Genomic DNA, 144,179 nt, shown 5'->3' with positions numbered 1-144,179 from the left:
TGGTATAGAGTAAAATGTACTTGGGGAAACAGCTACTCAAATAAGTGTAAATGTCAGAACATAATATCTGGTTTGTAATTGTAATATCATTTTAAGGACCAAACATTAATAGACCACAAAAGATACTAAATCATATCTGAGGGAGCGGTGCAGGAGACACAAATGTTAAAGTCATTTAAGCTTTTGTCACCAAGGAACCAAAAAGCGCACTGTTGTTTTTCTCAAGTAGGAATATGGTGTCCCAAAACTACAATGAGAAGTACAGTTTCTTCAAAAAGTTACTCAAGTAAATGTAAACTGTTTTAACTTTGTGTCTCAAAACTAACCAGAGATATTCACTTTGAAGTCCCCTTCATGTCTCAATCATTGCAAGATAGTGTTTTTGCCTCGGCAGATGTCTTCTGATCATGATTATGGAAATAAAAAATAATATTAAACGCTCAGCTCTTTTGTCCAACTGACAAAGTATTACATCACACAATCTAATCTCCATGCATATCTAATCTGACATGAATGCTCTGCTCTTATCCTCCTGTTTGTCTGTTACAGGATTCCCTCCATTCCCTGATGGCCACACTAAGTGCCTCCAATCCCTTCTTTGTGCGCTGCATCAAACCCAACATGGAGAAGGTAGGTCATGCAAAAGTAGCATTCAGGATCCCTTCCAGCCCCCGTCAAGGTCGGCCCCTCCAAAGCTAACCCTGCTCCGGGCTATTCATAGTTCCCTCTCCTCCGATGCATTTTGGCTCTGTTGTTTCTGTCGGTGTGACTATCCAAACAAGCCTCGCACGTTACAGGGTATTTTGGTAAAACAATTGTCCCAAAACTTTCCACATCATTCGTTACTGTCAGAAATGTTAGTTACTTTGTGTTTGCTGACATAAAGTATGTCTGTGTGCCAGTGCATTCCAAGCTCTTTAACCTCAACTCTGCAGGGATCAGAGGTCACGGAGGGCCACTTTAGCTGCAGCGGGTTTGGCTCATACTTGGCTGATCTCGATGCATCAGAGGAATGTCAGCGATAAGACCAGTTTGCTCCTGACTCCAGCTACTTATTGTTTTGTCCTGAAGTAGCAGTTGTCATATTCTTAGGAATTTGTTAATTTTTCTAGTATTTCCAATAAAACTGCTGAAATATTTTTACTAACATATTTTTAAAGGAATAAACACTAAATTGATGGCTCCTGATCAGGGTCAGATGAAAGGTTGTGGGGGCCTGTGGCTCTTATATTTTGAACTAAACATTCCTCTGTTGTCAACATAGGCTTTCTAACAATGTAACGTTTCTGATGGCACTGTACATGTTTTAAATTTAAGCCTATATTAAGAAATGAACCGCAAAGCGGGTATGGGGTTCCCAATTTAGGAAAAGATGAAACATCATACTTATACTTTTTTCCTGTGTTCTGGTGCCTTTTAGGGCCAAAACATTTTTATTTATTCGATCAATACCCACCGGGCTCTGACTGACTCAAACATGTTTGAGTTTTCTATATTCTAAAAGGGTTTGTCAATAACTTTAGGACAACTGTTGGAGAGTAAAGAACGTGTATCTAACTGTTTTCACTTTAAAACTGCATTATTCAAATCCAATAACTCTCATTACAAAATGACTTTGATCACACAATACAGTATTTATTCACAAGGCTCTGAATACAAGCTTCAACTGCCTTGAGTTAAACACTTACATAAGTACTTTGCGAGTACAGAGGACCATGTCTTGGCTTATTTTCAAGTCATAAAATAGGCCACTTTATAAATAGCAGTAATTCATAAAGAGGTAAATCAAACCCCAAATTGAATTGCCACTACATTATACAATTCCAACTTGAAAATGTTTGACTGTGTTCCTTTAAATCCGTCCCAACTGCAAATCAAATGATCCTGTCCTGCCCATACTCTATGTTCTCTCCCTGGAAACCTCTCTCTTGGCTGGCATTGTCTGCTGGCGCTGGCTGTGGTTTTTTCACCTGGCCTCGGAGGGTTCAAATGGAACAAGCTCGGCCCTGCTAATCCTTCAGAATGACAGGACTGTGGGCCCAATCCCCCGACATGATTGCTCCCATGCAAACAGCATTACTGTACAATATATTTATCCCATTTCCATCTACACGTTCTCCTTGGTGAGCGGTGGAGGGAAGGGTCACCCAGAATGCACCTCTCTGAGCAGATCTGACGGAGAGAAAGAAGGAGAGGGTCAGGTGTGGTCAGGCTGATGGTGACACATGCAGCTTTACATGTTTCTGTGCATGGTAGAATGAGCCTGTAATTAAAGGGGCATGTTTGAAGTATGCTGCAGTTCAGAGTGAAGCTTATCCTCAGCAATGAATAAGTATAATAGTACCTAAATACTTATTTGTGTTATTTACTCTAGTACATTGTAGCGAAAGATATTTTCCTCAACAGATTATAGCAGCTGTTCGACTTGGTCAGGGCAGTATCCTGTGTGGGAGCGTGAAAAGGCCCTCTCGTCCGGTTTATAGTCCCGTGGGCACATTTTCATATTTCAATTGCTTTCAACTGACTCCAGTTTGTTTGTTGTTCTGGACTGTGAACTTTGAAAACTTCTACACAACGCAGTTATCATGTTTAACTGAAGTAGAATTGCAGCAATACAAGTTCCTGCAGAAGTAGTAGGCCAATTAAGTAATAATAGTAAGTACGAGGAACATTAGTAGCAGCGCTGGTAGAAATACTGGCTGTTGTCGTATTGCATTAAAGTGGTTGGACTGGAAACTTGGCGGTTTAATCCTTGCTCCAAATAATCAATAAAGAACGTGCAGTAACTTGGGAGTGTCGTGTGCCGTCGACGCTGATGGGCAGCCACATTTCCATCGGTCAGCTCCAGGGCAGCTTTGGCTACTTGATGGCACAGCGGTGGTAATGACAGTTGTGAACACGTTTTGAGCCAGTCACCTCTTGAAGGACTGGATTTAATTATTATGTTTAATGTTATTGGAGCCCAGATTTTGAGTAGCTCTCCTGTGAAGGACAAGGTGCAGGAGGCGCGGACAATAGAGGTGATTAGGAGTGAAAGTCAACAGTCTTCATGTTTCCCCCGATGCCGTGTGTTTTGGGTGTAGGTGTAAAGTGATCGCTCAGCAGAACCACGGTTTCAATGGGCTGTGAACTCTGAGACCTGCAGGCTACATGTGGGCCTCCTCTCTGCCGACGGCCCTCCTCTCGGGGTCAGGTTCAGGTGATTCATAATACTCGTTCTAATGTGGTGCTCTTTCCTGCAGAAACCCAATCAGTTTGACCCAGACGTGGTGCTGAACCAGCTGAGGTACTCGGGGATGCTGGAGACCGTGAAGATACGGAGGGCCGGCTTCCCTGTGAGGAGGACCTTCAAGGACTTCAACAGCCGGTCAGCACAATACAAAATATTCATTTAAAATATACTATCTAAACTCCTTCCTGCAAAAAAATCATCTCACTGTATTTTCTCTGTCTTTGCACAGTTTTGACAAAATACAAAAAAAAATATTACACCCCTGATTGATAAGACACATCCACCAACCAGCCAATAGGAGGGCTTAATACATGGCAAAAAAACAAAAAACATCTTCTTTGCATCAGAACATTTTTTGAATGACGCTGTTTTTTGTGCAGTAATTGCCAAACATTACAAGAATGTGGTGTAAATGGATCATAATGAAATGTCAGTTCTGAGCTTGTCAGTCTGTCTGTTATGTCGGACCGTTCTTGGGTCAGGTCAAGTACTTTGTGTATTGTGGGATGCCATTTGTTCCTTTCATTTGGTAACGGAATGTCCAGTACGTCCTGTGCATCTAAAACATTAGGAAGGAAGGCTCTGGAGCTTCTTTTCAGCTTCTTTTCCTGACTGAAAAGAGAATTCAAACACTGGGGCTGCGGGGTCACTTCACTCACTTAGCAACCTTTATAGCTCCCAAAGGGGAACTTGAATCCAAAAATAGAGAGTAATAATACAAACTTTGTTTGTGTTTGACAGGTACAAGATCATTTTGAAGAAGAAAAAAGCCGTCCTGAGTGATGAGAGGCAGTGCTGTTTAGAGATTCTCAACCTGCACGATCCAACCAAGATGGAGTTTCAGCTTGGGAAGTCCAAGGTAAAAAAAACTATACATAGTGCATAGTACATATTAGTGCTGTGGATGTCCCAACAGTAAAATGGCTCTGCAAACTAGGGCGGCAACTAATGATTATTTTACTAATCGATTAGTTCAGCAATTATTCTTTCATTTAATCGATTTGTGGTTTAGATCATGAAAGACCAGTGTGTTTGGGATTTGGACTAAATTAAAGGGATACCACTTAAAGACATCCTAATGGTGTGTACTTAAACACTAGATGCACATGTTTACTGTGTCATTTGAAATAATGACAACTTTATGTGAGTTATAAAACATCTTCTCTCAGCTCCTGCCATGTTTTGGAATCTGCATAGTCCAAACAATTGTACTATTACTTAAGTAGTTGTGATTGATTGATTGATTGATTGATTGATTGATTGATTGACTTGTTTCATTCCTAATATTGACATTACTGGCCTAACAAAAATGAAAATCTATGATAATTAATTTGTGAAACGTATGTGTCCAACATTTGAACAGCAGCTGTTGAACTAAAATGATAAATAAGTATCAAACATATGGAGATGAATAACAGGTCTTTTATTAAATATAGACATGCTTAAATCAACTGGACAAGGGGACTGTATTCCTTATAGAACTACATTGCTTGGCCCGGCTGATGTCCGGAGGCTTTAACCCAGGAACAAAAATGTACTATTTTTAGTGTTCTGTTTTATATCATTTTCACTCTTTGGATTCATACAGACACTTAAACGATATGTTGTTCCTGCTATTTGAGGTTGAGGACTATTATTCTACCGTTCATATTCTGTACTTTATGGCCAAATTACATGTAAAGCAAATATCATAAACTGTTAGCTTTTAGATGTTGTTGGGCCACTTTGGAAAGACCCATCCATGACTCACATCCCAAGGATTTCGTTTTATTTTTTCAGGTTGTGGTCACTCAGCCACAAAGTTACACTGTTTCTCCTAAACTTTGTCACCACCAATGACTCTTACTGTAACTGTAGGAATTACTGTCAACATGAGCCTTAGTCTGGAGAAAACAGCAAACTGATGATGGACAAATAACACTAAAATACCTATTCTGCTCTGCTCTTATTACTTTACTTTTCAATAATGATCAACAGCCACACTCAATAGCTCACCGTCTTCCATTGCCTTCGTCCTCAATCATTAACTTTTAATGGCTTTTCTGGCCTGGATTCTTAGGCACCAGAGATCTTACTACTTCATGCAGTGCAGATGATGAGAGCTCAAGTCCTCCATACAAGAATAGAATAGAAATATTGTATATTTAGAAAAAGATTCAGACACTATTTTTAGATTAAAAAGATGTTTCAACTCAAGAGTCAGTCTCAATCTGCGGATCTAGTCTGAGACCTCAGATATTTATTCTACTCTGAGTAGGCCCTGCCCACCGAGCGGGACCTCCTGATAATAGCTGTTTACAGTTTTGCTTCAAACTACTCCTCTTTGTAACCCAACTATCACAATCCTATTGTAAACTAGCTGTAGCTCCCTCATCACCAATGAGTACCTGATCTGAAGGACCAGGGCTTCTCCCGCTCCAGGGCTTCAACACACTATTATACACGACCAGTAGGTTGAACCTTAAACCTCCATTTCTGTTTAAAGAGGGTTCTGTTTTTCAACAAAGATTGCCTCTTTAAATCCTCTTTCAAACCATCTTTTCTCCTGCTCAGAATCTTCACTTCTTCGATAGAGTGATTAAAGGCTTTAAGATGAAGATGCACGGCGCTCTGTGGTCCTGAACGTGCATGTCTTCTGTGCTGATAAAGCCTCTTGTGAAGTGGTTGTTTAGTGTCTCCTATGTACTGCTCTTTACAACTTTCTCCACTGCATTGGATAGAATACACTACATTGTTGTTTTTGTGTCTTGTCCTTAGGGTGAACCAGTTTTTATCTTAAAGGGTTGTCAGGTTTCAAATAAACAGGAATGTTGTGCTGTCTAAAAATCCTTTGTAGATTTTCCCGACAGTCCAGAGTCATAAGGGATAGTTTTTTTAAACCGTGTCCAGATGAATACAACTGAATCTTTTTCTACAATGGAACACTCCTTAACAAATGAGGGATTACACTAATTTATTGTATCTACATAAATACATACATTTAAAAAAACATCTGTATTATTTCTTGAGTTATAGGAGGTCTTAGCAACTTTTACTCCTATTACTGTCACTAAACCTACTATCAGCAATAGTACACATTTCACGGCCTACTGCTATTTGAAATATAAGCAGGACAATGTATATATACATTGACTTGTTTGTTCAAAGGAGTAAAAGATAATAAAGGCGTGTAGTTAGTCTCCCCTCCTGACCATGCTGTGGCAGAAAACATGTGAGAACAGCACTTTTACAGGGTTTCTTTCAATCAGCTAAATCCACACCAGCACTTCCTGCTCTCTGCTGCGGTTCAATCATGGCTGTAAAATCACCCAGACATTTCAAATGTGTTAGTTCCCTTTGGCTTTTTGCGCTGTAATATCCACACTGGGTCATGCTGACTTGGAGGATATATGAAGAGCCCAAATGTTTGATTTGAAACTATATCTATATGCCCGGCCTGTAACCATGAGCACACACGCCCAAACACATTCTGTTTCACAGTTTCACACAATCACTGCTTCAGAGGAAAATATGTCAAAATATGCACTTAACAAAAAGTTATTTTATTTAATGAGGACGTATGCAAAATTGACTGTAACGAGCTTTTAACCAGGTTATAACGGTGCTCCCTCATTATAAACTTACTCTCAGTTGTATTTCGATTGATTCCTGACTTCGCGTTTAAGCGTTCGGTTTTCACCTACCCCCTATTCCCACTAACTTCTCTTACTTACTTATGATTTTTCAAAACATTCAGACAAACATATGGGGTTTCTTTTTTCAACGTTAAAATATGTGACTGAAAATCCATTGCTTGTTACGGTCAAATGCCACTCTGAAATTTTAAACCTGAAGTCAATGGACCTGTTTCTATTATTAAGCAGTTTTATATTAATACTGCAATTTACAATGAATAAAACGTGAATTAAGGAAATACTTATGTGATAGTTTATTACATGAAAAGCATGATGTAATTTTAATCCATTCTCCTGAATAATACTTGAACATTGTATTAGTTCAATCTAACAGTGGATCTATCAGTGGATTCACTCTGTCACTGCATCCAACAGATCAGTTTGTGGATGCAAAACAACTTTCTCCAGCTGAACTCAGACAAGACTGAAATAATCGTTTTTGGCCCACAGAAACAAAGAGAAAGTGTTAGCGGTCACCTCCAGAGTCTCGCTCTAAAACCTACAAACCAAGTTAGAAATCTGGGGGTAATAATGGACTCAGACTTGAACTTTAATAGCCACGTCAAATCAATAACATCAGCAGCTTTTTACCATCTAAAAAACATTGCCAAAATCAAAAATATAGTGTCAAAACCAGATTTAGAGAGACTTATCCATGCGTTTGTCTCCAGTAGATTAGACTACTGTAACGGCCTGCTCACTGGCCTCTCCAAACGAGCTGTAAAACAGCTGCAGTACATCCAGAACGCTGCTGCTCGGGTCCTGACTAGAACCAGGAAGTATGATCACATTAGTCCTGTTCTCAGGTCTCTGCACTGGCTCCCTGTGGCTCAGAGAATAGACTTTAAAGCAGCTCTGCTTGTGTACAAGTCTCTCCATGGCCTAGCACCAAAGTACATCTTGGATATGTTAGTGCCATATGAACCATCTCGGACTCTGAGGACCTCAGGGACCGGCCTCCTGCTGGTGCCCAGAGTCAGGACTAAACATGGGGAATCTGCGTTTCAGTTTTATGCAGCTAAAATCTGGAACAGTCTTCCTGAAGATGTGAGACAGGCTTCAACTCTGACAATGTTCAAATCTAAGCTAAAAACAGTTTTGTTTAGCTGCGCATATGACTGAAAGGATTTTTTCTTTGCACTCTTCTCTTTTGTTTGTGATTTTATTAGTTTAGAAAATCAGTTGGATTGATAATTTTTAATTTAGTTAATTTTATTGTATTTCTGTTTCTGTAATTTCTTTGTGATTTGAATGCATTTTTCCTGCTGTGAAGCACTTTGAATTGCCTTGTGTATGAAATGTGCTCTACAAATAAACTTGCCTTGCCTTGCCTTGCCTTGCCTAACTGCTACTACATGCTACTTTACCACTCGGACTACTAATTCTAATAGTGCTACTACGAACGCTAGACTTGTACTACAATTAAAGTCACTAATAGTACTATTATTTGAACTATGAATACAACTACAATGTCAACTACGACCACTACTACTAACATCACTTCATCACTGGAGCTTCAGCAACTTATATCCCACCATTTTTACCAAACCACTTATTTATTTTCAATATCCCGGGCCGCTTTGTGGCTCAACATTCTATTTTAACTTCTCCAAACTAAATTACATGATTATATTAACAAAATGGACTCAGTATCAGTACAGTTTTAAATATTCCTATGTCCCCGTTTTTTTCTGACACAGGCGTAAAACCTATTCCAGCTTATGGGAATTGGTCTGACACACAATATTACAAATGTGATTGTGTGCGGAGGAAGTGAGTTGCCTGAATTAGGACGCGGTGACGCTGTATTCTCGCTCGCCACCGTTTGAGAGCACTTTGTTTTTTACAGACGGAGGAAGGATACGGACGAGAGGGGCGCTTCCTCTTCTCACAGGCTCGTATTCGGCAGCTGCGGCCGCCTTTGATTAGCGCTAACATCTGGGACGCACACCAAGGCCGTCCCACCAAAAACTGTTGATCCACCAAAGGCCAAAGCATTAGCATTTAGCACATAAGCTCAGATTCACATACTCCACTAACGGCCAAATCTGATTATGCTTCTAAATACAGTCTCATTAATACCGGGGTGACATATTTTTATGACTTATGGTTGGAAAATGTGTTTGGGGAATGTTTATATGTCGACAATATGTGCTGTGATGAATGAGGCGCAATTAATGCAGAAATGAGGCAATGAACAAGACAAATGCTTCTACAGGAGAAGCAAAATCCATGATTTCAGATTGTGTCATAGGGACCAGAAAGTTCTTTTCTTCAGCATATCAAATAGCATCATTTAAAGTAGACTTTCTTCCACAATGTACAGTGGGAGAAAGGGCTGTAGGTCTTTAGTCGCTTCGGTCGATGGTGTCCAACATTTTTATTAGAAGGCAAATCATTTTACTAGGTTATGATGTGAAAGTGAGTTTATTCTGTCTTTTTAACCTGTAAATACCATGTTTAGTTGAACTTTTCTGTATGAATAGTTATTATCCTGTGAGCTTGTGGTTTGGGTCAGATATTTGACATTATGACTGGTCATATGAGATACTTAAAGGGGCTCTACCTATTTTATTTTTTTATTTTTTCACATAATAAAGTGAAATCAGTTTTGCTCCACCATGGATATATTGTATAATCAGCTCTTAGGGTAAACATGAGACCAATGTGTGCCGGCTGCATCTAATTATAAAGCGTTTTATTCTCTGCAGGAAGTGCACTGTTAGCATGCTAAAGTTTGTTAGCTTTACTATGAAAGTAAACTCTGCTCTGGCCTCTGAAAGTTGTGAAAAGCGCTTATAAACACACCGCAGTAAATATTTAGGATGCTTACCTAATGCATTAGGTAAGTGAGCGATACATGTGGAGCTGTAAAATATTTGAAATGACCTAGTTCTGTATTTCATGTTCTTTAAGACAGTTAAAATCTGGTACAGTGCCTTTAACAGTTTTGAGAGATTTGCCAGCTTCAGGGTAAGCCCCATTTAGTGCACAAGGCTTGTTTGTTAAGTTGACCAAGAATGCCTTTAGTCGAGTACAGCCCTGGTGCGTATGCATATACTGTATCATATTACCAGCGTGTAATACTCTTTATAAAATACCCTTGGAGTAAAAAGAAAAAAGTCACATTTTGTTTTATTTAGTACTGTATAATACTAGTACTTGCTATAGGCTACACATGCTACTTTTTTGTGCATTTGCAAGCGTATTACTAAGTTTTACTATTGATACTTTTGATAGGTTGTCTTCCCATAGTCTAAAACCAGACTTATTCAAACTTATCAGGAGTGAGGAAAGAGTTAACCAAGTTCTTTATCCCCCTGTAAGAACACAATGGGTGTGGTCTTGTATCTGGACTCATGCCATCCTCCCTCCCCCTCATCTCCCCATCCCTCTCTCCCTCCCTCCCTCTCTCCTCTCTCTGTTGCCTGTCCGCCCGTGCATGTCAGTCCTGCTCCCAATGCAGCGATAGCAGTGAGGCAGCAGCAGCACCGAGAGGAAACGCTGAGAGGGGCAATGATTCTCTGCAGCGTTATTGTTCCTGCCAGGCTGTTGGCCTAACCGCAAGACGCTGCCAACTTCAAACACTCACACCTTTTTTTTCCCCTCCAAGAAGTTTTTTTACAACATCTTCTTCCCGCAGGTTTTTCTGAAAGAGGTCCTGGAGCAAACGCTGGAGAAGGAGAGGGAGGAGGTGAGGCACAGGGCTGGTATGGTGATCCGTGCCCACATCCTCAGCTATGTGGCAAGGTGAGTGCTTTCGGGACCAGGTGGGAGGGAGGGGTTTGGGAGGGGGGGGTTGAAAGGCAGTGACAGTTGGCGGTATTTGTTTAGGGATGGGGTTGGTGCTCGGTCATGCCTCCCCGCACGTGTTTACCATTGCAGTCGTCAGCACATGCGTTGCATGGATTAGTCTGCAGTGTGCCGCTGGAATGGATGCGATACTGATTGATCGGACCGCCGAGGCTATCCTGAGCAGAATTCAAACTACGCACTGTTAAAAGGTAGATGGGCACTTGGAACTATGCATTTGAGACACAATCATACTGCAATTACTCAATTTGTGGATAGTATTGTGTGTGAAATGTAGAAGTATGGCACAGAAATAGGTTGTAAGTCTTTTTTGCAGCATTGCTTTTTGCATGTGAGCTGCATCTTTGCTCTGTCAGTAAATAAGTAAGTGCATGTTTAAAGGTGCACTGTGTAACTTTTCCTGTAGAGTGTCCCTCCCCCGCGTACTTGTCCAGGTGAAGCCATCAGGCCAAGTTACTGGTCCAATCTATGGAGAGGCACCAAAAACACCTGCAATTTTAACAAATGCAAGATAGATACTGTGGAACATTCCTGGTGAAGCAGTGACATTTTCTATGCAGAGGGGAAGGCAGTGAATCAGAAAAGTTGCATGGTGGTCCTTTAACTGTGTTTGAATGCTTTAGCCCTGCAAAAATAATAAACGTCTGTTGTCTTGGGTTTTCTTGGGTTCCAAAGCGTCGAGGATACAATCATGACACAAGCACTAAGCCACACAGTTATGTACATGGAGAGTCACATAAGTTGCCTTCAGTCAGATCGTATTGCACATAAAAGTGTTTTGATGGTAATCTTGTATTATTTTGTGTAAAGAGCTGGCACTGGTCTGTCTGCCGCTGTGTCGACTGTAAAGCTGCATCTCTCCTGGCATCAGTCCAAACGACACTCATGCAAATACGCTTTGTGTGTTTCTGCTGCTAAATGTCTATAAGTCACACCCCAAAAAACATTTGTCTGCCACCCTGGATAACCGTTAAAACATATCTACCTCTGTAAGATCCTTTTAGTATTATTGAAAATATAGTAAGATAGCATGATGATATAGCATGATGTTTGTAGTGACAGCAAGAATGTTTGTGGTATTGCTAATCTGTTGGAGTTGGCTTTGCACAATAACAAATGTATGACGTTTTATATATATTGCTGCAGAAATGCTGTAAATTAGACTTTTACATGCGTTTTAATGCTCCTTAAAGGTGCATTAGTCTTTTCTTCACTCCATGACACAAGTCACCTCACTGTCACACTTCTCACTTGTATTCTTTCTAATCGTGGCTGGCAGTCAGTCCGTTGTCGCCCTGTAACGTATCGCCGCTCCACCTGTGCTCCGCCGCGTTCGAGGTCAAACGCCGTCCTCAGAAAAAGCCCCGTCGGGACCGTGCAATGATCCCGATGACAAGAGTTCAAGTTGTGGATTCTACGCCTTTTCCGCCTGATCTTATAGCTACAAGTGAAGGGAAGTCCCCTCCCCCTCCCCCGCCCCACCGGACCCTGGTCTCACTGTGTTATTACATGTAACACTATCTGTGCTGAAAGTGATTACTGCCCGGGCCAGGTGGGGTCGTGGGTCAGGTGGGGTCAGAGGTCACAGGGCTGGTGCATTGTGTGTGGTCTGCCTCAGAGTCTGTACGTGGGTGACAGGGCTTAGTCACAGGGCCAAACACTAGCGCCCACACGGAGTCAACACGCGGCAAAAGTTCTACAGGGAACGATGTAGAAGAAGTCTGAGTAGAGGTGAGAGAGAATCGTAATAAAATGTTGTTTTTGAGGAAAATTAGAATCTATATTATATCAAGTGTATTGTCTATAATTAAAACTGTTAAAAATTAGCGAAAAAAGAGAAAGAAAGTTCCCAACAATGGTTACAGTATAAAGGGATATTTTGGCACTTTTATGGTCCATATGTGATACTTGAACCTCAACTAAGTATATTTGAAGTTAACACATTCCTGATGCTGATCAATATTGAGATAAGAATCTGATTGTGTTGGGACCTAAGGAGAATGAGATAAGAATTAATTTGGGAGAAAATATGTATGTAAAATTAGTCGCCAAACTGCTATGTCTGGTCTGGTTTCTGCCTCTTGACCTTTAGACTTCATGTGTACTTTTTTGTCTTGAACAGTAGTATTTTGTAGTTCATAAGCTATATTGTTACATTGATGAGCTTAGTCTTGGTTTTAATTTGCTATTCTCTTATGTTATGCAATTGTTAGTGTTCTTTTGATCGTAGATGTTCTTCAATTTTCATTGACATTCACAATTAGAGGTGATTTAGTAACTGCAATTATCTCCCAATCCCCCAATGTTGCTCAATCGGTGCCTGTTTCTGCGGTTGTGTTTGCACAGAACTCAAACGAACATGCTGATTTACTGAAATGTGTTTTTATTATGTCTGGGTGCTTGATGTACTGTGATGTTTGTGAACGAGCAAGCCAAAGACAGATTCTTGCCATCAGCACTCATTCTATTCTATATATAAAGTTCTGTGATCCAAATATATATTTATCTTTTACAGCCACAACTTACTATGTACAATACAGAATCTTTTTTACTTTAAAGCACAGTATTTGCGTGTATGATCATAGAAATAGCATTGTAACTAAACATGTAATTATAGTAATGATAGTTACCATTAGAAACTGTATTTTATGATAATTTGATCCTAACTTGACCCAATATGAAGACTACAAATGACCAGGAAACATGACTAGTGTTTCTTGCCTTTATCTCTCATTGTCCCTGTTACCACACTATTACCGTGCTATTACAGTGCTATTACCGTGCAATTACAGGGCTATTACCGTGCTATTACAGTGCTATTACCGTGCTATTACAGGGCTATTACCGTGCTATTACAGGGCTATTACAGGGCTATTACCGTGCTATTACAGGGCTATTACCGTGCTATTACAGTGCTATTACCGTGCTATTACAGGGCTATTACCGTGCTATTACAGGGCTATTACTGTGCTATTACAGGGCTATTACCGTGCCATTACCGTGCTATTACAGTGCTGTAATAACACCTTTTTATAATCAAGCATGTGAAGCCAGGTGTTAAACTGTCCAACCAACTAAAACTGTTTGACTATAACAGTAAATATGTTAATAACGTATACTTTATATTTGTTTTTTTCCAGGAAACATTACAACTTGGTCCGGTCCAGCGTCGTCACCATCCAGAAGAACTACCGCGCCCACTTTTGGAGACGCCTCTTCCTGCGGATTCGAACGGCCGCCATTATACTCCAGAAGCATCACAGAGGTCAAAGGGCGCGCTCGCTCTGCCAGCAGCTCAGAGAGGAGGAGGAGAAGAAGAGGAGAGAAGAAGAGGAGCGGAGGAGACGGGAGGAAGAGGAGAGGAGACGGATGGAGGAGGAGAGGCTGAGGAGAGAGGAAGAGGAGAGAAGGAAAAGGGAGGAAGAGGAGGAGAGACAGAGGGACGAGGAAGACGAGCGGAGGAGGCAGGAGGAACTGATGGAGGAGAAACAGAATACAGACGACAGGTATGGAAAGTTTACATTGCTCTCATTATGTTGAAGTTTGGTCTAGAAAACTATTTAATTCTCCCGTCTGGTTACGTTGGGTCTCCATGATGCGCTTTAAAATCCTATATGTTATTGACATTGCAATATAATTTATATATATAATAGGAAGTAATATATTGCCACTAGGAATGTCACAATATCTTAATTTTGGTGTTAAGGAAATCCTTTCTTTTGTTTGTTCAATACATTACTTTTCCAATAGTGTGAGCAATGCAAAAGTAAAGTTAATATGATAAAAACAGCCACATAAAAAGTTCTATATAATTGTGTGTACTTTTTAGAAGTACAGATTTAATTGAAATTATGTAATTTTGCTTCTAAAATAGTCACAATTATTTGTTTTTAGTTCTTACAATTATTTTGTGACCTGAATAATCCTGATTATTGATTAAACAAATAATCTTGACATCCCTAATTACAACAACACGTTTTCCATCTAAATGTAATTACAGTTGTTGATGTTTTTAATATTTGTAAAGTAGATGTGAGTATTGTGTCAAAAAGTAGGCCAAAATGTTTTGTTTTTGTTTTTTTCATATCATGCAGCGCTACAATATGTGCTAGCTAAGTTTACTTTTTGAAGGTATTGTTCATTCATCTAAAAATACTTCCTTTGAGCTGTGCTTTGTTTAATTTAAAACAAGAAGTTGGACCTTTGTCTATCTAAATAAGCTGTTACTGTGGTGATAATTTGAGAGAAGTGCCAGGGCTTCTGCTGGGGACAATTCTATTGTTCAAAAAAAAAAAGATGATTTATGTACTTAAACTTATTTTTGTTTAATTATATTTTTCTCATTTTAGGAACTCAGTGACTGTGAACGGTGCTTGCGAAAAGGTAAATTCTGTTTTCTCATGTATGTTTGGGTTGGCAAGATGTCCCAAAAGACAATTGAAATACAAAAAAGTGTAAACTAGCTGAAGTATTTGTACATTTATTTTAAGAAGAGCAGTAGTTGTTGTTTTTTTAAATATTTTAATTGGTAGTTCTTACATGGAACATTTTCCTTTCATTACAGACTCTTAAGTTTTCAATATTACCAAATTAATTTCCTACATTTTGAACATGAATGATGTTAAGTCACTGGTTTCCTCGCCATTGTAAAAAACAAACTAACACATTACAACACTCAAAGGAAACGACTTATGTGATCGCCACTGTTTTTGTTTCAGAAGGTCCTGTCCCAGACCCAGTCCCAGACCCAGTCCCAGACCCAGTCCCAGACCCAGTCCCAGACCCAGTCCCACAGCGACACCACGGAGGAGGAGAGCCGACAGATGGAGGAAATCCTACGACTGGAGCGCGAGATCGAACGTCTCCAGAAGCAGCAGGAAGACGGCGTGTCCGTGCTCGGAGACGTGTCCCGCGACGAGCTCCGGGAGATCAGGGACGCCGAAATTTACCGCCTGGAGAAGGAGGCATCGCGAGTGGCCACAGAATTCCTGGACTTGTTAGACTTTGGTGGTTTGGAGCCTTCTTTATCCAGCGAGGAAAACCTCCACGACCCAATGGAGTCCACCGCTCCTCTGGCTGAAGAAGAGGTGGACGAGGGGTTCCACGCTGAAGACGAGTGCGTGGCGTTGCCGGATTTCCCCTCACCGGCGTCAGTTCCTCTGGACAAAGAGGTGTTCCAGAGTGTCCCGCCGCCTCCTCCAGCGTTTGCCGAAGGACAACAGGCTTCTCCCTACCCTTCGTCTGCGCAGAAGAAGCAAATCACCTCCAACGGACTTAGTCATGTTCCTAATCTTTCAACAACGCAAGCTCCAGCTCCTCTTTCTGCGCTCACTAACGGACACGGGCACGCGGGGGACGATAGGGTCAGCGGCGGGTCAGAGCAGTGTGAGCCGGTGAACAACAACAACCTCCCGGACCAAGAGTCGGACTACGACCAGGAGGAGTTTGAAGAGGCTCATGGGAGTTCGGGGGCGAGCATCAATGATGGACATATCACAGACGAGGAGGTGCTGAGGAAGTCGTCCGGCACGCAGAACAGTCTGGACTCGTTCAGGGGCAGCTCGGACTCGGTGAGCATTTTAACATGAAATTCACACATATCGTAGCTAATTTATATGGTGAATTAAAGTACCAGTAAGATACTTTATGAGGTATGGTTAGGTATACATTTTATTTATGCTTTTGTCATAAAGTGCTTCACAGGCTACAATAAAATCTGGATAATATAAAAATAACATATATCAATTATTATGCTTTTAATTTTTTTTCATGCTCTTTCTCTCCTCCCATTATAATTAAGACTTAATCAAACATAAATCAACCATTTTCACTTTTATACTTACTATACTACTTAATATTGTCACATTTGTATCACAAAAGGTTTGATCTTGTATTACATTATTGGTAAGTGGTGTGGATCTACAATGTCAATGCCCAGTGGGATAGAGCTGCTCAATATATGTCACAACGGAATTAATTATTGATTTGAGCTGTCATGGTTAATGAATTATGGGTAAGGATGGTAATGGCCGATACAAATATGTTTTATTTGATACGATACCAAGTAATACTATGGCAAATCAAAAATATTCAATATAAATATAGAATATAAATATACATTTATCCAATACCAATATCAGTGCTTTTTATACTCAAATGCATTGAAACTCCTTAACTATGAACAGCTTTGGCTTCTTTTCTCTCTCACTTGAACTAATATGAATAGTTGAGAAAACCTAAAATATGAACAATGTATTTCAAAAGTCTAAAGTCTAGTATTTTAAGTATCGATATTTTTGCACGAGTATCGACACTTTTCGATACGTCTGTCAGTAGCGATATATTGATATTTGGTAACGATCTTTGGTAACAATCTGCCCATCAACATCAGGATGTAGCAGTATAAAATGTTATTTTAAATAAATACAATTATTTATATATTGTATTAAGTTTCTGACCAACTTCAAATCAAATGTATAGACTTTGTGAAACTTTATGAAACTTTATGAAATCAAACTTAAAAGTGGCAAAACAGCCTGATAAAAAGTCCAGTAAATAGTTTTTGGACTAAAAAGACTTAAATTGTCACATTCATTCATTATAATTACACCTTGATGTGATCATTACGATGAGCGATAAACCAAATAATCTTGATATCCCTAATTATGGGAGGTGTATTCTCCCAAGTCATATCCAAGGCCTTTTTGATTTGTTATTTTAGATTATATTTTCATTTGTATTATTTTATTATCTATGTTCTTTTTCTTTCAATGTTTTGAACTGTGTCCAAGAGTACATCTCCATTTGTCCATAGCCTATAGCCAAACACTGATTGAGTACGATATGATATGATTGAGTGGTTTGATCGTGATGACTTCATAGAAACTGCCAGTATCAACAAAAGCTACAAGCTCCAACAGTGCCTGCGTGTCAGGTGCATCGCTTCAGGCAATAGCTGGCTCCTCACACTAGATAAACACAGTCAAACTGCTATGAAGAGCCTGGTTATCATCGTATGGTTTTGCTTGTTTATTTTTACAGTTCATCGACAGTGATGAGGAGAACGATGCCTATGTGGACACAGATGAAGAGGTTTCCAACGGCAGAGTCAACCTCCTGAACGGATCTGGGCCGCCGTACTTCCACGGTTACCTCTACATGAAGAGTGAGAGTTTCTATCTTATTCGCAGAAATAGCCTAAGCACATGTGACTTTTCTGGTTGAAATTTTTGCTTGGAATAAACTTCTATCGTTACGGAGACAAGCAAGTGACAGGTCAGATGTGTGGAAAGGCTGACAAACAGAATAATACCAAACACTGAGTGAAAAGACAACATAAAAAGTGAATAGAGAATAAAGCAGTAATTATAAAAGTCAGTCAGGCATCTGTCTCTCGATGTATCAGTCCCATCTGTCCATAACTTATTTCATTCATTTCATATTTCATTCGCCTTTGTTCCTATCATCCATTTTCTTGGTTTTGATTTTATTTGTGGCAGCCAAAGCTACATTCCACAGGTATCCATCAATCATTTCCATTGTTGGAGTTTTACACCCGGGATGCTGTACTTTGTTTTAAATGCAAATGGAATGTCAGTGTTGAATACAGCCTGCCGCGCCTCATTGATTCTGATTCTGATCTCAGTCCAGTCTTTATGAATAATGGGACAGTCCCGAAACACATGGTACTGAAGAGCAACTCCACATCCACATTTCTCATATTTCTCTCTCTAACATCTGTAATAAACGCATGATGGAAAACTCAACAAAATCAAAAATCAAAAATCAAGATAAGCTCTTTACATTCATCTGGAAATATACAATATCCAGTTGCAAAAACAGCAACCACACAGCAAATCTGTCACTTTGGACCTTAAAGTATGTGAGTAAGTCGACCCTTTACTTGAGCCGCATTCAAGCACCATTTCCATCGTGATAAAACCATGAGATCCACAATCTTGCCCGCGCGTACGAGTTCAAACTGCTTGTGTTCACGTCCAAACTGCTTTGGTTAACTCTGACAGACTGCAGATTCAGTTGCATAATATTTACCTCGCACTCTGTATTTTGACTCGCACTTAGCCCTCCCTGTAAACCGCATGTGCCCTCGCTTTTGTTCTCCCAGGCGGTCTGATGATCCCCTGGCGTCGCCGCTGGTGCGTGCTAAAAGACGACACCTTCATGTGGTTCCGGGCCAAGCAGGACTCCCTCAAATCGGGCTGGCTCTACAAGAAGGGAGGGGGCATGTCCACGCTGTCCCGGCGAAACTGGAAAATGCGCTGGTTCGTCCTGCGCGAGAACAAGCTCGTCTACTTCGAGAACGACAGCGAAGAGAAGCAGAAAGGGACGATCGACGTACGAGCCGCCAAGTATGGAAATGATGTTGTTTAAATACTGGTTTTGAATGGAGAATGTGTATTTACATGTGTAATATTGATACGTTTAGGCAAATTGTGGACAATCACGAGAAGGAAAACGCTCTAAATATTGTGACGGAGGAGAGGACGTATCACATCTATGCAGAGACTCCGGAAGATGCAAGGTATTTATGAAAGACTTTACTACAATATCTGCTGTTTTATCTTATGTTTAGTTTTTAGTGTTAGTCCTTCCTTAGATGCATTATTGTAAGACATTTTTGTGGAATTAGAAGGATTAGTGGTTGAATTTACTCTTTGAACTAACTAGGGATCTAATTTACAAACCTTAACATGGAATTCTGACTAAAAGTGTATGTGTGTTTTATACGTGGACGTTTTTTTTCCCCTTTTTCTTAATTTCCACAACTGTCGATCACAAACTTAACGTGGGGCATTTTTGTTCATCCACAGGCTTTATAAATGGCAACTTTGACAGAATACTGTACCTACAAAACCATTATGTCCTTGATGATCCTGTGAAATCTTTATTAAATGACTTGAATGTTACAAAATAACTACATTTAATTCATATTATTAAAACATTCTGTTCGCCTTCAATGAGATGATGCCCTACATGGCCCCTACTGTATACGATCAGTTTTATTAGTTGAGTCAACCATTATTAATATATGAAATGAATCTTTACTTTACAGTTTTACATTCACACTTGATTACATACTCAAAGGGTTTAATATAAAACGACTAAATCAATTTAAATACCCATATAATAATGACATTCAGAGTTTTTTTGACATTTGACATTTCCCTTTTACCGTGTAGCTTACTGACTCTTCACAGTGATATGTTGACTCATTGTCCCCCCTTGTGGTTATCCATGGAAACAGTATTTAGTGCTGACTTGTTGCTTTCTCTCCCCCTCCCTCTTCCTCTCCTCTCCCTCCTCTCCTCTTCCTCGTCCTCCTTCACCTCGCTGTGACCCTGCAGTGGCTGGTTCAATGTGCTGAGTCGAGTGCACAGCGCCAGCTCGGAGCAGCTCCTGGAGATGCACCATGAACAGGCCAATCCAAAGAATGCAGTGGTGAGTTCCTCTTTCCTCTGGCCCAAGTGCACTTTACAGGCACAACGTGACTGATGATGTGTGAGTCTATGGATGTCTCATGTTTTGCATGAGTTTTATGTTGCATCACACGATTTATACTATGACATTGTTAGTAATCACCTTGAATTTATTATGGTTGTGTAAAGTGCTGTGCACAAAGACACAACAACAGTTTACACTGGTCTGAGCTGGGAAATGAACTGTTATTCATTTGATTAAGTTAATGCCATGTTTTCCTCTCTCTGCAGGGCACTTTAGATGTGGGCTTGATCGACTCGGTTTGTGCGTCTGACAATCCTGACAGGTGAGAAATACCTCTTAACTGTATTTACTTTAGTTTAGAATATTAATACAACAGTGTAATCAATACAATGGTTTGTTTTAGACCAAATTCCTTTGTGATCATCACTGCAAACCGGGTCATTCACTGCAACACGGACACTCCAGAGGAGATGCACCACTGGATCGGACTCCTGCAGAAGTCCAAGGGAGACGCCAAGAGCGACGGGCAGGAGTTTCTCGTCAGAGGTCAGTTTGGTCATGAGGAATTTAAATCAAAATCTAAACATTTAATCCACAATTGCTTTGCTTTAATGATCGCTCATCCCCAGGCTGGCTTCACAAAGAGATGAAGTCTGGAGCCAAAAGCACCTCTCTGAAGCTGAAGAAGCGCTGGTTTGTCCTCACCACAAACTCTTTGGATTATTACAAGTCTTCAGAACGAAACGCCACCAAACTGGGCACTCTGGTCCTGAACAGCCTCTGCTCTGTGGTGCAGCCAGACGAGAAGGTCTTCAAAGACACTGGTGCGGGGCAGGCCAACCTTTTATAATGTAGTGTAGTTCATCCATAAGTCACGAGCTCGATAACATGCTGTCTTCATACTGTTCTCTCAGGTTATTGGAACATCATTGTCCATGGACGGAAGCACTCTTATCGCCTTTACACCAAAATGCTAAATGAAGCCATGCGATGGGCTAATGCCATCCAGGGAGCTATAGACAGTAAAGTTCCCATAGAAACGCCAACTCAACAACTCATCAGGGATATCAAGGTAATGAAACCTCCTGCATCTAAACCAGTTCAACTGCTCGGAAAATAATGGAACATACAAAACAGAATCACTCTCTTACAATATGAATTCTGACATTTGACATGACATTTTTGGGTTTTCAGTCGTCCAAACCAGGGACACAGTCTGTAGTGAAGTGAGGTACTCACCTCTGTGTGCAGTGCTGACTTCTTTTTCAAAAGTCCCTTCTTTAGTTGTGCTTTCATATGTTTGATTTGTTTTATTACCATTGTAGAGTAGAGCTCTTGTTTGAGTGTGCTAGTTTCTTTCACTGACCTTATGCTGTGCATTATGCCTATGCAGGAGAGCAGTTTGAATGTAGAGGCTGTGGAGCAGACCTACTGGAGGAATCCCATCCTGAGATATACCCAGCATCCTTTGCACTCACCTCTTCTACCTCTGCCATATGGAGATGTCAGCGTCCACTGTGAGTTTTGTCCTTGTCTTTTATATTTATCACTTCAAACACCATTACACATCTGTATTTGCTTTTATGTTTAACACATGATAAAAACAAAACCCTAATATTTTAAATGCGTCTCTTGAGTGTTTTATATTCTACTCTTCGTTTTTGTATTGCTGGTCCTCGTTTACATGTTTGATGAGATTGTGTTTGCGCTCTGTCCCAGTGCAAAGGGAAAAGGGCTACACCAGCCTGCAGGACGAAGCTGTCAAGATCTTCAACTCTCTTCAGGAGATGGAGGCAGTGTCGGACCCGGTGCCCATCATCCAGGGCATCCTGCAGACCTGCCAAGACCTGCGAGCGCTGCGGGACGAGGTGTACTGTCAGCTGATCAAACAGACCAATCATGTGCCTCATCCCAACAGCCTGGCCAACCGCGCGCACTGGCACCTCCTCACCTGCATGAGCTGTACCTTCCTGCCCAGCCGAGGCATCCTGCGCTACCTCAGGTTCCACCTCAAAAGGTTCATGAAGGAAACACTTGTGTTCATGTGATGTTATATATATAATATATGTAGGACAGGAATGACTTCTATGGTAGAGTTGTTTAAAAGTCTAAGCCTGTCGAGTCGTCATATGCGATACCAGTGATTTTTGTTTTGATCCGATACCAAGTAATAGTATAGCCAGTATCACAATATCAATCTGATACTGATACCAACGAGTTTTGTGTTAAAAGGAATTGAAATGCCAAGCTTGAACTGATTGAACAATTGAATAGATTTTAAAATGTACTACAATTTAATATTTTTTCAAATGTGTTTTTTGTAGTTCCTCACTTTGGGTTGCCAGATCCTACAACAAAAAACAGTTGGAAAGAAACCTAGCGCTCACTGCCTCATGTCCAGAACCTGCAGCCATTAATCCCTTAATCAGTTGATAGTAGTAACTATAACACTCAAGTAAAGATGATTATTGTGAGATTGCAGACTGAGATTAAAACAAACAATACAATTTTAGAAAATCATTTAAAAATAAAATACCTGATTTTTTGATATTTTGACTACATAAATGATAAAACACCTACAGTATCTCACATAGCAAACCCCCATATCTGACAAAGACCATTTATTCTATTTTGCAGGATTAAAGAGCTCTTTCCTGGCACAGAGATCGAGCAGTATGCGCACTTCATCAGCGAGTCCCTCAAGAGGACCAAGTCTCGAGAGTTCGTGCCGTCCCAAGAAGAAATCATTGCACTGCTGACCAGACAGGAAATGACCACCACAGTTTACTGTCACGGAGGAGGCTCGTGCAAGATCTCCATAAACTCACACACCACAGCTGGAGAGGTAAAGTGCTGCAAATATACGCAGCTATTTGTCAGATAAATGTATTTGCTGTTGTTAAAATGCTGTTTTTGTAGGTGGTGGAGAAGCTGATTCGAGGGTTAGCCATGGAAGACAGCCGCAACATGTTTGCATTATTTGAACACAACAAATCCATTGACAAAGCGGTGGAAAGCAGAGTGCTCGTAGCAGACGTTTTGGCCAAATTTGAAAGGTAGAATCGTTCATAAACGCAGAGTGTTATTATCTGTAACCCTATTGTGGTGCGCGTGCTAATGGTGCGCCGTATGTTTAGGCTGTCTGTCAGCGAGGAAGAGGATGTCGGCCAGTGGAAACTTTACTTCAAGCTCTACTGTTTCCTGGACGTGGAGAGCATGCCCAAAGAAGGAGTGGAGTTCGCCTTCATGTTTGAGCAGGTGACACGTTTAGGGAGATTGTGTTCAAACGGGTGACAAGAGCTGGGCGGGGCAACCGTAGATGATCAATATGCAATGCTACATAACGAGTAGTTATGATAAAAGGTCGTGGTATTTCTGTAGTTTTTGGTTGTTTGTATCAGGAGAGTTTGGGAAGAGTAAACACCTCACACCATGATACTAATCTATACTAAAACATCTGAATAGTTTTAGAATGATCTTGAGCTATATCAGAAATGGTAAAATGGTAATATTAAGGAAAGTTGTATTAGTGTTAAAAAAAGACTTTAAGATTTTAGTATAATTTTATCATTATTTTATTCTTAGTATCAAAATCAAGTTAGTTTCTTGTGCACTTTACAACTCTATACAGTTTAACAAAAATCATTATATTTATTGAGATGTGACATATTGCTTATGCTGGCTCTACAAGTCAATACTTAAATAGTTGTTTGGAAGATATACAAAGTTGAATATTGAGTAGTACGTCCTTTAGTATTATGAAAGATAAATCTTCCAAAAGAACTGATGAAAAGACTACAAATTTCAGTGTAGTATTTCAATAAAGTGATATTTATCCTTTTTCTGTTTAATTTACAGCCTATTCAAATTGATCTGTTGTTTTAATATATACAGTAGTGATATTAAAATGTTTTATGATTTTAATGGCTTCTCTGGTGCAAGAATTTCCTTTGGGATTAATGAAATGATATCTAATTTGGCATGAGAATGATACTGCAAACATACAGATACTCACTTTAGTCAGTATTGCCCACCCCTACTTTTATTAAATGCAGGTCTTCCCTGTAAAAGGCCAAACTAGTCCCACCTATTAACAGTAACATTGTGTTTATGAAATGAATGGAATGAACCCAACAGTATTTTGTGTTAAACAAAGCTCTGTATTATGTGCACCAGGCTCACGAGAGTCTGACCGGCGGACACTTCCCCGCCCGTGAGGAGACCCTGCAACACCTGGCCGCCCTCCGCCTGCAGTTCCTCCACGGGGACAAGGGCAAAGCCTCCTGGAACCTGGACAGTGTGTACCCCGTGGGCCGCCTCCGAAGCCGCATCGTCCAGTTCACCAAAGTGGGCGGGACCTCGGGAACGGGACAGACCCTGGAGCGGAGGAGGACCAGCTTCTTGGACGGGACGCTGCGGCGGGGGCTGAAGTCCGGCTCCATGAAGAAGCAGCGGCTGGAGGAGGAGCAGATGCTGGAGATGTGGATCAAAGAGGAGATGTCGTCCACACGGGCCAGCATCACCGACAAGTGGGCCAGGCTGAGCGGGCTGGACCAGCACCAGGCCATGCTCAAGTACATGACTGTGATCAAGGAGTGGACCGGGTACGGATCCACGCTGTTCGACGTGGAGGTACGAGCACTTTTCATTTGTTTGTTTACCATAGTTATTTAAAGGTGCACAATAGATGAACACTAACCTCTGTTGATTCAATGGGAAACACATTTTTTTTCCTCTTTTAAGACGTTTCCTGACGAGTTATGTTAGCATGGCAGTAGCATTTAGCCCTACCGTTTGTGTTCTTTGATATTTAAACTCACTTCATCCTTCTCCATGTTAACTCTTCATCTGTATTTTGGCATAATATATCTTCTAAGCTCCACATTGACTCTTGTAGTGGTTGAACAGTGAGTGCAGTTCTTCTACATTAAAATGAATGAATTGCGTCCCTCACAGAGCTGTGTCAGGGGCGTTCCCTCAGATGCCGACTATATAGCATTAAATGTAATTATTTCCATGGAAACCAAAAGGTGGCGCAACCAGGCCAAGTTACAGGTCAGATCTGTGGAGACACTCACAGTAACAATGTGTATTTTTGCCATAAAACCGCATGTAATTGTATAAATGAAAGATAGATGTGTTTGGTACCATACTGTAATATTTCAGGCAAAGCAGTAACATCTCCATGGAAACACGCAGACACCAGACACAGGAAAAGTCCCATAGTGCAACTTTACAAGATTTAAAACACAAAAACGCTACAGTGTGTCCATGCATCATTTTTCAGTCTATCCTGGAAGCAGCAGTCTAAGCGAGCACTCCCAAGCCTCCCTCTCCCCAGACATTTCCTCCCTCTCTTCCAGTAGGACCCCAATTCCTGAAACTATATACTGTATTTGTTGTTGAAAATACAGACAAATAGCAGCAGATTATAATTGTTATAAACATTATTGCAGTAGTTTGCTCTAACGTCGTCTTTCTGTCATCGGTTCCAGTGTAAAGAAGGCGGCTTCCCACACGACCTGTGGCTGAGCGTGAGTGCAGAGAACGTGTCCGTGTACAAGCGCGGGGAGCCCAAACCTCTGGAGACGTTCCCATACGAACACATCGTCTTCTTCGGAGCCCCACAGCCCTGCACTTACAAGATCACTGTGGACGAGAGGGAGATGCTGTTCGATACTCCTCAGGTATAATGTCGTGAGGAGTTCCTTTGAATAGGCTGCGTGTTTGGAGTTATTATGAGAAATATAGCGTGTGAAATATATATTATAATTTTAGAGTCATTTGTGCGAGCTCTAAACATAAGATTTGTCATTGAAATAGGAGCAAGTGCAGATAACTGTTATGAAATCTTTTTATCAATAGGTTGAAAAGTAGATTGATTTACAAATTTAAAATGTAGCTAATCTGCAAATAATAAGGATTGGACAAGACAGAATTCCCTCTAGAACAAGACTTTTACGTACTATATACAGTAAATTGTGCAGATCCGTTGACTACTTTTGACCTTTGAGCTCAGATTGTAACTCACTAGAGCTTAACAATTCTTTATGTCCGAGCGCCGTCTTGTCTTAACATCTTTACCCATTCCCAGCATGTTTTGTCATCTTTGTTTGTGAGAATGTATCAGGATAAACATATTCAAGTACCTTTTTCTGCCTCTAAAATCTCACTTTGCCATTGCTCCTTTAAGCCTCTTTTCTTCTGCTCGTTTCCAGGTTGCAGAGATCGCAAAGATCATGAAAGCCTACATTAACATGATTGTGAAAAAGCGCTGCAGCGTCAAGTCCGTCTCCAGTTACTGCACGAACTGGATCAGGTGATGGACTGGACTGGTGACCACAGGCCCTTACACTACACTCTATGGACGACTGCCCCCTGGAGGTGAACGAGCAGAAGACACAGAGGAACAACATGCCTTTGGACAAGAGCTTTTGATCGACTCTGGAATATTCTGTACTGCAAATGTGAAAGCCAGAACGTCCTCTCCCATTCTTTGTATGCTTGTTTTCCTGTGTTCTTGTATTATTGGTTACACTGGTCACTCTCCGCAAGCGTATGCAGTGTTAGACATGTCCGTAATAGCAAAAGAAAAACACACATCTTATTGTCTTCCTGGAGTTATGTTGATTGTGTATAGTGTTTCAAACCCACAAAACAAAATTCAGAACCCCTTTGAGATAATTCCTCAGGTAATGTATGTGATAAAAAGACGTTTGCCTTAGTGTTTTGGGAGTTGAGCGCTAATGTGGCCTTTATCGACTGCTACCTTTTGGAACAATATGAGTCTAAAACTGTGACCACTGCAGAGATGTTCATTCATTTCTCAACATTATTGTATAGAAGGTGTTGCTTGAAAAGGATTTGAAATGGTTTGTTTAGAGGGCGGGGTATTTATTAGTGTGCTGAAATGTAAAATGACGCTTTGCTAGGCTGTTATTCTATGGTTTTCTATTTCAAGGTTACAATATTTTGACATTTCAAGTTAATGGATTATGTATACGTTACAGTGCGAAGGGATGTTGTCCGTTACTGTCAACGATACTTTCTCAAACTGTTTTCTGTAGTTACCGTGTTCAATGTTATGCCAATCACACACAACAGTGTGGTTACAAATAATCCACAATATTTGAACGTTGGGATTCACCTCCCACGTCTCCGCTCAGAGGGGTTCTTCTGGTCAGCTGCCGGCGGCCACACCAGAGGCTCCTCGCACCCTCACAACGGACTGTTTCTCACATGTTTGGAAAGAAGGAAGGGAGCATGGAACTTGTTTTATATCAGAATTTAAAGATGCTTTAATAAATTATTGTATTTAATTGTTGCTGTTGCCATTCTTGTTGGAAAATACATTTGTGAGTTCTACAGTATACACCTGTTTCTACTTTTATAAACATTTACATAATACATGTCTAATCCAAAGTACCACAGTAGTCTTGTTAATTGGGGACAAGATCAGGAATAACCAATTCATATTTTCCTCTAATCTTCAATAGAATTCTTGACATCTTCTGCCGCTTCAGTATTTATTCCCAATGTTCACAGGATTTATTTTACGTATTTTGCAGCTTGATAAAACAAGTAGATGTGTGAATCAACTGAGTTTTACATTTGTTTCAGAAGGACACCGCTGCTGTATTACACGTGTATTTGATTTGGAAAAGCCAAAGCTCATCTATTTTACACAATCTGCCAAAAGAAAATATGTGACATCTTTATTTTCTTTAGAGTATAATTTATTTAATCCCACCCCTTTCCTAATTGTAAAAAACAACAACTAAAGAACACAAAAAACAGGTAGAACATAAGGCAAGTAAAGAAGTAAAAATAGTGTGCCATTGTGCTTATGTCTGTTATGATATTCACTTCCTCCATCTCCTTGAATACATTCCTTAAAGAAAGCGCCTCATTGTCAAAAGGTTTTAAAATGACAATGCAACACTTATTCACATTTAAAATCGTAGCCTTTTGTCTGGACATGCAGCTGACTCAAATGTACTTAAAGCTCTGTGTATTGGACTAAATCAAACGTTTCAAGACAGAACAAACTTCAGTCCTTTAGAGAAGCAAGGTAAGATTGTTTTTGTTAGTTTTGGGAAAATATGTGGAGCCCTGCCATAAATAAATCTGGTGTAAATTTAGTGTGTGACATAACGTGTTCTTTGTGCGTGTGGTGGATCGCACCGTGCAGGATGTTGGAGCTGCAGTGCCATGTGTTATGATCAATGCCTTCTCCTTAAAGGTTGCTGATGTGGTTTTGGCTGGTTAACCAAAATATATCTTGCATAATGGAGCCTTTGGGCTGCTTTGCTGACAGAGTGCAGAGGCTGGTGTTAAACATGAAATTAAACATGAAATAAAAATGTTACACAATCAACTCTCCAACAAAAAATATACAAGCCGCCGTGCCATTTGAAATCTCCCAGGAGCATTTGCAATGCCGCGGCCCATCGCCTTTCTACAAGGTGATTAGGGCCAGGATAGATCCATCCATATTCTTCTGCTTATTCAGGGCCGAACACTTCCTCCAGCTTATCCGGGGGGATCCCGGGGCGTTCCCAGGCCAGCCGAGCGACATAGTCCCTCAAGCGTGTCCTGGGGCCTCTTCCAGGTGGGACAACAGAATAGCCACGGCTCTACTCCGAGCTCCTCTCGTGTGTCTAATCTCCTCACCCTATCTCTAATTAGGGATCACACAGCCACTACCCAAAGCTCATGACCATAGGTGAGGTCAGAACGCAGACCGACCGGTAAATAGAGAGCTTTGCCTTTGGACTCAGCTCCCTCTTCACCACAACAGTCCGATGCAGTGACTGCATCACTGCAGCTGCTGCACCAATCCGCCTGTCAATCTCACGCTCCATCCTTCCCTCACTCGTGAACAAGACCCCGAGATACTTGAACTCCTCCACTTGGGGCAAGGACTCCCCACCCACCTGAAGAGGGCAAGCCACCTTTTTCCGGTCGAGAACCATGGCCTCGGATTTGGAGGTGCTGATTCTCATCCCAGCCGCTTCACACTCGGCTGCAAACCGTCCCAGTGCATGTTGCAGGTCCGGGTTTGATGGAGCCATCAGGACAACATCGTCTGCAAACAGCAGAGATGAGATCCTGTGGTCCCCAAACCGGACACCCTCCGACCCCTGACTGCACCTAGAAATTCTGTCCATAAAAATTATGAACAGAACCGGTGACAAAGGGCAGCCCTGGCGGAGTCCAACATGCACTGGGTTTTAAAGAAAACAGTTTACTGGAAAAAAATGTGCACATTTGTGAGAAAAAACACACCTTTGCCACGCTTTTCTCATTTATATATATTTTTTCTATCGTTTTGGATCCCACAGCCCTGAGCTGCCCATGAGGAATTTGAGTTTGGCAATATTGGCAATATTTGCATTGATTTGTAAATGTCTTGAGGATGTTTAATTTATGCAATTTGATATTACCGCATATAATGTTCTACATATTATACCGCCTATATTATTTCCCCCCTCCTGACTCAGCATGTGGAATGAAGGCTAATTGTACTCTCTCCCATAAGTTATTTTGTGCCTGTATTTGGATGCGATGTTTGCTTTAAACTGCAACACGCAAACTCAAGGACTTCTGCTACTTTTCAAGTCTACAACAAGTTAGCTTTCAGGGCCATGTTCATAATGGCCTCATCTGTGTAACAGTGAAATGGCCTTTTCCTCAAAGAGTAAACGGCTCTCATCCAGCTCTTCTTCAGCCTGACGTGTCGAGCCAGCGTTTTGGAGCAAACGGCCCATGTCCTTCCCAGGGTGACTCCTGGAGAGCTGAATGCTACACTCTCTTCTTCTCTCTTCTTCTTTGGTGTTTTATGGCGGCTGGTATCCAAGTGGTTACATTACTGCCAGACTTTATTTTTTAGGCTTCTGACTGCTCATGTGATGATGTAAATCATATGCGAAAAGAATGTGTGATTCCATGATGGCTCTCGCCTCCCGCGCGACCGCCTTCCCGCCAAACGAAGCTCAGTAATTCACCGTTGATGATTGCGTAGTTTGCGATTCAAATAGTAGTTTGTCCTGACAAATTGCAAGATTGTGCTGAACGCAGACCTGAGCAGGGAGAAAGAGGGAGAGCCTCGGTGACCCAGGACTTTTCATTGATGTTCAGGGGGTCAAAAATACCCGAGTTGTGGCGGAAAGAATAAAGTCTAAAGAATAAAGCACAAATAATAAAGCCTAAAGAATAAAGTCCAAAGAATACAGTCTTAAAAACTTTATTCCCTGCCTCCCTGTGCCTCCGTGACCTAGCAACAGAGACCCGCCGCTAATGCTCATGCTCATGCTAACGCTAAGACCACGGCATGAGGCAAGGCAAGTTTATTTGTAAAGCACATTTCATACACAAGGCAATTCAAAGTGCTTCACAGAGCAGGAAAAATGCATTCAAATCACAAAGAAATTACAGAAACAGAAATACAATAAAATTATTACGAGAGGAAATATTCCATCAAAATAAAAGCGGAAGAGGAAGTGAAGGCATTAATTGCGCCTCTGCTGGCCAATTGTAAAAATACACAATATCTGTAATGCACTTTTTTTCATGGCGTCTCGAGGAGAATATAATCCATGAGTTTCAAACAAATCAGACAATGTTGAGTTTTTCACACAATGGGTAGGGGGCGCTAGAGAGTAAATGTATTACATGGTATTAATTATTTCCAATCAGACCATAAAAACGCATTAGTGAGTGAAATATGAGCTCAGTAGATCAATTCCATTAGGCGTGACTTCATCAGGAAATTAATAAACAACCACACTTCACACATGCCACAAATACAAATATATTCAAAAAGAAATGTCATTATTTATCAAATCGAGACCTATTTCCCATGATGCATTGCGCACAATTTCTCGTTGCTCCGTAGCGAAACGTGTCTCTTTTAATTGGTTCCTTTATAATATATTACTTCATTTATAGTTTACTCACCAGCTTAACAATTTTAACAAGTTTTTTTTTTGCTTACTAAAATCAATATATAATGACTTGAATCTAAAACGCATCAATGTTGCCAACCAACATTTCCAAACATTTACGACAGTATGTGAAAAGTGAATAACAAACTTTCCAAAACGCACTTTCCAAACGTCACTGAACAGTAGTAGTGACGTCAGCCTGTCGTAAACACACCCCCGGGCTCCTCCCCGCTTCTGTTGCTCCTCCCCGCTTCTGTTGCTCCTCCCCGCTTCTGTTGCTCCTCCCCGCTTCTGTTGCTCCTCCCCGCTTCTGTTGCTCCTCCCCACTTCTATAGCCCCTCCCCGCTTCTGTTGCTCCTCCCCGCTTCTATAGCTCCTCCCCGCTTCTATAGCCCCTCCCCGCTTCTGTTGCTCCTCCCCGCTTCTATAGCTCCTCCCCGCTTCTATAGCCCCTCCCCACTTCTGTTGCTCCTCCCCGCTTCTATAGCTCCTCCCCACTTCTATAGCTCCTCCCCGCTTCTATAGCTCCTCCCCGCTTCTGTTGCTCCTCCCCGCTTCTATAGCTCCTCCCCGCTTCTATAGCTCCTCCCCGCTTCTATAGCTCCTCCCCACTTCTATAGCCCCTCCGCGCTTCTGTTGCTCCTCCCCGCTTCTATAGCTCCTCCCCGCTTCTATAGCCCCTCCCCGCTTCTGTTGCTCCTCCCCGCTTCTATAGCTCCTCCCCGCTTCTGTTGCTCCTCCCCGCTTCTATAGCCCCTCCCCGCTTCTGTTGCTCCTCCCCGCTTCTGTAGCTCCTCCCCGCTTCAGTTGCTCCTCCCCGCTTCTGTAGCTCCTCCCCGCTTCTATAGCCCCTCCCCGCTTCTGTTGCTCCTCCCCGCTTCTATAGCTCCTCCCCGCTTCTATAGCTCCTCCCCGCTTCTATAGCTCCTCCCTGCTTCTATAGCTTCTCCCCGCTTCTGTTGCTCCTCCCCGCTTCTGTTGCTCCTCCCCGCTTCTATAGCTCCTCCCCGCTTCTGTTGCTCCTCCCCGCTTCTATAGCTCCTCCCCGCTTCTATAGCCCCTCCCCGCTTCTGTTGCTCCTCCCTGCTTCTGTAGCTCCTCCCCGCTTCTGTTGCTCCTCCCCGCTTCTGTGGCTCCTCCCCGCTTCTATAGCTCCTCCCCGCTTCTATAGCTCCTCCCCGCTTCTATAGCTTCTCCCCGCTTCTGTAGCTCCTCCCCGCTTCTGTTGCTCCTCCCCGCTTCTATAGCTCCTCCCCGCTTCTATAGCCCCTCCCCGCTTCTCTTGCTCCTCCCCGCTTCTATAGCTCCTCCCCGCTTCTATAGCTCCTCCCCGCTTCTATAGCTTCTCCCCGCTTCTGTTGCTCCTCCCCGCTTCTGTTGCTCCTCCCCGCTTCTATAGCTCCTCCCCGCTTCTGTTGCTCCTCCCCGCTTCTATAGCTCCTCCCTGCTTCTATAGCTCCTCCCCGCTTCTGTTGCTCCTCCCTGCTTCTATAGCTCCTCCCCGCTTCTGTTGCTCCTCCCCGCTTCTGTTGCTCCTCCCCGCTTCTATAGCTCCTCCCCGCTTCTATAGCCCCTCCCCGCTTCTGTTGCTCCTCCCCACTTCTGTAGCTCCTCCCCGCTTCTGTTGCTCCTCCCCGCTTCTGTAGCTCCTCCCCGCTTCTATAGCTCCTCCCCGCTTCTGTTGCTCCTCCCCGCTTCTGTTGCTCCTCCCCGCTTCTATAGCTCCTCCCCGCTTCTGTTGCTCCTCCCCGCTTCTGTTGCTCCTCCCCGCTTCTATAGCTCCTCCCCGCTTCTATAGCTCCTTCCTGCTTCTATAGCTCCTCCCCGCTTCTGTTGCTCCTCCCCGCTTCTATAGCTCCTCCCCGCTTATGTTGCTCCTCCCCGCTTCTATAGCTCCTCCCCGCTTCTGTTGCTCCTCCCCGCTTCTATAGCTCCTCCCCGCTTCTATAGCTCCTTCCTGCTTCTATAGCTCCTCCCCGCTTCTGTTGCTCCTCCCCGCTTCTATAGCTCCTCCCCGCTTCTATAGCTCCTCCCTGCTTCTATAGCTTCTCCCCGCTTCTGTTGCTCCTCCCCGCTTCTGTTGCTCCTCCCCTCTTCTATAGCTCCTCCCCGCTTCTATAGCTCCTCCCTGCTTCTATAGCTCCTCCCCACTTCTGTTGCTCCTCCCCGCATCTATAGCCCCTCCCCGCTTCTGTTGCTCCTCCCCGCTTCTGTAGCTCCTCCCCGCTTCTGTAGCTCCTCCCCGCTTCTATAGCTCCTCCCCGCTTCTATAGCTCCTCCCCGCTTCTATAGCTTCTCCCCGCTTCTGTTGCTCCTCCCCGCTTCTATAGCTCCTCCCCGCTTCTATAGCTTCTCCCCGCTTCTGTTGCTCCTCCCCGCTTCTATAGCTCCTCCCCGCTTCTATAGCTTCTCCCCGCTTCTGTTGCTCCTCCCCGCTTCTATAGCTCCTCCCCGCTTCTATAGCTCCTCCCTGCTTCTATAGCTTCTCCCCGCTTCTGTTGCTCCTCCCCGCTTCTGTTGCTCCTCCCCGCTTCTATAGCTCCTCCCCGCTTCTGTTGCTCCTCCCCGCTTCTATAGCTCCTCCCCGCTTCTATAGCTCCTCCCCGCTTCTATAGCTCCTCCCCACTTCTATAGCCCCTCCGCGCTTCTGTTGCTCCTCCCCGCTTCTATAGCTCCTCCCCGCTTCTATAGCCCCTCCCCGCTTCTGTTGCTCCTCCCCGCTTCTATAGCTCCTCCCCGCTTCTGTTGCTCCTCCCCGCTTCTATAGCCCCTCCCCGCTTCTGTTGCTCCTCCCCGCTTCTGTAGCTCCTCCCCGCTTCTGTTGCTCCTCCCCGCTTCTGTAGCTCCTCCCCGCTTCTATAGCCCCTCCCCGCTTCTGTTGCTCCTCCGCGCTTCCGTTGCTCCTCCCCGCTTCTGTTGCTCCTCCCCGCTTCTATAGCTCCTCCCCGCTTCTGTTGCTCCTCCCCGCTTCTGTTGCTCCTCCCCGCTTCTATAGCTCCTCCCCGCTTCTATAGCTCCTTCCTGCTTCTATAGCTCCTCCCCGCTTCTGTTGCTCCTAACCGCTTCTATAGCTCCTCCCCGCTTATGTTGCTCCTCCCCGCTTCTATAGCTCCTCCCCGCTTCTGTTGCTCCTCCCCGCTTCTATAGCCCCTCCCCGCTTCTGTTGCTCCTCCCCGCTTCTGTAGCTCCTCCCCGCTTCTGTTGCTCCTCCCCGCTTCTGTAGCTCCTCCCCGCTTCTATAGCCCCTCCCCGCTTCTGTTGCTCCTCCCCGCTTCTATAGCTCCTCCCCGCTTCTATAGCTCCTCCCCGCTTCTATAGCTCCTCCCTGCTTCTATAGCTTCTCCCCGCTTCTGTTGCTCCTCCCCGCTTCTGTTGCTCCTCCCCTCTTCTATAGCTCCTCCCCGCTTCTATTGCTCCTCCCTGCTTCTATAGCTCCTCCCGACTTCTGTTGCTCCTCCCCGCATCTATAGCCCCTCCCCGCTTCTGTTGCTCCTCCCCGCTTCTGTAGCTCCTCCCCGCTTCTGTAGCTCCTCCCCGCTTCTATAGCTCCTCCCCGCTTCTATAGCTCCTCCCCGCTTCTATAGCTTCTCCCCGCTTCTGTTGCTCCTCCCCGCTTCTATAGCTCCTCCCCGCTTCTATAGCTTCTCCCCGCTTCTGTTGCTCCTCCCCGCTTCTATAGCTCCTCCCCGCTTCTATAGCTTCTCCCCGCTTCTGTTGCTCCTCCCCGCTTCTATAGCTCCTCCCCGCTTCTATAGCTCCTCCCTGCTTCTATAGCTTCTCCCCGCTTCTGTTGCTCCTCCCCGCTTCTGTTGCTCCTCCCCGCTTCTATAGCTCCTCCCCGCTTCTGTTGCTCCTCCCCGCTTCTATAGCTCCTCCCCGCTTCTATAGCTCCTCCCCGCTTCTATAGCTCCTCCCCACTTCTATAGCCCCTCCGCGCTTCTGTTGCTCCTCCCCGCTTCTATAGCTCCTCCCCGCTTCTATAGCCCCTCCCCGCTTCTGTTGCTCCTCCCCGCTTCTATAGCTCCTCCCCGCTTCTGTTGCTCCTCCCCGCTTCTATAGCCCCTCCCCGCTTCTGTTGCTCCTCCCCGCTTCTATAGCCCCTCCCCGCTTCTGTTGCTCCTCCCCGCTTCTGTAGCTCCTCCCCGCTTCTGTTGCTCCTCCCCGCTTCTGTGGCTCCTCCCCGCTTCTATAGCTCCTCCCCGCTTCTATAGCTCCTCCCCGCTTCTATAGCTTCTCCCCGCTTCTGTAGCTCCTCCCCGCTTCTGTTGCTCCTCCCCGCTTCTATAGCTCCTCCCCGCTTCTATAGCTCCTCCCCGCTTCTATAGCTCCTCCCCGCTTCTATAGCTTCTCCCCGCTTCTGTAGCTCCTCCCCGCTTCTGTTGCTCCTCCCCGCTTCTGTAGCTCCTCCCCGCTTCTGTAGCTCCTCCCCGCTTCTATAGCTCCTCCCCGCTTCTATAGCTCCTCCCCGCTTCTATAGCTCCTCCCTGCTTCTATAGCTTCTCCCCGCTTCTGTTGCTCCTCCCCGCTTCTGTTGCTCCTCCCCTCTTCTATAGCTCCTCCCCGCTTCTATAGCTCCTCCCTGCTTCTATAGCTCCTCCCCACTTCTGTTGCTCCTCCCCGCATCTATAGCCCCTCCCCGCTTCTGTTGCTCCTCCCCGCTTCTGTAGCTCCTCCCCGCTTCTGTAGCTCCTCCCCGCTTCTATAGCTCCTCCCCGCTTCTATAGCTCCTCCCCGCTTCTATAGCTTCTCCCCGCTTCTGTTGCTCCTCCCCGCTTCTATAGCTCCTCCCCGCTTCTATAGCTTCTCCCCGCTTCTGTTGCTCCTCCCCGCTTCTATAGCTCCTCCCCGCTTCTATAGCTTCTCCCCGCTTCTGTTGCTCCTCCCCGCTTCTATAGCTCCTCCCCGCTTCTATAGCTCCTCCCTGCTTCTATAGCTTCTCCCCGCTTCTGTTGCTCCTCCCCGCTTCTGTTGCTCCTCCCCGCTTCTATAGCTCCTCCCCGCTTCTGTTGCTCCTCCCCGCTTCTATAGCTCCTCCCCGCTTCTATAGCTCCTCCCCGCTTCTATAGCTCCTCCCCACTTCTATAGCCCCTCCGCGCTTCTGTTGCTCCTCCCCGCTTCTATAGCTCCTCCCCGCTTCTATAGCCCCTCCCCGCTTCTGTTGCTCCTCCCCGCTTCTATAGCTCCTCCCCGCTTCTGTTGCTCCTCCCCGCTTCTATAGCCCCTCCCCGCTTCTGTTGCTCCTCCCCGCTTCTGTAGCTCCTCCCCGCTTCAGTTGCTCCTCCCCGCTTCTGTAGCTCCTCCCCGCTTCTATAGCCCCTCCCCGCTTCTGTTGCTCCTCCCCGCTTCTATAGCTCCTCCCCGCTTCTATAGCTCCTCCCCGCTTCTATAGCTCCTCCCTGCTTCTATAGCTTCTCCCCGCTTCTGTTGCTCCTCCCCGCTTCTGTTGCTCCTCCCCGCTTCTATAGCTCCTCCCCGCTTCTGTTGCTCCTCCCCGCTTCTATAGCTCCTCCCCGCTTCTATAGCCCCTCCCCGCTTCTGTTGCTCCTCCCTGCTTCTGTAGCTCCTCCCCGCTTCTGTTGCTCCTCCCCGCTTCTGTGGCTCCTCCCCGCTTCTATAGCTCCTCCCCGCTCTATAGCTCCTCCCCGCTTCTATAGCTTCTCCCCGCTTCTGTAGCTCCTCCCCGCTTCTGTTGCTCCTCCCCGCTTCTATAGCTCCTCCCCGCTTCTATAGCCCCTCCCCGCTTCTCGTGCTCCTCCCCGCTTCTATAGCTCCTCCCCGCTTCTATAGCTCCTCCCCGCTTCTATAGCTTCTCCCCGCTTCTGTTGCTCCTCCCCGCTTCTGTTGCTCCTCCCCGCTTCTATAGCTCCTCCCCGCTTCTGTTGCTCCTCCCCGCTTCTATAGCTCCTCCCTGCTTCTATAGCTCCTCCCCGCTTCTGTTGCTCCTCCCTGCTTCTATAGCTCCTCCCCGCTTCTGTTGCTCCTCCCCGCTTCTGTTGCTCCTCCCCGCATCTATAGCTCCTCCCCGCTTCTATAGCCCCTCCCCGCTTCTGTTGCTCCTCCCCACTTCTGTAGCTCCTCCCCGCTTCTGTTGCTCCTCCCCGCTTCTGTAGCTCCTCCCCGCTTCTATAGCTCCTCCCCGCTTCTGTTGCTCCTCCCCGCTTCTGTTGCTCCTCCCCGCTTCTATAGCTCCTCCCCGCTTCTGTTGCTCCTCCCCGCTTCTGTTGCTCCTCCCCGCTTCTATAGCTCCTCCCCGCTTCTATAGCTCCTTCCTGCTTCTATAGCTCCTCCCCGCTTCTGTTGCTCCTCCCCGCTTCTATAGCTCCTCCCCGCTTCTATAGCTCCTCCCCGCTTCTATAGCTCCTCCCTGCTTCTATAGCTTCTCCCCGCTTCTGTTGCTCCTCCCCGCTTCTGTTGCTCCTCCCCGCTTCTATAGCTCCTCCCCGCTTCTGTTGCTCCTCCCCGCTTCTATAGCTCCTCCCCGCTTCTATAGCTCCTCCCCGCTTCTATAGCTCCTCCCCACTTCTATAGCCCCTCCGCGCTTCTGTTGCTCCTCCCCGCTTCTATAGCTCCTCCCCGCTTCTATAGCCCCTCCCCGCTTCTGTTGCTCCTCCCCGCTTCTATAGCTCCTCCCCGCTTCTGTTGCTCCTCCCCGCTTCTATAGCCCCTCCCCGCTTCTGTTGCTCCTCCCCGCTTTTATAGCCCCTCCCCGCTTCTGTTGCTCCTCCCCGCTTCTGTAGCTCCTCCCCGCTTCTGTTGCTCCTCCCCGCTTCTGTGGCTCCTCCCCGCTTCTATAGCTCCTCCCCGCTTCTATAGCCCCTCCGCGCTTCTGTTGCTCCTCCCCGCTTCTATAGCTCCTCCCCGCTTCTATAGCCCCTCCCCGCTTCTGTTGCTCCTCCCCGCTTCTATAGCTCCTCCCCGCTTCTGTTGCTCCTCCCCGCTTCTATAGCCCCTCCCCGCTTCTGTTGCTCCTCCCCGCTTCTGTAGCTCCTCCCCGCTTCTGTTGCTCCTCCCCGCTTCTGTAGCTCCTCCCCGCTTCTATAGCCCCTCCCCGCTTCTGTTGCTCCTCCGCGCTTCTGTTGCTCCTCCCCGCTTCTGTTGCTCCTCCCCGCTTCTATAGCTCCTCCCCGCTTCTGTTGCTCCTCCCCGCTTCTGTTGCTCCTCCCCGCTTCTATAGCTCCTCCCCGCTTCTATAGCTCCTTCCTGCTTCTATAGCTCCTCCCCGCTTCTGTTGCTCCTCCCCGCTTCTATAGCTCCTCCCCGCTTATGTTGCTCCTCCCCGCTTCTATAGCTCCTCCCCGCTTCTGTTGCTCCTCCCCGCTTCTATAGCCCCTCCCCGCTTCTGTTGCTCCTCCCCGCTTCTGTAGCTCCTCCCCGCTTCTGTTGCTCCTCCCCGCTTCTGTAGCTCCTCCCCGCTTCTATAGCCCCTCCCCGCTTCTGTTGCTCCTCCCCGCTTCTATAGCTCCTCCCCGCTTCTATAGCTCCTCCCCGCTTCTATAGCTCCTCCCTGCTTCTATAGCTTCTCCCCGCTTCTGTTGCTCCTCCCCGCTTCTGTTGCTCCTCCCCTCTTCTATAGCTCCTCCCCGCTTCTATAGCTCCTCCCTGCTTCTATAGCTCCTCCCCACTTCTGTTGCTCCTCCCCGCATCTATAGCCCCTCCCCGCTTCTGTTGCTCCTCCCCGCTTCTGTAGCTCCTCCCCGCTTCTGTAGCTCCTCCCCGCTTCTATAGCTCCTCCCCGCTTCTATAGCTCCTCCCCGCTTCTATAGCTTCTCCCCGCTTCTGTTGCTCCTCCCCGCTTCTATAGCTCCTCCCCGCTTCTATAGCTTCTCCCCGCTTCTGTTGCTCCTCCCCGCTTCTATAGCTCCTCCCCGCTTCTATAGCTTCTCCCCGCTTCTGTTGCTCCTCCCCGCTTCTATAGCTCCTCCCCGCTTCTATAGCTCCTCCCTGCTTCTATAGCTTCTCCCCGCTTCTGTTGCTCCTCCCCGCTTCTGTTGCTCCTCCCCGCTTCTATAGCTCCTCCCCGCTTCTGTTGCTCCTCCCCGCTTCTATAGCTCCTCCCCGCTTCTATAGCTCCTCCCCGCTTCTATAGCTCCTCCCCACTTCTATAGCCCCTCCGCGCTTCTGTTGCTCCTCCCCGCTTCTATAGCTCCTCCCCGCTTCTATAGCCCCTCCCCGCTTCTGTTGCTCCTCCCCGCTTCTATAGCTCCTCCCCGCTTCTGTTGCTCCTCCCCGCTTCTATAGCCCCTCCCCGCTTCTGTTGCTCCTCCCCGCTTCTATAGCCCCTCCCCGCTTCTGTTGCTCCTCCCCGCTTCTGTAGCTCCTCCCCGCTTCTGTTGCTCCTCCCCGCTTCTGTGGCTCCTCCCCGCTTCTATAGCTCCTCCCCGCTTCTATAGCTCCTCCCCGCTTCTATAGCTTCTCCCCGCTTCTGTAGCTCCTCCCCGCTTCTGTTGCTCCTCCCCGCTTCTATAGCTCCTCCCCGCTTCTATAGCTCCTCCCCGCTTCTATAGCTCCTCCCCGCTTCTATAGCTTCTCCCCGCTTCTGTAGCTCCTCCCCGCTTCTGTTGCTCCTCCCCGCTTCTATAGCTCCTCCCCGCTTCTATAGCCCCTCCCCGCTTCTCTTGCTCCTCCCCGCTTCTATAGCTCCTCCCCGCTTCTATAGCTCCTCCCCGCTTCTATAGCTTCTCCCCGCTTCTGTTGCTCCTCCCCGCTTCTATAGCTCCTCCCCGCTTCTGTTGCTCCTCCCCGCTTCTATAGCTCCTCCCTGCTTCTATAGCTCCTCCCCGCTTCTGTTGCTCCTCCCTGCTTCTATAGCTCCTCCCCGCTTCTGTTGCTCCTCCCCGCTTCTGTTGCTCCTCCCCGCTTCTATAGCTCCTCCCCGCTTCTATAGCCCCTCCCCGCTTCTGTTGCTCCTCCCCGCTTCTGTAGCTCCTCCCCGCTTCTGTTGCTCCTCCCCGCTTCTGTAGCTCCTCCCCGCTTCTATAGCTCCTCCCCGCTTCTATAGCTCCTCCCCGCTTCTATAGCTTCTCCGCGCTTCTGTTGCTCCTCCCCGCTTCTGTTGCTCCTCCCCGCTTCTATAGCTCCTCCCCGCTTCTGTTGCTCCTCCCCGCTTCTGTTGCTCCTCCCCGCTTCTATAGCTCCTCCCCGCTTCTGTTGCTCCATCCCGCTTCTGTTGCTCCTCCCCGCTTCTATAGCTCCTCCCCGCTTCTATAGCTCCTTCCTGCTTCTATAGCTCCTCCCCGCTTCTGTTGCTCCTCCCCGCTTCTATAGCTCCTCCCCGCTTATGTTGCTCCTCCCCGCTTCTATAGCTCCTCCCCGCTTCTGTTGCTCCTCCCCGCTTCTATAGCCCCTCCCCGCTTCTGTTGCTCCTCCCCGCTTCTGTAGCTCCTCCCCGCTTCTGTTGCTCCTCCCCGCTTCTGTAGCTCCTCCCCGCTTCTATAGCCCCTCCCCGCTTCTGTTGCTCCTCCCCGCTTCTATAGCTCCTCCCCGCTTCTATAGCTCCTCCCCGCTTCTATAGCTCCTCCCTGCTTCTATAGCTTCTCCCCGCTTCTGTTGCTCCTCCCCGCTTCTGTTGCTCCTCCCCGCTTCTATAGCTCCTCCCCGCTTCTGTTGCTCCTCCCCTCTTCTATAGCTCCTCCCCGCTTCTATAGCTCCTCCCTGCTTCTATAGCTCCTCCCCACTTCTGTTGCTCCTCCCCGCATCTATAGCCCCTCCCCGCTTCTGTTGCTCCTCCCCGCTTCTGTAGCTCCTCCCCGCTTCTGTAGCTCCTCCCCGCTTCTATAGCTCCTCCCTGCTTCTATAGCTCCTCCCCGCTTCTATAGCTTCTCCCCGCTTCTGTTGCTCCTCCCCGCTTCTATAGCTCCTCCCCGCTTCTATAGCTCCTCCCCGCTTCTATAGCTTCTCCCCGCTTCTGTTGCTCCTCCCCGCTTCTATAGCTCCTCCCCGCTTCTATAGCTTCTCCCCGCTTCTGTTGCTCCTCCCCGCTTCTATAGCTCCTCCCCGCTTCTATAGCTCCTCCCTGCTTCTATAGCTTCTCCCCGCTTCTGTTGCTCCTCCCCGCTTCTGTTGCTCCTCCCCGCTTCTATAGCTCCTCCCCGCTTCTGTTGCTCCTCCCCGCTTCTATAGCTCCTCCCCGCTTCTATAGCTCCTCTCTGCTTCTATAGCTCCTCCCCACTTCTGTTGCTCCTCCCCGCTTCTATTGCTCCTCCCCGCTTCTATAGCTCCTCCCCGCTTCTGTTGCTCCTCCCCGCTTCTGTTGCTCCTCCCCGCTTCTATAGCTCCTCCCCGCTTCTGTTGCTCCTCCGCGCTTCTGTTGCTCCTCCCCGCTTCTGTTGCTCCTCCCCGCTACTATAGCTCCTCCCCGCTTCTGTTGCTCCTCCCCGCTTCTATAGCTCCTCCCCGCTTCTGTTGCTCCTCCGCGCTTCTGTTGCTCCTCCCCGCTTCTGTTGCTCCTCCCCGCTTCTATTGCTCCTCCCCGCTTCTATAGCTCCTCCCCGCTTCTGTTGCTCCTCCCCGCTTCTGTTGCTCCTCCCCGCTTCTATAGCTCCTCCCCGCTTCTGTTGCTCCTCCCCGCTTCTGTTGCTCCTCCCCGCTTCTATAGCTCCTCCCCGCTTCTGTTGCTCCTCCGCGCTTCTGTTGCTCCTCCCCGCTTCTGTTGCTCCTCCCCGCTTCTATTGCTCCTCCCCGCTTCTATAGCTCCTCCCCGCTTCTGTTGCTCCTCCCCGCTTCTGTTGCTCCTCCCCGCTTCTATAGCTCCTCCCCGCTTCTGTTGCTCCTCCCCGCTTCTGTTGCTCCTCCCCGCTTCTATAGCTCCTCCCCGCTTCTGTTGCTCCTCCCCGCTTCTGTTGCTCCTCCCCGCTTCTATAGCTCCTCCCCGCTTCTGTTGCTCCTCCCCGCTTCTGTAGCTCCTCCCCGCTTCTGTTGCTCCTCCCCGCTTCTGTTGCTCCTCCCCGCTTCTGTTGCTCCTCCCCGCTTCTATAGCTCCTCCCCGCTTCTGTTGCTCCTCCCCGCTTCTATAGCTCCTCCCCGCTTCTATAGCTCCTCCCCGCTTCTGTTGCTCCTCCCCGCTTCTGTTGCTCCTCCCCGCTTCTATAGCTCCTCCCCGCTTCTGTTGCTCCTCCCCGCTTCTGTTGCTCCTCCCCGCTTCTATAGCTCCTCCCCGCTTCTATAGCTCCTCCCCGCTTCTATAGCTCCTCCCCGCTTCTGTTGCTCCTCCCCGCTTCTGTAGCTCCTCCCCGCTTCTATAGCTCCTCCCCGCTTCTGTTGCTCCTCCCCACTTCTGTTGCTCCTCCCCGCTTCTGTAGCTCCTCCCCGCTTCTATAGCTCCTCCCCGCTTTTGTTGCTCCTCCCCGCTTCTGTTGCTCCTCCCCGCTTCTGTTGCTCCTCCCCGCTTCTATAGCTCCTCCCCGCTTCTATAGCCCCTCCCCGCTTCTGTTGCTCCTCCCCGCTTCTGTAGCTCCTCCCCGCTTCTGTTGCTCCTCCCCGCTTCTGTAGCTCCTCCCCGCTTCTATAGCTCCTCCCCGCTTCTATAGCTCCTCCCCGCTTCTGTTGCTCCTCCCCGCTTCTGTAGCTCCTCCCCGCTTCTGTTGCTCCTCCCCGCTTCTGTAGCTCCTCCCCGCTTCTATAGCTCCTCCCCGCTTCTATAGCCCCTCCCCGCTTCTGTTGCTCCTCCCCGCTTCTGTAGCTCCTCCCCGCTTCTGTTGCTCCTCCCCGCTTCTGTAGCTCCTCCCCGCTTCTGTTGCTCCTCCCCGCTTCTGTAGCTCCTCCCCGCTTCTATAGCTTCTCCGCGCTTCTGTTGCTCCTCCCCGCTTCTGTTGCTCCTCCCCGCTTCTATAGCTCCTCCCCGCTTCTGTTGCTCCTCCCCGCTTCTGTTGCTCCTCCCCGCTTCTATAGCTCCTCCCCGCTTCTGTTGCTCCTCCCCGCTTCTGTTGCTCCTCCCCGCTTCTATAGCTCCTCCCCGCTTCTATAGCTCCTTCCTGCTTCTATAGCTCCTCCCCGCTTCTGTTGCTCCTCCCCGCTTCTATAGCTCCTCCCCGCTTATGTTGCTCCTCCCCGCTTCTATAGCTCCTCCCCGCTTCTGTTGCTCCTCCCCGCTTCTATAGCCCCTCCCCGCTTCTGTTGCTCCTCCCCGCTTCTGTAGCTCCTCCCCGCTTCTGTTGCTCCTCCCCGCTTCTGTAGCTCCTCCCCGCTTCTGTAGCTCCTCCCCGCTTCTGTTGCTCCTCCCCGCTTCTGTTGCTCCTCCCCGCTTCTATAGCTCCTCCCCGCTTCTATAGCTCCTCCCCGCTTCTGTTGCTCCTCCCCGCTTCTGTTGCTCCTCCCCGCTTCTGTTGCTCCTCCCCGCTTCTATAGCTCCTCCCCGCTTCTATAGCTCCTCCCCGCTTCTGTTGCTCCTCCCCGCTTCTATAGCTCCTCCCCGCTTCTATAGCTCCTCCCCGCTTCTGTTGCTCCTCCCCGCTTCTGTAGCTCCTCCCCGCTTCTGTTGCTCCTCCCCGCTTCTGTTGCTCCTCCCCGCTTCTATAGCTCCTCCCCGCTTCTATAGCTCCTCCCCGCTTCTGTTGCTCCTCCCCGCTTCTGTAGCTCCTCCCCGCTTCTGTTGCTCCTCCCCGCTTCTATAGCTCCTCCCCGCTTCTGTTGCTCCTCCCCGCTTCTGTAGCTCCTCCCCGCTTCTGTAGCTCCTCCCCGCTTCTGTTGCTCCTCCCCGCTTCTGTAGCTCCTCCCCGCTTCTGTTGCTCCTCCCCGCTTCTATAGCTCCTCCCCGCTTCTGTTGCTCCTCCCCGCTTCTGTAGCTCCTCCCCGCTTCTATAGCTCCTCCCCGCTTCTGTTGCTCCTCCCCGCTTCTGTAGCTCCTCCCCGCTTCTGTAGCTCCTCCCCGCTTCTGTTGCTCCTCCCCGCTTCTGTAGCTCCTCCCCGCTTCTGTTGCTCCTCCCCGCTTCTGTAGCTCCTCCCCGCTTCTGTTGCTCCTCCCCGCTTCTATAGCTCCTCCCCGCTTCTGTTGCTCCTCCCCGCTTCTGTAGCTCCTCCCCGCTTCTGTAGCTCCTCCCCGCTTCTGTTGCTCCTCCCCGCTTCTGTAGCTCCTCCCCGCTTCTGTTGCTCCTCCCCGCTTCTGTAGCTCCTCCCCGCTTCTATAGCTCCTCCCCGCTTCTGTTGCTCCTCCCCGCTTCTGTTGCTCCTCCCCGCTTCTGTAGCTCCTCCCCGCTTCTGTTGCTCCTCCCCGCTTCTGTAGCTCCTCCCCGCTTCTATAGCTCCTCCCCGCTTCTGTTGCTCCTCCCCGCTTCTGTAGCTCCTCCCCGCTTCTGTAGCTCCTCCCCACTTCTGTTGCTGCTCCTCACTAGTGTTTTCATGCAGCGTGAGGGTTCCGTCTGCTCCAGGGTTTCACTTGTTTAAACATGTCCGGATTGCGCGGCGTTTTACTGGTTGTTTTTTTGCTAAATCTGTGTTATTTTGAATATTCTGATGCACAAACGCCGGCGCCGCCACCAACGTCTTCAAGTGAGTTTGTAAACTTTTTACAAGTCGAACAGTTACTTAATATGGGTTTATTACTGTAAAGTCAGGAGGCAATCACATGACTTATTGTTTCCTCATTGTACATTTTGATTGACATTTGTATCAAGTATGGAATTATAAATCAAACTTGTGTCTATATTTTATAATGTGTTTACTGTTGAGCACAATTTGAGCCAGTGACCCTAAATCCCCTCACATAGCCTGATGTTTGTACTTTACAGTTCCTTGTTCTTCAAAATCCAACACATCTTGTGGCGAATGCTTGCAGAATGTAACAGTAAGTATCCCTGCCTTTTGAATATGATCGAAATTGTTCAAATCTAATCAGACGTGTGTGTTTGTTGCAGTGCTTGTGGTGTGAACAGACAAATCAATGCGTTGAATACCCTGTGAGGAACGTTTTGCCCCCTAGAAGTGTGTGTCCTTTGAACGATGCCCGATGGGGGGTCTGTTGGGGTAAGACACGCACTGAAAGTTATTTGAAGTTAATTTCTACCAAACTATGAATTTTGTCTTCAATCCAGTCAACTTCCAGGTGTTGATCATCACCTTCTCAGTGCTGGCTGGTGTTTTGATCATCGCGGTGTTTGTGAGCTGCTACTGCTGCTGCTGCAAGTGTGAGAGAGTCGGGTGAGTCCGATGAAACATGGCTCTGGTGCACCACAGGAGCAGTGGGAGGAGAGGGGGGAACAATGGCTCTTATTCACAGTGGCTGATACAGATGTCGCCAAAAGCCGTTAGAACTTGTTGCTGGGATAAGCTCTGTAAACAAATGCATGCACAATATAAATAATTATTTATTTATAATAAACTATTTATAATAGTGTTTTTCAGACTTCCTATAAGTGATCTGTTCTTCTGTATCTACCTCTGTATCTACCTGCGTTGCACCAATGAAATTTCCCCATGTGGGACAATAAAGGATTATCTTATCTTATCTTATCTTAATGTTGCCTTTTTATGTGTTGCAGAAACAAAAAGGAAGATGCAAAAGCTGAGAGAGAGAACCGTGCGAGGACAGCCAGGCAGAAAGCGAGGTACTTTTTGTTTTGAGCTCATACAGCAGAGTCAATATCTGCTTTAACTTATTTATGTACAACTCTGCGTGTAACTTGTTTACTTACTGTAGTTCAATCACAATTAATTACAGTAAGTAATGTCATTACAATTGCATTACAATTATATGTAATGTAATTACAATTACATTACTGTTTAATTATTTATCAATAATAATAATAATAATTAGTGTTGGATGTGTTAAAGGTGTAAAGCCACACACATGACTTCAGCTGCAGATAAACCACTCTGAGGCCCAGATCAGACGCTCAGAGCAGTGTATTTGAGCCGGTTTCAACAACTTATTTGTTGTTTACTTCTCTTTGAATGGGATAAAGCATAAAAGCGCTTATTAAGCTCTCACTCTCTATTTTATTCTTAATACAGTATAGCGTAAAACACATACTTTGAAGACATACATCTACAGTAGGTGGCGGTAAATGCACCTTTTCAGTTGGCTGCCAACACCACAACAACAACAAGCACTTATTTGATCAACTTATACAATATCACAAATAAAGTAATCAAAACCTAAAATATTGTAACTTTGTTACTTTTCAAATTACTTTTTAAATGTTACTAGTAATATGTAACTAAACACTATTCATGTTTGTCTTTTGTAGAAGAACAGAAATGCAGATGAGACATGATGAAATCCGACACAAATATGGTGAGTTTCTTTTGCATTTATAGTGAATTTGAACAGTAGAATGTGATGGTGGATCAGACTATTTAAAATTAGATCATCTGTAGTAGTTTAGAAAAGAAACTGTGGCAGTTGTCAGACACGGAGCCAGTGCTGGACGTGCAGTCACTTGAAGAGGGATCGGCCCCTGGGCAAACATGACTTTCTACACAAATAAAGGAAAAGAGAAGTACTGTGGATTTGAGGAACAGCGTTACATTTTTTCACAACCCTTAGCTGCCCTTAGCAGTCACAGTCCTGCCTTACTTACTGTGAAGGAAAATTCTGCTCCCAAAGTTGTGAAAACTCATCTCGGTAAATAACCAATATACTCATAATAAAGTAAATGAGGAATTACTTTGGACCTCTGCCAACTGTGTAAAGAGTTAAAAGCTTTTCTTTATTCTTATCCCACCAAAATTGATGAAAGGAAAGCTTCTCTGTCCTGTTTATATTGATTGCTGATATATTTAATGAAAATAGTTCAAATCTCCCTCTCCCATCGGCACGTCCAAAACCCTGACTCAAAAAAACACTGCAAAAATACTCAGCAGTTCCACACAGCCCAGCAGCTCAATCTCATAGTCCTACCCTTCTTAGTGCTGACACTCTAGAAAAGAGGAAGATTTTAAGGGAAAAACGTCCAATCTCAAGAAAACACGCTCACAAGAGATGAAACCGTGCTTAAAGCTAAAAATGAAGGGTCTGTTGCCTTATTTGTATAGTTCAGTTGATAATGCAAATCACAGTACTAGTAGTATATTCTTAAAGTTTATATATAAATGACTGTAAGGCCCTCCAAATATGAACTCATCTTTATGATTTCTTGTAAAGCCCTGTGCAAATGCATAATGTATGGTGGGAAAGGGACTGCGTAATTCTTTAGGAGTTTTACTGTGTTAGAAATAAATATCCAAAACATAAATCCACAAATGTAGGGATTGGGTCCACAAACCTGCAATATTAATCTCATGTATTTAAGTATTTTCAACTGATAACAACCATGTTAAATATTGGCAGTAAATAATAAATAACAATAATAAGAGACATGCAAGCCCAACAGTGTCATCTGCTGGAGAACTGCAATCACAATCAGAAAAGGTTTATTCCCGATGTCATTGATCACAGTTTGCAAACATAAGATTTGCCTCAGCGTTAGGTGCAACATAAATCTCAGTATATAAACAGATATTCACACAAACATTTACAGACGGTCTGAAATAATGCAGAAAGTGTACAGAGTGTTGAGTATAGTTAAAGTTAGGCAGTTGTTAAGTGTTCATGAGTCCAAGAGCAGAGGGAAAGAGACTGTTGTTGTGGCGGGAGCTTCATATTCTGTAAATGTGTGTTTATATTTAAAGCAGGAGCCTAAAGATCCAACTGATCCTCTGTTTTCTCTTCTCCCTCAGGTATGGGGAGGGACGCCCCGTACTCTCGAATGAATGAACATTAAAGAAGACTATTTTCTCTGAGTGCTCTAACCACTGAGCCACTGCAGCCCCAGTGGTTATGACAGTCTTTAGACGGCCTGTGACCAAAGCTTTGTGTTTGATTGCATATGATTGTAAATGTTTTTCTGCTCAGTTGATCTGAGCGAGGCCTCGGTGGCAGAGTGATTTTGTGACTGCTACTGTCTATGTTTTATAATGTGATTATTATTTTTTAAATATGTTTCCTTTTTTCCCATTTTTAAACTGTATATAAACAGGTCTGTGCAGAGTCATTCTCAATCTACTCAGAGCAGATTCCTGGAAGTCGAAACATTTTGTTTTTCTCAAAACAGAGTCCAGATGATACGACTGATATATGTAAATAAAAACACCAAGGGTACGGGAATGTCAGTGTTCCATTTGTTTAATGTGTCTTGTCTTATGTCAGTCCAGTCCAGGGGGCCTTTTCTCCCGCTGCCAAGTACAGTCAGTCTGGTCCAAATGTATCTGTTTATTGTGTCCACGGCAGGAATTTTGAGGCCCAAGTACATGTTCTAAAATGAAGAGGGTCGGCAATGTCAAAAACAAAGAATTGTTCATTTCAGTCCAATATTTCCGAGACATTCCCAAAAACATGTGATAGTGGTTTGTATCCTGGCAACCGCAGTTTCTGCAACAGTCAGCATTTGCTTGTGAATAATGTTGCACAATGTAATTCTATGGTCCACCTCTGGGATGTAAACACTTTCACACTCTTCGTCTGTTTTTAATACATTTGTGATTATTATTGCTTTTTTGTTTGAAGCTTCTCTTGTATTCTCTACTTTTCTACAATGCACACTTCATATCCACCAAGCCAATACCCTAAACACATCCACAAATTCACAAGTTTAACTCCGATTTGATTTAATACAGTAACATTATGATCTAAGCAGCTTCACAGTAGAAGTCATTTCCTTTGTGGATCAGTGAAGTTTGTCTTTGTCGTAACTGTTGAAAGTTTTCACCTTTGAGTTGTGAGAACACTTTCACTGAAACTAACTTGAACCTCTAAAATGTTTATTTTTGTATGACTTGACTATAGCACGTTTGGCAGAATAAAAAGCACGTTGATGGTCTTTTGTTTTGTTTGGCTGAAGTGTGAGAAAACACATTGTGTTTATGCCTAAGTGGCCGCGGCTCCTTGACCTGGGGCTCTGAGGGCCCTGGGGCCCTTGTGATGCAAAGCAGTCACGGGAGTGCGCATGTGAGTGTGCGCGCTCTCGTATGCGCGCGCCCGAGAGGAGCACGTGACACATGTGGTCGAATTACATTTTAAATGTGAGTGCGCGCGCCTGCTCCAGTGAAAAGAGCCGGAGGAAGTGATAACAAGCCGCTCCGCTCAGACTGCAGCTCTCTGTGTCCAGGCGTACGCATTCACGCACAATGTCCGAGGAAAAGCCGAAGGTGAGTTCTAAAGAGCCGGAGGAGTGCGTCTGATCCATGCTTTCCCCCCTGGAGCTTTCGTGTGCCGGAGCTAACCGGGCTGGCCATGCTACATTTGAGCGGGTACACGGTGAAAACAATGGTTTGCGGACATCTGGACTTTATTTGCACTATTTCTAATACTGCATTCTTTTTCACGCATTTCTGAATGAACTATTTGTCACTGGTGCCTACAGTTGTCCTGTGGTACGCGTTGTTTCGCTCCGGGGACGGAGTGATTGTGCTAAGCACGATTTCTGTTTTCTCTTTCATTTGCGCCATTGTGGCGTTCCGTCTGCGCCACTTTGTGCTAACATGCTAAGCTAACAGCGGATGGAGCCTATATTTAGCGGCGTGCACTGCTGCTGGTCTCCACAAAGGGTGCTAAAGCGCGGGCTTGTCATCGGTGTGATGCTAATGCTAAGCGTGTGTTGTGTTGCAGGAAGGCGTGAAGACGGAGAATGACCACATTAACCTGAAGGTGGCGGGGCAGGACGGCTCTGTCGTACAGTTTAAGATCAAGAGGCACACTCCCCTCAGTAAACTCATGAAGGCGTACTGTGAACGGCAGGTATGGAGCTGTAGCTTCACTGTGGAGACTCCCACAAGTATAATTCTGTCCTTGTGTTCACCACGAGCCTCTTCTCTCCACAGGGTTTGTCTATTCGTCAGATTCGGTTTAGATTTGATGGACAGCCAATCAATGAGACGGACACACCTTCACAGGTAAGAGCCACTTTCTGCTCAGGGTTTAGAACAAGGACAGCTTTATTTTACAGTATTAGATCAGAACATTTAGATGACTTGTTTATGTTCACATATATAAAGATGGCTCATGTTTGAGGTTTAGTCTGCACATGACTGTGACCTTGGCTTGGATAGATGGGAATTCAAGGACAATAAATGGAACAAATACATTTTTTTACAGTTGGCCCATTTTTCACTTTTTTTTTGTCTTACAGTTGGAAATGGAAGATGAAGACACAATTGATGTATTTCAACAACAGACTGGAGGGGCATATTCCTAAGGCCACAGTGGACATGGAGAGACTTCACAAACTTCTTGTAATTGTGTTTTTACTTGGTTCTGGATTTCCAATTCCCTGTTCTTGTTAGAAGTAATTTTGCACTTCTGAAGAAGGCGACTTTTTCATTAGGCTCCAATTCTGAACTCTGAGAAGCAGGGTAATTTTATATCAAATTTTACTTGAATAAATGGTTTGATCAGACTGTCCAATGAAAAGGCTGCCCTTGAGGTCTATCTTTGGCATGTTCACACAACCACATGCTGAAAATATTTTGACTTTTAAAACCGTTTTAAATCTGCTGGAGCTCGGCTATTTAAGTCACTCAAATATTATTTCTGATAAACATTGCCAGCATAACTATTCTGTATGTTTTGGTTTAAACTACTTTTAAAATCCTTTATGTATTCATGTCTTGAACATCTGTTGAAAGCTTGTGGTGTGAATGAATGGATTACCTCAACTATGTCAATTGAAATTTATCTAGTAAATAAAGTGTTTTGGACCAAATGGGCAGTGTTATGTCTATGCTGTTTCAGAGATGCATCAGGTGCAGATTGTGTCCAATTGTCCTAAAATATTCCATTAACTCGTGCTTTTAGAAACCTGTCTTTAGGTATAGATTTAAATCATGTTGGTTTTGGAGGTGACCCTTAAAAGCCATACTTTTTGTATATTGTTTGTTCCATTATTTTGAACAATAAATAGTTTGTTACTCAATCTTTTCTATCATGCGTTTGTGCCTCATTATGGGACGTTGAGTCTAGTGGAATATTTCTTGGCCCTTTACTGACGTTTCAGATTTTTATCTTGGGCCTACAAAAGGTCAGCTTCTAATTTGTCTATAATAAAGGCTTACAGTAACTTTTCTGCGATTTACTCTTGTCCACAAGAGGGCGCACTTAAAGAGGTCAGTTGCTTACAAATCTCAATGATCCAGCTACACTACATGACCAACTCCTGCTCTAAAAGCTTGATTTTATAGAAAAAGTAGCACTAGACCTCAAAAACCAAAACACTGCAAATTAAAATAAGTCCCGTTTTGTCCAAAGTTTGTCAAATTTGTCACAGGTCACAATGTCCTTCCCCCCATTTGTCATTGATCCTTGATCGTTGGTAATGTCTGTGTCATCCTTTTCTTTGTGATTGCCTTTTTTTTCCTACCGCCAAATGTACGTTCAAAATTAGGCATGTCCGAACCATGGGCCGGGGGCCAAATGCGGCCTTACCAAACAAATAGACTGTTTTACACTGCCTGTTCAAAAAAAGTATGGGATAAGAGTCCATTTTTCAAGGCCATTTCTTATAGTGGAGAAAAGAGGAGTGTAGGTTTTGTCCAAGGTTGTAGACAATTCTTTATGGAGGATTACACCTAAATTGAAAAGATTATTTTTGTCATTTAATTTTTGGTACATTTAATTTGTATCCAGACATTAGACCAATATTCTGAAGACATTTCTGGTACTATCCAAGATGGCTCAGCAGAAGGATTCCCTGGTGTTTTGGTGCACTTTGTTTTGTCTAGTTTTGTGCTCAAATTGTGTCAGCCTGCTCTTACAGCCGCGAAGAGCTCTTAACTATCAGAACTACAACTCCTACAAGGCAGTGTGAGCAGGCTCTTTTGGAAATCCAACCCCTGAAAAGCTGCTGGGCCAGACGATGTCTCTCCAGCCAATTTAAGACACTGTGCAGAAGAACTGACTCCCGTCTTCACTGACATGTTTAACACCTTCCTGGAGTCATGCCATGTCCCAGGCTGCTTCAAGTCGTCCATCATTGTCCCTGTCCCCAAGAAGCCCCGGATCACTTGACTTAAAGGCGCGATGGACGATTTTTCGGCGATTTGAGAACACAGGCGGAAATGCGAATGCGCACTCCCCCGTGCGGACTCATACAACACACACGTAGGTTTGTTTATCAGTGCGACGGATCACATTACATCTCTCGTCTCCCGTAGATTTCCGTCTTCTTCTGAGACAGATCAAACAGTCTTTCTCCGTCTTCATTTTGCCCCGTACACTGAGGGAACTGTATTATGATAGATGAATGCGCTGTGGGGACGAGCCACACGAGGCTGCAGGTGAGCTGTAAATGCGTTTTATGATTGATACGTGGCAGGACTAATCGGCGGTCCACGCCATGAGATTTGGGCCAAAAAAATCGTCCATTCAACCTTTAATGACTACAGACCTGTGGAGCTGTTGTCTGTAGTCATGAGGTCATTTGAGTGCATGGGCCTCCCCCACCTCAAGTCCTTCACATCCCCCCGACTGGACCCCCTGCAGTTCGCCTACAGAGCCAACAGGTCTGTGGACGACGCCATCAATCTGGCACTCCACTTCATCTTGCAGCATCTGGACTCCTCGGGAACCTATGCCAGGATCCTGTTTGTGGACTTCAGCTCTGCATTCAACACCATCCTCCCTGCTCTGCTCCAGGACAAGCTCTCCCAGCTCAACGTGCCTGACTCCACCTGCAGGTGGATCACTGACTTCCTGACGGATCGGCAGGAGCACTCCCCTGATTTTCTCCCTGTACACAAACTGCTAAACCTCCAGCCACAACTCCGTAAAACTGATACATTTTGTGGACGACACCACCCTCATCGGGCTCATCTCCGACGGGGATGAGTTCAACGCCCAGAAAACAGTAGAGGTGATCTTGGACTTCAGGAAAGTCACAGCCAACCAGCCTCCCTCACCTTGACAGACCCCACCATCACCACTGTGGAATCCTTCCGCTTTCTCAGCATCATCATCACTCGGGACCTCAAGTGGGAGCTCACCATCGGCTCCCTCATCAAGAAGGCCCAGCAGAGGACGTACTTCCTGCAGCAGCTGAGGAAAGCCAAGCTGCCAGGGGAGATGATGGTGCAGTTCTACACGGCCATCATCAAGTCCATCCTCACCTCCTCCACCATGTGGTACGCACGAGCCACAAGTGTGTGTGTGTGTGTGTGTATTTTCATATTCACACAAATGTTGTATTTCATTTGTAACTTCATTTTCCCATTTCAATATAAAATATAAAATAAAATAACCATCAAGCTCTCTGACATAAAGAGATAATTTTCAATGTAGATACATTGATACATAGATACATACTTGGGTTTGATGATTCACTCTCCTCTTCACAGTCTGCCTGGTGAAGCTCTGCAGAGTGTGGACCTCTCCTCTCCAAAAGGTCCCGTCTTATCCAACGGGTTCAACTTAGACCTAGCAAGATTATTAACAGTTGCTGTAGTTGTTATGCCCCCCAAATTTCTCATATCCTAATAATTTCTGCAGGTGCACTTGGCTTGCATTCATTGTCACCACAAGGGGGCGTCGCTCCACTAGCTCACTGGTTCAGAACATGGTCACAGAGCTATTGTTCGGACTCAGAGTGGATCATCCCGCCCAGAACAAAATAGTCTTTTATGTGGATTTGGCTTGGACTTCCAAAAACCACAAGAACGTGTGATCATTTATCAACTATGTGAAATAACATCAGAAAACGGAAAATCTTTAGCAGACGTCTGAAACTTTGGTTGAAATCAAAATAAGTTTTATTGCCATAGGAAATTTCAATAGGAACATGGAATAACAAGCGTATAATATGATAAAATGCATACAAATGAAGGAGAAAATGCGGCAGACTTAATCACTTTTAACATGAGCAGGGGAGGTCAGGTCAGTCAGCTGCCTTGTGCACCCTCAGCTCTGGTTAACCACAGCATCCCCTCTGTTTGCAGCGGGGAGTGAACCAGGCCTTTGTGCATCTGGACAACCTCTGATCATCTCCAGGGCAATGCTTCATGATGTCAGCCTGCTGCCTGTTGTGCGTAATCTGGTCTCCACCCTGTGAACACGGATCACATTACATCCCCTTGTGGCGTATTGAGAATCTCCAACAACATTGTGGTGGAGACATGGTGCGCTGTGATTAAGTTTTTGTCCAATGTTAGAAATATTACAAAAGAAAAGAAAAGAAAAGGTTGTGAAAAGACCTTGCCTTTGCGTCCTTGAACTTTTTCCACCCTTTTCCATCAAGGGCCACAAACTATAACAAAGATAAAGCACACAGGCTGGTCAGAACAGTAAAGACTTCAAATATGGGTGCATTTAAAGGTGTACTATGTGACTTTTATTGTGTGGACCTTAAACTTGCATGTCTCATCATACAAAGCAATAAACGTCCAGCTAGGTCAGGGGTGGGCAAACTACTTTTTGCCCTCAGGCATCTGTCTGCACTTGTATCCTTAATAAATATGACGTGAAATGAATTAAAGAATAGATTCAATAGCTTATATTTGACAGAAAAGTGATATTCTATTTGATATTTAATTTTTGGGATTTTTTTTTTTTCACATCAATGATCGCGGGCCGGCCTCCGCTACTTGCCTGGATTCGAATATGGCCTTCGGAGGAAAATAATTGCCCACCTCTGATCTAGGTAGTTTATCAGCTGCCAGATTTTATTTTTTTAACTTCAGTACAGCAGTAAAAACATACTAACCAATGGGCCAATTAACCAGAAAGTTTGAGGACCCAGAAAAAAATGTCTGAGGGCAACATTAAGCCCCCGGGCCTACAGTTTGGCCATGTTTGGTCCAGTCTAAACTCGTTGTGACTCACTTTACTCAACTGATCTGTACAAACTAAACCAATTACTCACTCTATTTCCCAATTCTGATGAGGCATGGGGCACAGGACAGGGGCAACATGAGGCCCCCCTTTCACAACAAACTCAAACTACCACAATGCAACACACACACACACACACACACACACAGGCAATCTGGTCTCCTTAGCTACGGCTTTAGGAGGGAGCTGCCCCAAGAAGAAGAAGAAGAAGAAGAAGAAGAAGAAGAAGAAGGAGCAGGGGAAGAAGGAGTGGGAGGCTTTACCCCCTCAAAGAGCTCATTGTGGGGTGGGCTGAGTGTGTGTGGACCCCTCCGCTTTAACTAGCTGGTCAGCGGTGGCCGGATTACCCTCCACACACACACACACACACACACACACACACACACACACAAACACACACACTTGGAGGAGGACCGCTCACCGTGAATCATGCTCGTCGTCATTACTACCGGCGGGGAGTGGAGCCGAAATTGTGCAAGATGCGGATAACTAACTAAGTGCGCCTCCAGGTCCGCGGAGAGCCACAAGTTTCCCCGTCAGGGTTCTTGCCGTGGGTGAAGATCATGCCTCGCCGGAGACTCGTCGCGACCCGCCGCGTCCGGGCTCACGTGTGCTTTATGTTGGAGACGAAGTATAACCGGGATTAACGACAAGCGCGCGCCTGTGACGGGGAAAGCAAAAGGAAAACTACAAACATCGGATAGTTCTGATTGCCTTTTTTATTTTTATTTTTTTGAAGTGCCAATTCTGCTTTAGATTTGCAGCTTTTTGAAAACTTGTTGTTGGTTGGAAGCGGCTTGACGAGGAGCCATGGGGAACGCGGGCAGCATGGACCAACACACGGACTTCAGGGGACACAATATGCCCCTGAAACTGCCCATGCCAGACCCGGGGGAGCTAGAGGAAAGATTCGCGATCGTTTTGGTAAGAATTTTCAATCATGTGGCGCTTGTTTCATTGTGGACGGGGTCGTTGGTGTGGCTGGGCACGCTCGGCTGGACCGTCCTGGGATGGGACAGCTGTAGGGCACGAGCTCTTGTGACCATCACGCCTCATTCTTTGTTGGCAGCAAATGGACTATGCAAACAAACTACTGCTACACAGATGTTTCCACGGTTCTTGCGTTATTACCACGTAACAACAATAAAAAAAACAATGATTGGGTGTAAAAGTACCACATTGTAATGGGAATTCATGTGCGTAATTTGGCCTTGTGGTCATTTTTGTTGAAAATTCCTTGCGCGTGTCGTTGGCAAACGGTATTACGGTGTTTTATTTGCTTTATTGCAGCCTTTATCTTCATTTATGAGTCACTGCTGGTGCTCAAAGTATGATCCTTTGAGACATCTGGCCCATTATAAACTGTCAATAACTGGCACCATCTCCCAAGTACCTTTCTCAATTTACCAAATTCTTTATCCCACTCAGTCTGATCACATTGCATTGGCCCACTTCTTAGACACACAAGCATGAAGCACAGACTGGTATTGTTAAACATTAACAGCTTTTTAATAATGCAGATTTAATGCTGATCAGGAGGAGTCCCTGAACAGTGCTGCCTTGTTGCTGGAGAGAGAAGGAACATAGAAGAACAGTGAAGTCAGACAGTTGGGCTGAAATTTGAGAGGCTCTAAAATGTGGGTCAAACGTGTGATTGTCGTCTGCTCTCATAAACATTATAGCATTAACTTCTGGAGGAATTTTAACGTGATCAGACTTGTGAATATACTTTGTTTTGCATGTTCGTATGGAAAGCAAAACTGATCTGAAGCTTTAAATCAGATGTTCGAGACGATTTGAAAGTTGTTGACTACAGACATTTGTGAATAATTCAAAGTATCACTATGTAACTTTTCTGGTTGAGGGTCTGCGACTTGTTTGTTTCCACGGAGATGATATTACTTTGCCTGGAACTTGTACAAATTCTCACCAGATTCCACATTTTTAGGACTTTGTGCTTCTTTCATGTGCAACTATCACTCATAGTTTTAAACATATATAATGTAGCTTTCATTTATTCAATAACAAACATTTTAATTGCGCAAAAGTAACTGGAAAACATACATACAGCGTTGCCTCTCCATAGATCTGATCTATAACTTGACCTGACGACTCCACCAGCTTGTCTCCTCTGTTTAATACTGTACTGTGTAACATTTTTAATAGTTCTTTATCTTGATTTTCTATTGCATGTTTCTATTCTTCTGCTGTTCTTGAACTAGAATCTCTCCAACAAATAATGGGTCGATTATCTTATTATCTTATATTGTATTCCAGTCAACGCCATAACTATGGAGACAAGAAGCGGGCAGACCATCCACCAAAATGTTGCATAGTGCACCTTAAAGTTATTATATATTAATGTAAAGGAAATTGTGTTCAATCTTGATATTACAGCTCTAATATTGGTCATAACCATAACCAGCCAGTGTCTTCTACATTCTGTTTAAACGCAGAAGGGTCTGGAATAGGACAATAGAGGGGCTTCATAAAACTCTCCTAACTTGGGACGGTCCAACCACTGGCTCAAATCTGCAGCACGTGTCTCTCAAATGCGCAAAATATCTCCTCTCAAATATTCTTGTGGCATTCAGAACTAAATATATAACTTTTAGAGTTTAGTGCTTTAGATGTTTCATTGGTTAATCATTGGAAATCGGGGCGGCAGGATATGATTCCAGACCAAAACATCTTTCAGGGGACTTTGGGTGTTGAGACAAATGGAAGAAGTGCCATGTAAGATAGTGACTTCATCCAACACGTTTCTAAAGCTGCCTGGGTTGGATGCGTTTAGGGGTCAGTTGTTAAAATGTTATCTTTAAACACTGATTAAGCCTTATAATGCTGGTAGAAAAACAGCCATTCCTAAATAATTTATTGAACTCCTGTCAGTTATCATAAGCTTGCATTTTACATTTTACCACGCAACTTCACATATCATCAAAATACATATTCATTTCCAATATTTTATACCAAATAATGGGTTTAGATCCTCCTCGTTATCGTGTATACAGCATGATGACCTTGTTTAAGCCTTGGCTCTGTTCTCGTACCATCTACACTGGGATATTGTGGTCTTACACGTATCTATTTTGGAAGCCAGTTCTTCTTTTTTAGGTGGCACAGATCTTTTAGCCCGTAAGCCCATTAAAAAAAGCAGATCACGTCGAGGTAGCAGCGTGCTTGGGTGTGATTGCCGCTTGTCCCGCTCTGATTAATAAGACAGTCATGACAAAAAAACGCGCAGATTGATTGTGACTGTGAGGTAATGATTGTTGACGTCGCTCCGTTGAAGGATTTAGCCGTTCTCTATTGTCAAAGCTGCTCCTGCCGTCACCTGCACGCGTCCCACTTGTGGACTTAAATCCTTTTATAAACTGTCAGCGAAGTGACAGTGAAATACAATTTGTTGTTCAGTGAGTTAATCCTCATTACTGTCAAATGAAAGGAGCATGAACGTGAGTGACTGCTTTGGAGAGGACGTAGATGCCAATGAACTACTTCCATGACAAATTTACTTTATAATCTTTGCAGTATTGTGTGTGCGCCTTATTGATATGTGACTAGCTTGATTCTTGATACCACAGAGATGATAAAAATGCTCTTTTTAGGTCAAGGTTTTAGACAATAGACTGACATTTCCAACCCAAAATAATAATACGTTATATTTGACATTGTGGTCTTATTCTAGCTCTGATAAAGCTCAATATAATTTTAAAACTGTTCAAGAAAGGTCACATATTTTCCTGTTATTGTGATTTTTGTGTGTGGCTGTACTTCAAATGAGTATGTACTAGTTTTATTATAAATTACTATCTGAATTTCTACTCTTTTGACAAGCCTCTATGCGACAACAGTATTTCCATAATTCCTTATCATTTAATTTTTAGCAAACTCTCTATATTTTTGTTAATTTGATAGAAACCGAGCCACTTTCTAGTCACTGACAACAAACAACGCAGATAGTGAATATGTTTCCTAAAATAGAAAGTCAAATGAGACCAGCTTCACGTATAATCAGTGTGCAGGATCAGTGGCCCGTTAATGCACTAAAACATTTCGTTCTGCTCGCTAAATGCACCAGCATCAATTGCAGTAATCGGTAGTGTGTGCGCTGTCAGAAAAGTCTGTTTGTGTTGCATGTCAGTCACACTCTCCCTCTCTCCCATGATGCATAGCTTTTGCTCTTAGCATGGAAGAACCCGCAGCATTAGCAGAGTTTAGCTTATAATGGCAGCGTTTAGTGTTATTTACCGCTACCCAAACCAGAATGTGTCCAGTGGCGGCCGGCACTATTGATCGTCTGAGTGAGTGTCTTTGGGTCACTCAGATGATGACCTCACTACAGCCATAGTCGCACACCATTAAAGAGAGTCCGGCAGTTAATGCTTCTCTGCAACTATCACTCATAGTTTTATATTGCTTAAACATTGAACATTACTGCCGTCTTAGCAGCTACAATGTTTGAAGTAAGTCTTATTTAATAAAACGCAATGTTTATAAGCCAATAAAAGTGATTCAAAGATAATAAAATGTAATGTCTATAGCTCTGAGTCAGCTACCAAAGTTCTGCCCGTGGCATTTTAAAGCTAAATATTTGTCTTGTTATTGCTCAGCATTGTGTGTTATGTTGTACAATCATTTTATACCTCATTTGAGGGTTTTGGTACATTTTTGTAGTTTGAAGGTTGTTTAGAAGTGAAAGTATGTTGCAGATTTTGAAAGTTCTCTTTAAATCCTATTCATGTGTTTCAGCTTCCTGTTGTAGGCATATGCAACATTTTGAGGACTTTCCCCCTGTTTAGAATCTGTTTTTAGTTAAGTGTTTATCACTGGCAATTCAATTCAATTTGTTTCGTAATGTCCAAAAGCACAACAGCAGTTGCCTCAAAGGACGACAGTGAAATAGAATGCGGATTAAACAATGTTCACAGGAAATAAGCAAATGGATAAATGTCCCAGCATCCCCTGTCCTTAGGCCCTCCTTTCCGGCACGGAAAAACTACAAAAAACCCAGTGGGAAAAATAGAAACCTCGGGGAGAACCACAGTGAAGGAGAGATCCTGCTCCCACAGACGGACAAGCTGCAGATGGTCCAGGACTGACACGCTTCCATTTGCAGATGGACTGTGGAGTCAGAAACACTCAGGAGGAGAGAGGGTGCTTCATCTAGCAAAGCCAAGCAGATGAAGAGCATCCGGATCTACAAGTCAGGGTCATGAGATGGGGCATCTGAGGTCACTGGAGCAGTATCAGAAGTGTCTGAAACAGTAGCACTCCCCAAGAGGTGAACTAAAATGTTAAATATTGTTGATAGGAAAAGTAGGAGGAAGCAGAGGATAGTGCTCAAGCTGCCATATAAGTAAATCTAAATGTTCATATGGCTGTGAAGTTCAAATTAACTTTACTTTATAAGTCAGAAAGTTTGATTACATAAAGCTGCTCACATATTGAGGAGTCACCAGTCACTGCCCTGGAGACTCCCCCCCCTCTGCTCGCCATGTTATCAACACTTTACACGATCGATGGATTGAGGTGCTGTGGATCAGTTCTCCAAAATCACAGAGGGTTCCAACCTTTTCTAGTCCGTATTCAGATATAAACGATCAATCGGACTGCAGCCGGACAAATGTAGCTGCCCCTCCTCCCGCATAAAGACCCGGAAGCTAGCGGGGGTGGACAGGCAGGTAAACATTAGGGCTGTAGTCCATTAAAGACATTCTAGGTCGACTAAAACATGTCGTGTCGATCGATAAGTCGACTAAAGGGGACAGCAGCAGGAAACTGGCTAAAAGTCTCAAACCCTTTCAGGATCTGGATGTATATTTAACCAAACTGCACTCACAAGACCACAACTTTAAGTAAGTAAGTAAGTAAGTAAGTAAGTAAGTAAGTAAGTACATTTTATTTGTATAGCACCTTTCACAAACAGAAGTCACAAAGTGCTTCACAAAAACACAGAGTAAAAACACAAAGAACTTACAGTGAGCAATACACAAACAACAATATACAATCAAATCCGTCCCTAAAGCAACTGTAATTAAATGCCAAACCCCCAAAACGATTCACACAGGAAAGTACTAGTAAACCATGCATTTACATACAGTATATCTACAGCTTAAACTAATGATTCACTCCCAAGTCTTCACTCAAGGCATTTTCTGCTTTTGTCCTACTTAAATCCTTTTGATCAAATCATTCGTCAAATTTGGGTTGACTAAAACACCATTGACTGATTAATCGACTTAACGACTAACATTACTGGACAACATTACAACGTGGCATCAAGTACCGCGACGGCGTCCGCGGTGAAAGGTGGTCACCGCTGGACGACGAGGACACGGCCTTCATGCTGACCCGACTGAAGGAACTGGAGGATCTGTGCTGTTTGGACGGCAACGGCCCTGACCCCGCCCCATGTCGACCAGGAGTTGCCTGTTTGAATCGATTGATACTCTCGGACGTAAACTCAGGTGGAACTGGGTCGACCGGTTTGGGGGGGAAAGACTTTTTGAGAGAGTTTTTTAGCGCTGTCCGGTCCAGATATTACACAAAACCAACTATTCTGTACAGGAATAGTTATAGAGGCGTGTATCACTTCCCTGGATGAAAAAAAACAAAAAACAACTCTTGGTTCAAAGGCTGAGTAGGCTTTTTCCACTAAATGAAAAGCTCCCATTGAAGTGTGTGTCTCATGAGTCCCCGGGGCCCAGGGCTGATCTTTGAAACAGACTTAAGCTAATTGTAATGCAAGGCCTCGGCTGCGATAAAAGGGTCTAATTTACACCATGTGACCTTGGTTTTTGAGTGCAGTGTGTTTGGGTGAGTTTTTTTAAAGTAATGAATAGAGAATAATCTTACAAAGTCTGCTTTCATTATTAAATTAAACTCAGGGATTGAAAAGAATGCTTTATGTATGTATTCACTTTAGCCGTAGCAACCTGTAGCATCTTCTTGTAGGATTACTCTGTTTCATAGTGTTCATTTGCAACATGCTAAATGTTTAATGAATTCAATCAGGAAAACTAGAAAATGAAGCAATTTTGGTAATTACGATTGGATTTGCAATTTATGTTTGAATAGTTTGTTCGAAGTTCACTTTCTAAACATCCAGGAGCAATAACATTTAAGCGAAGACTGAAAATATTCAGAACTTATACTAGGGTCCCATGCATGTCAGAACATGTTTGTAGAAGTCATTCAAATTTTGATTCTAAAACCTGTTAGTCGCTCGTTTTTAGAATCCAGATTGATTTTCCTGTGTTACATTTGTAGCTGACATATCGCAAAACAAAAACACAATTACGCAGTGTACTCAAATCCACACGAACATCCCACTGGATCAATTTTCTCCTCTTTTATTGCCCAATCAATCAAACGCCAAGTGTAAGAGGGCGAGCGGCGTGTCTGAAAATGGCAGTTTTGTCTCTTAAGTGCATCTCTGGTCGGTGGGTCACATGTGCTGCACATGCGCTCCACACTGAACCACAGCATGACTCTGTGCAACAGGAATGCAGCGTCTCATGTCTGACTCAGCTAGATCCAACGTATAGGACCATCGCATGCTTCCGACTCCAGTGCTATTCAAATATGCAGGGTTCAATTAGTTGTGTGAAAATGGCATATGGGAACTGAAGGCTTAGCGTTTGTTGTCGTAGCTGCTCTTCTCCATAGTCCACCCAGATTACGTGTAAGCCTCTTTGGTTAAAGGGCTAGTGGGGGGCTTCAGACAGGTTGACCCTTTTCAAGATGCTGTACTTGAAATGTACCCCCTGGATTAATTATGAGGATCCGCCTGCCATGTTTCCTTAGAACGTAATATATCACATTGACAAATTCAAGCTTTAGTAAAGTGCACAGTGATGGTTTTAACTGTAATGGCTTCTTCTCGAGACAATTAATCATATTCTTTTTAGGGATTATTGAAAGGAACTTGTCTGAAGGTTGAGTTGAATACTAATACATTTAAAGTCAAGGCAGGAGAAAATAGACATTTTTAGAATAGTGAGTAGATAATTTTTAATAAAAACGAATAAAAAAGGCAGCAAAATGTGTTTCTTTCATAATAAAAAATAACAGAAATGTTCAGTGCAATCTTTCAATTAAGAGTATTTACAATATCAATGCTTCTGTGCGTAATCTTAGCTTCAATTCATGCTTTGTGCGATATCAGAACCTGAACATTTAATGGCACTTTGTAGGACATTTCTGTTGAATTTCCATAATAACGTCTGAATATTGTGCTTTATGGTATGTTTGAACTTTGGTAGTTACATCGCTTTTGTTTCAGGTTGAACTCGATCAATCTTGTGTCCTGCTTTTATAATGGATTATTTGGTTTGGTTGCACTAAGGAAATAATCTTGTTTTAAGGCACGGTTGTTCATCTTGTCATCTTTACCATGAAATGAAATCAATCATCAGTTTCACGCAAATGCCATATGCTGCCTTTGTGCATTTACGATGAGCTTCCATTTGATAGATTTGACACAACACTGAGCGGCCCCATTTATGCTCAGGTCATTCCAATCCATCTCACCTCCATGACATCTCTCTCGACCGCTTTGCATTGCTCGATAAAGACAGGACTAACCCCCTGTGGTGGTTTTACACTTCGAACACTCCGAACTGGACGGAACGGGACTGGAATATGGCAGAATCTCAGATGGATATGTACATCCGTCAACATGACATATCCATTTAATTTCTTTTTGTATTTTGGGTATATGTGTTCCGAGCAGTCATCTATTTGACTTTCTTTGCGGTTTCATTGTTACAGTGTGAAAACCTGGGAGGAAACCATTAGTCGCCACTTAAGTCGCCCAAATAAGTGACTAGTTGGGGTATTACTCAACAGGAAAGCAAATGTCAAAGAAAAGGTTGTCATGATGATACTAAAATGTCTTACTCGATTTTAAGGAAAAAGCTTGATGCTCAATTAGAGGTGGATCAAGAAACAATCATATTTTCATTTATCGCACTGAAACAGGTAGTTGTGGTACATGTTGTGAAATAATCGACAATATAACAGCAGACAATGGTGAAAGAAGCTGCTTAACCATCATTTTCTCTTCTAGATTGTGTGTTGTATGCACTTAACAAAGTATAATTCTATAGCAGTTGTTTAAACATGGAACTTGATCATAATATTATAATTTATATATCATTATAGCCTTTTTAAACAGTTGATATTGTAATAATTACTGTGATATTATTAATCACATTTTTGGCCATGATAATAGTACAATATTTCAATGTCATCCCATGTCTCTGCTTTATTCTAGGTTTGACACACAATACATTTATATTTTGATTGTAGATGTCGAATATGTCTTAATAATATAATTTTCTGCACAAAGTAACCATGTTGTCTTTAAAGCTCAAAGGTCATTCTAAAACTAATCAACTTTAACTTTTTCCTCAACAAAACCGTTGATATTTCAAAGACTTTTGCACATTGAAAAGACACAATTTCTCTTTTGAATTATTAATTTACTATAGAAATGGATAATAATAGTTAATTCTTCATCATTTTGAAACCCATGGCTCACAGTCACATTTAGTCAACAGTCCTCTCTCTCGTAGTCACAATTACTCTATATTCAACCAAACAATAAACAATATGAAGCCCGTACTGCCACCTCTGTGTGTGTCCCAGGAGATCTCTGCCCCGTGCCCTTAAGTCCAACCGCTTTTCTTCATTAACAGTCAGAACAAAGCGCATTGTCCCAGAAGCGGAGAGCGAACTTCGGCCCAATCCCGTGCAGCCGCCCTGTGCACCAATCAGGGAACAGAGCTGCCCTTTATTCTGCACAGAGCCTGGCACGAGACCCAGTGCTGGCATGAAGCCCCCTTCTCCCCTCACCGGACCCTCCCACACTAACCCCAAAGTCAGTGTGTACGTCCGGGCTCGAATCACTCTCCCAACCCCCGGGACAACCACCAATTAGCTCAGACAGAAATGCTGGGGGAGACATTGGAAAGGCCAGGGTATTCTCTGTCCCGAGTTTTAAGTGAGAATGCCTTGCTCAAAGTCCCATGGCGGCCCCCGGAGGTGTCTTTCCTGTCGGGGCGATTAGCTCCGTACAAGCTCTGTTGAGTTGAGACCGCTGGGATCAAGTCACTGCAAAAAGTTTAGATGACCCGTGTTCTGAATAGGCTGCTTGTCTTGATTTAAACGTTCATGTACACTGCACTGCTCCTTCAGATAACATGTATTTGTTCTCTTTTTTACAGTCTGTCCTTTGTCAAAGTTCTTTACCAAGTTCTTCAAAACCTTTATTTAAGTATATGTTTTATGTGATACTTTTACTTTTGTCCCTGCATCTGTACTTTAATGGCAACACAATTGAGTACTTCTGTCACCACTGCTCTTGCTTGAGTACTTTCTGATTGTACTGGAGTAAGATTATTCCAAAGTAAAGATACTCTTATTTGAGCTCAGTTTTTGGCTACTCTCGTATGGGGAAAAAAGGTGAAACCAGTTAGAAAGACACTGAAAAACTGATTAAAAACTAATCAAATAAGATCAGATTTTAACAGTGTATTGTGTGATCTGTTGCTTTCTTTGAAATGGGCACTTTTTCGGGGGGCACTTTTTGGGAGTTCAGTTGCTATAGCGATGTGGAAGGCAAGAACTCACCTGGCCAAGAGGCATTTATCCTAAACCTTCTGTACTTTTCTATGTTCCCAAGCACAAACAATCATAATCCTTGTTTGAGTGCTGCTTTATTGATTTCATACGCCGCCGCTGCGCTGTAGTTTTCTCCTGGAGATTAATGGAGTGTTATACGGGATTCTTTACAATACCAGGCTCACAGAAATAACAGCGCGCAAAATTTCTCATGCGCAGAGCAAGTCGGGAGGTTGTGGGAATAGACTGCCCTCAACTTAATACGTTTTGAGGACGCTGCAGGCAAATATCAGCTTATGAGTGACGTAATCAATAAGAGTGACATTTAAAGCTGGATGACAACAGTTATCTTGGTCACATTTATAAAGTTTTCTAACTTCAAGGCACACAAAAGACTAAAATATTGCATTATTGGAGACAAACACATGGCAAAACCCCACCAGAAAAGTTTCACAGTACATATTTAACATAAAGACAGCTCAAATTCTCAGATGATTATGCTGTACTTAGATGTCATATGGACACATGGGTGGAATTAGTCATTTTCTAGTTTAAATTTGCAGTTGTTTCCTGGCGGAGTTGGTATGTTTTATAGTGGTCTGCGGTCAGTGTAACGAGCAGGTGTAAGCTGCTGGTTCCTGCAGAAGGCCCGTCGTCTGCTCGTGTTTTATGTCAGCTCCACAGCTTGTTGCTAGGCTTGTCCGGCACCGCTGCTCCAAAAAGTGCACAAAAGCTGGGCAGAGTCACAGCTCCGTGGAGAAGTGCATTAGATTCGAGCCAGACTGTCCGGGATCCAAGGCGGCAGCTGGCGGTTTGGAAAGACACTCCTCAAGGCCAAAATGTTATGAATCAACAAGAATCTGTGGAAGTGAGGCTTATCGCTAACTACCTCCACAACAGCCTTCATGTGTCGCTGTGACATATTAGCTTATGCTTTTAGAAGGAGCTCTCTCATCTGACATTGAAGTTATGGTTATAACGTCCTTCAGCATGCTTGTTTTGATGGTTTTCTGTGTTAAAGTTGGAATTTTCTTGATCGACTAAGAACATATAGTGACTTATCAAGTAAAAGGGGCGTGGCACGGACCTGGCAAAAGCTCTCAAAATGAATCAGAATCAGAAAAGGTTTATTGCCATTGTGCCATTGCCATCCCATTAGGATTGGGCTAAAAAACTCTGTATCATGGGAAGTACTAGTAAACAACATCTTCATACATGAAAAGACAGCTTTCTAGACTTTCTGATTCCCAAAACTTACTGCATTCTTTCATATGTGGTCCATTCATAATAATAATAATCCCAATAAAATAATTAGTCGCTTAATAACAAATGTGGTTGACATATTAACGGACTAAACAACTAAAGGACTACAGCTCAAATTAAATGTGTGCGTTTTTGCTTTATATCTTGAAGTAGTGATACAATATTTTTCACTTTATTTATCATTCTAATATAATTTTCTGGCACGGAGGCTTTATTAGACAGTACAAAAAAAATGGGGAGAGAGAGAAGGTATAGACATCTGGCAAAGGGTCAAGGGCTGGAATCAAACCGACGACTCAGTGACAGCAACCACACATGTGCGACTCCCTTAAGCACTGCGCCACCGGCTTTTCCGCTTTCAATCTGAAACCAATCGATACCAAAAATAGTAACGACGAATACAGATGGATTCCAAACCCAACACTGTCAAAAGCAATCATTTTACATGTTCAATAATAGTATGTGAGTATGATATATTGTTTGGGTAAATAAAGTGAAACTTCCCTGTACGTACTGTGTAACTAGGTCTGTTTGTGATATGTTACAGTTGTTGATATTGCAGCACATTCGCCCCAATATTTATCCTTTGTAAAGACGCTCTTCTGAAGTTGTCATAGTAACTGCTGCGTTGACTTGCTCGGGTGTAACATCTGTGCCGCAGAATAGGACTTCTCACTTCATTTCAGAGCGTTTTCATGCTCTCTGATGAAGTTCGACGCGGGCTCCATCAAAGCAACAGGCTTTTCTACCGCACACTTCCCGGCTGCCGAGCGGGTACTGCGCGGTTTACTACAAGCGCTCGACTCTCAAAGCCAGCTACCATACATCAAATATTCAAGAACTTCGAAATCCCAAACAGCGTAGCATGTTCTGTTTTCTCGATATGCTAAAACTTAGGCCTATTATTACCGCATGTGTTTGACGGAAATCATATTTTCCACTTCTCTATCCAAACTCAATATTATCCCTAACACCTAATGAACATCTTGTACTGTTCTTTCTGTTATCGCATCCAACAAATACTATTTTCTTTCATTTGTGGCCTTGGAGGTGGAGCTGCTTCATTGCTTAATTAGAATAACTCAAGTGTGACTGGGAATATACCATTACATGACTTAAACTATTGCAAAGACACATCCCATAGAACCATGTGAGTCCTTATGCATAGGACGCACACATTTTCAGTCTAAAAAGAGAGTTGAGAACCAAACCGATGATTTCACTCAATAAGTCATTGCCCCGTGTTTACGCCTCTCACAAACAACTTTGCTGATTTATATTCTTCGCTTGCTGGAAGTACGGCTCCACCTCTGTCCAGACACTTTCGCAACCCAACATCTGGTTCTTGCCGGTGCTCCTCTGTGTTCATGTATCACGTGTTTTATTTGGACATGTTCCTGCTGTTCCAGGCCAGTTCCATAGTGTTTGCAAGAAGTTCATCCATTGTCCAAGTCAAATAGTATAATCTCAAAGGGGATGTATGGGTCAGTGGCTTCTGGTGCATTGGATCAGCTGGAGCCAGGAGAGCCAAGGTATGAGAGTTAATATTTCACAAAGATGCTATTAAAGTTTGATCGCTTCTGTGGTTTGCTCTGTTGTTTCCACATTGGTTTGAATTATTCATGGACGTCATGTTGTGAGGTTCAGTGAATGCAGGTCATTGTCAAAAAACAGTATTAGTTTTGTGATTTATTGTCAAAGATACGTGACAAAGCATATGGAACCAACCATTGAGGAGCTTTAGAGTTTAGATCCCAGAGATCATAGGCAATGGCATGGGGTTGGTTGGTTGGCGCTCTTATATGAATGTCTTGAAATGTTTGTAGTTATTTAGTCAATTAATCGGTCAGTGCCGTTTATAGGAATATATTTATTACCTTTTATTTGACTAATCATATGCACTGAGGATTTCTTTAGTCCATTACACCTTTAAAATGGATTGTTTTAGGGGCAAATGTAGCGACCTGTGATTGACTGAGAGCAACAGACTAGATAGACTGGAGGAAACAGTGCGACTGACTAACTTCACTCCGCGATCTTTAGCCTATATTGCTAATTACGAAGCTAATAAAGTAATCACATTGACCTGGTGTGGACAGTGATTGATGAAAATAACATTTATGAACTCCTCTGAATTTCAATACTCTGCAATACGCTCAGCCCGTTCTCCAGCGCCGTCCTGAAAATGACAGTATCAGTTTCCAGCGCCAGTCCAAAGAATGCGTGGAATGCTGTTGTTCGTGGGGTAAAAGCGGAGGTCAGGCCCAAACATTGGAGCTGGGCATTTGGTGCACAGCTCTCCAAACATAAACAGCAATGCAGAGCGGGAGGGGACCAGCTGAGTCGGAGAGAGAGGGGGGACCCGGGGATTACAAAGCTAATCGGAGGACAGACGGGGGACACCTGGGCCCCCACACGCTGCAGGGATTATGGACACACGCTGGGCTAATGAGCGGAGGACAGGGCCCCCCTCCACACATGCCACAGGGCTTTCTCCATTACAGTGTAGAAGCATGCCACGGCTCTTATCTCAGACAGGGGCATATGATGGAGTTTATGGACTGGTCTGTGAAAAATATGAAACATGTATCAGGTGATGTTTAGTCTTGAGGTTTTATGCGCACCGCTCTTTGATAAGGATCTTAACTATAACATAACTATTAATACACGGCAGTTTGTACTTTTTCAGTCACAAATAAACGTTAAATTGTCAATAGGGATGTCAAGATTGTTCAGTTAATTGATTATCATGATTATTCAGGTCCCAGTAGAATCATACGAACAGACAACTAATATTTGTGACTATTTTAGAAGCTAAATTAAGCCATTTCAGGTCAAACTGGACTTCAGACTTTACTATGTTTGTGCTTTTTATCTGGCTGTTTGTATCATAGTTACATTACATTTGCATTCAGAAAGTTTGATTTCATAAAGTTGATCAGATACTATTGGAACAGTAATTATTAGAATGAACAAAAATGAAGGGATGTGTCATTATAATCAATGTTTCTTCTCACAATAATCATAACACTAAAATACAATTTAAGGGCATTCCTAAATCAGTCAGTAAGTTTGGGATCCTATTATTCAGACCCATTTAGTGCCATACCTTGACATATTTCACATACAGTACGTCACAAGATGCAGAAACATAGTACGACACTAAAATACAAGTTTGACTATAAGAATCCAAAACTTGTTGAAACGTGAAGACCTAATGAACCTAGACAGACTATGTTGTAACGTCAAATTCCACTATTAACATTTAATAACCCATAGTCTCGTAGCAGTTTGCGCAACATCTGCCCAAAGTGTGTAATGTCATTAGTTAATATAAAAAGAGTCTTGCCATATTGAGAAATATAACTGTTTACCATGCTCAGTGTGGCTCCTCCTGTAATTTAAGGGAGTTCTTTAAAGTCACTCTATTGCACATGTACTAACCTACTAACAGCTGAGCCAACTATTCAAGACAACTCCCATCTTTGTCAACACCACCTGACCATCTTTCCAAAGTCATCAACTATGACGCAATCGGAAACAACACGGTAATAATGATGAACAATACACGTCAAAATGATCTTACGGTACGTCCTGTACATTTGCTTTCAGATGAAGTATTGAGTCATTGTAAAATATTTGTCATGACTAGTCTTCAACAGTATTTCATTTTGTCAGCGTTTCGCCTGTTGTGGCTTGTTGCTATTGCTGCCTCTCATTTAGAAACAGCGGGACGTCTCCGAGTGCAGCGGCTCAGCGAGATTGGAACATTTACTTTGAATGATGCAAATCCCGTGTTTACTCCAATCCAGAAGACGACTCATTATCTTCTTCTGCTGTGGAGTCTTGTTGTATACGAAAGCTGTAATAACTGTATTGATTATTGCGGTGAATGATGGCGGCAGAGGGGAGTTGTTGTTTTGTGTTGTGGTGCATTAGCGGGGAAACCAGGAAGAGTGCGTAGGTGTGTCTGTGGATCACGGCCGAGCCCCCAAGGACGGATCATTCCCCAACGCTTCGGGATAAGCTCTGAACTTCATAATCGGGCAACTGTGCACACAAGGATTTCATGTATCTGAATAAAGATGGGGCTGTTCATATGATCAGCTACCGGGGGGAAAAAAGTGCAGAAAGCTAGATTTAGTTGGATAAAAGTCAAAGAATGCATCCTGAATGGTAAGGTTTATGAAGCGATGCAAAACTATGTGGAGTTCTGATGTTTAAGATGCTGGACTCCCAGACCTGGAAATACACATTACCGTTGTAATAAAGTTTGTTGGAGTAGAAGAAGAGAAATATGAACTCAAGAACTTTTAATTTTATGTCATAAAGTAAAATCTGTTTTGCCCCGGAACAGATGTATTGTAAAAGCTGCTCTTAAGGTGAAAATGAGACTGCTGTGTGCTGGCTGCATCTAATTATATAGCGTTTTAATTCCCCACGAAACAGAAACCGTGTTGTTAGCATGCTAGTTGTCGCTAGATTTAGTGTGATGGAAAGAAATATGGGCAAGGAAGCAATGTGGACCGCTACAAAGAGTTTTAAAACGTTTTTTTTTTCATGTTTTTAAGACTGTAAAATTCAGCTTCAGCGCCTTTAAAGACGTCACTAAAAGCCAAATCAACATTGAGCATTGTTGTATGGCATGTATGGCGTAATCCTAGTGGTAAATTCAAACATACCTCGGACATAAAGTAATTCTAAGTGAAGTTTAATTGTATCTCCACCTGAACAATCATTGCGCTGGATTAAATTCAGGTAACCATTGAAAACCGAAAGTGCATGCCTTTTGTAATCATCTATATCAAGACTATTCGCGGTAAAGATTGAACATTTCCTGTAAATATTGTGCGTACTTCACACAGGGCAGATTTCCACGGCCAGGCTGTTTACTCATACCTTGGGGTTGCTTCAGGGTCAACACAGACGACTGAAGTAGGTGAGTTTTCCGTCTGAAACTGGCCTCTGTTAGTGTCTCTGGTCCCAGCTGCTGTCCCACGTGACGCTGGAGCCGCCTCAGTCGCTCTGTGGGCCGTGTGTTGTGTTGAGCCCTGTTTGTTTTGCTCTCAGCTGCCGTGAAGGCCGTGTTTCCGGAGACCTCCTGGAAGGTGCCGGGTGGCCGCCCGGATCAAGGCCCCGTCAGGGCACTATTTTTACTGCTTTAGATGAGTCAGCTTTTCAAATGAAATGATACATACAATAACATGTATCTGATGGCTCATTTTTGTTTGTTTGTTGGTGTTAGAATTAAATAAGTAGGTAGTTTAATAGATAAAAGAGTCTGGAGTGATTAATTAATTCTTGAAAGGACAAACCTAAATTATTCCTTTGTTATGGTCATGTTGCCTAAGGAGGAGAGGAGGAGATGGAGAGGCTGAGGAGGCTGCTGGAGCCGAAAATAATATTCTATGTGAAAGAGCGGCACGCAATTGTGAAGTGGAAGGAAAATTATGCATGATGTACTTAATAAAAAGAAAGAAGAAATACTGCAGTGCAGTGCAGCGTACAATAGCATTCATGATTCATGCCCCTGAGTCAATACTTTATGGAAACGCCTTTCTCTGCAATTACAGATACTTTTGGAGGTTGTCTCTACCAGCTTTGCACACCTGTAGACTGACATTTTGCCTGTTCTTCTTTGAAAAACAGTTCAAGCTCAGTAAGATTTGATTTTTGAGAGTGTTTGTGAACAGCAGTCTTCGGATTCTCTTGGATTTAGGTCTGGACTTTGACTGGGCCATTCTCACACATGAATATGTTTTGTTTTAAACCATTGTAGCTCTGGCTTTATGTTCAGGGTTGTGGTCCTGCTGAAGGTGACTGGCAAACTGCAAACAGGACTTCTTATGGCTGTTTTTCAAACATGCTCCCATGAATTCCAGATTTGTGTAGTGCATGAGTATTAGTTCTCCTGAGGACAGATTGTCTGATCCATCTGAGCTGTGTCTCTGCTGCTCCTCCAGAGTTCCCATGAGCCTCTCTGCAGCATCTCTGATCAGTGCTCTCCCTGATCATGTATGATTTGGTGGACGGCCATGTCTTTGTAGGTTTCGAGTTGTGCCGTACATTTCTACTTCCTGATGATGGATTGAACAGTGCTCTGTGAGATGTTTAAAGTTTATGTTTACAAGCTAAACCTGCATTAAAATTCTTCACAACTTTATCCCCGACCTGTCTGTGTTCCTTGGTTCGTTGATGCTGTTTGCTCCAACATTTTCTTAACAAACAACTTTGGCCTTTCTTTGGAACAGCCATATTTATACAGAGATTAGGGTTATGTGGACTCTATTTAATCATGAGGTCAATGTTCAATCTTTCAGCAATCATCAGGCCACTTCTGCCACTTGTTTCCCTCAGGGAAAAGAGGCTAGATACTTTGACTTTATTGATTTATTTTTAATCTGGAAATCATGTATAATTTTCTTCCACTTCACAATTGTGTCACTTTGTGTTGCTCTTTTACAAAAAAATGCCAATACAAGTTATTTAAGTGTGTGATTGTGACGTGATGAAAGTAACATGGAGGTAATAAGATGAGATAAATGCTTCAGTCTGAGATTCCACATTATCTGCAAAACATGCCTGAAATTTTCCTCAAAAACATAGCTAGCCTAACTATATCATTAGTAAGTTTTTGTGTACAAAGCATTATATCTAATATTCTGTATTCAAAAACGGAATAAAATAAAATAGACTATATAATAAGCGTTCCAAAGTGCAAATGGGTGGAAAGGGATTTGGTTCCTTCAGGACTTTACTCAGCTCGCAGATGTGGGACAGCTGCTCTGGACCTGAAATGTCAGTTTGGCAAAGTCAGTTAAACCCCACATCTGATAGAAATGAATGGTCACACAGTTCTATATAAATTCCATAAATGTCCATTTCACAGTTTCCCATTCTTCTTTCAGTCCACTTGACCTCTTTATGTATTGTTGAAACCCTTATATATATACATAACTCTCACAGTTGTGTTTTATCTCACAGCACACTTTTTCCTCTTCGGAAAGATTCCTATTACAAACTCAACATTGGGCTGTTTGGCTTTTAGAGGCTGAATTGACATAATGTCTGCAGGCAGCGATGGTTAGAACAGATGATGCGGGAGAACATTTATTTCGCCAAGTTTCATTGTAAATTCATATCAGACCAGTATTTCGCACGATTGGAACACATGCCATTTCCCCCGCAATCTTTCAGATAAACCCTTAATTATGTTTGGATTTGTCTAAAATACAGTTTGTCCTTCTGAAGAACACCATTAATAACACAACTACTAGCCGATGGTAAGGCGACCTGGCTAGCCGAGCGCCCGTCACAGCTCATTAGCACTGGCGCTTGGGAAATGAGGCTAAAAGATGTGGTTGGCTGAATTGGGAATGCACTAGCGGACAGGATATCCACAACTTTTCAAACAGTATACATATCATATCATGTGCATCAACAATTCTCACATTTCTAAATAACATAAAGGCTTGTCTGTGGGTTTCTTGATGTATAATGGAATATTTGAATGTTTTTTTTTTAGAAGTTGGAGGGTTAGTAACCACACTGAGTCAACGGAACCCTCTACACTTCCCAGTAGTGGTTGCTTTGGAAAACAAATGTCATTTCCTCATTTTTTTCAACCTTTTTTTTCTTTTTTCACGACCTTTATGTGACTGATCTTTGGTCCATTTGTTGGGATTGTTGATCAGGCTAGTTAACAGTTGAAGTGTTAAATGTAAGCTTGGTTTACATCATTCCATTTAAACACAACATCTCGCTTCTGTTGCTGGTCCTTTTCTAAAGTTGTTTTGTTAGGATCATGTGAAAAAGCCCTGATTGTAACCAAGATAGTCAATGGAACACAGCCTTAAACCCTATGGTGGCATCACTTGCATAATTAAATCTGACATAAATTTACTTAATATACTAAAATACTTTTTAATTGGGTTTTTTCACCTACACTTCCAAAACTAGACAATAGATAGAGCATTTTGTTGCTTACAAAGACTGGATTGGTTAATATTGTCTCTCTAGGAATGACCATTACTCAGCCTCATAATAGTTCCAGTTCACTGTTCACTGCACCGTCTCTGTCACCACATCGATTTTACATTTCACTTTTTTAGATTAGAGTTTTGAACCCTAAATCTAAGACCGGGAATAACACTGTTGTCTGTGTCTGACTATAATCCCGGAGTTAGCTGTTGTGTCATCCATCTTCCATGGTTGGAAACTGCGGACGAGAAAAACCAGCTTCTGAGCACACACTGATCGATGACCTATTAGTCCAATGAATGAGCCACCACACTTAAGCTTTTGTCTGTTCTGCCCTGGAAACTGGGGCTGGACTATAGGTGATAGATGCTAATATCGACCTTGGATGTTATTCAGGATTTTTCCAAATATGTTTGGTCTGATATTGAAGATTTTACTAACATATTATGTGGATATTTGTTTTAATCTGACCATGTGTCCCAGAGTGTCACCAGTGTCTTACCACTATTACATCCCAGACAAATACATTTAGTATTTATCTTTACAAAAAGTCTCTACCCTCTCTCTTCTCTATCCCCATTTCACGTCACAATGTCATTCAGGCCAGAAAAAGCTTTTTGTTGTTGTCTCCAAACTTGTTTTTGACCCGTAGGCTTTATTGGACAGAAATGTGAAGTTTGAAATGGGAATGAAACTGTGGAAGGACAAACAGCAAATTGTCGGATTCAAACTGTGAACGCTGTGGTCCACCCCACACATGTACCATCCACTCAACCACCTAGAGGCATGGGCCAGGAAAAATGTAGACTTTTATACACTTCTAAAATGTTAGTACAATTTGCGGGCCTTGAGTTTTAAATACATATATCTACATTGGCAAATATCTGCCAAGACTGCCATTTTGAGTGTACGTATATTGTCCAAGTAAGCATCAATTGTTTTAATTATTCTGCTGACATGTTTGCATTTTTACTTCTAATCCCTCTTTACACTGTATGCTGCACGCTGTTTAATAGTTTCAAACCTTTTTGTTTTTGGGTGTGGTGAAAGAAAGATTCTACAGTAAAAATAGTCAAATGTTAATGAACTGTCGTGTTTGAACATGGAACAGATGCTGATAAAGGAAGTGGAAAAAGCAGCCTCATGCAAAAGTTGAGCAACACGTTTTAGTTTCACCACATGGGTCAGTCTCAGAACAGTCTTCCAAGAAAGGAAACAAATTGGATGAGAAATTGTTTTTCTTGTTGAGAATTTCGATGCACAGAAAGTAGACTGCCGTGTATTGGGCAAGATACTTCCACTTAAACTGTGTGTGATTGTGTGCTCGGTGGTATCCTAGAACTGCTGATCCGTCAGTCTGACCCGCGGCAGCTATGGCTACAGACCAAAACAATTGTTATTTGAATAGCACTTAAAATAGAGAGTTTAAAATAATCCGTAATCACAATTATTCAGGTCGCAATATGATCTTAAGAACTAAAAAACAAACGATATCTGAAGCAAAATTAAGTCTTTTTAATTCAATCTGTTCTAAAATAAGTACAATTAATGTAAAGTGCTTTCAATGTGCCTGTTTATATCATAATAAAGACTTTACTTTTCTGATCACATGCTATTGGAACAGTAATGAATTATGAAAGAAAATAAAGGAGTTCACTTTTTGCTGTCAATAATTGTGTATAATTGTTATAATGTGATGTTTCTTCTCACAATAATAATCATAGCACTAAAATTCAATATGATGACATCCCAACGTCAAATCCACTCAAGCCGTTAATACATCAATTGTGACTGAATTCTGTTTCTGACTTAAGTTTTAATACCATAATAATAAAACTATAACTGGTACACTGTTTATCCAAATCTTTTGAACGGCTTCAGCTTCTATATTATCCAACTTTACTTCCGCTCAGCTGGTCGTGTGGCTCTGGATTCCTCTTGATGCTTATTTTATTACAACATGGTGCAACTTGTCATGTGGTTCTCAACAGCCTTATATCTTTCTGCCTCAGCACACAGCTCTTTGATAACTTCCCCCTTTGAGTCCTCTGCAGCTCTTCACATGCCAGATATTTTGGTCCTTTTCCTAATTAGTGGCCTCTCTGCCCAACATATATTTTTCTTGGTTGTATTCTTGGCAGATGTGGTAGGCTTCAAGTTCAACTGACAGGGCAATCTCGTCACGCGCCTGTCTTTTACTGTTACTTGTCTATATTCTAAATGGACGATGCTGTCAGGTTGAATCAGTCGATGCGTATACTGTAAATGTCAGGTAAATGTTTGTCTTTTGTGTCTCCCGCAGAACTCCATGAACCTTCCTCCGGACAAAGCCAGGCTCCTGCGGCAGTACGACAACGAGAAGAAGTGGGAACTCATCTGTGACCAGGTGGGCCAATGACGTCACATCTTTGTTATTGACGCCAAACTGACGAGGAGTGTAATAGTTGAACTTGAAGGAGACATATTAAGCTTTTTTCAGGCCCTTATAAGTACTAAACTATAACATTATTTTGCTTTTTTTTATTGTAAACTGCAATGTTGATGTAAAACAGCTTAGTAATAGAAACAGATCCATTTACTTCCTGTTCAAAACTGCAGAACCGATAAGCCCCGCCCTGTATTTATGCTCGAGCATCAGTTGCAGATTACTTAAACATGCAGGGATCAATCAAAATACAACCTTGAGTAAACTAATCATGAGGAAGCCCTGTTGTAACAAGGGTTTAAAGCTCATCCCAGTTGATTTTGCAACAATAAGGCCAAAATCTACCTGGCTGCTCCACAGTTCCATTAAAACCATATTTTTCTGCTCCAACATTGGTGAATTTCCTGTTTGAAGATTCGTTCAAATACAGTGACTCATCCACAGAAGATTATTATTGCCTTCCATTTTGACTTTAAATTATAGAGAACACATTCTATTCTTACAAACCAAATGTGGAAGTAGTAGTTTCGATTTGACCAAGTTTTTCACTTTTTACTATAACATAGATGCTGAATCAGTTGGATGAGGCTAAGAATATCCTCCACTGTATATTTTAACATTTATCGTCAATATTGTGATGACTTAACTTTTAAAAATTGGCACGAGAGCAGATATGGGACATTTAAATGATTGTAGGACTCACTTTCCCATTCTAGGTAAGCTAAGTACCGTAAGTGTTTTGTGAGTCAATGCTTGAACTCACTGGTCAAAACAATATTTCTTGACTAAATGCACATGTTTCCTATTGTTTCATCATTCTCATGTTCATCACTCCACCCATTTTTGATAACTCAATCCAGCACTGAACGTCAACTGTGTCATGGCTACACTAAAACCCCCTACGTCACCATGGCAACAGTGATGCAGGTTCACAGAGCGGCTAGAGCAGGTAGTCTACTGGCACAAACCTAAACACCGCATGCACAAGGTTGAGTTATTGAAATTTTTTGAGCAATTATCCATTATGAAAAGACAGGGTCACTTCTGCAGATTTGCTTCACTTATTATGGCAATTACGGCTCAAACAAAGCATTCAAACAAACAACTTTTTAGTTCCATGTCTGTTCACTTCCACTATTTGATCCTCATTAGGGAACTGCACTTGTTCCATGGACAATTAGAGCAATACAATAAAAAGAGAACTGTGATTTTAACTGAAACACATTGAATCAAATTCAGTTGCAGTTTATAGATTCTCTGAGTTTTATTTTTTGTAAATTGTCCTGGTTTAGTTTTAGTTTTTTCTGAAGGCAATCAAGATTTTTGGGTGACCTGGCTTTCAGGGTTGGACCATGTCGGCACATACTGTATAGAGATTATATAAATGACATCACAATATTCAGAATTTTAGCAGTGAGTGGTGAAATTATATCAGTCAATATGAGTAATGACATTTTCTCAAAAGAGCTCAAAACACATCTAAAATGTCTCATTACAATCTAATAAATCTACAACTTGCTTCTAAAAAAAATAAAATCAAGTGAACAAGAAAAGGAGGCTGGGGTTTGCCTTGTTTGAAAAATGACTTTGTTGCTGTACTGATGTGACTGTAAGCTCAATGGGAACATATTAAGAGTAATGTTGTGCCAGAGGTTCCTGTACAGGCCTGACTGGCAGAGGACAAAAGGTTGATTCATCTGGAGGAAGTAGAAAATCATTGGATAAAATCTGTACTCACAACCTGGGAAGAACTAATTTATATAAACATATAACCTAAACAAAGATGTTAAAATCTCTGTTGGCTTATTGTCAAAGCTTTACTCCTAGTTGAAGTGTCCTTTATCTCCCCCTGCTATTGACTAAGCGATAATGGAGAAACTCCTTTCAGTTTCTGAATTAATTTCAGCTAAACAGAAGCCAAAATGACACCAGTGCATAACCTCTATAGCTATTGCAGCCTGATGAAAAAAAAAGGAAAATCTTATGGTGCTGTGACTATGACATATGACCTTAAAGTCCATCCCTCCGTATCCGACCACATTCAACAACTTTTCCCTCTTTCCCTGCAACCTGAGGTCATCACCCTGTTCAGAGGGGCTGAGCAGAGCCTCACTGAGCTCTCTGTGTGAAAACGGACTCTTCTTTTCCACGCACCTCTGTCGTCTTTCCTGTTTTGCGATCACGTCTGGCAGTGATAAATGTGATGCAGCCGATAGCGGCGCAGCAGAGACCAGACGTAGCATGATCTCATTTCAGCGTCTCCACGGAGAGCGGGGAACACCGTCAAATTATGCAAGCTGCTCCTCTCCTCCCAAAACTGCACCACCTCAGAGGATCTGCTTTTGTCCAAACATGAGAAACATGAGGGTAAAAATATGTAGATTAACTTCTGCGTTCTAGTTTTGGGACTGGAGACAGGTATGAAAGTGATGATGTGATAAAAAAAAAAAAACATGGTGGCGGTGTGCTCAATATTAAGGGAAATGTGTTCACTGTGTGGTGCATCAGTTTGCAGATTTCACTGTACCCCAATATAGTAAGATTAAACCACATATGAGGAGCTTTCTCACCTGCATGGAGCTTGTAACCTTTCCAATTTCATGATACAAATTTTGTACTTTTACTTTTTAGTACTTTTAGTTTGGTGGTGCAGCATAAAACATATTTGTTAACATCAAATTATGGCGTTTAGTGTACTTTCATAATGTCAATATATAATGGATGTTTTGGATTGAAATAAAACCTACACACAGTCTAGTAAATATTTGTATTTTGACACCTGAATAAGTTTTTAACATTGTGCAGTTCCCTCAAAGCCATGGTTATTATCAAGCAAAACGCGCTCAGCTTTGTTTGTTGTTCCACATAATTTGTCAGTGTCAACGCTACAGTTGTACGTTTTGTCAACCATTTGCCACTTTGTCATACTTGATGTTTCCAAAAGACTGAAGAGCTAATGTACAGTTGAAGGCTTACAAATAGTGCTGTTTTACACTGCTCTTGCAAGTGTGTGGGACGGTCGATGTAGTATATATATATTCTCCTTAAATACAATTATAAAGCTAAGATCTGTTAAGCCTGTGTTTAGCATGCAGAGTAGTCTGGCTTTTATCGTAGCTAATGTGTAAACCACATTTTACTCTACGACCCCTTAAGCCATTTGGATGCTCTGTAATGGCCTATGCAGGAATTGACACTTAATGTTGCGTGTGTCTGTAACATTTTTAGGAAGTTTAATTCATCCATCCATCCATCCATCCATCCATCTTCTACCGCTTTATCCAGGGCCAGGTCGCGGGGGCAGCAGTCTAACCAGGGCTTGTAAAGTTAACATGATGAATAAAATAAAACTCTTCCACCTGCAATGGCCTAAACTGCCTCGACACAGCAAACTCAGCAAGATTGAATCATTTGCCAAAATTCATTCAAAGTTTGCACAGAAAGTAATAAGGCCACAAGCCGTTGAGTTGCTGCCTACAAAGACCAGGATGTGTCCCTAAAGCTAAAACAAACTGCAGTGAACTGACTTGTTCTAAATGCAAATGAGCTCTGATTTCAATAACAGACACTTTCAGACAGAGCACCTGAAGGAAGGACACATCTGTTCTCCTTCATGCAGCCCCGGTGGTCCACGCAAAACACACACACACAAACACACACACACAAACACAAACACGCATGCACAAACACGCACACACACACACACACATACACACACACGCACGCACAACACGCACGCACAAACACGCACACACACACACACACACACACACATGCACACACACAAACACGCACGCACAAACACGCACGCACAAACACACGCACAAACAGACACACACACACACGCACGCACACGCACACACACACACACACACACACACACGCACGCACACGCACACACACACACACACACACACACACACACACGCACGCACGCACACGCACACACACACACACACACACACACACACACACACACACACACACGCACGCACACGCACACACACACACACACACACACACACACACTTCCAAGCCTTGATTCTCCTCTCACCCTGATCCAAACCAGCACTAATCCTCTGTAGGTCTATTTACAGCACAATGGTGAGAGATCGAACCTAAACCTGTGGCTGGTGAACTCAGACAGCCTGTCACACGCAGCTGATGGAGTCACATGTCACTCATTCCGTCTCCGTGACAACCCTCCAGCAACTCATCATAACTCACATTAATGAGACTAATGCACATAATTAGAGTTTGACCTCCAGCACACTCCCATGTCACACTCACCTGCTGATGAAGAGCTGTGCAGGCTTTGGGTTCAACTGTATGTTACTTACTGGGGCTTTGGTCAACTTTGTATTGCAGTTAAAAAGTGATTAGTGACTTAATATGCATTGAAACAAAATCTAAAATACAGCAGTTTTTGCAGAATTTTTTGCTTTTTTTGACACATTATTGGTCATTACTCAATATTCTCCTTTTATTTATCTAATTTAGAGGTGACAAAGATAAATCTGTCAGAACTCCTGCCATGGACACAATCAGTGGATATCTTTGGCACAAAAAGGCTCTCACAAAAAAGACAAATAACAATTTATAATGGGATTGTTAAATGACAGACTTCAAATGAATTTTGCTGCATTTACTTCATTAACACAACATTTAATTCCCTCTGAGGAACTTTTTTTTTTTTAACATAAGTGCTTTTGACTCCTAGGCAGAGTCCACCCAGAAACAATGTATTTTTAGAAATGAATAAATATTTTCATTACATAAAAAGGTGCTCATTATATTGCATCAGTGCAGTTGTTAGCCTTCTTTCTAAGTGTTATTAGTCTACAATATAAGGCCTTTCCGATATGTTAAGCTCTGCTCAGTTGAACCAGTCTCATTCTTTGCGTGTGAATACTGCAGTTCCATTGTACAGATCAAATCACTTCCCAAACAGGCTAATTACACACCATTATTAAGGTTAATCTCCAGCCTTTTCTTTTCACATGTATTCATTCAACTGTTATTCACAGGTGACTGGTACACGTTACACAAACGCTTACCACACTCTGTTTACATATTTATATCCTCCAACCGCTGTATTTCCACGCTTCCTGACTTTCTGTTTCTTTTCTGTTTTGCAGGAGCGATTCCAAGTGAAAAACCCCCCTCACACGTACATACAGAAACTGCGCGGTTATCTGGACCCGGCAGTAACGCGGAAGGTGAGTGCTCCTCCTGTCTGTCACTCTGAGCCCGGTCCAACACTAGCTCTGCTCTGGCCCTGACCCCATCTGTGCAGGATATCCCCCCACAGCTGAGAAAAGAGGGGACACGCCATGGGAACGGCTGTGACACAACCAGCCAACCAGACACGGTTGTTTATCTAAAACGCCCTCGATCACACATTGCACCAGGAGGGAAACGTGTCGAGTACAGACTAGCTTTTTCACAAGCTTTAAAAGTTTGTAAAGGCAAAAGTGCAAAAACACAAACTGATTTATTTGACCTTATTTGTTTATATAATAGGTGGTAATAATAGCATGTATGATTTTTTTCAGTTTTAATCCACAAATACTTGGCCCACATTAGTTCTTCACTGTATCCACTGATTCAAACATAAATACTACGGAAATTCCATTAGAATTCTTACCTATTAGTATTTTTCTAGTGTTTTTTTTATTCAGAAGCAAGCTCAGTGACATTTTTGCTCTGTAAACTCAAATTTGTTGCTTGATTTGTGTTTCGATCTGACGTCAGTTAATCATAGAGAGAAAATGCGGTTTGTCTATTTCACCTGTTCACATCCATTATGGAATTTTGAATATTATTTTTTTAAACTTTACCATTTTAAAATGTAAAACAATCCAATTCAAATTATGCATATATTGCAGTTTTTCATATACCCGTAGAAAGATTTATCAGGAAATAAAGAAATGAAAGATGCACTATATAACTTTTCTGGCGTAGGGTCCGTCACCTGCTTGTCTCCATGGTGATAGCATTGTTTTGCCTGCAATGTTCTGTAGAATGGCATTAAATGTATCTATGTACGTTGCATTTATTCCACTACGGGTGCTATTATTGCTCAAAATAACTTGAAAAACATTGTGAGCTGTAACTTGACCCATGTGGGCTTGTTTCCATGGAGATATAATACCATACTGTGGAACGTTCTAGATAACATGGATACAAGCAGGTTATGGACTAGAAAAGTCACTTTAATTGGGAGCTTTGATTTAGTTAATTTCTTCATTTCTTTGTACTCGTTGATGAAAACACCAGTACTTTTTTTCAGTTTTGATGATAACTTTTTATTTAGTTTTTGTGAGCCAAATATTACAACGGCAAAAACTAAATATGAGTTGATGAAATGAACTGGCTGCGTACTGTAGTTCAGCTTTGTGAGAGACAGTGGTGAGAGGAGCAGCTCCATCAGACTGAGCGCCGGTGCCAGAATGAAGCCTTTTTGGCGCGCTCAAAGAGAGCTCTGTGATAAACAAATTAACCATCCGCCACTGCCAAAATGACTGCAAATCACTGCATGAATCAATTGGTTGTGGTGAGGCTTGAGTTTCCCATTGCAATATGCAGCTACACAGTGGCTTTGGAGGATCGAGTTTAGCACCGTCAGCTTTGAAGAACAACTGCAACGGTCTGTTTTTGAGCCATTTTCCATTATTACTTGTTGGTTAGAAAAAAATGTAAACAGAATGAGCATTCCATACATAAGAACACCAGGAATAGACCAAGAACAATTTCAAACAAAAATAGATTTATATAGATAGATTTTAATAGAGGCATTAGATAAATCTGTCTGTCTCAAAATAGTCTCATCCTTGAAAAACCTGCAATTTTACTGTGGGTTGAATCACCTCGTCACAGATCTGACTTATAACTTGACCTGATTGACTCTGCCATTTAATGCCATTCTGTCTAAGATTATATTTAGGTTCATGGTTGATCAACAGTGAAGCATTGGCTGTTAGTAATGCAGAGAAAGTCCAATATGGTGACTGGGTTTTATAGCATGTATTGAGTTTTGTGCCTTTATTTGAATCGTTCAGCTCAGTCCTCGGGCCATACAAAATAACTGGCATAGATTTTATGTCACCCGAGGCAAGTATTGTTAGTTTGGCCCTGAAAGCTTTGTATTTGTGCACGGCGCTTTACACATGGGAAATAACCTGGATGAAAAACAACTAAACAGCTTATTCTTTGAGCATTTGAACTTTAGATTGTTGTCACGCAGGCCCGGTGACGGACGCACTAACCTTCTACCAGTGCCACGGAGCAAAAATACATGTGGAAAAGATAGCAATTTTACATTGAAAATAACAGAAGTTTGTGATCTATAAATGTGTCATAAACAAAGTTGTTGAACACCTGATGTGAAAAATCAAAGAAATAACATTCTGAGCATCGCATAGTTATTGACATGGTTTTTGGTATTGAATTGTCTGAATATTGACTGCATTTCAAAAGGAACCAAAAGGCATACATCATTATTTTACATTTTGTTCATCGTAAATTGCAATATTGATCTAAAGCTCCACCGTTTCAAAGAGGAATTTAATTGCAACAAGTAGCTGATGGATTTTATTTATTTTTTTAACAGTAAAATGAAATTTCTTAACCCCAAATATAACCCGGAATTTGCTTCATTAATTGCAAGCAGTGGGCGGCAATAGGGGGAAGGTGAAGACTGTATTTATTTATTTTTAAGCGCTCAAGCCTCAAATTCAGCACAATGTAGGATTATTCAAACATGCATAAATCAAAACACAATTTGGAGCTTTAAGCAAATTATGAGCGAACACCAAGGTTAAAAGCTAATATTACGTAGATTTTACTTTGTATTTTCCATTTAATTAGACAGTTTTATCTAAATGTCACATATTTCTTTGCAGCAAAACCATTTAGAACATAGAATGAATGATTTATTCATGCTAAAATGCTTTTGTGTGCAGTATTCAACACATGCATTAGCTAAGCCCACAGCATTTCCAAGAATCTGCCTGATGTGTCTTGCTTCCACATAATGTGCCAAGCAAAGTGAGACAAACAGGATCCTGGACAATAAACTAAAGGTAAACTAAAGTCTCAACAGTGCGAGGAGGACAAAACCAGTGGTGAGGGACGGGGCAGGACTAGGAAAAGAGTTATAGGCTTCTCTCTACATTCCTGCTCCAACCCCCTTTTTTCTTCAAACTCAAACAATTGCCACTTTGTGCCGCAGCAAGAGCTGGAGGTCATTGCTCCTCTGCTTTCCATAGGCAGGCTCCGGCACATTCCTCCGACCACACTCAGCCAATCAGCACCCAAGGAGGATGAGCCGCGGTCCAGCCAGCCTCCAAGAATCTATCAGCTATTGATTTGTGTCCAGGATAAATCCCAGTGTACCAATTGTGCTCGATTTTGAATTTCCTCTGATTGTAACTTTTTCTTATTAAGTTAACATGGACACATTTGGGTAGTTTTCTGTCTTCTCCATCTGCAGCTCCACTTGCAGCTGGTAGCACTTAGAGGGTTGGGTGTTTGGTGGGAGTAAGGAAAAGGCCGCCTCTGTAGACTGCCCCAAAAATATGCTCGTCTCTCCACAAACACAAAGAACTCCTCCCTAATAAAAACGTTGAAAATAGCTCACAACTGGAACATTATAGTGAAATCATTGATAGCTTTTGATACAGACTTCTTTGCTCAATATTTTCTTAAACAAATTCACATACGCCAGCATCAACTATTGACATTAAAGGCGCTGTACTTGATTTTTTACCATCTTCAAAATATGGAAAACAGATCGAGTTCGAGTCCAAACGTATTCCAAGCATCTTAATTATTCATCCTGATCAGTTTATTTAAGCGCTTCACAACTTTTTGAGGGCGACCAGAACAAAGTTTTGCTGTCAAGCTATTGCTAACAACAACTAGCATGCTAACAGCACACTTCCTGGTTCACATAGGATCGAAAAAGCTCCATAATTAGATGCAGACAACACACATCTGTCTAATTTTGATCCTAAGAGCTGCTTTTACAATATATCTGTTCTGGCACAGAACTAATTTCACTTTATTGCTTAAAAGAAAATCAGGTACAGCCCCTTTAACATTGCCAATGAGCTACTTTGATCTATTTGTTGATTATTGAACGCATTACCAGCCAGACCACTTACACTTTACGCAAGGTCACTCGTCTGTCACCTCTTCCATTGACCATCTGCCTGACTATCTGTCTGTCCTTTTAATCACATTTAGTTTTATCTTCCGCCATTTGCTCAAAAGAAGGAGTTGCACTGCCAATTAGACTGTAATCACTTCTACTGTGTGTTTCACTATGTTGTTACTATGTTGTTTTCTTTTCTTTTGTTGTTTTAATATAATACAAACACACAAAATGGCAAAAAAGAAAAAGAGTAGTCTGTGAAAGGTCAGTTTGGCATTCATCCTCTTTTGTATCTGTTCCATTCAAATTCACTGTTAGTCTTTCCATTTAATCGGCTCCGTCGCTGTCATCCATCTCCATGTTATTGCTTTTTACACAGGTATCCATCTCTATTTTTACATTGTTGGAGTTTTACATCCGAGATACATTGTTTTAAAGTCAAATAGAATGTCGGTATTCAAGACAGTCTTCATTAACATCAACATTCAGCCCAGTATTTATGAATAGTACAGTCTCAAAACACATGGTAGTGAAGAGCTACTTGACAGTCAGTTTCTCCCAACAACTCCCCATGTTGCTTTTCAATAGTTGGCGACCGGTGTCCCATTTTTCAACCACATCTGCTTCTCATCTCTCCACCTCCTCGGCCCAAAGACATATCTCCTCATAAGAACCTAAACCGACCGCAAAAACCTCTACACATTGCGCTCACTGTACCTCTCCCCTCGCCTCCTTCTCTCTCATCAGGGATTTTTCGGCGTCCCCATGCTGCTAAGTGCGTTTGATCTCCCATGGCCATTCACTCTTGTGTAATGCCTTGAAGCCCCCTTTTGTTTTGCCTGCATGGATCCCTCCCTTGTCAGCTATTCAAAAGCTAAGGAGGTGCGCCATTATTCTTTAGATACTGTGTCTCTTTTACATTCTGCTGGCTCATACCTCTGCCCGAGCACTCTCCTTTTCTCTCTTGGGTAGCCACAGTAACAGCTGCAAGAATGTGTAGTGGAGCCGTGTGTGCGTGTGTGCTGCTGGTGAGAATGGAGAGGTAACCAATTAGATGGCTTGATTTTATCATGCAGCTACCAGTCAGGATTAGAGCTATATAAAGAGCCAGCATGAGCAAACGAGATAACGCTAACGCTCATGTGCCGCTTTTTCCACTGAGTCAGCTCGGCCTCTGTACTTGTTGATTTTCTGTTGGCAAGTGGAGATATAGTTAAAGCTGCATTACCTCCCAAAATCCCCCTCTCCTATTTCCAAATTTAGTCTCCATCAGAAATAGCCAAATTTATAAAGCAATTTACAACTACTAACCATTCGAGAATGTTGTATAAATCTAATGTTTGAGGTTCCATTGAATTGGCACTGAAATTGTAACCAGATGTAGGCTTCTAAACGATACTAAAACTGGAACTAGAGGATCGTTTGAACAAGGATCAATACTGCACACACATAAATATGACAACATTGTATCTTAGTTTATGAATGGTAACATTAAAGTGCACAGATTATTAATGGAGACATATAATGTAAAATAGTTCTTTATGAGCTGTACATGCAATTATTAAAACATTACAGGTAGTGCAGGTAAAAAACGTCATGACATTTTTTTTCAACCGATAAACCTACTGCTTGTTTAGATGAAACGTCACTATAAAGAGGCGGAGCTTATCAGTTCTGCAGTTGTGAACAGGAAGTCAATGAACTTGCAAGCTAGCATGAGTGATCCGCCATCTGTCCAGACATGGTTCTTGGTAGAATAAAGGTTCAGAGGTAGATCTAGTTCAGAGGTGTAGAAAATCTAGCTTTTCAGACCAGCCATCAGATTGAGAATTACTTTTGGATGATAATAAAAATGTCTTGACTTTTTTGACATTTTTTGGGATGAAATATTATAAACTTTATTACACTTTTGGTTCCTACCCTCCTTGAAACCAAATATATCTAATGAGCATTTTAAAAAATATATTAACTTACTTTTACTTCCTCCTTTTATGTTTGGATATAAAAAAATAAATTAAAAAAAAACTGGCACTTTTTCAAGCAATGTAGAAATAAAAAACAGTGGATCATAAATAAGATAAGATAAAATAAGATAATCTTTTATTGTCCCACATGGGGAAATTTCATTGTTGCAACGCAGGTAGATACAGAGGTAGATACAGAAGAAAAGAACAGATCACTTATAGGAAGTTTGAAAAACACTTTCAGTAGAAGATCTCCTATAAACAAAAACTCCCATAGACAAATAAATAAATAAATAAATAAATAAATACCATTGCATGTGATCACGACAGTAATTGCACATGAATATGTGTCACGACAGCACATAGATTGCACATGAATTTCACAGTAATTGCACATGAATCACGACAGTAATTGCACATATGACAGAATTACACATGGTTAGGTCAGTATTGCACATGTTCAGGGCTAGCAGTGTTTGTTATAAAGTCTGACAGCAGCAGGAAGGAAAGACCTACGAAACGTCTCCTTCACACAGCGAGGGTGGATCAGTCTGTCACTGAAGCTGCTCTCCAGAGCGGAGAGAGTGTCCTGCAGGGGGTGACACTCATGGTCCAGCATAGATGCGAGTTTAGCCAGGACCCTCCTGTCCCCCACCTCCTGGACCGAGTCCAGAGCACAGCCCAGGACGGAGCTGGACTTCTTGATGACTCTGTCCAGCTTCTTCCTCTCCCTCTCTGTGATGCTGCTGCTCCAGCAGGCCACACCGTACAGAGTCGTGACATCGCTGTCACCACCTACTGTTGATGGCACCTTTCTCAGATACTTGGGGAAAACACTGCACTGCTGGGTTAGTTTTCAGAGTTTAAATGTCACTATGGTAACACTGACCTTTGCATCGATCACACTTCCTCTTTTGGGAAAACAATCCAATAACAATTTTTACATTTACGGCTCTTTGTCTTTGTGATGTAAAAACCTTTCTAATACGAGCATTTCTTTATTTTTTTCCCCTCCACAGAAATTCAGACGGAGAGTTCAGGAGTCCACACAAGTCCTCAGAGAACTGGAAATTTCATTGCGGACCAATCACATCGGGTGAGTCACACAGGAGCATTGAAATGTACAAAACCCGGTAAGATTACAGAGGGAGAAAAAGTCAGACATTCCTGACACCCAGACACTAACTAGCACCCTCCCCCGTGCACCCTGGGCCTAATATTACACAGAGCTATGGGGCTGTGGAAAAACATGAATCCATTGATTGTTTGTGCTGGACTGACACATGGACAGTGTCGGAGGGAGGAAAAAGGAACGACTTTTCTCTTGTGGCAGCTGATGTAGAGCTGTTTAAGATTGGGGAATTGTTTAGACCTACATATACATAAGACTTTGTGCACATTTTCTGTGTCAATAAAACAATGTAAAGCTTAATTTCTTGGAGGAAGTTGAAAAGTAGTAGATTTTGAGCTGTTAATTGAAAGTTTGTTGAGTCAATTTCTTTTATTTTTTTTCTATTTATAATTTTTTAATTCAATCAATTTCTAAGACATAATGATACAATTTGGATCACATGTTTAAAGTGCATATGACAAGCTAAACTACTCATTTCACTTAAACGTACTGAACACGATTATATTCAAGATTTTACCCCCAAAAAAGTGTGTATTTTTCCCCAGTTTGACCATTTTGTTGATGTTTATAATGTTACTTCCTGGTTGGACATGAGCAGCAGATGTGACATAGGTAGAGGAAATTCCACAACTGTTACCTAGCAACTGGATTCTAAACAAGGGCCAAAAACCACATCAATTACACAATTCCTGTACCTTTAATGTGTTATCAAATGTGGGTCTAAATATTCACCACAGGCACATCTCCCCAATCAAAGTAATAATCGTCCTATACACTTTATGTTTGGATAGTTCATATATTTAGAAACAGTTTGTGTTTGTTGAACTTCTATTGGATCGTTTCCCATATTCACAACAAGCAAAACACAAATACAATTACCGTAGTTGCGTATGCAGTTAACAAGCCTCTACCTGCTGCTTCTTACTGACGCACCGATGCACTGCGAGCCTCCAGGAAAGATCAATATCTAGTGGAACGTCATGCTGTGGCAAGAATCTGGTTGTTCAATATACCATTTGCCTGATTTTGTGCACTGATATATAAGTAGTGAATTAGTGATGCACTGTGAGACATTGTCAAATATGATGAATTTACAGAGTCACTGCCAAAGAAGTTCCACACACTATTTGTCTCCTCCCTGCACGATTAAAAGTCCAATTTGTCAAACCCTCAGAACCTCTCGTGTTTCTGTCTGGCACGCAGCGTTTACATAGTCTGGACTTTAAACCAAATGAAATGAAACCAGAGATGCCCACTGTCTGCTGCGGTACTTAAAGACCTAATGAAAGCGAGCAAGATGTGTCTGTAGAAGTCAGCTTGTGATGAATGGAAGTAGAAGTAGTAGTAGTCAGAAGAATATCAACAGCATTGGAGTAGTATGATTAAGTTTAGCTGCAACTAATGATTATTTTTGTAGTTGACTTGTCAGCGCTTATTTCTTTGATAAGTCGATTATTTAAATAAAACACTGAGACTCTAAATACGCTATCAACCAAATAAAGGTAGAAATATGGTAACTGACTTCTAGATACAGAATAATTATGAATAATTGTTCATTCTTTTTGACATTTTGATTTGATAATGCCACTGTCTTTGTGTAGCATCAGAGTCAGTCAATTAATTGTTGCTGCCCTTATTAAGTTAATTGCATTCTGGTTAGAGTAGTATAGTAGTAGTATAGTGCTTGTAGTAGTATAGTATATGCTGAACATGAATTTACTACTGCAGGTCATGCATTTTCTTTTATTATTCTTTGCAAAATATAGATCAGGATCATCTCATCACATCTCATAGATTTTTCAGCCTAATGTTAAACTCATGGAGATCTTAAGATGCTAAATAAAAAATGTTTCCATTCAAAAATGTTCTGACTTGTAGTGTGATAAATGTTTTACCAGTGGTGTACATCAGCTTATTGTTGTTCCATGGCTCCTGTGTTTACTTTACATTACAGTTCCGGAACATAGTGATATATTGTATGGTCAAAACAATATCGTGAGCTGTCACAATATATCAAATCAGAATCGTCTTTGCTTGAATACATTGTTTTTTTTGCAGCAACAGCTGAAAATCAGAGGGACCTATATAGACCATGATCCTTTGCTCCATTTCAGAACAGACAATGATGAAATAACTTATATTCAGCACATTTACCCTTTGGATTATGAGAGTAATATTTGTTCCAAAGGCTTGTCAAGGCATTTCAAATAGAAAAAGTATAATTTCTACAATTCTGTTGGCCTCTCCACTATATCATGCTGTGACATTAATATTGTGCTTATAAAATTCTATGATACGCATATCTTTACATCCCTGTAATTGTTTTTGAAAAAAAAAAGTATTCCCCATTTTGAACAGGAATAACAATGCTCTTATATTACGTCTACCACATAAAAACTACAGTAATTTTACCACAGTAAATCTACATACACATTTGGATAAATAACATTAAATTTGTCCTATTAATTCAGTTTTTGCAACTACAGCTCCCACTGAACATTACACGTTCAGCACAGTTTACATTCTGTTCTACACAAAATGTAATTTCATGGATACCCCTATATGCCTCTTATAGTCCCTCATTTCTAAAATTGTAATACTTGCCTTGACTGACAATGATTTATCTCTGTCTATAGAAATATGTCCACACAACCAGAGCTAATGTAGCGTTTCTACAATGGTGAGTGGTGGGGGGCCGTAGCGATGGAGCAAGATGTCACTCGCTTAGACAGTGAATAATAAGTGCTCTTTTTTAGAGGTGAGATCCAGAATGGTATCTATCACACAGGGAGTGAAGAATGGGATCGTCTGTGCTCCTGCCGGTGGTCAACAACATGTGGTGAATGGGAGGATTGTTAGTTGCTGTCCTGTTCTAATCATTACCATGTGGCTGGAGCAGGCCACACCTCTGCCTGCTTCTTTTTTAAAAACACAGCATGGGCCCCGGAGGCAGTGCTTTTTATTGGACGGCCTAAGTCGCTCCCATGAAGTTGCACCACAGGGGAGACCATAAAGGAGCGGCCAGTGGAGTTTCAGAGTTGGACTTGAACAGCTTTATCGGCAGAAAACTTGTGTGCATCATGTTGTGTTTATGCTCTGTGAATGCAACTAATAATCCTCAAGCAATCGTGGATTCTATAAAAGTCATAGCACCTCTGTTTGATAGGGTAAAGATGTGGTATAGGCCACCTGGCTCGTCCTTACAGATATGACTCAATAAGTGATTATGTTAGTGAATACATACTGCTGCTTTTAAAAAAATATTTTTATAATAGCCCTGTTGCGTAACTAACTAAAACCACAAATATGAATAACTATCAGCACCTCATTTTACTACTATTACTACTACTACTACTAATAATAATACTAGTGCTAATTCTTGCTTCTCCTCCCACTACTACCGGTACATCTACAAAAACCTTTACTAGTTAATCACTAGTACTGCTGCATTGAGTACAATTACAACTGTTTCTTCTTCTTTTACCACTTGGTATGTGCAGGCCACTACTATTACTTACTTTCACAGTTACAAATACGTTTAATGTACTATTAGGAATACCAGTATTATCGTCCGATTTAGTTTTTTTATGGCCGTTGCTGCACTAGATTGAGAAAGATGGCCGAGATAATAATTTTAGACCAATTTGTAGGTTCCATTTTGATCATTTCCCCCAAATGATATAATATGAAATGGCAACAAACTAACCCACAAACCTATTTCACTGCAAACCCATAAGAGAGTTGTATATCATATTTTAATCAATAATTAGGTGGTCAGCCAAACCGACATATTGGTCAATGTTAGTGATTTAAAACCAATAACCTATTGGCTCAAAAGGGCAAATATCTGCTCATTACATTGGTCTATCTTCACCACTTAAAGTACTATGGTAAACACTGTAGTCCACCACCAGCCACTACCTCTGAAGTGGTTAAAGCGTTTGGTGAGAAAAGCTCTTTCTCTGTGTTAAAGTGAAAGCAGTGTTGAATGTGTGGCCTGCTGGACTGTGGGGAAAGGTGAGAACGGTCTTTTGATCACTCTGGGCCTGTCCCCAGCACGACGGGGACAAGAGGGACAGGCGCAGACTCCATAATGAGCTGGTGTTTGTGTTTGTGTGTGAACAAACATGTGTCCAATCACGTGGGGCGCTGAACCAGGCATACGCTTCCTATATGAGTCATTAACCATATCTGAGTATAACCTGCACACTTCTGTAACCAAGGTCAACCTTATAAAAATGCATTATGCCATACAATATTTGTCATTCTTTCATATTCACAGTGTTTACCTGGAGAAAGTTATTAGTTTATCCACTTGAAGTCCGTCTAAAATCCCTGATCTCTATTTAAAAAAGTACCGGTTCTTTCTTTTCATTGTATGTTCTAATGATTTAAAGCATAATGATCCATACATTTGTTTCAAAACTATTAAAATACAAATGTAATATGGGGAAATGAAATGAAGGAAAGCATTTGGTGCAATGCTGGTTTCAAAAATGTGCTTGAGCATGTAATTGGAATATTTCGCCTTTATGCAATCGAATATTATACCACAATTATAGTATTTTATAACCACCTTGTAAAAATAGGCTGTCCAGATGAAATGTGTCGCCATCATAAAACTTCATAGTAGAGTCTAGAATAAACACGTTTTTGCATTGTTGATTTAAAGTCTAACTTAAGATGTTTGACAATTATTAACGCTTTGGGTTTGCTTGTCATAACTGGGCTCAAAACAAGACTAAACCAGGACAATGTGAATGTACTTTTAGTTAAACATTTCTTTTCCAAACCTTTGCCCTCTGACCTTGTTTTGCCTCTGTGTCGCAGGTGGGTACGAGAGTTCCTAAATGAAGAGAACAAAGGCCTGGACGTGCTGGTGGAATATCTTTCTTTTGCCCAGTATGCCGTCACGTAAGTCCCTCCGAGGCCTTTCACCCCTCGGCGTGTGCACGGCCACTGTTTCCTTGCACAATAACGCTATTCTGCACCAACCAGTGACAAACCCATCCACCACCGCTCCTACCAGAAATCCTGACTCAGTATTTGTTGATACTGTGCGTATTCCCACCTATTCATAGATCCAACTTGGTGATTATTACTCACTCACTGGGCCACAGGGTTTGGCAGGTCATTTGAAACCCCCAGCACCGCTTCTTTTTCACCATATGTTATTACGGCCAGTCCGCGTTATGGATGGCTCGCCTTAAAAATGTGCTCACTGCTCACCCATGGGCTCCTATGCCGCAGCCACTGGAAGTCATGGAAACAGAGCTGCCATGTACAAGACTCTAATTAGCCAGGCTTTCCACAGCATATACCAAGTAAAACAAACATGGTGGGCATCAGCGACCAATACGACCGTGACATTTTATGGGCTTCACGGTGCAAAATTTACCGCTCTTGTAAATCGTGGTCCTTTGACATCACTTGGGATACAAGGCATATATTACAGATGTAATGGTGGGCAGTATTAATGAAAAATGATATCTGTTTTTTGTTTTTTCCCCCTGAATAATCATTTAATATGTCTGAAAGTGCTCTTGCAAATGTCTTGATTGAGGTTTGTGTTGCAGAAAAGTGAATGAAAAGTTAGATTAAAGGGGACATATTATCCTTTTTTCCCCAGGTTTTCAATATTACATACAGTATAAGTAGATCATAACTATACTACAAAGCACAATATTGATCAGAAACGTCTTAATAATAGAAACAGGTCCATTGACTCTAACAACTGGGTCTTTCTCCCTCTTTTCCCACCGCCATAAAACACCAACAAAGAAGAAGTCCAGAAAAATGACCGTATACCCTGGCCAATTTCAACATATTGCCCTGGATGTGATTATTTGGACCGACAGGTATCTAAATAAATAACTTTTTTACTGTAACTTGCTGCAGATTTGATGGAGACTGCTTGGAAAATAACCCAGATGCTATGGATAAGAACAAGCCCTGGGGCCGCTCGATAGAAGACCTGCATGGAGGAAGCACTTTGCCATCTCCCATCACCGGGAACGGACTCACTCGCATGGGACGACACTCAACGCTAAGGTATAGGGCAAACACACAAAACAAACACCCCATTTATTATTTCAAATTGAGTACAGCCAGTCATGCTAAATTGGTTTTAGTCTACTGTAGTTTCATTTTCTAGATAATATTTGGAGATATCTGGCACCCACACCAAGCTTATTTCTCACGCATGTAACTTACCACTGCCACTAAAGCAAAGCTGGCTCTTCAGTGCTTGTAGAAGAGTATAATTACTTGCTTGTTGAAACCACTTTTTCTTCATTCATAACTGGAACATGGGGTTCTTGTAGATTATTGGGATAGTTTGTAGTTTCTGCCTTTTTGTCAGTTCTCCTGGACGTGTTTAAGATTGAACAGAATCCTATAATCAAAACATCAATTGCAAATCTGACCTTGCTTTTATTTGTAACGAGTTTATGGATGTGCACTAAATGGCTTACTCACAGCTGATAATGCGTGGGTCGCAGCTTTGCTTTGGAACTATGGAGATGGCGGCTCGCCTGGTCCTGCTTAGATCTTATCAATGTCTGATAAGATCTACTACTACAGAACTTTGTATATGACTGGCAGGAAGTAGTAATAACAGTCTATGTTACCGCATTAGAAACAAAGGTCTTGCATAATCAGTGTTCAATCATTCAAGTAGATCTATAAATGGATAATATCAAATTTGATCCTATTAACTTTTTGCTTTTGCTTTTTGAGAATTTCGTCTTTGGTGTATTCTGTGAGATTATTTTAAGAAGTCACACATTTCATATGACTCCTTCATGTGGTCATGTGTTCTGTAAGACTTTAAATGGCTTAATATACAAGAACAATAGTATTTAGCTGGATGATTATAAAAGCATTGTAACGCAGCGCTGCTCGACTGACAGGAACGTATCCGCTGCTGGATGACACAGACTTTGAACTAATTTGTTCAGGCTGCAATTTATATAAACAACCTTGGTGTTTGAGTGATTGTTCAATAGTTTATTCATAACCCGGCAGGAAATATACGGCCTCAAGCGCAAAACATGCTCTTAGAGATCAGCATTTCTTTGCTAATCCTCTTTGTCACTTCATTGATGTCTTGGCTGCAGCGCTGACTTTTGTGACCACTAATCCTTTAGCGTCAAGAACTTGTACACAATAGTCCTAATGACACAAAATGGCTCATGTTTTACTAAATACAGCTTAAGTTTAAATGTGTTTGCAATTTAAGTCAAAGTAATAATGGAAAAGATGACAAGTTAAAGTGCTTGAAAGTAAGTATTATTTATCTTGTTTTCTGATCCTAAATTAAGATTGCACAAGAAGCAAGCATACATTTTTACTTAAATAAGAAACAAATGCTAAAGCACTTGAAATAAAATGAAAACGTACTTCTTTCATTTTAGGAAAATCTAAATATTTTCAAATAAAGATAAATACTACTTCATTCAATCACTTTTTAACATATCTTATTTAATTCACTTTCAGGCTATGTTAAAATATGTACTGATTTTATTTCACTTTTTAAGAACATCTTGCTATTTTTATGTTTATGGAGGTTTTAAAATTAGAGGTTTGATTCATGTCATTTTTTTAGGTTAATCTTTCCATACATTTTTCCTTGCACAAAACAGACTTTTACAGATTACACAGTCAAACCTTGTTTTTATTGACATGTCCCATCTTTTAAGCCTGATGTATTGGAAGGATTCTCCCTCCTATAGATATTTCATTGCTGAATACCAATAATAGCCTGAGGTTGGCGTGTGTGGGTCGATGCGCATGCTTGTGTAACAATATGTGTCTGTCTCCTCTCTTCTGTATGGGCCATAGTGACGTTCTCTACTGTCTGCCAGTCCTCAACAGCAGGCAGGTCTCAGCTTTGCACCGCTGCTCCCCTGTAACAACAACAACAACAACAACAACAACACATAAATACTAACTCGCACAACCCCCCTCGCTTCATTATACCTCCCTGCTAGCCGTTAGCCTTTAGCCCCTGTTGTATCCCAGTGTCTGTGCCAGGGATGTGAATGATTTGTCCTGCCAGCCTCCCCTCCTGCGCTCAGGCCCGGATTCTTCTTTTTCCTTAGAGCAAATGGCTTTTTCTGTGCCCATTGTTCTTGCCTGTGTGCTGCTTGTGTGGCTCCCTAAATGCCACCGCGAACAGAAGCTAGCCTAGTTTCCACAGCAGCCCCTAAGCGCTAAAGCATTAGCCAGTATCAAGCATGGACGTCGTTATGAAAACGGAGTGTTAGTTAGTTATGCTTATTATGAAACCCCCATGATTACATTATCATTATTCTCCCTTAAAGTGCATATGACAGCTTCTCTTTGGTGGGATCATAACTATTGTGTGATATGGAGTTGGGCTCGTGTTTACAATATGGTTGCTAGGTACGATTGCAGCGTTCATGTGTCCTCGGGAACTCTTCCTGGTTCCGGAAAGTCATGTTTTTTTATTTTAAACAATAAGAGTCCGCTCTTTAACAGTGTTAAAATAGAGAAAGTAAGTTTTGTCTTTGTTATCTTTTCCCAAAGCAAAACATTTGCTAGTTATCTGTTTTAGAAAACATCTTAGTAGTTTTACTTTTGTAGCTCACGTTACATCTTAAATAAACAGTGGTGTCGGGTCTTTTTGCACAAATATGTTGCTGTGCCCTGAACCCCTAAATGTGGTAACGTTTAGTCAAAGAGCTCAAATATTTAAGATTCCTTGACAAACCAGCTGATATTGGCCTCAGGTGACGCGCGGTGTTAAAGTCGAGCAGCAGCTTTTGACCCGAGTTCACGAGTAGTTTTCCCGACGCATCGGGAGCGCTCATGTTCCCGAGGAGCTCATGAACGCAGCATATGTCCTGCTGCTAATGTCCAACCAGGAAGTAACATTATTAACAACCAAAATGCTCAAACTGGGGAAAACCGCCAACAGTTTTAGAAAAAGCTTAAAAATAGTCATGTTAATTCCATTTGTCATATGCACTTTAAGCTTGCTTCAGTTTGAAATGTTGATTACGACGTGTATCTTTCTGTACGTTTTACTTGAAGGGCGCCAAGTTCACTGACCTGTCCCAGGTGTGCTCAAATGAAAAGGTACGTCTGTTAGCATCACTGCTAAAGGAACAGCAGTAGAAACAGAATGTGATGCTGACTTCAAGCTTTGTTAGCACTTTTAGCTTTGTAGTTTTGTAGTAATGTAGTGGTATAGTTTTGTTGTTAGCTCTTATGTCTAGAGGAACCCACAACAGAAGCTTGTTCCATTGAAGTGGCTGCCACAGTTATTTCGACGTGAACCAAAGCCTCACATGTGGCTCAACTGAAGGAAACAAAGCACAAAAACAATAGGACAACTTAATAACCAAAGATGACAACCAATTGTATTATTATGAATAACATTGTTGTAGAAATAAAGACCTTGCTACTTATAGAGACTTCACAATAGGCTCGGCTAGTTTTAGGTTTTACTGGACAAATACTTACAGAAATTACAATCGTTTTTCATTTAACTACAGATATTTACATTTACTAGAAAAGAAAAGGTTCTCCATTCTTCATAATAGAGAGGAAAACTGACATCTGTCCACTGAAAATTCAAAAGTGAGCAACACTTGAATATTTTTTTGTTTCTACGAGCTAAAACCATTTGTATCTTTAAAGTGTTTTATGGTCTGCTTAATTTTTATGGCATTTTGAGCAAAAATACATAGGATTTTAAATGGTCTCTAGGTTACACTGTCAAATCACACTGTTTGTCTTTGCAAACTACATATTTTAGACTATTAATACCAGCATCATATTGATTACTGTAAAGAATACTAGTACACACTCACACATTACTTGATTTAGCCAACCCTCTTTGTGATTTTTCTTCAAACTGGGAGTATGCTTCCAACTACCTGAAAGAACACATTAAAACCACAAAATACTACACCTCCTCCACCTTTAAGATTAGTTTTCCTCATTCTGTTGTGACTCACGGGGGAGTCATGTCCCCGGATTGGAAACTGTTGGTGTCTGTCTGCTGGTCGCCTGAAGACACATTTTCTCCCTGATAATTGAACCTTGTGACAAAAGTCTGAAAATAAACAGTTTTGAGCTGTGGCCTGCTGAGAATATCGCTGATAAACGGCTGCTTCCATTCCCCAAACAGGAGTAAGTGCACCATCACGCCTTGCATTCAAATGACCGCTATTGTGTCCGTGCGAGCTATCTCTGTGAAGGATGTGTAAAACAATTCAAAGTGGGCATCGTTGTGGTCCCTGGCGAGGCTGTAGATTATATAGTCTTTGTGTGTGTTAATGGCCCCTGTTTATAAAGCCAATGGTGTGTGAGGGCCACAGTCACGAATGGCAGCTGTTAGACTTGTTTGTCCAAGCTGTGTACGCTCTCTGATGCCAATAATCCACTCACAGTCAAATGTGCACTTCAGATCCATTCAGTAAACTCACCGTAGTGTTTTTTTTACCTACCTTTTCAGATGTAACACACTGCCAAGCCGGAGGACGCTGAAGAACTCCAGACTGGTGTGTAAGAAAGATGACGTCCACGTTTGCATCATGTGCCTTCGCGCCATTATGAACTACCAGGTCAGACTTCTGTTACACTCCCATGCAAAGCAACGAGGCAGACGTTTAACTAAAGCCAGACTGAATCATCATCTTTCATTTTCCACATCGGCCCCCCATTGTATTAATTAGCTTGTTTTGTCTCCGTCTTCTCTCGTTTCTCATTGCAGTACGGATTCAACATGGTCATGTCGCACCCACACGCTGTGAATGAAATTGCACTAAGTCTCAATAATAAAAATCCAAGGTAAAGTATATTTGGAGCCAATTTCTGTGTCACAAGTTAAAGAAATGATAAATAAGCAATCGTCTTTTCGAGTCTGGCTTTGAAGAGTTCATTGGCAAAAACAGATTTCTCTGTTTTGAAAATACAAACTTATAAATGACAGGTTTAGTTGAAGAGAATCATATTTTTACTGTAGCAAATTGATACATTTTTAGAAAACACCGCTTGAAAAAGTAACTTTTCACTCTTTTTTTCAAATGAACTCTTTAAATGCTGTAATTACGGAGGAAGAAACCATGGAACTATGGCTATACATTAAATATATTATGGGACTATTGAAGATTCCACCTTCTCACTTCATTGTCATTCATTATGACAATTTCAAAAGTGTACTGTTCCTGTTAATGGGGAAATAGATCCTGCTCGACCCTTTAAAATACTACGTCATAAGAATGTTCTAAATTTCAGAGGCGACTGGAGGCAAAGTAATATCTAAATGCTAATGGTTTTATATCTTTACAACAAAAATAAGCAACAATTGGAACTTCCAAGTTAGAAATGTCAGTTAGTTTGCTTTTCTATTTCAACAAATGAGCTCTTAAAGTAAAACCAAAATCTCTGTATTTTGCCTTAAAAATGTCAACTGTCTATCATAATCTCCTATTCAATAAACAAATGCAGTAAAATATAATAGTACATGCATTTAAACCAGACACAATGATATCACTCACATGTATCTGTATTCTTAGGTTATTCCCAGTTTTTCCATTGAAATCACATTATGTTCCACTTCAATTTTGCCTCCTTTCCAGGATTTGTGTATAAACTTTTAAAGGGTCTATGAGCTTAACAAAATAAGTGGAATAGTTTTTGGGCTTGTTGCACCTGTTCTGAGACAGAGGAGATTCAGGTTTGTGTAGTGAGTCTGTGCAGCCCAGAGGCACATCCATCGTGGCTGACAGCGCATGACTCCAGCACATCAGCCGCTGCCGACAGAAGGAGCGGCTCCACGCAGCGTGTGCGTCTGGGCGTGTCTCACTCCTGCCCCGGGCTCAAGGATTTCCCCAAAAGTCAAAGTCAAACCGCAGCTACATGAACTGTCACCTGTCTGCTCCAGTGACATCAAACCTGCTCCAGTGACATCAAACTTGCATGAATGAGAGAGTCAGTGAAGCTGCTTTTTGTGCCGCAGACTCCACTTTTGATGATTTTTAAAAAGATGATCAAGACGAACGAACACAAAATGATTAAACCAAGAAGAAGTGTTTCTCTAGCATAGTGCTTGCCATCCCTTCCTCAATATAGTGATCATTTAGACAATTTGCAAAGTTTTACAAACCTTTGTGTGAGTGGCTCCAACTTTTCAGTTTGAGAATTAGGACAGTGGAATCAAAATCACAATTTGACTGGACGCAAATAGCAAAGACAGCAATTTTAGTCCCATTATTTCAACAAAATATCTTATTCTGTGTAAAAATGACTGTTCTGGTGTTCGGGGGAAAAAACAAGCCATTCTTTTATTTGTTTTTCAGTTCACGGGGAACTTTAAGCAGAATCGAATTATGATTTAAACAATTTTCCAAAACCGAATTATTTTAGTACTATTTATGGACACGTCCAAAGTAAGTGCTACAATAGTTTGGCTGCAAAAAGACCCTTTATGAATCCAAAAAGACTGGGACACTTTGATCAATAAATCACACTTAATTCTACTTAAACAGTCCTGTGCCTACAATGACCTCATTGTGGCAGTTTTTAGCTCACGTTTTGTGGCGTGTCCTTGTAGCTTTTTAAACACATGCTGACACTCCACGCATTTATCATTTACTAACATCCATCCCTTGTATTTTTTGTTTTAGAACAAAAGCTCTCGTACTGGAACTCTTGGCGGCCGTTTGTCTTGTGAGAGGGGGCCACGAAATCATCCTTTCCGCGTTCGACAACTTTAAAGAGGTATGCGGCGCACGGGACGGAGCCGGGGGGCAGTGGGGTCTGCATGGAGAATAATATATGTCATTACATTTGTGGAGTTTGGAAGGCATGAGTCAGCGTGTAGAAATGTGCTCTCCTGACACACTTCTCCTCCGGCTGCCTGGGGTATTGTGTCTGGGAATGAAATCTCAAAGAGGGATTACTGCTTTTGTAGTTTAAGAATCCAGTCAAACTCTACAGAAAATATTGGCGAAAGGTACAATCACAATATACTAAAATTGTATGTTTTCCACAAGTTTTATATTCATCTTACAACTTTATTTTACAACAATTTTGCCTGTGATTAACGCCACCATATCTGATCATTACTGTGGGAAAATAATTCACCTTAGTAAATGTATTGACTGAAGTGACATTGTACTTGTCCGTGTCTGTTTCATATGCCTAAACCAGTAAAAACACAGCAATTAACCAAAAAACGTTCCCAAATATTTGCCATTTTCACAGTTCAAAGACAAATTTCTCACCCTTTTTCTTAGAGATCGGCGATATATCGGTTCCAGTATATTTGTATCAGCTAATATCGACAGATTTTCACCAATATGTGTCATTCTCTGTTTGTCCTCAGTGCATTACATTTGTCTTTTTAACAAACAAATGTGTAAAAATGGAACAAGAAGAACAATTATCCTAAAAAAAATATGTGCTTTAAGAAAGAATCATGCCACAAATGTTTGTATTGCAGAGATCAATACGTTCTGTTATTATTATTACTAAAGTTAAAAGTGTATTTGTGATCTTTGTTCTTTACTTTAACTTAAGATTGATTTGTGGTCTTTGCTATGGATTTTATTATCTAAATATTGGCTTTGGCAAATATCGATGCAACAGGAGCAAGCCAAATATTGGATATCAATATTGGCTCAAAATCATATCGGACCATTCCTACTTTTGAATATGAACAAAAAGCTCGCAGACAGAGACAGAGCCCAGTGCCTTACTTGACCTTTGTTGTCTGCATAAAACCTTTGGGGGCTGTGATGGAGTAGGCGAGCACTTCTTCCCATTTCCAATCTTGGGGTCGGCAAACATGGCCTGACTGCAGTTAATACAATATTTACACGGCTGAATGAAATATTGAGTGTTGCTCTCGGAGGCACTGGCATTAGTGGTAGATTAAAGCGCTGGGGAGATGTAGGTCTTTTAATGAGATGGGGATTGAGAACGTGGTTAATATATGAGGCGCCTCCCGAAATCCCCTTTAGGACTTGCATTGGTTTGGTCGTTGAAAGTGCAGGGAAACAACAGGATGCAAACAACAGATTTCATGCATGGTCTGGATGCACCCCTCCAAAGTCCCCCACAAACACCCCTCTCCCCCATTTCCATCAGTTTGTCACGCTCCAGCTCTTTTGTCACTCTCTGGATGAACTCACTGAACTCCTCAGGATCAACTCTCCTTTTCAGTCGCTTTATCTCCACGATTTCATATTCACAGATTGTCTTTTGATTTAACCAAGATGTAAACACGTATTGGGGTAGGAGCATTAAGACACTACTTAAAGGTGCACTATTCTGGTGGGCCTGTCTTCATAAAGATGTCAGAGTGCAGATTTGTTGTCCTGGTTTATGGTTCATATCTCTAATCACTGTTCAAGTTGATTGTCATCTCTGTCAGCATAAATAAACCAAAGAGACATCAACCTTTAGTAGGTGGTGCCATTATCCAACCCCAAAGCTTGGATTGTGGAGCCAATTCCAAATAAATAAAGATATGGTTCAATTGTTGTGATTTTGCATAGTTCTGTCGATCTCGAGCAAATTACTTCTACACTGACTACACAAAGCTGTTTTCCAGCCGCCCAGAGAAACGCTGCAGTCTTGACTTGTTGGTGCACATGAACGTTGAATATTTTATACAAATTAACCAACTCGATATCATATTTTAGCTGTAACACTTTCCTCTAGTTCTTAGAATTTAATGGGATTCCTACTTAACCATAAATGGAATTTGAAGTAGCAGACAGAAGTAAAAATGGGTTAGGAATAAGGTGACCTTGAAACTAAAAAAATACACTTGTTTTAGAAAAAAAAGTACTGCACAGTAAGTGCATTTCATATTACAATACAATAAGAGTACGTTTGCATTTATTCAATATCTTGTTTTTATTGCTGAAATATACATTTAAAAGCACACATTTTCTTTGTGAGTGGCTAAAATGACTTAGTCTACCTTCATCATTGAACACATATTTATTCATATTTATGTGACACAGAAAAGATGTTTTAAGCGAAGACCCCCAGTATCAAGAGGGCAGTAAAACAGATCAATACAGTATTTATAGTATCTATACAATATGCCTGATATTTGATGCCTGATATTTAATTATTTCTGATTTCTTTATTCAAAAACAAGAACATCTCATGTTTTAGTCTTGGACAGGCCTGGATACTAAGTTTTAGTTATTCATTTAAAACAGTTTATTCATCAGGGACAGTGTACATAAAATATTGACCAACAGGAAAGATGTTTGTGCCAGGTTATAGTAGGTGCTCATTTCCACCTGCAGTCCCTGGACAGGTGACGTCAAAATTACATAATGTACGGTTTCAAGTATATTAAATACAATCACACATCCAGTCATTCATTTAGTAAAACCAGCCCCACTAACCCCACTAACCCTAACCCCACTAGCCCAAACCCCACTAACCCTAACCCCACTAGCCCAAACCCCACTAACCCTAACCCCACTAGCCCAAACCCCACTAACCCCACTAACCCAAACCCCACTAACCCAAACCCTAACCCTAACCCCACTAACCCTAACCCCACTAACCCTAACCCCACTAACCCAAACCCCACTAACCCAAACCCTAACCCTAACCCCACTAACCCTAATCCTACTAACCCTAACCCCACTAACCCTAACCCCACTAACCCAAACCCTAACCCCACTAACCCTAACCCTAACCCCACTAACCCTAACCCCACTAACCCAAACCCCACTAACCCAAACCCTAACCCTAACCCCACTAACCCTAACCCCACTATCCCTAACCCCACTATCCCTAACCCCACTAACCCTAACCCCACTAACCCTAACCCCACTAACCCTGACCCCACTATCACTAACCCACTCCAAAACACTATCTCACACACATTTTTAAAGAATTTATATTTAGTGCTATAAATGTTTTGTGCTCTACTACTCTTATATTTATTTTCCTTTGACTCAACATTCTGTTTTTCTGATTGCCCTTGGTCACCAATTCTGTACAGTTTTATTCCTACTTTATGTAATCAAAATTAATTCATGTCAGCAGCAATGTTCTTTTTTATCTGTGTTTGTATAATTGGCTTCGCTGGTGACTGACTTGTGTTTGTTACAGGTCTGCGCAGAGGAACAACGGTTCGAGAAGCTAATGGAGTATTTCAAAAACGAGGACAACAATATCGACTTCATGGTACGCTCCACTTTCCTAATGACTATTGATGCCAGTTTAATCCCCAGAATCCTGCACACTTCTCTGCAGAAGAGTTTCTGTTCAGTGTTTCTACCTGAAGACAAGCTTAGTAAAAGAGTTATGCTGCCTCCCTTCCACTTTTGCCTGGAGCTGTAAGTCTGTATTGTGCAAGAGGAAGAGTGTGAGGAAAAACGGGCCCAGATATGATGCAGCCTGTGCATTAATCTTCTGTACCAGTAAAGAGTTTTACTGAATATAAAGCTCTATGTATGTTCTATATTCCTTTCCTTTGTATTCTGACTACAATTCCAACAAGGAGAGACTAAGATGAATCATTGTAGTTTAATTGATTGTTTTGGTGCTTAGATATTGGCAGGTAAAGGGAAAACTGTCTTCTTTAAGCTTTTAACCATGTTATAACATTGTTTCCTCATCAAAAACATACCCTTAAGTTGGATTTATATTTTATTTATAGCGTCATTCACACTTGTGTGATGAATCTTGCTTAGTAAGTCATCTCCTTTCAGGCCATAAATCCTCACCAGACTCATTCTGAGCAAAATGTTGTCAAATCACATTCATTACAACTCCACACTTACATAACCTTTTTGTTATTGCGGTGTTACTTTTAATGGCAGTTGGCAGCCAGCTGAAAAGGTGCATTTACCGCCACCTACTGCAGTTGTGCGTCTTCAAAGTATGTGTTTTATGCTATACCGTATTAAAAAATAAGGCGCAAGCTAGCTTTTATTTCCTCAGGGTAATTCCCTTTGCTGCCAGTAGATGGAGTGCTAACACAAAGCACAAAGTAATGTGATTTCAAGAGATATATTATTTTAGTTTAAATTCTAAAACATGAGATGCCAAAGCAGAGATACTCAAGAGCAGGTCATTAACAATACAAACAATACAAACAATACAAACAATGCAGAATATGCCTCCTTTAAAAAGTGAGTTGTGAAATATGCAAAACTATACATTTTAGTTTATTTTACACTGGGTCACAATCCTTTGTAAATTCTGAAGAGAGCATCGATGTCGCTACTAGAAAGTACACATCCAAAATACACAATATGAATTATCAGCACCACATACGCAATGTACCACACACTGATCTTCTCCCTCGTGTGCCCGCTCCTAGGTGGCATGTATGCAGTTCATAAACATCGTTGTGCACTCAGTAGAGGACATGAACTTCAGAGTCCATCTCCAGTACGACTTCACCAAGCTGTTACTAGATGACTACTTAGACGTAAGTTCAGATCAATACTGAATGTTGTGTAATGTAAAGCTCCATACATGGGATGAAAATGTCTTGTGGTTGTTACAGAAACTGAAGCACACAGAGAGCGATAAGCTGCAGGTGCAGATCCAGGCGTACTTGGACAATGTGTTTGACGTGGGAGCTCTTCTGGAAGACGCAGAGACCAAAAACGCAGCCCTGGAACGGGTTGAGGAGTTGGAGGAGAATTTGTCCCATGTAAGATGTGTTCTTCATTGAGTGACTGCATAATGCAATAAGATATGTTTATGCTTGGCGCGCCCGCGAGGTCTTCAAGGGGCCGCGCGGTGAAATGTTGTAATTTTTGCTGAGGCGCCCCCTCGCACACGGACCTGATTTTCTGCGTCGTGTCAGGGTTAAAATTGTAACCTTGTTGACAACACATGAAACCCAAGCAGACTATAAATATTGCCAACATCTTCTCCTCTGCCCTTGGCTTCTTCTTTGGGGTTTTATGGCGGTTGGTATCCAAGTGTTGCTTTGCCGCCACCTACTGTAGTTGTATGTCTTCAAAGTATGTGTTTTACGCTTAACCGTTAAACATTTTTTTAAAGGAGAAAGAGATAGACTTTAGACTTTATCTTTAGACTTTATTCTTTAGACTTATATTACTCTTTAGACTAAATAAACTCATAAAACTACTTCTTGACTTTTTACTCTTATAGATGACGGAAAAACTGCAGGATACGGAGAACGAAGCCATGGCCAAGATTGTGGAGTTGGAGAAACACTTGATGCAAAGAAACAAGGATCTTGAATCTATAAAGGTCAGCATTACAACTATTACAACTGTATTCATCCCTCTTTATAAATTAACATGTGTATATAACATTATATTCATATCCATCACAGGAACAATACAAAGAAACCACTTCTCAAGTCCTCATATTGAGGAGGATATTGAAGACGAAGGAGGAGGCCCTCCAGAGACAGTCAAAGCTGGAGAAGGAGATTCATGAATTAGAAAAGCAGGGCACCATCAAGATCCAGAAGAAAGGAGACGGCGACATATCCATCCTGGCTTCACCCTCGGGAGTGGCAGGAGGAGTGCCCGGGGCAGTCGTTGGGCCAAATACCACTGCACTCAGTCCCAACCATGTGGAGATCACAGGGGGCATGTTCGCTCCACCATCGCCCCCTCCGCCACCGCCAGTCAACGGCACATGTAGGTTTGAATTCAGTTAAAATGCAAAATGTCAAGTCAAAAGTACAAGTCATCTTGACCTGTTTAATACTGCCAGAGGCTGTATGCATTGCCTTTAATTTCAAACATTTAAATGGGTAAAATAAAGAATAAGTGTGCACTTCATGCTTTCTCACGGGCTTTGCCCGTACGGGCTTCGCCGTTTACAATGATAGTGTTCAACTGTGATTGTAATTGTGGAATTGTGATTGCCAGCGCTTATGCTTAAGTATGCTCTGCGCTGTTGTTGTCAACAAAAAGTGCAGTGCTGCTTTTGACACTGTCGATCATGGGATCCTCTTACAGAGACTAGAGGACTGGATGGGCATCACTGGCACTGCTCTAAATTGGTTAAGGTCCTTCCTAGACAGGAAGTAGTTTGTTGAAATTGGTAACTATGTCTCAGACCACATGCCCCTGACCTGTGGGGTGCCCCAAGGGTCAATCCTGGGACCTCTTCTGTTCAACCTCTACATGCTGTCGTTAAGTCAGTTGATAAGCAGCGAAAATGTGTCCGATCACAATCATGCAAACGACACTGAATATGGACATCCAACAGATCAGTGTGTGGATGCAAAACAACTTTCTCCAGCTGAACTCAGACAAGACTGAAATCATCGTCTTTAGCCACAGAAACAAAGCGAAAATATTGGCAGTCACCACCAGAGTCTTGCTCTAAAACCTACATATCAAGTAAGGAATCTGGGGGTAATAATGTACTCAGACTTGAACTTTTAACAGCCACGTCAAATCAATAACATCAGCAGCTTTTTATCATCTAAAAACATTGCCAAAATCAAAAGCAGCGTGTCTAAACCAAACTTGGAGAGACTTATCCATGGGTTTGTCTCCAGTAGATTAGACTGATTGTAACGGTCTGCTCACTGGCCTCTACAAACGAGCTGTAAAACAGCTGCAGTACATCCAGAACGCTGCTACAATTTATTAGAACCAAGCGCCACAAGCTGGCCTAAAATAAGGCAGTGTAGAAAGCCTGTCTCACACCTTCAGGAAGAATGTTCCAGAGTTTTGCTGCATAAAACCTGAAGGATTATCAAGTTTTGCCCAAAAGAGTTGCTTTCAATTTTCATGTCTTGATAAACAGACGAGATAAAACATGCAGATTTGACTCAATCCTCTCTTCTCTCTTAGTGCCAAATGGACCACTATCGGTTGTCCCCCCATCAGCTCCTCCACCGCCACCCCCTCCTCCTCCACCGCCCCCACCTCCAGGACCAGTGATGTCCGCTCCACTGCCTCCACCGCCACCACCTCTAGCGCCCCCTCTGCCCGGGGCTGGTACTCCCACGGTCATCATGAACTCTGGCCTTGCAGGTAAGGAAAGTGCACATGACAGGTTTCCATGATTTACTCATTAGGCGAGAAGTTGTTTTGCGAGCCCGCCGACGTCAAAAAACGGAGATCCAAAACCTCAATAAAAATAAAAGTGTGCATGCGCACTCCCCCATGCGGACTGATACAACACACACGTGCGTTTGTTTATTAGCGCGGCGGATCGCATCGCATCTGTCGTCTCCCATAGATTTTCATCTCTTATGAGACAGCTAAAACAGTCTTTCTCTGTCTTCATTTTGTCCCGTGGACTGAGGGAACTATATTATGATAGATCAATGCGCCTAGACACGCGGAAACGTAGGGACGAACCACACGCGGCTGCAGGTGAACGGTAGGTGCGTTTTATGATTGATATGTGGCAGGACTAATCGCCAGTCCACGCCACGAGGAAATAAGACTCAGATTTGAGTCAAAAAAATCTTCCATTCAACCTTTAAGGCATACGAAATACATCTTCTAGAATGACAAAAATGTATCAGCAGCTAGACAAAATTCTTCAACAAATTTGCTCTTATTTTTTAGATGATTGACTGAGGATGGATACATTTTAAATATGTTTTTTCAAGCACACAATTATTATTTTTTTTCTCCACTTAACTTTGTAAATATGATATTTACCTATAATGTTTATCAAATTAAAGGTCTCATTTGCTATATTTTTAGTAGCTATGAGAATATCTACCCCTGTTTGCGCATGCGTGGTTGCTATGCCGATGTGTGTTCAGCAAAGCTAGCAGCGAGTTCCTTCAGTGTAGCTCCAAACTTCGGACCCAAAGTACAAAAATGGCTGAGGGACGACAGAGAAGACTGTTCAAGCTGGCGATCCGGTTGCGCTAATAAACAAACACACGTGTAGCATTGGAGCTGTAGCGTGCTCATGCATGAGGTTTGATGGGAGGCGGCCTCTGGGCAAGAACAGGAGGGTGGGGCTAAGTGTGCGCATGCGCCTTAAAAAAAAAAAAAAAACTAAGCCGCTGATTTCTCCAAAATCCTCTATTCAAGTTTTTGAAGCCTTTTCAATGTCACCTTGTATCTCAGCTCTTGTCAGAGCATGCTGGAATTCAGATACCGGTCCAAAGCCACACTTATCTCTTCTGTAAACGTCTGTAAAGAGACATAGCACACAAATATAGTCTGTTCAGCCACGATCCATGTTTCTATTCCGTGTCAATAAGTCTCTGACAACGATCTTTCTCTGATTATTTCTTTGCCATCCAGAGGGACCCATCAAACTTTTCTGTAGGTTCTGCTCGTCAAGATTCCCCACCAAACATTCCCGTCTTTCCCTGTTTGTTTTGAAGTGTGGTCCATCGGCTTTCCATGCTGTTTTATGGGGTTTACAGTTTATGGGGTTTACAGTTTTCTAAAAACAAACCTTTTTATGTATTAGAGAAATAAAAAGACAAACTCATATTGAAGAGAATGAAAAAAAAAAAAAAGATTTTAAATCCAAAGTCCAGTTGTTTTGCAAATTTAGAATACCGTATTCAGAGTATTGTCTTTAATACAAAAAAACCTGATACAAGAGTTAATAAATTAAAATGAAAGACACTTGCAATCGAAATTGGGGACATTATATGGTAATTTTACACAAGCTTTTCTTCTTCTTTAGGCACATTTTAGCACATCTCTGATACCATGTGGTTATTGTTACTGGAAGAATCTAAAAACTTATATAGAGGCAATCATTTTTGTCAATATCACTACTGCTTTATAAATAAAGAAGTTGATTTATTTTTTCAATATATTAAACATTAGAACGCTGTTTAGAAATAGACTGCAGAGAAAATGAAATGGAATTGGAAATATCCATATTTATAACATTTGAATACCAATACAAATGAGAAAAACAGTCACATTTAAAAACATTGCATGGTTCAATACGACACATTGCTGTGGTATTGTTTGTTTGTAGTGAAGTGTCACCGCCTTAACAGACACTTGCATGGCACGGTTCACGTCGTCATGCCTACTCCACAGAGTGACAGACATATCACAGAGCTAGAACCCTGTTTATCTTTTCCGTGACGGTTTTATCCTTCTGCATCTGCTGCTGTTCCTCTTGAGGCTGACGCGGCGCAATCGCACCCTGTGAACCATGTGACCACGAGTGACTTTAATCTCTGTCGCCGCCGCGTCAAGAAGGAAATCGTCACCTCATGTGCCGCATTACACCGCACGCTCCAGGCAAAGACAAACGTTTTTCACAGATTTTAGTTCAATGTCTGTCTACATCAACAACATGTCCATAAAGTCATGTGCCAATGCGTGTGACCAGCCCCACATTCCTCTGTTCCCTGCATGCCTGTGGATGTAGTGTGTCCAAATATGTAGCTACAGATACAGTAGCTATGGTCACACTAATATATATGTGTTTCCTGTTTAGCGGTGAAGATCAAGAAACCCATCAAGACCAAGTTCCGCATGCCTGTCTTCAACTGGGTGGCACTGAAGCCCAATCAGATCAATGGCACGGTCTTCAATGAGATAGACGATGAGAAGATACTTGAGGTACTAAAAATGTGGTTGCTAGATTATGGAAGGTAATATTAGTCATGAATATGTGGTCATAATTTAAATCCTGGTTATTTGGAACAATTTATTGTCAGTACATTTTAAAAGCAATAGGTACTTCTAACATTTCCACTGCAGAATTATGTATATATGTATAATATATATATATATATATATATATATATATATATATATATATGTATATATATATATACATACATACATACATACATACATATATATATATATATATATATATATATATATACAATCTCACCTCACCCTCCACGGGTGGTCCCCTTTCAAGCTCGGGTCCCCTTTCAAGCCCGGGAGTTTGAGGGCACTGCGCAGTATCTTTGCTGTTCCTAGCACTGCACTTTTCTGGACCGAGATCTCCGACGTCCTTCCTGGGATCTGCTCAAGCCATTCTTCCAGTTTGGGGGTCACTGCCCCAAGTGCTCCGATCACTACGGGCACCACAGATACCTTCACGCTCCAGACCTTCTCCAGCTCCTCTCTGAGGCCTTGGTATTTCTCTAGTTTCTCATGTTCCTTTTTCCGGATGTTACCATCCCATGGCACCGCAATGTCCACCAACACGGCTTTGCTCTGACCCTTATCAACCACCACTATATCTGGTTGGTTCTCCATCCCTTGTTGGGAAATGGGAGGTTTTGTCTATAGGAGTTTTTGTTTATAAGAGATCTTCTACTGAGAGTGTTTTTCAAACTTCCTATAAGTTATCTGTTCTTTTCCTCTGTATCTACCTCTGTATCTACCTGCGTTGCAACAATGAAATTTCCCCATGTGTGGACAATAAAGGATTATCTTATCTTATTACCATTCGGTCTGTCTATATCCGGAAGTCCCAGAGGACCTTGGCTCGGTCTCCAGCCTGTACTCTGCACAGATGTTTCTGTACACTATGCCAACCACCTGGTTATGGCGCTCCATGTATGCTGTCCCTGCCAGCATCTTGCACCCTGCAGTTATGTGTGGGATTGTCTCAGGCCCCCGTTGCACAGCATACACCTTAGGTCTTGTCTGGTGTGGTAGATCTGGGCCTCTATTGATCTGGTGTTCAGGACCTGCTCCTGTGCTGCCATGGTCAGGGCCTCTGTCCTGTCCTTCAGACCGGCCCTTCCTAACCATTGGTAGGATTTCGTGATATCAGCCACTTCAGTAATGTTCTGATGATACATCCCGTGTAGGGGCTTATCCTCCCATGATGGTCCCTCCAGCACCTCATCATCCTCTGTTCCCCAGTGTCTGAGACATTCACTGAGCACGTCATCTGTAGGAGCCTAGTCCTTGATGTACTTATGGATCTTGGACGTTTCGTCCTGGATAGTGGCTCTTACGCTCACTAGTCCCTGACCTCCTTCCTTCCGGCTTGTGTCCAGTTACAGGGTGCTGGATTTGGGATGGAACCCTTCATGCATGGTCAGGAGCTTTCGTGTCTTAACATCTGTTGTCTGTATCTCCTCCTTTGGCCAACTGATTATTCCTGCAGGGTATCGGATCACTGGCAGGGCGTAGCTGTTTATTGCCCGGGATTTGTTCTTAGCATTGAGCTGGCTTCTGAGGACTTTCCTCACTCGTTGTAGGTATTGACCGTAGCCGCTTTCCTTGTTACCTCTTCAAGGTTGCCATTTGCCTGTGGGATTCCCAGGTACTTGTAACTGTCCTCAATGTCTGCTATTGTTCCGTCTGGGAGACCCCCTCTCTGTGGACTACCTTTCCTCTCTAAGTAACAATCCGACCACACTTCTCTAGTCCGAATGACATTCTGATATCTGAGCTGCAGATCCTGGTGGTGTGGATCAGGGAGTCAATTGTCCCGCTCGCTCTTAGGATACAGCTTGATGTCATCCATGTAGAGGAGGTGACTGATGGTAGCCCCATTCCTGAGTCAGTATCCATAGCCAGTCTTGTTGATTATTTGGCTGAGGGGGTTTAGACCTATGCAGAACAGCAGTGGAGACAGCGCATCACCTTGGTATATGCCACATTTGACGGACACTTGTGCAAGTGGGTGCCATTGGCCTCAAGGGTGGTTTTCCACAACCTCCGCCATTATGCCCGACAAGAGCTTCCATGTTGTGAAGATACAGGTTATTGGCTGATAGTTGGACGGGACGGTGCCCTTTGAGGGATCCTTCTGGATCAGGATTGTACGCCATGCCTTCGGTTAGCCATTCTGGGTGAGTTTTGTCCCTTAGTAGTGTGTTCATTTGGGCAGCAAGGTGCTCGTGGAGTGAGGTGAGTTTCTTAAGCCAGTATGCATGTATCATGTCAGGGCCCAGTGCTTTCCAGTTTTTCATGCCTGAGACTCTTTCCTGTATGTCTGCCACAGTGATGGTAACTGGGTTCTGCTCAGGAATGTTGCTGTGGTCCTCTCTCAGAGCCATCAGCCACTGTGCATCTCGGTTACGGGAGCTTCCCTCTCCCATATGCCTTTCCAGTACTGTTCAGTTTCCATACTTGGTGGGTCTGCTTTGCTGTTATTACCCTGCCATTGAGCATACACTTTTGCAGGTTGAGATGAGAACAGCCCGTTTATTCTCCAGGCTTCATTCTCTCTCGCTGTACCTCTTGCTTTCGCATTGCATCTTTTTGAGCCTCAGACAGTTGGCTCACCTCTCTCCGAGCTGTCTTGATCTTGGCCTCCAACCTCCTTTTCCATGGTGGGTATTTCATCTCATGGTTTCTCTTACGATAGCCGAGTGTCTCAAGGATCACTGTTGCTGAGTTGTGTATCAGCTCATTGGTTTTATTGATGGTTGTCGTACATGCTGCATTCACATCCTCTAGAAGACTTTCTGAGAGTACTTCACTGAGCCTCTGTAATGGGCTTCAGGGTTGCCTGTTGTTCATTCTCGCCATGATCTTATCTTTCAGGTCAGTTGCTGCCGTGGTTATTGGGGGCTTCTTTACCAAACTCTGGATGGGGAGTTACAGCTAACTCCCCTCTGACCTGGAGCGCTGGCTCACCCTTGCTATTGTATATAGCATTTGTGTTGTATCTCATCAATCTCTAGTTGTGATAGCAGTTTCCCCTTGTGGATGTTGGAACACTGAGCTACTAATTGTTTAGTCATTAGTGTTGACCGTGGATTTCGTACTAGCCATTCATCCCACATTCTCTGCATGTAGCCCCTCTGACTAGGGTTACTGGAGTAGTAGCATTCTAACAGAGCCAAGTTCAGAAATAGATTGAACAAGTTTAGTTACAGTTTAGTTAGTTAAATGTTTTTCAACTACACAATTTTTGTAATTGATTGTAGCCATAATTAGAATCACACAAAACATGTGATTAGTTGTGACACTGCCTCATAAAAACGTTGATTATCTTTTTATTAAATAGGATCTGAATGTGGACGAGTTTGAGGAGATGTTCAAGACCAAAGCCCAGGGCCCTGCCATTGATCTGAGCATGAGCAAACAGAGTGTCATCCAGAAGGGACCAAACAAGGTGACTCTGCTGGACTCCAACCGAGCCAAGAACCTGGCCATTACACTGAGGAAGGTGGGCAAGGTGCCAGAAGAGATCTGTAGAGCCATCCAACTGTAAGTCACTCAGAATATTAAGTGCTGTGACGATGGGTAACGCTACTTTAAGAGGAGTGTCATGATGGTTAACGTAATACTTCAGACTTATTCTTTTATTTTGAATAATGCGATTTCTGATCAACCAACCCAAATAATAATGCAAGATTTATCACAATCAAATTGAATTGCAATTTGAATGGTCGCAATAAGCTAATTACAATGACTTAAAGAGATTATTTGTCATAATTTATCTCTGTAGTTTAACTTCTACCAACGTGTTCTAAAAAGCATGTTATTCTTGTATTAGTTTTGACGTTCATATTTTAGTCTTCGCTCAAGCAGTAATGCTCCTGGACACCTTTGAAATGTAAATTTCAGCCAATTTCAAGTCCTTTGAAAACTTTTCTTCCATGTTCAACTCCAAGCCAAATTAGGTATTTACACCTTCGATTCCTTTAAAATGTAAACTTAAGGTAAATGCAATGGCAATCAAAATGCATGTCAGTAAAACCTAAATTGAATATTTTCCTAACATTCAGCCCTTTTGTATAGCCAAAATATTTGACTTAAAACTGGACAAAGCTATTTTCAAGGGCAGCCAACGTCACAGCTCTTTCATTTCAAACATCCTCCCGCTAAATCAACCCTATTTCAATCCTACGACCAATTCATAACACAGATCAGAAAAAAGATCATAATATTCACCGAAGTCAAAGACTATTTCTTGCCTTTTCTTTCTTGGACAATAGGATTGCTCTGCTCTATTATTCCACTCAATATGCTCTATGCCTCCAGGTTTGACCTCAAGACCCTTCCCGTGGACTACGTGGAGTGCCTGATGCGCTTCCAGCCCACAGAGCACGAGGTGAAGGTGTTCCGACAGTTTGAGAAGGAACGGAAACCCGTGGAGAGTCTGACGCACGAGGACCGCTTCATGATGCAGTTCAGTAAAATCGAGAGACTCATGCAGAAGATGACCATCATGGCCTTCATCGGAAACTTCTGCGAGAGTGTGCAGATGCTAACGCCGGTGAGAACTGCTCTTATTGTCAAAAAGAGATATTACATTGTAGTTGGTAATATGTAAGGTAGTATATGTAGTACTAATGGAAGTTGAAGTAGCAGCAGCAATAGGAGTGTAAATAGTGAATTAAAAAGTTGTGCTCTAAAGAAAAAAAAGTAGCGACCTAAAGGTAATAGTAGCAATAGAAAGTAGTAGTAGCAGTAGAAGTAGCTGCAGCAGCCGCAACTGAGCAGAAGCAGCAGGAGTAGTAGCACTAGCATTTGTATAAGTAGCAGTAGTTGTAGTAGTATTTATTATTTTTCTATTTGATAGGGACAGATACAACAAACATAGATTAGCCGTGGTAATGAGAACGGTGGAATTTTTGTTGCAGTAGGAGTAGCAGTTGTGTAAAAGTAGTAGAAGTAAAATCTGTGATAGTGTATAATGTAATAACATAATAAAATATAATATATTTAGATGTATAATATATATTTAGATATAGATAGATATATATATTTAGATAGTTTGATTCCCAGGCCAGACCAACATCACATGATCTCTCTGGGTGGAGTTTGTGTCCTCCTCGTGTTACTGTGGGTTCTCTGGCTTCCTCCCACCGTCCAAAGACATGTATGTGTTGCAAAATTGGCAACTAGTGAAGTGTGTCTGTCTCTGTGTTAACCCTGTGACGAGCTGGCCCCTGTCTAGTGTGTACCCCGCCTAAAGCTATGTTCACACCGCTGCGTCCAAAGTGTCCAGATTACATTCAAAGTCTTATGTGGACGCGCCTCTTGGGCGTCCAGCATTTTTGCGGCACGAATCCAGCGTTTTTGCGGTGCAAATCCTGCAAAAAAGTTGATTAAAGCTGATTAAACTTTTTTTGCGGCAGACACGGCGCAGCAACCAATCAGAGATTACGCTTCAGTGACTTACATACGCACAACCCGGAAGAAGACCCAAAACAAACACCGCAACAATAAAAAAAAATCCTCAAGACGCAGCTCTTGGAGCAAATAATGATATTGACAAAACTTTGCTCAACTCCCAAGTATCTGCGGGTCCCAGACAAGCCCCGGAGCCCATCGCCTCAGTTTTTGGACTTTGTAAAGTTAATACACCAAAGCCACTTTCTCCACCTGTTCTGCCATCGCACAGCTACACAGGGAAACACAACAACTCCTCCACTGAGCATCTGCCTTCAAATGTACAGGCGTCCAACTCCTGCGTCGGGCACGAATTGTACGCAGCTGTGTGAACGCCCCTAGGCCCAAAGTCACTGGGATAGGCACCCGTCACCCCGACCCCGAATGGGAACAAGCGGTAGAACATGAATGAATTAATATCTAGATATATAATATATCATTATTTTGTGTGTAAACATATTTTGTATTGTCTCTACAGCAACTGCATGCTGTTATCGCTGCATCTGTATCCATTAAGTCGTCACAGAAATTGAAGAAAATTTTAGAGGTAAACACATTTTTTTGTATCACAATATGAGTAGTTTATCTAGCAATTCTTACATTGTACATTTTGCTCTTAGATTATTTTGGCATTGGGAAACTACATGAACAGCAGCAAAAGAGGAGCTGTTTATGGATTCAAGCTTCAAAGTTTAGACCTGGTAGGTTTTTCGCTCTTACCAAGCCCTTATCCACCATTTCACACCCTGTAAACATTATCCTCATTTATTTTACGCTTTCCCCAGCTACTCGAAACCAAGTCGACGGACCGTAAAATGACACTCCTCCACTACATCTCCAACGTGGTGAAAGAAAAGTACCAGCAAGTCGCCCTCTTCTACAACGAATTGAACTATGTGGAGAAGGCGGCAGCAGGCAAGTGGCGGAACAAGCCATCTAGTGCTACTTTATGACGCTTCCCTGTGGCTCATTCCCGATGTTTTTCCCCCACAGTGTCGCTGGACAATGTGCTTTTGGATGTGAGGGAGCTGCAGAGGGGCATGGAGCTGACCAAGAGGGAGTACAGCATGCACGGACATAACACAATGCTGAAAGAGTTCATCACACACAATGACGCTAAACTCAAGAAGCTGCAAGACGATGCCAAGATTGCACAGGTAATGTTTAAACCGTTTTTTGTTTTTATATAAAGGAGGTCGTTGCAAAACTGGCTGACTTTGTTTGTAATGTTATTCATTTTGATTATGTATTCAACAGGACGCATTTGACGAGGTGGTGAAATTCTTCGGGGAAAACACCAAAACGACACCGCCATCAGTCTTCTTCCCCGTGTTTGTGAGATTTGTGAAGGCTTATAGGGTAAGTTGACTTAAAAGCTAACGTAAAATCCAAAAATACATTGCGATGCGTTTACAAAAGTTTAAAAATAATTCATATTTTATCACATGTAAAAATCAACATGTGGACATAGATGGCCCCTCCTTGAACCGACACCTTTCCGTGGTGGAGGGGTTTGAGCGGCCAAATAATCTAGGAGCTATGTTGTCGGGGGCTTTAAGCCCCTGGTAGGGTCTCCCAAGGGAAACAGGTCCTAGGTGACGGGTCAGATGACAACAAAAACAAGGCCAGTTACGTCGCCCGGATTGGCGTTACCGGGTCCCCATCCTGGAGCCAGGCCTGGGGTGGGTGCTCGAGCAGCTCGGGCTGGTGTGGGCTTGCTTATAGCCCCCCAGCTTAGCCGCCACGTGTTGGAGTTCACCCCGGTGGACAAGAGGGTCCCTACGCCTTCGGGTGTGGGACAGGTCTCTCACTGCTGTGTCGGCCTACGGGCCGAACAGCAGTGCAGAGTACCCGGCCTTCTTGGAGTCCTTGGGAGGGGTACTGGACAGTGCACCGATCGGGGACTCCTTGTTCTACTGGGGGACTTCAACACCCACGTGAACAATGACAGTGACACCTGGAGAGGGGTCATCGGGAAGAACAGCTTCCCCGATCTGAACCCGAGCGGTGTTCAGTTATTGGACTTCTGTGCTAGCCACGGATTGTCCATAACAAACACCAAGTTCAAGCACAAGGGTGTCCATCAGTGCACATGGCACCAGGACACCCTAGGCCGGAGGTCAATGATCGACTTTGTTGTCGTGTCATCTGGCCTCCGGCCGCGTGTCTTGGACACTCGGGTGAAGAGAGGGGCAGAGTTGTCAACCGATCACCACCTGGTGGTGAGTTGGATCCGCTGGCGGCGGAGGAAGCCTGACAGACTTGGCAGACCCAAGCACATTGTGAGGGTCTATTGGGAACTGTGCAAACCCTCTGTCAGTAGGGTATTCAACTCACACCTCCGGGAGAGCTTCTCCCATATCCAGGCTGGGGACATTGAGTCCGAGTGGACCATGTTCTCCACCTCCATTGTCGATGCGGCTGCTCGGAGCTGTGGTCGCAAGGTCTCCAGTGCCTGTTGCAGCGGCAACCCCCGAACGCAGTGGTGGACACCGGAAGTAAGGGATGTCGTCAGGCTGAAGAAGGAGGCCTATCAGGCCACTCTGGCTTGTAGGTCTCCTCGGGTCATTGACAGGTATCGGCAGGTCAGGCGGGCCGCGGCTTTTGCTGTCGCAGAGTCAACAACCCGGGGCCTGGGAGGAGTTCGGGGAGGCCATGGAGGAGGACTATCGGTCGGCCCTAAAGAAATTCTGGCAAATCGTCTGGCGCCTCGGGAGGGGGAAGCAGTCACCAACACTGTTTACGGTGCGGGTGGAGACCTGCTGACCTCAACTGGGGATGTCGTCGGACAGTGGAAGGAATTCTTTGAGGATCTCCTTAATCCATCTTCCGAAGAGGAAGCAGAGACCGGGAACTCAGAGGCTGGCTCATCCATCACCCAAGCTGAAGTCACTGAGGTTGTTGGCTAACTCCTCAGTTGCAGGGCTCCGGGGGTGGATGAGATCCGCCTTGAGTACCTAAAGTCCCTGGATGTTGTAGGACTGTCTTGGCTGACACGTCTCTGCAACATCACGTGGCGGTCGGGGACAGTGCCTCTGGACTGGCAGACCGGGGTGGTGGTCCCTCTGTTCAAGAAGGGGGACCGGTTCCAATCTATACTTTCCATTGGGTGCTCGAGGGTTCATGGGAGTTTGCCCAACCAGTCCACATGTGCTTTGTGGATCTGGAGAAGGCTTTCGACCGTGTCCCTCGGGGTGTCCATTGGGGGTGCTCCGGGAGTACGGGGTCCAGGGCCCTTTGCTCAGGGCTGTCCGGTCCCTGTATGACCGGAGCAGGAGCTGTGTTCGCATTGCCGGCAGTAAGTCAGACCTGTTCCCAGTGCATGTTGGACTCCACCAGGGCTGCCCTTTGTCACCGGATCTGTTCTTAGTTTTTATGGACAGAATTTCTAGGCGCAGTCAAGAGTCCGAAGGTGTAAAGTTTGGGGACCACAGGATCTCATCTCTGCTGTTTGCAGACGATGTTGTCCTGATGGCTCCATCAAACCCGGACCTGCAACATGCACTGGGACGGTTTGCAGCCGAGTGTGAAGCGGCTGGGATGAGAATCAGCTCCTCCAAATCCGAGGTCATGGTTCTCAACCGGAAAAAGGTGGCTTGTCCTCTCCAGGTGGGTGGGGAGTCCTTGCCCCAAGTGGAGGAGTTCAAGTATCTTGGGGTCTTGTTTACGAGTGAGGGAAGGATGGAACGTGAGATTGACAGGCAGAACGGTGCAGCGGCTGCAGTGATGCAGTCGCTGCATCAGACAGCTGAGTCGAAAGACAAAGCTCTCGATTTACCGATTTACCCTCACCTATGGTCATGAGCTTTGGGTAATGACCGAAAGGACAAGATCGCGGATACAAGCGGTCGAAATGAGTTGCCTCCGCCGGGTGGCAGGGCGCTCCCTTAGAGGTAGGGTGAGGAGCTCAGCACACGGGAGGAGACGGAGTAGAGCCGCTGTTCCTCCAGCTAAGATGGCTCGGGCATCTGTTCATTTTATGCACAGTAAAATATATACCTATGTTTTGAATTTTTAAAAATTATATTATATATATGATTCAAAACAAAAATTATTTTATTTTACCAATTAAGAAGGGTTTGGTGAATGCGCTTATGAAACTGGTGGGGTTCAGTACCTACAAAAAGGTTAAGAACCACTGCTTTAGACATAAAATGAATAAATAAACCAATCAGCTATGTGGTAACTAAATTATTTTTCTGAAACTCCATAAACCACCAAGTCTAAAACATTTTGCCAAATTTTAAGTGTTGCACCTATAAACTCTTAACATTTGACATTTTAAAGATTAGTGATGACAGTTTTTAATTTCAGAACGTAACAGAGTTGGAAGTGGACGGGACTGTTGCGCTCCATTAGATTATGCAGTAACACTTTAGCAATAATACATGAAATGTTTTTGATGTATTATTTATTAAAAATAATAACTACAAATGTTCCACACTTAATGGTAATAATAGCAGGATAAGTTGCCATAATGCTCTTAAGTAATAGGTTTAAGTCCTCTTTTTCTATAATTCTGCTTTTCAACATGTGCGTGTGTCTCAGCAAGCAGAGGAGGACAACGAGCAGAAGAGGAGACAGGAGCAGCTCATGAAGGAGAAACTTCTAGAACAGGAGGCCATGATGGAGGAGGACAAGAAGGTTTGGGACTGATTCACTCTCTCTCAAAACAGAAACTCTCTGACAGCATTTTTCAAAAAGATTCCCCCTGAAAATCTATAGACACTTGAAAATTGCCACAATTCTAGTTTTATAGCTCAAGGTGATAAATGTTACCGTGGCACTTTTTGTCTTTGAGTTATGTCTCCATTTTGTTTTTACGGCAACAGCACTTGATATTAGATGTCTGGCTGCAGCACGAGACTTTTATATGTCACTAAACAAAGGAATAAAACAAAGATTAAAGAAAGCTCAGGTTTATGCTGACAAACTCTCACAGTCTATAACTACGGCAGTTTATTGCAATTCACATACTGCAGTATGTACAGACGTGTGAGCGCTTGCCTTCATTTTACAGCCAAAAAATACATATAGCATTGTAATTTATTTTATGCAGGCATTTTACAGTGTATTTATTTTCACTTAGTAAATAGAGGTTTACACATTGCATTATTGATCAATAACACACCTCATTCATCTACGTATACACATTAGGCATAAATGGGTAGAGTAGCCAAAAATAGTACTAGAAAGAATACTGTCACTTCAAATTAAAATGACTTACTTAGTGGAAGTACAAATAAGTACAAAACTCGCCTGATTTATGATTCGAAGTTAATGCAATTGGACGAACAAAACATCCAATAATATACAAAGTATGGCCACAATAATAGTTACTGTTACATAGTAACCAGTTCACCCTGGAGCAACCTTGGCGCTCAGACCCCGGCGGAAGACATAGCGATTATGGGCACTCCATAATCTAAATGAGACTGCCTGTGCGCTGATTTGGAGCAGAGGAGGTGCCATGCCACGGGGAGGAGTGACTTGGGTGCGTTGATTGAGGATGGAGAGCAGGTGCGAGGGAAGATGTTCCGGGACCCTCCTTCTTGGCCAGGAAAAAACTCCAAAAAACCTCCTGGGAAAAAGTAGAAACCTGGAGGAGTTCCGCGTGAAGGAGGGATCTGACTCTCACAGACGGACAGGCGGACGCCCGACTTGGGTGCGTTTATAGAGGCTGGGGAGAGGTGGCCCTGGCATGGCAGTTGACGCAGATGGAGTTAGGTCTTCCAGATGAACTTACGCAGGCTTCATTACTGTTACTTCAATCAAATATCACACAAGTAGGAGTAGAAGGTACACACAGACATCTATAGGAAAAGTACTCTGAACAGTACACATGCATGAAAAAGCTACACAAGTAAATGTAAGTGAGTACTAGCCCAGCTCAATGACACGACGGCTCAATGCACACTGTTGTGTATTGTACAGTGTGCAATACAATGTGCAATACACAACCGAATGCATGATGCCTTAAATGCTACTGCGACCAAAAAAGTGTTTCCATGAGGTTGATAATAGATGTCTTCCATAGTCTCCATCACATAAAAATAAGAAGCACCAGCAGCAAGAACTGATCCAGGAGCTGAGGAAGAAACAGGTCAAAGACAATCGGCATGTATACGAGGGCAAAGACGGAGCCATCGAAGACATCATCACGGGTAACGCACAAGACAAGACACACCAAACACACGCTTTCTACGCACATTATTCTGTATTTATGTCCAGTACATCCACACATGCCACCAGGGCGCTCTGCATGTGCTCTTTATATTTACTCATTAACACAGGGGAATCTACTACAGCAGCCACTAACAGAAACAGCTGTCATATATGTTTGACGAGTACTATCTGTTAACAAGTGCAAACATGTCTGGACGCCTGTACGGTTACATTTGGAGTGAGCTCAAATGTGATAATCCGTGCTTAAATAATCTGCTCTTTCTATTGCTTTGTAATGCTGTTTCTGTCTACAGGGCTGGGTTTCCAACTTAGTCGAATGTATGTTTGTATGTAACAGTAAATTATCTTCAAGGCTAAATATACTCTATATATATTGAGGCTTAACTCCGTTGGAATATACTGTTAGAGATAATGTTGTATAAAATATCATAAGCACAACTTTCATTATATAAAGTTATGTGTAAAATTAACATTACTTATGTAACCACAGTTCTATGACTCTCGGGAGCCCACATCTTTTTGCATATCTTAAAAGATAATTGTGATATAGACAGGGTTTCGATATATCTCCCCCCTCCAACTTACACTAGTAAGGAGTAGGGCAGGGAATCACAGGGTCCCTCATGATTTGAGATATCACAATATTGCGATACATGCAATAATTGATACATTGTGCATATTCTAGGATAGATCACATTTTTTTAAAGAACCCATCACATGACCTACTCAAACTTACAATGAAATACACCCATTTTAATTATCAAAACAGTGAATATGCCAAATGTATCTAAACAAGCAACAACATTGTAGCACTGGCACAAAAGAATTCTGTAAATTATACAAAAAATTACTCATGGAAATATATCGATACGGCAGCCCACATCGATACTGTATCATGATATAACGATATTTTGGCATACTCCTAGTAATAAAATACCAACATCTCTACGTGTTCGTGTGTTTGTTCTATAGCCATAATCACACTTCTAACATTGCTAGCTCTATAGTTCAAATCGTGTCCCATTATGTTAGAATAGTCTTGTTGCCATGTCTGTAGTATCAGTAGTACTTTCCGGCCCCTTCCTGAGTCTGCCGTGGGTATTTGCTCAGCTCTAACAGTGCTAAACCCTGTAGACCTGCTCTCTCTTAATGTTGTGTGTGTGTGTGTGTCTTGTCCTGGCTGTTGTCCCGTCCCTGTCCTCGCAGTGCTGAAGACAGTGCCCTTTACAGCTCGCACAGCCAAGCGCGGCTCCAGGTTCTTCTGCGAGCCCCTCAGTGACGACTACCATTACTAAGCTTTAGACTTCTCTCTCTTCTCAAAGGTCGTCGAATCATATCAAGTTCCACCTTCTCGTTTTCTCCTCCAAACCTGCATGCTTGTTAACCGCCACACTCCGCAATCACACACGCCGGACGGTGCTTTGTACACGGCGGAGTTTGTGATTTGTGAATTCACGTGTTGTTCTTCTCCTGAGCATGTTTATAAGCCTGTTTTAGCCGTGGGAAACTGTAATGTCACAGAAGAGCCATAGTCTTTATCTCAACATGTAAATAACCAGAGGACTGTAGCTAAGTGCTGCTGCCCTCTTGTGGTCACAAATAGAACACTCTGTTGAAAACCAGCAGTAGTCAAAAGTCTCCAGAGTATCATTGATCACACTACTTTTACTTTGCACTTTTAGTTACCCAGACCTCTCTGTGACATTAAAATCTCCTGTGTATTTTGAGTTTTGATTTTCAAAGAATGTATTTCCAATGCTGATTGCTTCTCAGCTTGCCGCATGCTATTTTCCCGCCTAAAATGCACCTCCACATTTTATCTAATTTATTTAATGCATGTTGACTAACTTTCCATTTGTGATATTTCAGGCTTACTAATTGATTTGCTTACCCTGTTTAAAACGAAAATGTTTCACTGTATATATAACTTTACCTTTTCTTCACCACAGATTTTTTATGATATTTTTGCATGTGTTGGGTGTGCTAAATGCAGAGACTTCTCGTGTTAACTATAGGATGTTGAGTGCTCTGTCCTGCTGGTAGCCTCTTTGCAAAGCAGCCATTGTTCCACAAAGTGACAAACGCTCCCCGTAGTCAAACCTAACCATTAGCCGCATTCTGCTACAACACTGTACGTTAGGCCTGTTCCCATAAGCGATCTGCCGCCATCTTGCTTTGCCAATGCTGCTGTTGTAAAATGGCGTGCTAAATGAGTTAATGATTTTGTCTTGTCTTCATCCAGCCTTAAAGAAGAATAATATTACTAAATTCCCCAATGTCTACTCGAGGGTAAGGAAGTCCTCCAGTAGCACGCCTCTAGTGGTGGATGTGTCCCGAACCTGGCAAGCACCTCTTTATTATCTAGCTTTTTATCTAGCTGTACTGCAATGTAGTCTTCATATAAGTGCATATTGTTCTTTTCTTATAGACTTCTACTGCTGATATAGAGTATAGTCACTTTATGCTGCAGAATGTGGATATAAAATCTTAATGCCATAATGTGTATATTCCTCTAAATCTTTTTTTATTTTTATTTTTAATTCCACTGAGGGCTGCATATTGAAACACAGGCCAAGCGGCGGGGGGGAAACTTATGAGGTTTTAAATGGCTACAAAATCTTAATTAAAGGTTGAATGGACGATTTTTATGGCTCAAATCTGAGTCTTATTTCCTCGTGGCGTGGACTGCTGATTAGTCCTGCCACGTATCAATCATAGAACGCACCTACCACTCACCTGCAGCATCGTGCGGCTCGTCCCCACGTTTCCGCGTGTCTAAGCGCATTGATCTATCATAATATAGTTCCCTCAGTGTACGAGACAAAATGAAGACGGAGAACGACAGTTCGAGCTGACTCAGAAGAAGACAAAAATCTATGGGAGACGAGCGATGCGATGTGATCTGTTGCGCTAATGAACAAACGCACGTGTGTGTTGTATCAGTCCGCACGGGGGAGTGGCATGCGCACTTCTGCCTGAGTTCTCAAATCGCCGAAAAATCGTCCATTGCGCCTTTAACTCTCAGAACCCCAATTTCAGGTCTGACTTACACCAAGATGTTATTTGTATGGCAGATGATTTGAAACGTGCAGAAAAAAGTTTCAATATTTACTGTAAAACAGAAAGAACTGGTGTAATGCTTTGTAAAAAAATAAATAAAATAAAAATAATAATAACTAAGTTCAGTTGGTACATTTTGAAAATGTCCCCGAAATTTTAAATATTATATAAAAAAAAATTGTTTCAGATTAGTTTCAACCGCTAAAGAATTTTACACTATGAAGACTTGGGGGTTTTGCCTTTATTTTCTTTAGAACATTAGCACTAAATCTATAGGACTTTATATACTATAGGATTAATAGATATTGGGAAAATATTGTTTTATGTAATGTAAATAAATAATTGAATCAATACAATTTAGAAACAAATTCACCATTGCAGAATAACATTTCAGACATTTTAAACACCAAAAATGATTGAATGAGAATTGCAAATTATGGCATTCAGGTTGTATACACATATTTTTAGAATGTGGTTTATACTTTACACCAATAATTTGCGACATAAATGCATCTTGTATTGATGCGCTTGTGGCTGTAACAGACTGTGACCGCAGGGGCTTATTATATATTATACTCCTATAGAACTGGTGCTGCTTTGGACTGTCAGGCTGCCAGCGCTCCTCACCCGCTCTCTGACAAACTCACTGACAACCTATTCATCCTCTTTCCCCTTTTCACCCCATTTCCTTTCCATTTTCTTTTAAACTTTTCACAGATTTGAGGAACCAGCCTTACAGAAGAGCCGACGCCGTGCGCAGGAGCGTCCGGAGGAAATTCGACGACCAAAACCTGCGGCCGCTCAACAACGGAGAAGTTTTCATGTAACGAGGGAGAGAGGAAGTTCAGACAGGAAGGCTAAAGGAGACGCGTGCAAGAACGAAAAAAGAAAAGAAGGTTGAAAGAAGGACAAGTAAACGTAGCAGAAACCAGAGAGACTATTATCTGTATATATATTTTACGTAATTAAACTGCATAGCTGTGGTAGTAGCAGCTTTTCTATGAAGGACTGGACCAAATGGAGTCTCGATGGGAAAACCTTGGACCAAGACAAGTGCCTCTGTGTTCGTTTGTCGACTTTATTTTCCTCACACTTGGAGCAATACATGATACAACCAGGTTTTAACCCGAAGACCACGTGCAAAACTGGACTTTTGTATGAAGAAATGGCAACTATGTAGTTGTCTATGTTACATTTAGCATGAACATTTAGCCTGGCCTGCCCAACTCTCTCGTTTGTATCAAACTGAAGACTGTTTTTACGCAATCCAGTGATATTTTATCTCTGGGATGTGTATTGTTTGTACATTAGGCTAGTTTCTATGTTCAAATCTCCATCAGGAAGGTTAAGGCTGATAACTTAATGATAATATTTGCCAATGTTTTGGTAAAAATGAATTGGAAACGTAATTTAGAAAAAGCAGAGAATTTAAAAAAAATCTACACTATGTGGGCAGTTAGGTAGATCTTTTCCTTAGAGACGGGCTGGTCAGGCTAAACATCTGTCGGAACCTTCCACTTTACCATTCCTCAGTGTTGAAACACTTCTGTAGCATGTGTTACGTCTCATCTGAGGTCTAACGAAGGGCTAGATGCTACAACCATGGCAGAAAACTGGGCAAAAACTCTGTCCATTCAAAAGCAAACTGAACTTTTGGATTGGGGCGTGATTGTTAATCGATTGCGTTCATGAATCGCTGAAGTTTACTGGAACAGGTCTGAATCTGTGGTAGAATTGTCTGTTTAACTGACAGATTGCAGATTTGTTGACCTGGTTTATGCTTCTTATCTCTAATAACTGGGCCTAAATGAAACAGTAACTGAAATAAAAAGAAATACAATTACATTTTTTACAGAATTGCCTCAGAAAGTGGCGCAGTTGTTCAACTCCAAAGACGTTCAAAAACAGTAAAACTCCCATAGTTACACAGGCCCCGCCCACCACCTGAAATTATAACATGAACACAACCGATTAAGTACATTTTGACTGCTTTGCAATTCAAAACAACAGACTGTACCCTCTTTCAGAACTGGATATAAACTTTATAATATCTAATTTAACACATTTCTCATCTACCAAGCTGTGGCCACTCACTTTGATGTAATTTGATGTATAGTATTTAACCACTTGAGACTTTGTATGCTTTTTGCTGTTGTACTTCTACTACAGCAGTCTTTCAAAAACATTAAAAGTACACAAAGGCTTCCAATATGTAGATATTTTGCTACTTTTTTACTTAACATTGCCAGATGGTTAATATTGTACATACTGTTTAAACATTGCCTTGTGATATACAACTTGAATGTGTTATTTTAACTTATAGTTTTTACGCTGTCATCAGTTTTGTATATTTAATAAGAAGCCAAACGCCATCAGTCGGGACCATCTCACTCCATAACGGGCGACACTGAATCACGTGTTTTGAAGGTAGATCAAAGCCAGTTATTAACACAGGAAGCGTGTTTTAGTCATAAAAACACAAGATGGGTCGTAACTACATCATATAATTCAAAATGGTGGTTAAAAGCTGTGGAGCGCTGACTTTGAAGCTCCTGTTTGGACCATAATTATCTTCACTAAAGCCGTTCATTTGCATCTCACTCTGTAACAGTCATGTCTCCACTTTGGCATGTTTTTTACTTTAGGACGTTTATGGTTATTATCAGATAACAATTTAGATTTTCAACAACTATGATCGAATAAACTATCTTGAATAAAATGGATGTGTTTGGACTCTTTTTTTTTGGGCAATATTCTAGTGTTTCTGGAATAGTTTTACATGTTCAGTCTGAAGAAGTAGAAAAGAAAATTACAAACACAGCCACATGAAGTCAGTATTTCATAACCAAAACTAGTACTTAAAATGATTACTAGTATAAAGTAGTCACGCACTATTCAAATGAAGAGAAAGGGAATATACTTTCTTCTTCTTCTTCTTTGGTGTTTTATGGCAGTTGGTATCCAAGTGTTACATTCCCACCAGACTTTATTCTTTTTGAGGTTGGTATCCAAGTTGTTGTTGTTGTTGTTGTTACTTTTAATGGCGGCTGGCAGCCAACTGCAAAGGTGCATTTACTGCTATCTACTTTATTCTTTAAACTTTAAAATTACTTCTTACATTAACGCCACCTACTGTAGTTGTAAGTCTTAGACTTGTTGTTGTTGTTTTATAGCGGCTGGTATCCAGCACAGTGTGTCACATTACCGCCAGACTTTATTACTTAGACTTTATTCCAGCTGGCCTTCTTCCACGCTAGACTGTATTCTTTAGACTTTAAACGTCTACCCAACCCTGTGTCATACAAGTAACTAACTACAGCCTTACACAAACCCTGTGACTCAAATGTAGATTGAATTCCTGCCTATTATTCTGAAACCACAAGGCCAACCCGGTCCTTTCTCTTTCACAAGCCGCACAGCGAATCAGCACGTGCTCTACGTCTCTGGCTCTTGACAATGATTACACAGGCCGGTCGGATGTTTGCCTTTCCAACTCTGTGACCAATTAAATCCTTGCCTGACCAGCCATTCCCAACACGTTTTGGCAAACTACTCATCAAAACTGTGTGAGGGTCTGGGGCTCGACCGCTGCGTTTCAATTTCTAGGGCGGAGTTTAGAGCAGAGACAGAACCAATCACATTAACCCAGAAGTGACGCAAAAAACACGATGCGCTTAACCGGATACTACGTAGCCCATGTCAACAAGGCGTGTTCCGCGTTATCCGTCCCCGAACGCAGAAAATGTCTCCTGAATCGCGATGACGCCCTTCGTATAACCGCATCCAACACACGTTCATCATGGCAAGTAGAGCGGACTTTCCTGATTGTTCAAACCGAAGCGAGAGCAGAAGTAAACACTCAGTCACGAGCCAGGTCCGCCATCTTGAAAGTTTTGGAACGGGGGTGGAAAGCGCTACTTCCGTATCTCAGTGTGACGCGTTAAAACCTCCAACTGGGATTGGATAGGTAAATGGGTTACCAACGATTTCATTGGCTCTGACAATGAAATCGTTTCAGACCCTTACGCATTCAAACAGAATGTGGGCGGGGCTGGCGGGTCAGGCAAATTAAATCCAGTATGGCCCATCCTCATGCGAGCAAAGGCCCTTTCCTCCCCCGCGCGTTCCTGCTCATGGATCTGCATGGACCAACACTACCCTGTATGTGATAGAGATGCTGTCCAGTATCACAACGACTCCAAAAATCCTGCCAAAGGCCGAACACGTGACTCTTGATAATAGGCTTGATTTCAGATTTGCTTAACTCATCCGTCACAACAATTGATGGCCGCCTAAGTGTAACCCAGGTGATTTTCTGCTCCTGGACCGTTTCTGCCTCCGTTTTGCCTGCCTGGTCCGTCTCTGCTGAACTATCGCGAGACTTCGTTCACGTATCGCGAGATTTGCGGCGCTAAGCTCTTTAAAACATGGCCGCGCGCAGTTGTTCGGGAGGAGTGTGGGCCTCGAGGTTGTTAAGCGGCTGCAGATGCCTCTTCCTGTGATCTTGTGTTTTGTTTGACTGATATACTTAAAGTGGACCTGGCCAGGTTCCAGAACTGGATGGCGAGCTAAAGAAACCAGAACGAACCGAGAGAGTGCAAACATCTGCCGGTGCGGTAGGAGGCGCTGAAGCCGCTCCCCACACATACATTATATCCTACACAATATCCCCTGCTAGTGGATACACTGATTCATACTCTGAAACCCTTGGAAGTTACCCGTGGATTCTATTTTTGTGGACTGAGCTATGCAGCACTGCACTTGGAACTTTGTTAACGCGTTGAACTGATTAAGTTCAGAAATATGGACCATTATTCTAATTGTGCACAACTGTAAATATTGTATATATTTGTCAATCACTGTAAATAACACCACTCAGCGCTACAAGCATTTTGTCAGTTGTCTCATTGAATACACCTCATTTTCCTCCGAGCCGAACCTTAAACTTCTGGTACTAGTCCAACTCCAATTTTAATGCACTGCAGCATTATATATGCTACATAAATGTGGCGAGCCAGCCAGGAGGAATTGGGTTGTGTTTAATGTGCATTGTTCATTTTCATTTTGTTAATTTGAAAAATATTGTCAAAAATGGATGTATTTTTGAGATTTGGCATAAAAATTCCAAATGCTGTTCTGGTTGAGGGCATAACAGAGAAAGTAGAAGATGAAATTATTGACTTTCTAAAACAGTATGGCTCTATTCATAATAATGTAATCATTTCTGAACCGGAGTTTGAGTTTGATGGTGCGTTAGTGGTTGAATTTGCGAGCGGTTCTGCGTTGGAAGCATTGCGTCCCATATTACCCTACACTTTTGTTACTGCTAAAAAGACGGATACTTTTTGTATTTCTGAGCTTTCCACTGTTTATACCGAACACTTTGCTAAAACTAAAACAAAGTCGTACCTTTCTGATTTGCATAACATTGCTAAACTCACCGGGGTTGATTTCGCTGAAGTTTTAAAAACTATGATGACTCAGATTGGACTGTCTATCACTGATCCCCAGCTGACTGCTCGTGGTGAAGAAGAACTGTCCTCTACACGTCCTTCACCCACCACCGGACCACAACCAGAGATGAAACGCACAATCCCCAGCGTGGACGTCCATCCGCCTGAGATCCAGAGATATGTGGTTGAACACATTGTGAAGAATGAGGAGGGTGCTATACACCATCAGCGGCTCAGGGCATTCTCTGGACGGCTGCCCCGACCTGCACATGAGGCGGATTATGAAACTTGGAGGTCGGGAGTTGACCTGCTGTTAAGGGATCCATCTGTGTCTGATCTCCAGCGCTCCCGGAGGATAGTCAACAGTCTCCTGCCTCCAGCGGCTGAGGTGGTGAAGCACCTGCGTTCCGATACAATGCCTGCAGTATATTTGGATACTCTTGACTCTGCTTATGGAACTGTTCAAGATGGAGATGAATTGTTTGCTAAATTCATGGACACCTTTCAGGACACTGGTGAGAGACCATCTGCTTATCTTCAGCGGCTCCAGGCTGCCTTGAACTCTGCTTTAAAGAGGGGAGGAGTTATTGAGTCTGATGTCAACCGGCACCTGTTGAATCAGTTTTGTCGAGGGTGCTGGGATAATACACTAATAGCTGAGCTTCAGCTGAAGCAGAAAAAGACTCGACCACCCACGTTTGCAGAACTGTTACTACTCTTGCGCACAGAAGAGGACCGGGAAGCCGCTAAAGCTATGAGGATGAAGCAACACCTGGGGTCTACGCGCCAGAAAGTCACTGCCCATGCACAGTTCATGCATCCTGATCTTGAAGGAGGGGCAGTTGCTGCTTTGACAAACATCACGGAGCAGCTCGCAGAACAACTAGCTGATGTCCAGCGGCAGCTTGCTATGCTAACGGTTGGCAATCAGAGGACTTCTGCCAAGCCACACTTTAATGAAAAAACTATACCACAACAGTCACGTCGACCAACATTTCCTCAGTCCAAGCCCGGTTACTGTTTCCGATGCGGGGAAGATGGCCACATTCGTCCACAATGTGAAAATGAGCCAAATCCTGCACTGGTTGATAGAAAAAAGAAACTGTTTTCCAGAAGACAGCAGAACACTTCCTCCAGACATTTAAACTAAGTCCGGTTCCTGTTGTGGGACAGATGGGAGCCAAGGGGGACCAAATCCGTCCCAAGAAAGAGAAGAAGAATGTTAAATGTGCTGAAATGTTACAATCAAAGAACAATATGCCAATCCAACTTCCAAAGGGGCTGGTGGGCTCGAAGTGTTCCTCCATTGTTAAAGTTTCTGGACTGAGCCACTACTGTCTCTTGGATACTGGGTCACAGGTGACTACAGTTCCAGTGTCATTTTATAATGAGATCCTCAGTGAACAACCCGTGAATCCACTCTACAATTTACTACAAGTGGAGGGAGCAGCTGGTCAGTCAGTTTCTTACCTCGGCTATGTGGAAATAACTATTACCTTTCCAAAAGATTTCTTGGGAGTTGACTTTGAAGTTCCAACACTTGCCTTGGTTGTGCCGGATGCCCATCCTGATTCCAATTCACTTGTTTTAATTGGTATGAACACTCTGGAGCAATTATATGAGCAGTACCTCGGCAGTGATGTCTCCAACTTCCAACCATCCGCCAAAGGTTATTGTGCAGTCCTGAAGCTCCTGCAATTGAAATATCAACAGAGCCGAGAGGGCAGTGCCGGAACTGTAAGGTTGCTGAGTCAGACGACAGCTTTAGTTCCAGAGGGGCAGACTGTTGTCTTGGAGGGCTCTGCCAGAGTGAATGACCCCTCTACAGTCCAATGGGCCACAATTGAACACCCCACATCACCACTTCCTGGTGGTCTGTGTGTTCAGAGTTGCCTCATCACGCTCCCAACCCGTGCTCCATACAAAATTCCTGTTGTCATCCGAAACGAATCTGAACATAATGAGCTTATTCCTGCAGCAGCTGTCATCGCAGACATTGCAGCTTCTCCAACCATCCTTGCCCAACAAACTGTTAACTACACTCAGACTTCATCTAAATCCCAGCAAGACACTTTGGAGTACACTTTTGGAGATTCTCCAATTCCAGCTGACTGGAAAGAGCGAATAACATCTAGGCTTAACCAAATGACTGAAGTGTTTTCTTGCAATGATCTGGATTTTGGTTGTACGGATAAAGTTAAGCATAACATCAAGCTCCATGATGAAACACCGTTCAAGCAACGAGCCAGGCCAATTCATCCCCACGACATTGAAGCTGTTCGCAGCCATTTGCGAGACCTGCTTGAAGCTGGCATAATCCGGGAGTCAGATTCACCCTTTGCTTCCCCAATCGTGGTGGTCCGTAAACGGAATGGCGATGTGAGGCTCTGCATCAACTATCGGAAGCTGAATTTACAGACTATAAAAGATGCCTATGCCCTGCCAAACCTTGAGGAGTCGTTCTCTGCTCTTACTGGATCTAAATGGTTCACAGTTTTGGATCTTAAATCTGGGTATTATCAGATACAAATGGATGAAGCTGACAAGTTTAAAACTGCTTTTGTTACGCCACTAGGTTTCTGGGAATGGAATAGAATGCCGCAGGGGGTAACAAATGCTCCCAGTACCTTCCAGAGACTCATGGAGAAATGTATGGGGGATTTAAACCTAAAGGAAGTTCTTGTGTTCCTCGATGATATTATAATATTTTCTGACACTTTAGAAGAACATGAGAAGCGGCTATTGAAAGTTCTCCACCGTCTCAAGGAGTTTGGTTTAAAGTTGTCTCCTGATAAATGCAAGTTTTTCCAGTCTAGTGTGCGTTACCTTGGACATGTGGTGTCTGAGAGGGGTGTTGAAACGGACTCTGAGAAGACATCCTCACTCAAATCCTGGCCAGTTCCCCGAAACCTCAAGGAGCTTCGGTCCTTCCTCGGTTTCGCAGGATATTTTCGGAGGTTTATCAGAGACTATGCCACAATTGTGAAATCCCTCAACACCCTTACCCGTGGCTATGCACCCGTCCATCGGTCTACTAAAGACAAAAGTCCTACTGTGAAGTACCATGACCCGAAGCAGTCTTTTGGAGACAGATGGACTCCAGAATGTCAAGCTGCTTTCAACAGCATTATCGAGAAGCTAACATCTGCTCCTGTGCTTGGTTTCGCCAATCCAAAATTGCCTTATATCCTGCACACGGACGCTAGTACTATCGGTTTGGGAGCTGTTCTTTATCAAGAACAAGATGGTCAGCTCCGAGTCATCGCCTATGCAAGCAGAGGCTTGTCTCAAAGTGAGTCTCGATATGCAGCACATAAACTTGAATTTCTCGCTTTAAAATGGAGTGTTACTGAAAAGTTTCACGATTATTTATATGGTGCAAACTTCACAGTAGTTACAGACAACAATCCTCTCACTTACGTACTCACATCTGCAAAACTTGATGCCACAAGCCACAGGTGGTTAGCTGCATTGTCCACATACTCTTTCAAAATGTAATATCGTGCTGGTAAACATAATTTTGATGCTGATGCTCTTTCTAGACTTTGCCATGCAGAAGTTCCAGACGACGTTCACGCAAGGAAAGAATGGAACCTCATTCACCAGCTAGCATCTGGGCCAGTCGAGACTGCAGAGCTATCACCTGACATCGTCGACGCCATCTGTCAGAGCAGCCTTGTTCGGACGTTTCATCGATCCCGGTTGAGTCACTCTGATGTTACACTGGTCGAGTCCCTTACAGTTTCTGCAGAAGTCATCCCTGCTGGCTTTGCTGAAGAAGAGTTGCACGGTTTACCTGTCATTCCCTCTTTTTCACACACAGATTTGAGGGATGAACAGCGTGCCGATCCTGCAGTTCGAGAAGTCATCCACCAGCTGAATACTGGAGAAAAGATTCCTCCTGGCGTTCGAAAGGAACTTCCTGAGCTCCCCCTGCTGTTACGGGAGTGGAATCGGTTGGAGTTGGAGGATGGAGTCCTTTATAGACGAAAGCGGGAGGAGGATAAAGTTGTTCTTCAACTCATTTTGCCACCAGCCTTGCGTTCTACAGTTCTGAAAAGTCTCCACAATGACATGGGGCATATGGGCATAGAGCGGACGCTGGATTTAGTGCGACAACGGTTCTTCTGGCCAAAGATGGCAGTCGATGTGGAGCACTTTATCAAGACTTGACCGGTGCGTGCGACGCAAAACACCACCTGAAAGAGCAGCTCCATTGGTGAATATTCAAACTACTCGCCCTCTGGAACTATTGTGCATGGACTTTTTATCAATTGAACCGGATAGTAGCAATACAAAAGACATTCTGGTGTCAACTGATCACTTTACAAAATTTGCTGTCGCAATTCCAACTGCAAATCAGAAAGCTAAAACTGTTGCCAGATGTTTATGGAATGACTTTATGGTCTATTATGGAATTCCCGAACGCTTACATTCAGATCAAGGACCAGACTTTGAGTCACGGCTGATTAAAGAACTTTGTGATGTGGCTGGGATCAAGAAGACTCGAACTACTCCATACCACCCGAGGGGTAATCCGGTCGAGCGCTTTAATCGAACTCTCTTGGGCATGCTTGGAACGCTCGAGAGCAAGCAGAAGTCAAAGTGGAAGGACTATGTTAAGCCACTCGTTCATGCATATAACTGCACTCGTAATGATGTGACTGGCTTCACGCCTTATGAACTTCTGTTTGGGCGATTGCCACGGCTCCCGGTTGACTTGGCTTTTGGCTTACCATTGCGTGAATCGCTTTCATCTTCACACTCCCAATATGTGAAGAGTCTGAAAGCACGTCTTGAAGAAAGTTACAAGCTTGCATCCCAGAATGCCCAAAAGTCCGGTCAAAGGAATAAAAGCCGATTTGATCAGCGTGTAAAACCTGCAAGTTTAGAAATTGGTGATCGTGTTCTTGTACGAAATGTCAGAATCCGTGGAAAACACAAGCTCGCGGATAAGTGGGAGCAAGAGGTTTATGTGGTTGTTCAACGTGCCGGTGATCTCCCAGTCTACATTGTGAAACCAGAGACCAGGGATGGGGCTACTCGCACGCTCCACCGCGACCTTCTTCTGCCCTGTGGGTTTCTACCAGACTGTGTCTCTGAGGACTCCCAAGAATCTGCTCCTGCTCGAAGACCACCCACTCGTAGCCAGAGTCAACAAGCTGATCCTGCGCCGGAGAGTGAGGATGAATGGGAGACTGAGTCTGTCATCCTTGAGTATTCTCCTCAGCTACCGGTGAGATTTGGTGTGGAAGGAGCCTGTGAACTGGAGCAAATGCCAGAAACCAATATCACTGACTCGGCGCTTCCACTGCCACAACCTTCTGCTGGAAGCCTGTCAACTGCAACACCATCTGAGAACCATGTACCTGCAGGAGAATCCAGACCAGCTGAGGCAGAAGTTCCAGCAACACTCAGCAGCAATGAGTCAGAAGATGAAATTGCCTCACCTGAATCCATCGATCTACCTGAGGGAGGAGAATTACCCAATAATGTGCCTGAAGACTCTTTGTCCGGGGCTGAAATACCTCTGGAAGCTGGGGATCTTGGGCCGGTTCAATCTGAGTCATCAGAGGGTGACATAGGGGCTAGACGTTCGCGTCGTAATCGCCAACCACCTCAGCGTCTTGGCTATTCCACACTGGGTAACCCACTAATATCAGTTGTTCAAAACTTAATTCACAGCCTGTCTAATGTTTATGCTGAGGTCCTTAGTTTCACTCCTGCAGCAGGCTCCGTCTCTAAATTATAATACTGGTATAGATCCCATACAACGGGACGTGCATGATCTAAAGGGGGGAGGGTGTAACCCAGGTGATTTTCTGCTCCTGGACCGTTTCTGCCTCCGTTTTGCCTGCCTGGTCCCTTTGCTTCATTTTTGCCTGCCTGGTCCGTCTCTGCCGAACTATCGCGAGACTTCGCTCACGTATCGCGAGATTTGCGGCGCTAAGCTTTTTAAAACATGGCCGCGCGCAGTTGTTCGGGAGGAGTGTGGGCCTCGAGGTTGTTAAGCGGCTGCAGATGCCTCTGCCTGTGATCTTGTGTTTTGTTTGACTGATATACTTAAAGTGGACCTGGCCAGGTTCCAGAACTGGATGGCGAGCTAAAGAAACCAGAACGAACCGAGAGAGTGCAAACATCTGCCGGTGCGGTAGGAGGCGCTGAAGCCGCTCCCCACACATACATTATATCCTACACAATATCCCCTGCTAGTGGATACACTGATTCATACTCTGAAACCCTTGGAAGTTACCCGTGGATTCTATTTTTGTGGACTGAGCTATGCAGCACTGCACTTGGAACTTTGTTAACGCGTTGAACTGATTAAGTTCAGAAATATGGACCATTATTCTAATTGTGCACAACTGTAAATATTGTATATATTTGTCAATCACTGTAAATAACACCACTCTATTTGTCCACCACTTATATTTGTCAATCACTGTAAATAACACCATGCTACAAGCATTTTGTCAGTTGTCTCATTGAATACACTTCATTTTCCTCCGAGCCGAACCTTAAACTTCTGGTACTAGTCCAACTCCAATTTTAATGCACTGCAGCATTATATATGCTACATAAGGGAACGTTTAGCCAGCGAATCAGCCACTTTGTTACCATCCACCTCCACATGCGCAGGAACCCAAATGAAGGAAACCTTCACGTCCTTCCTGGACAGAGAGTATTAGACAGAAGATGCTATATAGAACATCCTGTCTGCAATCTGACTTCCCAGATTGAATGCTTTGCTACCACAATGCTGCAATACTGTAAAGTTGATTCAGCCAATAATAACCATATTGCTATGAGTTCCGCAGTGAAGACAGAGAGGCGATCTGTTCTCGACCTCTTCTTGACCACTACCTCCAGGTTAGGTACAAAATAAGCAGCGCCAGTTCGCCCACTCTCAAGAACCTTAGACCCATCGGTATAAATAAACACATCATCTGAATGCTTATCAATGAGCTCTTGAACAACGAACTGTGGTGCCCTCTTAGTGCCTCCTTTAAGTTGGGGCTGCAAGCTAATATCAACAGGAGCCGGAATAAACTTGTAATAATGTAATAAACTCGCCAAATGGACAAACGACTCGACCGCGGTTGCTTTTCTGTGTTTCCACCTAATACGTATTTGCTCTGGGGTCCGCGTGAAGCCACCTTCTCCCAACTGCTCGGCAACCTTTTTGAAGAGGTCTCCATTCCTCGTGTTTCCCACGTCCATGTACTTTAAAATGTTCAACTCCTTCAGAAGGGTTAATGTTGCACTCTCGAATGATATGATGATACATTCCGTTTTGCAACTTTTTATAAGTCCACGGTTCAGAATACTCACATTTGAGGCATGCAGAGTTACAACACCCAGAGCACACCTGGGCCACACTCAACACAATGAGTAGGCGTCGCTGACCTACTACTCCACACACCGTCCAGGTACAGCCCCTAGCTCCTTGGAAGTTTGTTCCGGCTCCTGTTGATATTAGCTTGCTTGTTTGTTGTTCAAGAGCTCATCGACAGGCACTCAGATTATGTATTTATTTATACCGACGGGTCTAGGGATCCTGAGAGTGGGCGTACCAGCTCTGCTAATTTCGTGCCTGACCTAGAGCTGGTGGTCAAGAAGAGGTTAACAGATCGCCTTAGCATTACGGTTAGCATTGGAATGGACGGAATCTACTTTAAAGTGTTGCGGCATTGTTGTGGCCTCTGACAGCCTTTCTGCATTGCAAAGCATTGAATCTGGGAAGTCAGATTGCAGGATGTGTTGAATGACATCTTCTGTCTGATACTCTCTCTGTCCAGGAAGGATGTGAGGGTTTCCTTCATTTGGGTTCCTGCGCATGTGGGTTGGATGGTAACGAAATGGCTGATACACTGGCTAAACGTTCCCTTAGGCAGCCATCAATTGATGTGGCGGTTGAGTTAAGCAAATCTGAAATCAAGCCTATTATCAAGAGTCACGTGTTTGTCCTTTGGCATGAATTTTGGAGCCATTGTGATACTGGACGGCATCTCTATCACATACGGGGTAGTGTCGGTCCTTGCAGATCCATGGGCAGGAACGCGGTGGAGGAAAGGGCCTTTGCTCGCATGAGGATTGGTCACTGAATAGGATAGGCAAACATCCGACCGGTCTGTGTAATCACTGTCAGGTTCCAGAGACTGTCGAGCATGTGCTGATTCGCTGTGCGGCCTATGAAAGAAAAAGGACCGGGTTGGCCTTGTGGTTTCGGAATAATGGGCGGGAGTTCAATCGGCGGAACGTTCTTACATTCCAGTCACAGGGTTTGTGTGAGTTGTTGTTGTTGTTGTTGTTGTTTTATGGCGGTTGGCATCCGAGTGTTGCATTACCGCCAGACTTTATTCCTTAGACTGTTGTTGCTGTTGTTATTGTTTTATGGCAGTCGACAGCCGAGTGTCGCATTACCGCCAGACTTTATTCCCCAGACTTTGTCGTAGTCCTAAAAGTTGTTCTTCCAGTGCTTTGACCTCCAGTGCTTTGACAAAGCCCAAGAGGTCATGAGATGCCTTTGTTATTGTATCCTATAGAAGTTCTTCCTCCCCTCAGACTTTGTCGTAGTCCTTAAAAAATCTTATTCCATTGCTTTGGAAGTACAAAGCCCATGAGGTCATGGGACGTCTTTGTCGTTTTATCCTTTAGAAGTCCTTCTTCCATCACTCTGTCGTTTCTAGGCCCATGAAGTCAAAGCGCGTTAGAACATCCTCTTGCTCCTCATCCTCGGCTCAGTCTCCAACACCCCCCACCTCTATAAACGTTTACCCAGCCCTGTGCTACATAAGTAAGCAACCACAGCCTGACACAAACCCTGAAAGGATCAGGATCATTGCTAAAGCTGCAGGGAGATTCCTTGGAACAAAGGAGCTTGATTGGGCAGATATAGGAAACAGGCTAAAGGCGCTAAATGGGAGTCGGAGTGATGGGGGTCTGCTTTTGGGGAGTCAGAGTGATCAGAGTGACGAGGTGGGGGTGGTCTCCTGTCCTCGTCCAGTCTCGTAGACGCACGGCTACCAAGCAGCGACATCAGTGGAAATATTAAAGCCTATAGAATGAAGCCTAAAGAATAAAGCTGTACGGTGGAAGCACCGAACGTCAAAGAAGGAGAGGAATGCCAACCGCCATAAAACAACAACAACAACAACAACAACAACAACGGAAAAGTCTGAGGAATAAAGTCTGGCGGTAATGCAACACTCGGATGCCAACCGCCATAAAACAACAACAACAACAACAACAACAGACACAAACCCTGTGACTGGATCGCCAGAACGTTCCGCAGATTGAACTCCCGCCCATTATTCCGAAACCACAAGGCCAACCCGGCCCTGTCTCTATCATAAGCCTCACAGCAAATCAGCACATGCTCGACAGTCTCTGGCACCCGGCAGTGACCACACAGACCGGTCGGATGTTTGCCTATCCTACTCAGTGACCAATTGAGTCCAGTATGGCCAATCCTCATGCGGGCGAAGGCCCTTTCCTCCCACGCGTTCCTGCCCATAGACCCGCAAGGACCCACACTACCCTGTATGCGATAGAGATGCCGTCCAGTAACACAGTGGCTCCAAAATTTCTGCCAAAGGCCGACCACATGACTCTTGATAACGGGCTTGATTTCAGATTTGCTTAACTCAACCGCCACATCAATTGATGGCCGCCTAAGGGAACGTTTAGCCAGTGTATCAGCCATTTCGTTACCATCCACCCCCACATGCGCAGGGACCCAAATGAAGGAAATCCTCACATCCTTCCTGGACAGGGAGAGCATCAGACAGAAGATGCCATTCAACACATCCTGTCTGCAATCCGATTTCCCAGATTTAATGCTTTGCAATGCAGAAAGGCTGGTTTGGTTTGTGTGAGGCTGTAGCTGCTTACTTATATAGCACAGGGTTGGGTAAACGTTTATAGAGTTGGGGTGTGTTGGAGACTGTGCCGAGGATGAGGAGCAAGTGGATGTTCTAACGTGCTTTGAACTCATGGTGTTGTAACTATTTATGTGTCTATGCATTAATTTGTTGTTGTTGTTGTTGTTGTTGTTTTATGGCGTTGTGAGTTCCGAAAATGGCATAGTGCAATTTATTATTTATGTTACATTTATTTTGAAATACCGCTACATCTTATTTTGAAGAGTAAAAACCCGGATGTGAAATGTGTGTCGTCCGCCATCTTGACTAAAAAAAAAGGGTACGAAAATAAGTTCGGTGCTGCGTTGCAGCCGTTCAATAATAAACGGTAACCCGCAGGTTACAACAAAGACGATCGCCTCTGTCATCACTGGGAAGACGTTCACTCCATTACACATGGGCTTTGAAACGCCAAAGTGATGGAAGAAGAACTTCTAAAGAATACAACAACAAAGACATATCATGACCTTATGGGCTTTGTAACACCAAAGCAATGGAAGGACTACTTTTACGGACTACGACAGTCTGAGGACTACGAAAAGTCTGAGGAATAAAGTCTGGCGGTAATGCAACAATTGGATGCCAACCGCCATAAAACAACAACAACAACAACAACAACAACAACAACAACATCTCATGAACTCATAGGCTTTGAAACACCAAAAAGAACACCAAGAACACCAAGAACTTCTAAGGAATACTACAAAGTCTGAAGAATAAAGTCTGGCGGTAATGCAACGCTTGGATGCCACCCGCCATAAAACATGGAAGAAGGATGAGGAGCAAGAGGATGTTCTAACGCGCTTTGACTTCATGGGCCTAGAAACACCAAAGTGATGGAAGAAGGACTTCTAAAGGATAAAACGACAAAGACGTCCCATGACCTCATGGGCTTTGTAAAACAACAAAGACGTCCCATGACCTCATGGGCTTTGTACTTCCAAAGCACCGAACGTTGTTGTTGTTGTTGTTGTTTTATGGCGGTTGGCATCCGAGTGTTGCATTACCGCCAGACTTTATTCCTCAGACGTTTCGTAGTCCTCAGACTCTGTCGTAGTCCGTAAAAGTACTCCTCCCATCGCTTTGGCGTTACAAAGCCCATGAGGTCATGATGTGTTTTTGTGACTAGAATAGTTGTTGTGTCAGAGACCAACCGGCTTTATTCCAGGGAGACTCTTCTTCACCTTCCTCGCCCTCTTTGACGTTCGGTGCTTTGGAAGTACAAAGCCCATGAGATCATGGGACGTCTTTGTTGTTTTACAAAGCCCATGAGGTCATGGGACGTCTTTGTCGTTTTATCCTTTAGAAGTCCTTCTTCCATCACTTTGGCGTTTCTAGGCCCATGAAGTCCAAGCGCGTTAGAACATCCTCTTGCTCCTCATCCTCGGCTCAGTCTCCAACACCCCCCACCTCTATAAACGTTTACCCAGCCCTGTGCTACATAAGTAAGCAACCACAGCCTGACACAAACCCTGTGACTGGATCGCCAGAACGTTCCGCAGATTGAACTCCCGCCCATTATTCCGAAACCACAAGGCCAACCCGGCCCTTTCCCTATCATAAGCCTCACAGCAAATCAGCACATGCTCCACAGTCTCTGGCACCCGACAGTGACCACACAGACCGGTCGGATGTTTGCCTATCCTACTCAGTGACCAATTGAGTCCAGTATGGCCAATCCTCATGCGGGCGAAGGCCCTTTCCTCCCACGCGTTCCTGCCCATAGACCCGCAAGGACCCACACTACCCTGTATGTGATAGAGATGCCGTCCAGTAACACAGTGGCTCCAAAATTCCTGCCAAAGGCCGACCACATGACTCTTGATAACAGGCTTGATTTCAGATTTGCTTAACTCAACCGCCACATCAATTGATGGCCGCCGAAGGGAACGTTTAGCCAGTGCATCAGCCATTTCGTTACCATCCACCCCCACATGCGCAGGGACCCAAATGAAGGAAACCCTCACATCCTTCCTGGACAGGGAGAGCATCAGACAGAAGATGCCATTCAACACATCCTGTCTGCAATCCGATTTCCCAGATTTAATGCTTTGCAATGCAGAAAGGCTGTCAGAGGCC

The 144,179-nt window shown here is 43.1% G+C and overlaps 4 protein-coding genes across 7 annotated transcripts in view; all 4 read left to right on the top strand.

Annotated features, from left to right (window-relative positions):
• The window catches only part of myo10l3 (myosin X, like 3), a 69,329-nt gene extending 41,829 nt beyond the window's left edge, over positions 1–27,500 (top strand). Inside the window, exons 19-41 of the mRNA XM_072444380.1 lie at positions 550–630; positions 3,243–3,367; positions 3,974–4,091; positions 10,550–10,656; positions 13,860–14,225; positions 15,069–15,111; positions 15,495–16,289; positions 17,761–17,884; positions 18,845–19,088; positions 19,166–19,261; positions 20,085–20,178; positions 20,448–20,503; positions 20,585–20,727; positions 20,811–21,005; positions 21,096–21,253; positions 21,575–21,698; positions 21,901–22,198; positions 22,819–23,026; positions 23,101–23,237; positions 23,319–23,439; positions 24,358–24,813; positions 25,677–25,868; positions 26,400–27,500. Coding sequence (XP_072300481.1) covers positions 550–630; positions 3,243–3,367; positions 3,974–4,091; positions 10,550–10,656; positions 13,860–14,225; positions 15,069–15,111; positions 15,495–16,289; positions 17,761–17,884; positions 18,845–19,088; positions 19,166–19,261; positions 20,085–20,178; positions 20,448–20,503; positions 20,585–20,727; positions 20,811–21,005; positions 21,096–21,253; positions 21,575–21,698; positions 21,901–22,198; positions 22,819–23,026; positions 23,101–23,237; positions 23,319–23,439; positions 24,358–24,813; positions 25,677–25,868; positions 26,400–26,504 — 4,386 coding nt within the window. The 3' untranslated portion in view covers positions 26,505–27,500. The remainder of the gene's footprint in view (positions 1–549; positions 631–3,242; positions 3,368–3,973; positions 4,092–10,549; positions 10,657–13,859; positions 14,226–15,068; positions 15,112–15,494; positions 16,290–17,760; positions 17,885–18,844; positions 19,089–19,165; positions 19,262–20,084; positions 20,179–20,447; positions 20,504–20,584; positions 20,728–20,810; positions 21,006–21,095; positions 21,254–21,574; positions 21,699–21,900; positions 22,199–22,818; positions 23,027–23,100; positions 23,238–23,318; positions 23,440–24,357; positions 24,814–25,676; positions 25,869–26,399) is intronic.
• A 16,959-nt stretch (positions 27,501–44,459) lies between these two features.
• Positions 44,460–47,962, top strand: pttg1ipb (PTTG1 interacting protein b). The gene is given in 8 exon segments (XM_072444022.1): positions 44,460–44,478; positions 44,481–44,609; positions 44,849–44,904; positions 44,975–45,083; positions 45,152–45,257; positions 45,599–45,664; positions 46,307–46,353; positions 47,778–47,962. Coding segments are annotated over 8 exon segments (576 nt in total). The 3' UTR covers positions 47,822–47,962.
• Positions 47,963–49,061: 1,099 nt separating this feature from the next.
• Positions 49,062–50,803, top strand: sumo3b (small ubiquitin like modifier 3b). The gene is made up of 4 exons (XM_072444367.1): positions 49,062–49,244; positions 49,705–49,833; positions 49,917–49,988; positions 50,225–50,803. Exons 1-4 carry the CDS (start codon positions 49,224–49,226, stop codon positions 50,288–50,290), a joined length of 288 nt encoding a protein of 95 aa, XP_072300468.1. The 5' UTR covers positions 49,062–49,223; the 3' UTR covers positions 50,291–50,803.
• A 4,849-nt stretch (positions 50,804–55,652) lies between these two features.
• LOC140359441 (formin-like protein 2) lies at positions 55,653–127,619 on the top strand. Of its 4 annotated transcripts, none has more exons than XM_072444369.1 (27): positions 55,653–55,836; positions 77,090–77,173; positions 82,351–82,431; positions 89,353–89,429; positions 94,296–94,379; positions 95,364–95,516; positions 99,952–100,060; positions 100,210–100,286; positions 102,125–102,218; positions 105,588–105,662; positions 106,804–106,914; positions 106,993–107,142; positions 107,610–107,711; positions 107,797–108,109; positions 109,280–109,462; positions 111,870–111,994; positions 115,365–115,567; positions 116,345–116,579; positions 117,957–118,025; positions 118,099–118,179; positions 118,264–118,393; positions 118,472–118,635; positions 118,736–118,837; positions 122,027–122,122; positions 123,516–123,642; positions 125,907–126,006; positions 127,442–127,619. In XM_072444369.1, coding segments are annotated over exons 1-27 (3,240 nt in total). In that variant the 5' UTR covers positions 55,653–55,722; the 3' UTR covers positions 127,443–127,619. The 4 variants fall into 4 exon arrangements, with proteins under 4 accessions (XP_072300470.1, XP_072300473.1, XP_072300469.1 ...); XM_072444372.1 differs by lacking the exon at positions 125,907–126,006 and adding an exon at positions 124,871–124,986; XM_072444368.1 differs by lacking the exon at positions 125,907–126,006 and adding an exon at positions 98,523–98,567 and having other exon boundaries at positions 55,655–55,836.
• The last annotated feature ends 16,560 nt before the right edge of the window (positions 127,620–144,179 follow it).

Source organism: Eucyclogobius newberryi, unplaced genomic scaffold (genome assembly GCF_026437365.1).
Source record: "Eucyclogobius newberryi isolate DKJ021-1_F unplaced genomic scaffold, fEucNew1.0.hap1 SCAF_14, whole genome shotgun sequence".
NCBI lineage: Eukaryota > Metazoa > Chordata > Actinopteri > Gobiiformes > Gobiidae > Eucyclogobius > Eucyclogobius newberryi.
The sequence above is the reverse complement of the archived record's forward strand: the minus strand, read 5'-3'. Positions and strand labels throughout refer to the sequence as shown.

Bases quoted from the DNA above. Each gene is read 5' to 3' on its own strand.
- sumo3b (XM_072444367.1), top strand. From the start codon at position 49,224: ATGTCCGAGGAAAAGCCGAAG. The intron at 49,245-49,704 runs GTGAGTTCTAAA...GTTGTGTTGCAG, and splicing joins TGTCCGAGGAAAAGCCGAAG to GAAGGCGTGAAGACGGAGAA. The intron at 49,834-49,916 runs GTATGGAGCTGT...TTCTCTCCACAG, and splicing joins AGGCGTACTGTGAACGGCAG to GGTTTGTCTATTCGTCAGAT.
- LOC140359441 (XM_072444368.1), top strand. From the start codon at position 55,723: ATGGGGAACGCGGGCAGCATGGACCAACACACGGACTTCAGGGGACAC. The intron at 89,430-94,295 runs GTGAGTCACACA...TCTGTGTCGCAG, and splicing joins TTGCGGACCAATCACATCGG to GTGGGTACGAGAGTTCCTAA. The intron at 94,380-95,363 runs GTAAGTCCCTCC...AACTTGCTGCAG, and splicing joins TTTGCCCAGTATGCCGTCAC to ATTTGATGGAGACTGCTTGG.